The sequence below is a fragment of the Oncorhynchus gorbuscha genome, linkage group LG19 (assembly GCF_021184085.1).
Source record: "Oncorhynchus gorbuscha isolate QuinsamMale2020 ecotype Even-year linkage group LG19, OgorEven_v1.0, whole genome shotgun sequence".
Taxonomy (NCBI): Eukaryota; Metazoa; Chordata; class Actinopteri; order Salmoniformes; family Salmonidae; genus Oncorhynchus; species Oncorhynchus gorbuscha.
Genome location: NC_060191.1, coordinates 50,109,676 through 50,253,854, shown reverse-complemented (window position 1 = coordinate 50,253,854; position 144,179 = coordinate 50,109,676). Strand labels below are relative to the sequence as shown.

The 144,179-nt window shown below is 43.9% G+C and overlaps 1 protein-coding gene and 1 pseudogene across 1 annotated transcript; both read right to left on the bottom strand.

The window, feature by feature from the left end:
- Window positions 1-72,756: 72,756 nt before the first annotated feature.
- On the bottom strand, window positions 72,757-122,846 carry traf4a (tnf receptor-associated factor 4a). Its single transcript, XM_046315003.1, has 7 exons — window positions 122,284-122,846; window positions 84,532-84,583; window positions 80,723-80,827; window positions 80,211-80,372; window positions 77,164-77,325; window positions 76,126-76,281; window positions 72,757-75,391 (listed from the first exon to the last, which is right to left on the bottom strand). The coding sequence occupies exons 1-7, from the start codon at window positions 122,424-122,426 to the stop codon at window positions 74,759-74,761; spliced, it is 1,413 nt and encodes a 470-aa protein (XP_046170959.1). The 5' UTR covers window positions 122,427-122,846; the 3' UTR covers window positions 72,757-74,758.
- A 2,625-nt stretch (window positions 122,847-125,471) lies between these two features.
- On the bottom strand, window positions 125,472-133,216 carry LOC124004927 (annotated as a pseudogene).
- Between the last annotated feature and the right edge of the window lie 10,963 nt (window positions 133,217-144,179).

Here is a 144,179-nt window from a genome sequence, read left to right as displayed (position 1 = left end):
ATGTATTCCCCATGTTTTGTATTCGGTGTGAATGTGGAAAGGGATTTCCCACAAACCTACGTCAGTACGTTGACTGTACGTTTGGCGTCACTGTGCATCGTTTCCTTAACCTTAACTCTTAGTATTTAGTAACTATGTAACAAACCGTATATATTTTTAAGACAGTTCTGTCTTTTGAATATTTAACTTTAACTGATTGGAACCATACAATTCATCAGCTTCCTTACCTTGGGGTGGTTCTCTAATCCAAACTTAAAGTCTTGTTGACATGAATCCTTGAGTAAGTTACTTACTGTGCCAAATGTTGTTCATTGTCCTATTCCAGAGTCAAATAAGGCTGTATATGCTATGTCTGGGAGCTTTTGAAAAAGTCTTCCAACTAAAACCTGTTTCGCTTGAAGGAGTGTCCTCCTTCAATGATAGATAAAAGAGGAAGACACTTATGGGATATGTAAATGACTGCATTATTACTCATTGCACTATTTAACTCATGCCAAACATATGTTCTGGTTTCATAAAATTGACAGCTCTGTGCGGTGGTGCCTAGTTTCCATTTGTCTCATGGCTGAGTCAAAGCTGCAGCTAGTCATGTTGCAAGAGGAAAGGGAACATTGTTCAGAAGTGAACCACCATAATCATCATTATTGAGAAACAAACATAATTTTTATTTAATAAACCTAGCTTGTATTGACACTAGGATTGTGAGACCAGGAGAGCACTGTGGAACCATTGATATTTTGCTGATCATCATTCATTATTTCATTTGAATAATATGAATAATATCAGAGTAGTATTTGTTGAAGGCATGAGAAACAAACAAGTTAACATACATAACTCCAACTTCAACCTTTATGGTAAACTAATTGTCTGTCCTTCTGTGACCATTCTTCTTCTCGCCACAAGGTGAGGATCTCATACCACTCCTGAAGTCAAATGAGAAAATGGCACAGCACAGTGGTCACACACACACACACACACACACACACACACAAACAAACGGTTTTGACTTGAGGTTATTATTTATAGGGGTGCCAGGTAGGTTGTGCCTACCAGAGAAAACATTAGTTTCTCCTTTTAGTTTGGGTGGGAATGAGTCCCATCTGGTCCGTCAAGTCTACACCAATACAAAGGACGTATGTAAAAGTCAGGATGGAAATAAACTTTTCATAAACCCTTAAAACATTGAAAATAACTTCAAAAACAATTATATTCTGTTGCGTGGGTTGTATTAGCAACAACAATGATTACACACATATATAATAATATCACAATGAGTTCTGGTTCCTCCAGAAATGTCCTGTACCTCGGGCCTAAAAAGAGTCCTGCCCGGTAGAGTTCAGTGAACTCAAGTGACTTTTGTCACGCGATGTTTGTCCGTTCGTTCCGTGTAGCGTAAACCCAGTATTAAACATACAATCAATATAACAATTACTTTACCACAGAACCTTAAAGCGGATCAACTCTTAATTAAGTCCTCAACTACCACTAACTACACAAATCACAGTATACATCATATCCAAACAAATGAAATACCGTATACAAAAAGGTGGTAGTCAGTCGGTCAGTCAGACAATCCAATCCGCCAATAGATCTCCAGCGGAGAAAGGCCACGAAGAACGGAGAGGTGTAGTCCAGGGACGCAAAGAGTGGATCCGATCCTGGGTAAACTCTATTAGGCAACAAAACACACGTTTAACGGCAACAAAACAACGGAATAGAGAAGCTTCGGGAACTGAGGGTTGAACACATCCTCAGTCACGTCTCCATCACAAAACCCACTTTTGCGCAGCTGATGCTGGCTATTTAATTGGGAATTAAAGGGAAAGCGCCCTATTGGAAGGAGCTGCACTGAGACGGTTCAGAAAAATTCAGGGCCGTCACACACACACACACACACACACAAATAGGGTTCTACAGACTGTAGTGAGTGAGTATGCAGTATGTGATGTCTAACAGCCCAACACCATCACACACAAAATAAAGGCCCAAATCTAGAGTGAGAGGCTCCCCTCCTTTCCCCCTGAAGTGGTACTCTAGGCCCACACTGACATTAACTTAACTTCAAATAGTTGTTTTATAATTATATGCAGGAACGTTACAAACTGTACAATACATTTAAACAACACAGGAACAGGAAGCAAATAAAATAGTAAGGTTACAGTATGTGCATGTTATGGTCAAACGTTTAACGTGATGTCTTGTGAGACATCAATACTTAGCACGCTGTTGTGACAACCACCCATTCCTGACCCTCTTTGCTGATGAACATCTTGCGGTCTGTGTTGTTCAGTTATGCGAATGCTCAGGCAATATCACGCCACTAACTCTTTCCTCCTCCCGATCCTGTTTGTCCTCATCCACCATGTTTGGTTCTTCATACTAATGCTTGATCAGTCATGAGAGCTCCACATCTACCAAGACATGCAACCAGACGTAGCAGGTTTGCTTTAGTTATTTGTACTCTGGACAGCTTCAAAGCTAATGACAATGCATTGCTTAGCTACATAGAGTATATTACTTGACCAATCCTAAATGCTGCACACTTAACAGAGGTCTTGGCTGATTTCTTTAAATTTTCCCATGATGTCAAGCAAAGAGGCACTGAGTTTGAAGGTAGGCCTTGAAATACATTCACAGGTACACCTCCAATTGACTCAAATGATGTCAATTAGCCTATCAGGGGCTTCTAAAGCCATGACATAATTTTCTGGAATTTTCCAAGCTGTTTAAAGGCACAGTCAACTTAGTATATGTAAACTTCTGACCCACTGGAATTGTGATACAGTGAATTATAAGTGAAATAATCTGTCTGTAAACAATTGTTGGAAAAATGACTTGTGTCACAAAGTAGATGTCCTAACCAACTTGCCAAAACTATAGTTTGTTAACAGTACATTTGTGGAGTGGTTAAAAAATGAGTTTTAATGACTCCAACCTAAGTGTAAGTAATTTTCCAACTTCAACTGTACATAAGACCAGGAACAGATACTTATCATGCACACATGGTTATGTAATTAGATTACTCACTGCAAAAGCTCTTTCCAAATATGGGCTTGTTGAAAGATGTTTATAAGACTAAATATGCACTCTGCAGTGTTTCACTCTTCACGACTGTCTTGGTGTGCTTGGAGCATGTTAGTTTGTTGGTGATGTGGATACCAAGGTATTGGAGTCGTGGCTGGCCATGCAGTCATGAGTGAAAAGGGGGTACAGGAGGGGACTGAACATGCACCCGTGAGGCACCCCCATGTTGAGGATCAGCTTGGCCGAGGTGTTGTTACCTACCCTTACCACCTGGGGGCGGCCCGTAAGGAATTCCAGGATCCAGCTGCAGAGGGAGGTGTTTAGTCTCAGGTTCCTTAGTTTAGTGATGAGCTTTGAGGGCACTATGGTGTTGAGCGCTGAGCTGTCTTTCAGTCTTTCAGAGACTGAACAAAAATGTCTGCTTGTATATTTAGCAATGAATCCGCCAATAGAAACATTGCTGGAAGATGTCTAATGGCTCTATCGAACAAGGACAACCATATCTACATCCACAACAACTTATAGTGTCAGTATAACATAGAGCCTTCCGAAATGCCACAAGGCAGGACTACACATTTTTTTGATCTTGGTCCTCCAATCAATACACGGTAAGCCATCATAGGGTGCATCATTCAGCCCTGACCGGCCTTCCTCCTGTCACGTCTACTCCCACTGCCAGCTCCAGTGCTAGACTTCACCGGTTTACTAACCACCGGTCCTGGCAACCCATCATTATGCACACCTGGCAACCCATCATTACACACACCTGTGCCCCATCATCAGTCATACCCGGACTTCATTACTAGCTTGATTCCTTACTATTCATCTAGCACTCTGTTCTATCAGTCGTCAGGTAGTATTGTTTATGTTTTCTAGTTAAACGCTTCTCTTCTTTTGTATTCGTTCCATATTCATTATCATTAAACTCACACTGCGCTTGTTTCCCGACTCCCTGTGTCTATGTTACATGTCCTTGGCAAATGTATGTACACTACATGTATGTACCTGCTCGTCGAACATCTCTTTCCAAAAATATGGGCATTAACCCTAACCCTAACCCCTCTTTGCTGATATAACAGCTTCCACTCTTCTGGGAGGCTTTCCACTAGATCCACTGGAACATTGCTGTGGGGACTTGCTTCCATTCAGCCACAAGGTCATTAGTGAGATCAGTCACTGATGTTCGGCGATAAGGCCTGGCTCGCAGTCGGAGTTCCAATTCATCGCAAAGGTTTTTGATGGAGTTGAGGTCAGTGCTCTGTGCAGGCCAGTCAAGTTCCTCCACACAGATCTTGACAAAGCATTTCTGTATGGACCTCACTTTGTGCATGGGGGAATTGTCATGCTGAAACAGGGAAGGGCCTTCCCCAAACTGTTGCTGCAAAATTGGAAGCAAAGATCATCTAGAATGTCATTGTATGCTGTAGCGTTAAGATTTCCCTTAACTGGAACTAAGGGGCCTAGCCTGAACCATGAAAACAGCCCCCAGACCATTATTCTTCCTCCACCAAACTTGCCAGTTGATACTATGCATTCGGGCAGGTAGCATTCTCCTGGCATCCACCAAACCCAGATTTGTCCGTTGGACTGCCAGATGTTGAAGTGGGATTCATCACTCCAGAGAACACGTTTCCAGTGCTCCAGAGTCCAATGGCGGCCAGCTTTACACCACTCCGACCGAGGTTGGCATTGTACATGGTGTTCTTAGACTTGTGTGCAGCTGCTCTGCCATGGAAACCAATTTCATGATGCTTCCAACAAACAGTTATTGTGCTGACGTTGCTTCCAGAGGCAGTTTGGAACTTGGTAGTGAGTGTTGCAACCGAGGACAGACTATTTTTAAGCGCTACGCTTTGTCAACATGACAGAGAGGCGGATGGCATTGGCGTGTCTATACAAGTCGGTTGAGTCACCATGTTTTTTTTACTTGCACACTTGCACAAACACACAGCCAGACATTAGAAACATGGACAGCAACATCATATTTTGCTTACATTGACTGGACAAAATTATTTTGGTATCTTTTAGTTGTCACTGTAGTAGACTAAGCATAGGTAATTTAATGCTGATATTATGTTCAAGTTGAAATGGTGCTGGAATAGTGGAGGCAGCTACTGTTTTCTTTGCGACTTGCGGTAATATTAACTTTCTTGACCATGAAGTAGGTCATGTAACTGTTTGTTACATGTGTGATGGAAAATGTTATGTTTGTGCTTTTCTAATAAACAATTTCTGTGTTCATGCAAGTGACTGATTGAACAAATCCTCACTATCAGTATCTACAATTTGGCAGTATGCCTAGACTTGTTTTGTGTGATAGATATCTCAGTTTTAAGGTCTCAGCTTAGAGAGAAGAAGCCTTGTGAGCTATTGGTCTGTCACGTGCATGAACCAGTATTGGTTGGTCATATGAATTTTATAGATTTTTTATTTAACCTTTATTTAACCAGGAAGGGCTCAATAAGATTTAAAATATCTTTTTCAAGAGCGTCCTGGCCAAGATAGGCAGCACCAAGTCATTACAAAAATTACAGACGAACAACATGAAAAACTACAAGTAATCTAGTAAAAACCACAGAATTAACAAGAGTATAACAAAAACAAAAACAGCAAATTAAAAATATTGACAGGTCAGGGAATCAGTCTCAAAATCATTAATCAGTGATTTTAAATACTAATCGGGACAAGTTCTTCCAGTTTAAAAGTATTTTGTAAGGAGTTCCAAGACGATGGCGCAGAGTACATAAAAGCCCTTTTACCAAATTCAGTTCGGACATTTGGAACAGTTAGCAGGATAAAGTTCAGCGAACGAAGAGAGTACCCACCACATTTCGGAACAATAAAAATGCCCAAATAACAAGGTAGTAAACCCAAAATGGCTTTGTAAATACAAGTATACAAGTGACTGAGCCTACGAGTGACTAGAGAAGGCCAGCCAACCCTGGTATACAAAGTGCAGTGGTGCGTAAGGGTTTTTCAGTTTAAAATAAATCTCAGAGTGCCATGGTAAAGGGTGTCAATTGATCTCAAACACTGAGTGGAAGCATTCACATATAAAATATCCCCATAGTCTAGTAAATGCATAAATGTAGCTGATACTAGCCTCCTTCTGGCTTCAAAAGAAAAACAGGTCTTATTCCTAAAATAAAATCCCAATTTCAGCCTCAATTTTTTGTAAATTGTTGAATATGCAATTTAAAAGAGAGGCCGTCATCAATTAAAATTCCAAGATATTTATATGTTACAACCTCAATCTCCTTGCCCTGACAGGTAGTAATAGGTGAAACCGTAGTCAGGGTGTGACTACGGTGAATACGCTAGTTTTTGTATTATCTAGGGGTTTTGTATTGTCTAGGGGTTTTGTATGTCTAGATATTTGTAGGTCTAGGTATTTGTATGTTTATGGTGGCCTGATATGGTTCCCAATCAGAGGCAGCTGTTTATCGTTGTCTCTAATTGGGGATCATATTTAGGTAGCCATTTCCCTTTGGTGTTTGTGGGTTCTTGTCTATGTGTAGTTGCCTGTCAGCACTCAATTGTATAGCTTCACGTGTCGTTTTGTTATTTTGGTTAGTTAGTTCAGTGTTCATTCTTAATATAATAAAGAATGTACGCATACCACGCTGCGCCTTGGTCCGATTCATACGACGATCGTGACCGAAGAACCCACCAAAGATGGACCAAGCAGCGTGTTCAGGGGGAATGGACCTGGGAAGAGATCCTGGATAGAGCAGGACCCTGGACGCAGGCTGGGGAGTATTGCCTTCCGAAGGAGGAAATAGAGGAAGCGAAAGCGGAACGGCGACGGTACGAGGAATTATACACACGAGGTAGGCCGGGGGGGGGCACATGGAGCAGTCGGCTTAGCCGAGGAGCGAACCAGAGCCAGTCAGGGAGTCGGATGAGGAGTTCGACACAAGATTCCAGAGAGAGGTGCTAGCATTGAGAGCGCTGCAGAGCGTGCGTGCTGAGGTGCGTATCATCAGCCCGGTGTCACCTGTACCAGTCCCACGCATCAGGTCTCCAGTGTGCCTCCACAGTCCAGAGCTTCCGGCGACAGTACCCAGTCCGGAGCTTCCGGCGATGGTTCCCAGTCCTGAACCTCCATCGATGGTCCACAGTCCGGAGTTTCCAGCAACGATCTCCAGTCAGGAGCCTCCAGCGACGATCCCCAGTTCGGGGCCTCCAGCGACGGTCCCCAGTCCGGGGTCTCCAGCGACGATACCACGCTGCGCCTTGGTCCAATTCATACGGCGATCGTGACAGTGGCTTTATAATTCAAAAACAAAGAATGTAAATACTAGGAGTGTGAGACCACAGAGCCTGCTAGATCCTGCTCTTTTTTCGGGCCATACTCTCTCTTACCACAAGATGATGAACCTGCACCAGTCATTTTTTGATGGTACTCTCCTCTTGTGGGGACAATTTATCATTCAGTGACAGACTAAATACCTTTTAGAGAGCATACTTAAATTAAAAAGGGGCTAATTGTTTACAATGTCTCTGTAATCCTGAAGTGTTACTCTTGCACACTGGAACTCATGCAACTGCCTGTGAGATGCCTGCATTATTCAAGGCCTGTTCAAATGCTGCTACAATGGACAAACATCAAATATAAACTGCAGGAACCTTACATGTAGTCCAGCCCACTATCTGCCTCAGGAGAGCATGCACTCACCATGCTTCAACCTATTCAGAAAATAAATAGTTACTGCAGTTCTCTGTTACTCGTGCCAGGTAATGATATGTGGTGGCATATAAAATCACATCTAGAGCATGGGCTGCATCCATTATCCACGTGGGAGGTTAACAAAGGGAATAAAGTGAGCATCACACAGACGTGTGCTTCTATACGGCCCCCACTGCAGCATCACTGTCTGTTGGCAGACAACCTGCCATCTCTCCATCCATGGCCCCCCGCCTTTACCCTGTTTTACCCTGTGGCTCCCAACCCCTGCATCTGAGCCCTAGGGAAAGGCACGACAGACTATGCCCACCCCTGCCCCTGCCCCAGCCTTTGTGGATCAAAGGAAGTGTGCCAGATTATGCACTAGCCAAACAGATGCCCCCTACTCCCCATTCTCCTCCTCCATCACTCCCCCACTCCCCATCCCTCCCTACCATCTCCACCCCCCCTCAACCCTGCAGTCTCCAGCTGCTGTGATTTAAATGAGGGCCCCGTGAAGAAAGGAGGGCATCTGCCACACGCCCCAGAGCCTCTCCTCAGAGCAAAATACACATTTAAAGTGTCACTCTCATGGAGATGTCCTGCAACAAGATTAAGTCCTTTAAAAAAGTAAAGTGGGCTAAAACGGAATGGATAGGTGCATACACTTTGAATTGGAGTTGAAGCTTTAGGACAGGGATGGAAGCAAAAGACACCTGGGTGATGTCATTGTCATTACCCTCCAAATGAGAGATTGGATATGGAGCTTCATTAGGGACATTTTCTGAAAAAAACTACAAATAGAAGATCAAAACCAAGTGTCCTGAAAACATATTTGAAGTGTGTACAGCACAACACTGAAATCTGCTAAGGACCTGAAACAAGTTCTGTATGTATGATAATGTTTTATATCGATTCAGAGGAGAGAGAGGAATGATGTGTTCAATCATTAACAGTCTTTCCCATTGCCATGATCTCATGGTCCTTGCTATCTGGTATCCTTGGGACGTCACTATCCCATTGAAATTGACATTTCAAATGGTTACGGTAAGGGTTACGGTTAAGTGAAGGCTGATGGTTAGAGTTACGGTTATGGTTAAGGTTAGAGTAGGTTTTAGGGTTTAGGGTAGGGACATCCCAAGAATTATGGATAGAAATAACAATGATCTCATTATCTCTCCTCTCTCATGTCTGGTCCATTAGCCTTTTCTGCTTTAGCGGTTCCTCACAGCAGAGCAGACCCTTAATGATGATGAGCATGGCACGGCGTTATGACCTCACTACTGCATTAATGCTACCAGTCAGGCAGAGAGGGACTGAAGCTAGAGCTAATTCTGGGGCTCTGATCAGTACGGTATCTGCCAATCAGACCAGTTTAACAGACATTAGAGCCTGGTACCAATCCTAAGACGAGGGGTTGATAGGATCAAAATGACCCGTGGCCAAAAAGATGGATCCATCATCTCTGTTTACAAACACAAAATGCTGTATCCTGTGTTTAATGGGTGAAACAGTAAGGCTATCCCCAAAACCATTTTTGTCCTAATTTATTTAATTTAGGATTAAGCAAATTATATGTTGTCAGTAAATGCGTAATCACCCTGTAAAGGCTACTTTCACCTCTGATTAATTGATATACCTGCCCATTCACTCTAATTAACACACAGCTGCTGCTTAATGAACTGCATGCAGGGAGGAGAGGGGTATCTCTTTCTCTCTCGCTCTCTCTCTACCTCTAAGCAACAGTGTCAGAGGGTGTTTGTTTCCACATTTGTTTCCATGCATTTTTATCAGTTTCACCTGAGACATATAGCTCGTTGTGAAAACCCCTACATCTATCTGACTCCTAATACATCATTCATATGTTGATAATGATCAAAGAGTTACAGTGCATTCTGAAAGTATTCAGACCACTTGACTTTTTCCACATTTTGTTACGTTACAGCCTTATTCTAAAATTGATTCAATATACAATGTTGCTCATCAATCTACACACAATACCCTATAATGACAAAGCGAAGAAAAAATATATAAATACCTTATTTATATAAGGATTCAGACCCTTTGCTATGAGACTTGAAATTGAGCTCAGGTTCATCCCGTTTGCATTGATCATCCTTGAGATGTTTCTACAACTTGACTGGAATCCACTCGTGGTAAAATCAATTGATTGGACTTGATTTGTAAAGTCACACACTGGTCTTTATAAGGTCCGACAGTTGACAGTGAAAGTCAGAGCAAAAACCAAGCCATGAGGTTGAAGGAATTGTCTGTAGAGCTCTGAGACAGGATTGTGTCGAGGCACAGATCTGGGGAAGGATACCAAAACATTTCTGCAGCATTGAAGGTACCCAAGAACATAGTGGCCTCCATCATTCTTAAATGGAAGAAGTTTGGAACCACCAAGACTGTTTCTAGAGCACACCAACCGGCCAAAATTAGTTACTGGAGGAGAAGGGCCTTGGTCAGGGAGGTGACCAAGAACCAGAAGGTCACTCTGACAGAGCTCCAGAGTTCCTCTGTGGAGATAGAAGAACCTTTCAGAAGGACAACCATCTCTGCAGCACTGCACCAACCAGGCCTTTATGGTAAAGTGGCCAGACAGAAGCCACTCCTCGGTAAAATGCACATGACAGCCCACTTTGAGTTTGCCAAAAGGCACCTAAAGGACTCTCAGACCATGAGAAACAAGATTCTCTGGTCTGATGAAACCAACATTGAACTCTTTGGCCTGAATGACAAGCGTCACATCTGTAGGAAACGTGGCACCATCTCTACGGTGAAGCGTTGTGGTGGCAGCATCATGGGGATGTTTTTCAGTGGCAGGGACTGGGAGACTAGTCAGGATCCGAGGGTAAGATGAACGGAGCAAAGTACAGATCTTTGATGAAAACCTGCTCTAGAGTGCTCAGGACCTCAGACTGGGGAGAAGGTTCACCTTTCAACAGGACAACGACTCTAAGCACACAGCCAAGACAACGCAGGAGTGGCAAGTCTCTGAATGTCATTGAGTGCCCCAGCCAGAGCCCAGACGTTAACCCGATGAAACTTCTCTGGAGAGACCTGAAAATAGCTGTGCAGCGACAGAGATTGAGAGGATCTGCAAAGAATGGGAGAAACTCCCCAAATAAAAGTGCGCCAAGCTTGTAGCGTCATACCCAAGACGATTTGAGGCTGTAATCGCTGCCAAAGATGCTTCAACAAAGTACTGAGTAAAGGCATTTGTTGTGGTAAAGGGTCTGAATAATTATGTAAATATATTTTTCAAAAATGTGTAAAACCCTGTTGTCGCTTTGTCATTATGGGGTATTGTGGGTAGATTGATGAGGACATTTTAGAATAAGGCTGTAATGTAACAAAATGTGGAAAAAGTGAAGGGGTCTGAATACTTTTCCAATGCACCATAAATAAAGATAAATTATGGTAATATCACAGGCCATCCATCAAAATACATCTAAAATCACAACAAATACCTATAAACAGGAGCCAATATTTTGTTAAGAAAAAGCCGCATAACAGGGGTAATAGTATTATGTCAGACACGGCTTGGGGAAAATGAACCAGAATAGGGATTCTGCATTACTCTCTGGTGGTGATTTCTCGGGGCTGGGGGAGGGACTGGGTGGAGGAGGAGACGGTAGTATGCATGGTATGACCCCAAGCTGATCTGATGGCTGGGCTCCAGAGCCACAAAGATTTTGGGGGGGAATTTAATAGTAGTCTTTAATGACTGTGTGTGAAACACCCAATGTTAATCAGTTAATACCTGTTACAATGAAAATGTGTCTCACTGTTCTCCGCTAACTAGTTGTTTTAATGAAAGCCCTACATTTAGCCCTGCATTGGGCCACTCAAGGACATTCCCATAGGGCGGCGCACAATTGGTCCAGCGTTGTCCGGGGTTGGCCAGGGTAGGCTGTCATTGTAAATAAGAATTTGTTCTTAACTGGCTTGCCTAGTTAAATTAAGGTTACACATAAAGACCCCCCCCCCCCCCCCCAGTGCACTACTTTTGACCATGGGCCCTGGTTAAAAGTAGTGCACTATAAAGGGAATAGGGTGCCATTTTGGACGCTTTCCATATTAATCACATCTAAATCTTAGCTGTTCCAAAACAAACCTCGTAAAACGGCATGGAAAGAGGCTGACATTTCAACAGTGACCCAGGACATGGCAGGGAGGAGCACCTCTCAGGAGCACCTCTCAGGAGCAACTCTCAGGAGCACCTCTCAGGAGCACCTCTCAGGAGCACCTCTCAGGAGCACCTCTCAGGAGCACCTCTCAGGAGCACCTCTCAGGAGCAACTCTCAGGAGCACCTCTCAGGAGCAACTCTCAGGAGCACCTCTCAGGAGCACCTCTCAGGAGCAACTCTCAGGAGCAACTCTCAGTCACACAATACACAGGGTCTCAAAGTGACACTAGTAATGTTTTTTTTTACATGATTAATCTGTGACCAGGGGAAAATAAACTGCCTGCAACGTATGTGAGATTAGGAGTGCTGATATAGAGGCTAAACTGATCCTAGATCAGCACTCCTCTGCGATTCTTTGTGAGTACAACCCTGATGTTTAGGTCCAAAAATAGTGAGTCTCTATTGGGGTCTACCTTCCTGTTTTATTTTTTTGCTTTCATCTCAACTTCCTGTCAATATCCTGGTATTCTGACATTGAGTAGTTCCTGCTGCTGAGGGTGTGGGATGTGCTTAATAGTCTAATGAGCACTTGAGTTACTGACATATGTCACTTGATAGCACAAATTACCCCCTGAACAAAGCCTGGGAGGATGTTTGAAGCCCCCTTAATGCCATGCCCTTTTATTCATTTACGATATAAAAGATTGCTGCTGAGGTTCCTTGAGGCATAACTACCACAGTGCAATGTTAATATCATTAGGGATCTGTCCTCCGTCAACCTCCTACGCCCACAGACAGTGTAACATTACTGCAGGCATTGTTATATCAGGAAGTTATATCCACAGCGAGCCAACTTAACCTATGGGCTCCAAAACCGATGTGTTGTAGGCTTTATTTTGTGTGTGGGGGGGGGGGGGTCTCTCTAGCATATGTTGAATCCCGAGTGCAGTGAGAATGAGAGTTCAGGAAGGTCAACAAGTGGGTGTGGAATGTACGCCTTTCCCACGAGGTGAGCACCTCCACACACACAAGCTCTGAGAAAACACGTATCGGGCCTCTGCCCAGGAGACGGGAATGCCACGGGGCTGCATCCAATGAGCCACCGTGTTAAATCAAACACAACAGTGAGGGAGATAGAGAAAGAGTCAAATGTGAAGAGAGTCTATAGGGGACTGGTGGATAATGTGCATTTCTGGAATGAGGAAATCCCTTTCGCTTGTGCACAAACACACACCGTCCACCCCACGGAGGTTAAGCTACAACTGCCGCAGAGACAGAGAGAGCACCCGGTGTGAATGGCCCTGCTGTTTTATCTGTACCTCTCACGGCAGAGCGGCTCCGCCACAACACTGTCAGAGCACATCAGTAGAGGAGAACCTGATCGCTCCCACAATCCTGCTCTCCACCCCACTCCACTGCCGCCCTGGGGAGAACGAGACACCACATACAGCCTGGTCACACCAGCCCATTGAGCCTCTCTGGGGGTATGTCCCAAATGACACCCTATTCTCTTATAGTGCACTAGTCTTGACCACAGCCCTGGTCAAAAGTAGTGCACTATAAAGGGAATAGGGTGCCATTTGTTACGCATCCCGGGTCTCAGCACGCTCTCTAACACATTCGGGGCAATGTAAAAGTTATGAATAGGGATGTAAGTCACTTTGGATAAAAGCGTCTGCTAAATGGCATATTATTATTATTATTATTATAAACTGTTGCACTGAGTAGAGAACTTTATGCCCTGCCTGAGGTTATGGCTGTAGTGGAATGTGACAAGGCACTTTACTTACTTGACATACACTACCGTTAAAACATTTGGGGTCACATAGAATTGTCCTTGTTTTCCATGAAAATATACATGAAATGAGTTGCAAAATGAATAGGAAATATAGTCAAAAACATTGATAAAGTTATAAATAATGATTTTTAATTGAAATAATAAATGTGTCCTTCAAACTTAGCTTTTGTCAAAGAATCCTCCATTCGCAGCAATTACAGCCATGCAGACTTTTGGCATTCTAGTTGTCAATTTCACCCCAATATTTCACCCCATGCTTCCTGAAGCACCTCCCACAAGTTGAATTGGCTTGATGGGCACTTCTTACATACCCTACAGTTCAAGCTGCTCCCACAACAGCTCAATAGGGTTGAGATACGGTGACTGTGCTGGCCACTCCATTATAGACAGAATACCAGCTGACTGCTTCTTCCCTAAATAGTTCTTGCATAGTTTGGAGATGTGCTTTGGGTCATTGTCCTGTTCCAGGAGGAAATTAGCTCCAATTAAGTGGCATCCACAGGGTATGGCATGGCATTGCAAAATTGAGTGCTAGCCTTCCTTCTTCAAGATCCCTTTTACACTGTACAAATCTCCCACCACCAAAGCACCCCCAGACCATCACATTGCATCCACCGTGTTTGACAGATGGTGTCAAGCCCTCCTTCAGCATCTTTTCATTTGTTCTGCGTCTCACGAATGTTCTTCTTTGTGATCCGAACGCCTCAAACTTAGATTTGTCTGTCCATAACACTTTTTTCCAATCTTCCTCTGTCCAGTGTCTGTGTTCTTTTGCCCATTTTTTCTTCTTATTGGCCAGTCTGAGATATAGCTTTTTCTTTGCAACTCTGCCTAGAAGGCCAGCATCCCAGAGTCAGCTCTTCACTGTTGACATTGAGACTGGTGTTTTGTGAGAACTATTTAATGAAGCTGCCATTTGAGGACTTGTGAGGCGTCTGTTTCTCGAACTAGACAGTCTCGACATTTGTCATCTTGCTCAGTTGTGCACCGCGGCCTCCCATTCCTCTTTCTATTCTGGTTAGAGCCAGTTTGCACTATTCTGTGAAGGGCGTAGTATACAGCGTTGTATGAGATCTTCAGTTTCTTGGAAATGTATCACATGGCCTTCATTTATCAGAACAAGAATAGACTGACGAGTTTCAGAAGAAAGTTATTTGTTTCTGGCCATTTTGAGCCTGTAATCGAACCCACAAATGCTGATAGCTGTAGACATGAAGTGAAGTGAAGTGCTTCGAAAGGCTGGTCATGGCTCACATCAACACCATCATCCACGCTGATCCTCAACACAGGGCTCCCTCAGGGGTGCGTGCTCAGCCCCCTCCTGTACTTCCTGTTCACTCATGACTGCACGGCCAGACTCCAACACCATCATTAAATTTGCCGATGACACATCAGTGGTAGGCCTGATCACAGAGAACAATGAGACAGCCTATAGGGAGGAGGTCAGAGACCTGGCTGTATGGTGCCAGAACAACAACCTCTCCCTCAATGTGATCAAGACAAAGATTTGGCATGGGTCCTCAGATCCTCAAAGGTTTCTACAGCTGCACCTTTGAGAGCATCCTGACTTGTTGATTCACTGCCTGGTATGGCAACTCCTCAGCCTCGACCGCAAGGCACTACAGAGGTTATTGCGAACAGCCCAGTACATCACTGGGGCCAAGCTTCCTGCCATCCTGGACCTCTATACCAGGTGGTGTCAGAGGAAGGCCCTAAAAATGGTCAAAGACTCCAGCCACCCTAGTCATAGACTGTTCTCTCTGTTACCACATGGCAAGTGGTACCGGAGCGCCAAGTCTAGGTCCAAGAGGCTTCTTAACAGCTTCTACCCCCAAGCCATCTAGTCAAATGGCTACCCAGACTAGTCACCCCCCCACCACTGCCACTCTCTGTTGTCATCTATGCATAGTCACTTTAATTAACTCTACCTACATGCACATACTACATCAACTAATCAGTTTCCCAAGGCACATTGACTCTGTACTGGCACCCCCCTGTATATATTGTTATTTAACTTTTTACTGCTGCACTTTAATTACTTGTTACTTTTATCTCTTATTCTTATCCGTATTTCTTGAAACTGCACTGTTGGTTAGGGGCTCATAAGTAAGCATTTAAACTGTAAGGTATTCGGTGCATTTGACTAATACAATTTGATTTGATGCTCCAGATACTCAACTCGTCTAAAGAAGTCCAGTTTTATTGCTTCTTTAACTTCTTATGGCTGGGGGGCAGTATTGAGTAGCTTGGATGAATAAGGTGCCCAGAGTAAACTGCCTACTACTCAGGCCCAGAAGCTAAGATATGCCTTTATTTTCAGATTTGGATAGATAACACTCTGAAGTTTCTAAAACTGTTTGAATGATGTCTGTGAGTATAACAGAACTCATATGGCAGGCAAGAACCGAAGAACAAATCCAACCAGGAAGTGTGAAATCTGAGGTGTGTAGGTTTTCAAGTCTTTGCCTATCCAATATACAGTGTAAAATGTGGTCCGATTGCACTTCCTAAGGCGCCCAGTAGATGTCAACAGTCTTTAGAACCTTGATTTAGGCTTCTACTGTGAAGGGGGAGCAAATAAGAGCTGTTTGGACCAGGTGTCTGGCAGAATGCCATGAGCTAAGTCTCGCATGGCCGTGAGAGCGAGCTGCGTTCCCTTTCATTTCTAAAGACAAAGGAATTGTCCGGTTGGAACATTATTGAAGATAATAATGTTCCAACATCAAAACATTAAAACATCCTAAAGATTGATTATATACATGGTTTGACATTTTTCTACGAACTGTAATATAATTTTTTGACTTTTCGTCCGGACCTAATGCTCGCGCATTGTGAATTTGGATTTGTGAACTAAACACACAAACTAAAAGGAGATATTTGGACATAAATTATGGACTTTATCGAACAAAACAAACATTGTGGAACTGGGATTCCTGGGAGTGCATTCCAATGAAGATCATCAAAGGTAAGTGAATATTTATAATGCTATTTCTGACTTCTGTTGACTCCACAACATGGTGGTTATCTGTATGGCTTGTTTTGGTCTCTGAGCACTGTACTCAGATTATTCCATGGTGTGCTTTCGCTGTAAAGCTTTTTTGAAATCTGACACAGCGGTTGCATTAAGGAGAAGTATATCTTTAATTCCATGCATAACACTTGTATTTTCATCAACATTTATGATGAGTATTTCTGTAAATTGATGTGGCTCTCTGCAAAATCACCGGATGTTTTGGAAGCAAAATATTACTGAACATAACTCGCCAATGTAAAATGAGATTTTGGATATAAATGTGAACTTTATCGAACAAAACATACATGTATTGTGTAACATGAAGTCCTATGAGTGCCATCTGATGAAGATCATCAAAGGTTAGTGATTAATGTTAACTCTATTTCTGCTTTTTGTGACTCCTCTCTTTGGCTGGAAAAATGGCTGTGTTTTTGTGACTACATTTACATTTACATTTAAGTCATTTAGCAGACGCTCTTATTCAGAGCGACTAGGCGCTGACCTAACATAATCGCATGGTATGCTTTCATCGTAAAGCCTTTTTGAAATCGGACACTGTGGTGGGATTACTGTAACAACAAGTGTATCTTTAAAATGGTGTATAATACTTGTATGTTTGAGTAATTTTAATTATGAGATTTCTGTTGTTTGAATTTAGTGCCCTGCACTTTCACTGGCTGTTGTCATATCGATCACATTAACGGGATTTCAGCCATAAGAAGTTTTAATCAGTACAACAGTTTTCAGCTGTGCTGACATAATTGCAAAAGGGTTTTTGAATGATCAATTAGCCTTTTAAAAGGATTAACTTAGATTTGCTAACACAACGTGCCATTGGAACACAGGAGTGATGGTTGCTAATAATGGGCACCTATGTAGATAGGTGCACATTCCATAAAAATCTGCCGTTTCCAGTCATTTACAACATTAACCATGTCTACACTGTATTTCTGATCAATTTTATGTTATTTTTTTATTTATTTTTATTTCCCCCCCAATTTCGTGGTATCCAATTGTTAGAAGCTACTATCTTGTCTCAACGATACATCGAGACTAAGGTTGAAAGTCATCGAGACGAAGGTTGAAAGTCATGCGTCCTCCGATACACAACCCAACCAAGCCGCACTGCTTCTTAACACAGCACGCATCCAACCCAGAAGCCAGCCGCACCAATGTGTCAGAGGAAACACTGTGCACCTGGCAACCTTGGTTAGCGCGCACTGCACCCGGCCCGCCACAGGAGTCGCTGGTCTGCAATGAGACAAGGATATCCCTACTGGCCAAATCCTCCCTGACCCGGACGACGCTAGGCCAATTGTGTGTCGCCCCACGGACCTCCCGGTCGCGGCCGGTTACGACAGAGCCTGGGCTCAAACCCAGAGTCTCTGGTGGTACAGCGCCCTTAACCACTGCGCCACCTTGGATGCCCAATTTGATGTTATTTTAACAAAACATTTGCTTTTCTTTCAAAAACAAGGACCTTTCTAAGTGACCCCAAACTTTTGAACAGTTGTGTATGTCACTTGATAGCACAAATTACCCCCTGAACAAAGCCTGGGAGGATGTTTGAAGCCCCCTTAATGTCATGCCCTTTTATTTATTTACGATATAAAAGATTGGTGCTAAATGTCCTCATTTGAAAAAGTGTCTAGCCTTGCAAAAAACAACAATGATGACTTGTGACAACAAGCAGAGATAAATGTCAGTCATGTCATCACCCAGGTTTTCCCTCTGGTGGAATGCGACCTGTCACTAGAGACAACGTATTCTTAGTGGCCATATGCTCTTCTGAAGTGAGTATATAGAGTGTTGAGGAGTAGAAGTGAGCAATGAAAGCTCAGGGTCAGAGCTGGAATGTAACCGCAGATTAGAGTTGGCACAGTTCACATAGTCTGTCTGCCAAAGGTACCCTATTCCCTATATAGTGCACTATGGCTCTATGGGCTCTTGTCCAAAGTATTGCACTATGAATGGAATAGGGTGCCATTTGGTATACATACAGACTCTCACACAAAGTGTGAGGCTGACAGGAACAGTCCTCATCTCTCTCCCATCTTCCCACTGACCACTAGTTAAGGGTCATGACCTGTCCACCCTATCACTTTCTACCACTCAGCAGAAATGTGCAACACTAGCAAGGGAACACAGGCACAGCACTCTCCATTAGTGCTGAGCGATTAACCGAAACGTCAGTTATTTTTTGTTTTTTAATCAACTAACTGACCAAGGTCGGTTCAATTATTAGAATTCCATTTAACAAATAAATAAATTGTTAGCTCAATGTGCAGTTTCTGTAGAGAAAAATCAGATCAAGCCTGAACTGTGCGATGTAGTAGGGAGTTGTAGTTTCCAACAGGCCAATATTCTACATAGTTTAGTGCAGAAAACGTGGTAATTAACAACAATGACCATAATCCATTGTGCGTCAGTTTAAACTGGTCCTGTCTGTGCGGAGCAGACATGGAAACAGAGGAGGAAGACAAAGAAGACAGAACATACAATCGAGAGGGATAGAAAGCAGTTGCTTCGCAAGCCTGAAAATACATAATCTAAATGATTGATAGTTGACATTCAGTCATAAATGTATGCTTTAATTACTTTGAAGAACTACTAAAATAGTGATTTTGGCAGACAGCATAGGCAGTAGCTCTAAAGAGATGAGATGATGACTTGGAATGAAATAATAAAGTCATAAAATAAACAAATATTTTATTAAATTAAGGTAATGTGAATAAATATTACTTAATAAGTGATAAGCAGTATTGGGCAGTCACTACCCTCATGGTCATAATTGCTTTATTCTGTGTTGTTAGAGCATTCAACCCACATAATGCATAGTGCATTTAATGTCTAACAAAAAATGATCGAAACCGAAATTGAAAACCTCAATTATTTTTTAAATAATCAGACAGAAACCGAACTGACCGGAAAAAGCGCTAATCGCTCAGCACTACTCTCAATGTAGTGTGTGTCAACAGTGGGCTCAGTGTAGGTGTGTGGAGGGCATCCTGGGAAAGTGGAGGAGATTAGGAAGCTCCGAGGGTGGAGGTGGGGGGGACATTCCCCATCTGACTGTTTACTAGAGTACACAGAATACTATTAACAGACTGTTAGTGGTGGTCAATGAGCCCAGCACTAAATTAGAGCACCTCAATCCGAATGCTGATCAATGCGCTGGCAGAGCATTACGGCTGACATGCTGTCATCGCAGACTCAGATGTCTCAGTCCAGACAGGGAGAGAGAGGGGAGAGGGGTGACTTCACAGATTCAAGCAGATCATAGGGGAACTGACAATAAGGTTGGATAAGCCTGCGCTATCAGCGATTTATGATCAACATCACTGAAGATAATTGAAAATAATAATAATTTGTGTGGAGATTTGAACAGAATGATAAGAGAGAAAAGGGTGTGTACTGAACTAGTGCTGATGAAATCAGAGCATCTGTGAGAGAGGAAAGAGGCGATATGGGGATAAACAGATGAGCGGAGGAAAAAGAGAGCCATGTTTGCTGCGTGAGGAGGAGGTTGCGAAGCCTGAACAGATTTGGATTCAACATGCCCAGTCTCGCACTCCATATCTGACAGCGTAAAATATCCACACAGCCAACCGCAACAAATAATCCTCTTTTATTCTCCTTCTGCAGACCAACAATATCTGCCTAGGGAGAGGGTGGGAAAACTCACACACCCTGAAATATGACAGTATCCTCTCTAACAGATGAACAATGTAAAAGCGGATAGCAGATCTTATAACAGCTCTCTTTCTCTCTATACGAACTGCAGTGAGGGCTAGTAACCTGTAAAACCCTCTCAAGGAACAAACTCTCACAGCAAGACCACTAATTCTTTATATCCAGAACAATTTACACATAAACCCAATAACATAAAATATGACAATGAACCAGGCAGGCCCATAACTGCTTTAGAATGTAATGAATAAGAAGGAATTGAGTGTAGGAACAGGATTAATTTGGGACAGGATCGTAAACAGAGCAGGCAGGAACTGCTGGGGGTTGGTTGGGGTGTTTGGGTTGAGACAGACAGAGAGAGGCATGTGGTTGTGGTTGCCGTGGCACACAGTGGAGAGAATAATCATTGTGTATTGGGGCTTTAACTGGCTGCAGCCTCGAACATGAGCAGATCAGAAACACATGTTCCAGTGTGATTGTGTCTGACGGCCCATAAAGACGGAACACTGCCTGGCTGCAGAACATCCAGCCCCTGCCCTAATGGCATCATATGCTCTATAAAGTGCACTACTTTGGACCAGATCTGGTTCAAAAGTAGTGCACCATGTAGGGGATATGTGGCCATTTGGGACGGAGAACCCTCAGTCACAGAGCCACACAGGGTCATCACTGCACGTTTCAATGGCCTGGGCTTTTTCACTTGGCTTATGCAATACATCACTAACACATGGGTTTGATTCTCCTGACTGACCTGACTCAGTTCAAATGTATTGTCTAGTATAGGAATGAGAGGAGAGGGGCTTCCTAACTAAAATAGAGCTGACTTTGGGTAAACATTCCAAACACAGTTAGAAATGAATTGACTCTTAGGCTGTGCACTGAAATATGACTTTACCTCCTTCACTTTATATTGGTGCTCTTATACCTGTGGTCCTTCTGTAGCTCAGTTGGTAGAGCATTGCGCTTGTAACGCCAGGGTAGTGGGTTCGATCCCCGGGACCACCCATACGTAGAATGTATGCACACATGACTGTAAGTCACTTTGGATAAAAGCGTCTGCTAAATGGCATATATTATTATTATTTATTATTATTTAGTAACATTGTAATTAGTTTAGTAACAATATTGTGTTACAAATTGTGTAAGGGTTAGTTATTTCCTCTCCACCAGGCTTGTCTCTACTTCAGTACAATAGCTGTCAATTAGAATGTGTTCTCAGTCAACTTACCTGGTAAAATAAGGGTAAAATATATTTTACAAATAGCAGGGAGCAGCCAAGAGGTGACAGACACAGGAGCCTGCCACTCACTGCCTCCCAGACTGGAGTACCAGCCAGGCCGTTTCTCTAGTAGTCAGGACACTGATTACAGGGAGACAGGAGAGGCATGCAGATGTATGTACCCTGTTATGTGTTACAGCCTTGTGTGTTTGCCTGCCCTGTAGGAGTGTGACTGTTGGTGTGTTTGCCCATAGGACAGTGACATGCCAAAGAAACTGTTATGTCACCTAGTGTAATGGGATTTCCAGGCTTAGACTCTCAGGCTTAGTGTGAAGTTTTTCTCATTCTGTGGACCCTATTGGTAATAAGCTGGTATAGCCTTAGAAACTCAGGTCAGCATTTTCCTGCTGCTTCCTTGATTCTAGAATGTTTCATTATTTTATAATGAACTGGAATAATATAGGGTGACATAAATGTCTGAAACGAATTACTCAGCCACATCATTGAATGTAGCCTATTCCCTATCGAGTGCACTACTTGTGTTTTTCCTGTGTCAGAGAATTCCCTATAGAGTGCACTACTTGTGTTTTTCCTGTGCCAGAGAAATGGAATCTGGAAGGTGTGAAGGGTCACAGGGACAGAATTCTCCAAGTGGCGTTAATGTGTCGGCAGTGAGTGGGACCACTGTTTTAGAGCCACCACAGCTGCGTCTGCAGAGAGAGAGAGAGAGAGAGAGAGAGAGAGAGAGAGAGAGAGAGAGAGAGAGAGAGAGAGAGAGAGAGAGAGAGAGAGAGAGAGAGAGAGAGAGAGAGAGAGAGAGAGAGAGAGAGAGAGAGAGAGAGAGAGAGAGATGCCTGGGCACACTCACTTGTTAAAGTTAAAAATAAAATAATGAAAATGGTCATAAGAACAACAACAATAGAAATAGCACTATATACATCACAACAACTGTAGCAGTAATGAATAAACACATGTCCATTGGGGTGGAGTAAAGACTGTTGAGGGGGTGGAGGCAGAGAGAAGACTGTTGAGTGGTAAAGACAAAGAAAAAACTGTTGAGGGGGTGGAGGCAGAGAAAAGACTGTTGAGGGGGTGGAGGCAGAGAAAAGACTGTTGAGGGGGTGGAGGCAGAGAAAAGACTGTTGAGTGGTAAAGACAAAGAAAAAACTGTTGAGGGGGTGGAGGCAGAGAAAAGACTGTTGAGTGGTAAAGACAAAGAAAAAACTGTTGAGGGGGTGGAGGCAGAGAAAAGACTGTTGAGTGGTAAAGACAAAGAAAAAACTGTTGAGGGGTGGAGGCAGAGAAAAGACTGTTGAGTGGTAAAGACAAAGAAAAAACTGTTGAGGGGTGGAGGCAGAGAAAAGACTGTTGAGTGGTAAAGACAAAGAAAAAACTGTTGAGGGGGTGGAGGCAGAGAAAAGACTGTTGAGTGGTAAAGACAAAGAAAAACTGTTGAGGGGGTGGAGGCAGAGAAAAGACTGTTGAGTGGTAAAGACAAAGAAAAAACTGTTGAGGGGTGGAGGCAGAGAAAAGACTGTTGAGGGGGTGGAGGCACAGAAAAGACTGTTGAGTGGTAAAGACAAAGAAAAGACTGTTGAGGGGTGGAGGCAGAGAAAAGACTGTTAAAGACAAAGAAAAGACTGTTGAGGGGTGGAGGCAGAGAAAAGAGGGGTGGAGGCACAGAAAAGACTGTTGAGTGGTAAAGACAAAGAAAAGACTGTTGAAGGGGTGGAGGCAGAGAAAAGACTGTTGAGGGGGTGGAGGCACAGAAAAGACTGTTGAGGGGGTGGAGGCAGAGAAAAGACTGTTGAGTGGTAAAGACAAAGAAAAGACTGTTGAGGGGGTGGAGGCAGAGAAAAGACTGTTGAGGGGGTGGAGGCACAGAAAAGACTGTTGAGGGGTGGAGGCAGAGAAAAGACTGTTGAGTGGTAAAGACAAAGAAAAAACTGTTGAGGGGTGGAGGCAGAGAAAAGACTGTTGAGGGGGTGGAGGCAGAGAAAAGACTGTTGAGTGGTAAAGACAAAGAAAAGACTGTTGAGGGGGTGGAGGCAGAGAAAAGACTGTTGAGGGGGTGGAGGCAGAGAAAAGACTGTTGAGGGGGTGGAGGCAGAGAAAAGACTGTTGAGGGGGTGGAGGCAGAGAAAAGACTGTTGAGGGGGTGGAGGCAGAGAAAAGACTGAGGGGGTGGAGGCAGAGAAAAGACTGTTGAGTGGTAAAGACAAAGAAAAGACTGTTGAGGGGGTGGAGGCAGAGAAAAGACTGTTGAGGGGGTGGAGGCAGAGAAAAGACTGTTGAGGGGGTGGAGGCAGAGAAAAGACTGTTGAGGGGGTGGAGGCAGAGAAAAGACTGTTGAGGGGGTGGAGGCAGAGAAAAGACTGTTGAGGGGGTGGAGGCAGAGAAAAGACTGTTGAGGGGGTGGAGGCAGAGAAAAGACTGTTGAGTGGTAAAGACAAAGAAAAGACTGTTGAGGGGTAGAGGCAGAGAAAAGACTGTTGAGGGGGTGGAGGCAGAGAAAAGACTGTTGAGGGGGTGGAGGCAGAGAAAAGACTGTTGGGGGGGGTGGAGGGGAATGTCCATAGGGGGAGCATCCTGAGGTTGAACTTCTCTGAGATGTGTACCCTGAGGAATCTGTAGTTATTAACTGTCTCCACGGTGGCCCCATTGATGAAGATTAGAGCATGTCCATCCTGGTTCCTCCTGAAGTCCAGAATCAGCTCTTTTGTTTTGTTAACATTGAGGGAGAGGTTGTTTACCTGGCACCAAACAGTCAGAGTACCTACTTTCTCTCTGTAGGCTGTCTCATCATTGTTGGTAATCAAGCCCACTACTGTCGTGTCGTCAGCGAACTTGATGATGGAGTTGGAACTGTGTGAGGCCACACACTCGTGGGTATACAGGGAATACATGAGGGGACTGAGGATCCACCCTTGTGGGTCCCCCGTGTTGAGAATCAGTGTGGAGGAGGTAATGTTGCCCAGCTTCACTACCTGGGGGCGGCCCGTCAGGTAGTCCATGACCCAGTTGTATAGGGAGGAGTTCAGACCCAGGGCCATAAGCTTTGTAATGAGCTTATAGGGCACTATGGTATTGAAGGCCGAGCTGTAGTCGATGTACAGTATCCTCACGATGCATTCCTTTTATCCAGGTGGGTAAGGGCAGTGTGCAGTGCAATGGCGATTGCGTCGTCCATGGATCTGTCAGGGCGTTAGGCGAATTGGAGAGGATTGAGTGTGTTGGGAAGGGAGGAGGTGATATGACCTTTGACTAGCCTCTCAAAGCGCTTCATTATGAAGGAAGTGAGTGCTACTGGTCGGTAGTCATTCAGTTCAGTTACTTTCCCTTTCTGGGGCACAGGGATGTTAGTGGATATCTTGAAGTAGGTGGGTATAGCGTCCTGAGCTAGAGAGAGATTGAAAATGTCAGAGAATTTAACAGCCAGCTGGTCTGCACATGCTCTGAGGACGTGGCTAGGGATGCTGTCTGGGCCGGCAGCCTAGCGAGGGTTAACACGTTTGCATGACTTACATCCTCAGTGAAGACTGTGTGTAGCCACGCTGTCATCGGGGGTTCTCCTCGGGAGCTCAGGGTCATTGTGCTCGAATCGTGAGAAAAATATGTTTAGCTTGTCCGGTAGCGTGGCATTGGTGACCGCTATGTGGCTGGCTTTGTTTTTGTAATCCGTGATGGTTAGGAGCCCCAGCCACATACACACAAAGGCATGTTAGAAGACAGCCTGAGGAGTATATCAGTACACTTAATGGACACAATGAACTCACACACACACGCATACACAGCTGTGGGGTTTTGAAACCATTCCATCTCTGGCATTGTCTACCGTGTCTATATGCAGACAACCATTTTACCGTAGTTTCTTTTGGCAGTGTGTCTTTAACAATTGCAATGGTTTAAAGGATAGTTGTTGTGCACTGTACTCCATCAGATGGCTTTGTGAAACTGATTGTGTATTTTCAACATCAGATGGTGAATCAACTGAAGTCCTACTGGTGTGGTAATACTGTTAATATGTGACCTCTTACATGTGTGTTTATGCAGTTATAAGACTGAAGAAAACAGAGATCTGCATGATCTGCAGTGTTGGAAATGTGTGTGTAACTTATTGCGAGATATTTTTGCATGAAGGAGGTACAGTACTCATAGATAAACTATTGACCAATCCGCCAGCCTACCAGTCAGCATGTCACACCCTGATTGGTTTCACCTGACTTTGTGATTGTCTCCACCCCCCTCCAGCAGTCGCCTGACTTCCCCATTATCCCCTGTGTATTTATACCTGTGTTCTCGGTTTGTCTGTTGCCAGTTCATCTTGTTTGTCAAGTCAACCCGTGTTTTTGTGTTTCAGCTCCTGCTTTTCCCAGTCTCTCTTTTTCTTGCTATCCTGGTTTTGACCCTGTCCTGACTCTGAGCCCGCCTGCCTGACCACTCTGCCTGACTCTGAGCCCGCCTGCCTGACCACTCTGCCTGACTCTGAGCCCGCCTGCCTGACCACTCTGCCTGACTCTGAGCCCGCCTGCCTGACCACTCTGCCTGACTCTGAGCCCGCCTGCCTGACCACTCTGCCTGACTCTGAGCCCGCCTGCCTGACCACTCTGCCTGACTCTGAGCCCGCCTGCCGTCCTGTACTGTTGCCCCACGTCTGGTTTACTGACCCCTGCCGGCCTTGACCTGTCTATTGCTTTCCCCTGTTGGATTATTAAACCATTGTTAATTCGACGTTGTCTGCATCTGGGTCTTACCTTCATACCTGATACAGCAAGCCAGCCAATCAGCTCAGCCAGTCAGTCTGCCAGCTCAGTCTCTGGTGTATTAGTCCCATCAGCAGATATGGACTGACTGGTTAATTGAGGTAATTGTAACAGGCTTATCTCCCCTAAAGCAGAGAGCTCATTAAGACCTCCACTTGCTGCCAGAAAGCACAGCATAGCACAGCTAGCGACCGGCACCATGCCACTTCCACCCACTGTACCTCTCCCTTCCTCCCTCCCAGACCCGCCCTAATCATATTTAATTAACTCCCAAATTAATAATGAACAATTCATTCTCTGCAGTCGGAGGGGGGCAACTTGGCACGAAATTGGTGTACATCTTCTGAACATGCACATTTTATTTTCCTTTTTAACCAAAACCCAGCTGGGTGGTAAGGTGGCTCATTTGCCAACTGAGTGGTTGATGTCATGGGTCAAATTAGAATACTGCCTGTTTATGACACATTTAATGAGCGTGTTTCAGTGGTGTTACTCCATGTATACAGAGAGGATTATGGCTAAATTGTTAATGCAAATTACCTGGGGGCTATTTAAACCTTTTCTTGTTTATCAGTATTCAATGTGAGGATTCATGATATTTCAGATTCTAAGCATTGTTCCTGTGTTCTATGTCCCTACAGTAGGTCTTAGAAACAATTGTTAAACTATCATAGAGTTTATGTTTTACTGGTAGGACCAAACACAGTAATGTTATACCGGCAAGAAACACATAACACTTCAAAATGGAGTAAACAGTATTTTACAACACCGCTTTTATGACTACAGCCTGAAGCGTACAGTGTGTGTTTCAGAGCATCCCGTTGAAGAAGCACTGCATCACACGTGTTCATTACTGTAATAGGCACTTTTTGACATTGAGGAATTGATTGTCCATCAGGGTATGTTAGGCCAGGATCTTCTTGCCATGGATACAGACCCCTGTGAGTGTGGAATAACCTGTAATCCATTACTCACTTCCTGTGTGGAATCTCTCTAGTCAGTGTTAATTAAATTGCACCCTATTCCCTACATAGTGTACTATTTAGTACACTATATAGGGAATAAGGTGCATTTTGGGACAAGACTGGGTCTTTATGAGGCAAATGACTGAAACGGCCTGCTATAGGTCTCCTGTCCTGTCAGCAGCAGGTGCAGTGTCTTTAAATAAATATAGCGGAAGGCAGCAGCACCAGTAGCAAGGACCTAGGCATCAGACCACCATGGTCTGAGAAACTTTTATTGCCCTGACCCCAGGCAGGTTTCATTGAGTTAGGATTACCTGTCTGGACCAATGAACCACATCACACCAAGGCCAGTCAAACTCTCTGAAGCTGCCACTCAAAACAGCAACTCCATTAACCTTTTACACTCCTGGGAATTGGCCTAATGTTTTTTACAGAAGAAATATGAAAATCATATGCATACGCATGGTAACATTTGAAAGGGAACAGTTTGGAGATAATTGGAAAATTATTAGACCAAAGGTGAATGCACAACAGTTAATTTGACACAAGACTGAATCCAAACACGATTTTATGTGTATTTTACATTTACTGTACTTTTTGCCTCGTTTGTTGATAACTAAATCTGAAAATACTCTGTGATACATTCAGTAACATAAGACTATTCCTGGAAAATGTGGGGTAGGTGCAACATAAGACAAACAAATTATAAGGGTTTGAGTGAGAGGACTAACTGGTGTCTCCAAGTGGCCACACACTTCTCCAGTGTACACAGTTCCTAAGCCATTTTAATTCACTTTTATGACTCAAAGAAGAGTCTTCAACTATAAGGTACTTTTTCCTGGTTATGCTGTTGAGGAACGAGAGCAAGGACACCGGTCATTTTTCCCCGATTGGAACACAACTCTGCTTCCCCATAATCAAACAATTACTACTATTGTTTACACAATCCCAAAATGTTCCTTTAGAAATCACAAGCTGGGTCAGGTGGGCATGATTTGAAAGCTTGTTCTATTGCTAAAATGACTAGCTAAGTTATACAATCCAATTTTACAGTGTTAGGCTTTCACAAGGCAATTCAGAGAAACAGAAATGTTGACACTGTATAATGACGTGAGTTTTATGATGTGGAAATGTGAAGTGCACATTTGGACTCACAGGTGTTTGGCTTGTATGATATCAAAGCAGTATTTATTAGAATCATCAACATCTAATCTTTCAAACTACACTGAGTCATCTTAATTTACAGAATTTCACTCACTAAGACCAAAAAAACGTGCACAAGTTGCCCACTTACCGGGCAACTTCTTGTTTGCGAGCGGTGCTCAAATTCAGAATGACTGTTAGTCAAAACCCATACAGCGCTGTGAACAGCAGAAACAGAACTCTGACTTCACGCACAGCATGTTACTGTAAAGCCAGTGCGTTCCAATTTAGGCGCTTACTAGTGCACACATCTAACATGTAATGGGCTATAGAAGGGTTGAGCTTGTTGACTAGAAAAATGCCTACAGACATGCAGTACAGACAGATCGATGTTTTTTTTCAGCAAGCAATGTGGGGTGTCACATTGAGTAAAGAAATCAATAGACTAAGAATAAAGAATAAATATACGTCAATTTAATGAGAACAGAACATTCTGGAATATTCCGCTAGATTAAAATTAAAGTTAGTATTTGACTAATTAAAATTGAAAGGGCTTAAAGCTATTGAACAAAAAACTTTCGATTGTACACTGAGACAATTATTTCCTTGACAATTTGAATATCAATATGCCAAATTACTACTGGCAAACAACAAAAGGAAATCTTGCACATTTAATTTGGAAACATTTTTGAAATTACAAATGCCTCAGAGATTCATTCCAAGCCACACAATGCTTGGTGACTCTCCAAACTAGTTAAAAAAGCTAGATGAACTGACTGACCCAGTGTGGCCACAGCAACTCTTCTTCCTGTCTCACCCCATCCACAGTGCATAACTGCTGGGATTGAGTGAGGGATGCAGTATACACCGTGTCTGCACTGTATTCAACATGACACCCTATTTCACATATAGTACGCTACTTTTGATGAGGGCTCTGGTCAAAAGTAGTGGACTATATATGGAATAGAGTGCCATTTTGGATGCAAACACCCCCTTTCCATTGCAGACAACCTGTAATCCATCACTCACTTCCTGCTCCTGCTGTCCCAGATCAGTTTACACACTTCCTGCATGTGGCCTAGGATTTCCTGCCTGCAGGGGCCCCTGGTTGGGGCAAGGCTCTGAATAACACACTCATCTCGCTCAACACACAGTGGGACACACAGCGAGGCATACGCACATCCAGGGGACTATTGAATTCTGTTTCTCTCTCTCTCTCTCTCTCTCTCTCTCTCTCTCTCTCTCTCTCTCTCTCTCTCTCTCTCTCTCTCTCTCTCTCTCTCTCTCTCTCTCTCTCTCTCTCTCTCACACACACACACACACACACACACACACACACACACACACACACACACACACACACACACACACACACACACACACACACACACACACACACACACACACACACACACACACACACACACACACACACACACACACACACACACACACACACGAATAGGGTTCTACAGACTGTAGTGAGTGAGCATGCAGTATGTGATGTCTAACAGCCCAACACCATCTCAGCGAGCTGGCGAGGAGCCAAGGGTTTGAACACTAACCACTGGGCCTCTTGACCCCTAAACAGAATGCATACGGAATGTAGTTCTACTGTTTGAGTGTTGTTGTGTTTTAATTGAGCAGTCTGTTTGGGGAGCAGTAGCAGGGCTGACACTGGACACACTGTAAACTCTTATTAAAGCCTCCTGCCAAGGCTGCTGGCATAGGCGCAGGCTGAGTTTAATATGAGCTCATTGGCCATGCTGTTGTATGGCAGCAAGAGACGCCTTCTCCAGACACCTCCAGTAGGCTGTTTCCAAAATGGCACCTTATTCCCTATACAGTGCACTACTTTTAACCAAAGTCATTTTGGCCCTGGTCAAAAGTAGTACACTATATAGGGAATAGGGTGCCATTTGGGATGCAGATATAATTATCCTCCAAATGCTTCCTGAGGCAGCCTGCCCAGCGACCAGCGCCACCCTACAGTGTAGAGCCACCACGTGCAGTATCCCTTTTTTCAATGGACCAGGGATGTCACATAAAAAGGTCTCTATACCATTTATCTGCTGATACTCCGATGCGGTTGGATGGGTCATATACTGTACATACCAGATACTAGACACGTGGAGAGAGCTAGACCAAGCTGCACCTTCAAATACTCTGTTGCTTTCCAATGTAAATGTGTTGTTATAGCACTGTAGTGCACTAATTAATCTCCATATTGCCCAACAACAACAGAGCCCACAAGGACAGCTCAGCTCTTTCTTCAGACCCTGCTTGGCTTGCCACTCCGCACCTCCTCACACCCTTACCTGATCACTATGTCTGCAATGCAAATGCCACCCTATTCCCTACATAGTGCACTACTTTCGACCAATGTCCTATGGGCCCTGGTCAAAATTATTGCACTATATAGGGAACATGGTGGCATTTTGGATGCAACCTATACTTCCTTGGCTCTCTGGTGGTGACAGTGACATATCACCACCCTGATGAAAGACCTCTCCAGACTGAGGACACTGGTTCATCTCGTTCCTCATCCTCAGCCGCTCTGTGATCATTTGACCTCCCCTGTTGAGCATCCTGTCAGACACCCCTGGGCATCAGGAAGGCCTGGCGGGCCTGCCAAGACCACAAGCAGCGTCACTCGCTGTAAACTCTGGCACAACCCCCTCTCAGAGCAGAGGAAAGAATGGGAAGGAAAGAAAGATGTGTGGTGAAAATATGCTGATACTGTATGTTAACAATTTTGGGAGAAGTGCTGAGGTTGCTTGTTAAGCTTAGTGTTTTAAATGAGCCCAGGGATGTATATGTGACATTACTGAGGGTTATAAACAGTGGTTAAATTGAGCAGAGATAGGTCAAGTCCTGACCTTAGTTCCTTTTTTATGTCTCTTATTTAGTTTGGTCAGGGCGTGAGTTGGGGTGGGCATTCTATGTTTTGTATTTCTGCTTTTGGCCTGGTATGGTTCCCAATCAGAGGCAGCTGTCAATCGTTTGAGAACCATACTTAGGCAGCCTGTGTTCCCACTATGATTGGTGGGTAGTTGTTTTCTGTCTCTGTGTCTGCACCAGACAGAACTGTTTCGTTTTCGTTCGTCCTCTTGTTATTTTGTTTTGTGTTCAGTTTAAATAAATATTAACATGGACACGTATCACGCTGCATATTGGTCCGATCCTTCCTACTCCTCCTCAGAAGAGGAGGAAAACCGTTACACAGTTATATTAACAGAACTGTACTTTTCATGTAGTCTGCTTCTGTACAGTTAATAGCCTAACCACCGATCGAGCTACACTATGGACTAAACATTCAAATACTGTTGCTGCAGGATTATTTTGCCACAACAATACCAGTCAAATTAAGATCTGACATCTGTAGGATAGAAAGTTGAATTGAGAATACAACACCGTATCACTGTCGTGATTATTTCTCCCCTGTTTTCAGGTACTTTATTGATGATAAAAATAGTAATTTAAATGTTATAACTCGCTAACATGTCAAGAGTGTGTAAGGTGTGTTTTAGTAACGTCTTGAGGAAGTTAGAGTTAAGTTTGAAGAGAGTAATATTAGCCCTGCTCGGTTGAAGTGAAGAATAGCATCGTACTGAGAGTAGCTGCCATCTTATGTCGATTGTGAATGAACATGTGCGTTGTTAATAAGATATTTTGCTGTGTTATTTGTATAATGGGTTTTCTGTTGTTATGTAATGTGTTACTTTTGTGAAATGATTGAACTATACGTTGAATATAGAATACAACACCGTATCACTGTCGTAATTATTTCTCCCCTGTTTTCAGGGGCGTAACATTTTTGGAGGCTCCGCTGAGATAGCTGCTCAGATGTCTAGTTTCCACACCCTGGTCGCTGAATTCCGAGCCAGCTAAATCTCTACATAACAACTCATGCAGGCTGCAGTGAGGAAAGTGTTGCTGTTCGAGGGAAGTTGGAAGTTAGTGGTTAAGTACGTTAGAGACAGTAAGGACCATCTAACACAGTAAAAGTTCCTCCTGTTCTGTCAACATGACAAGCGCCTTGGAAGAACTACAGGAAGAGGTAGTAGGAGAATTGCACACCCTGACTAAAGACAAATTACTAGAGATATGTGATTTCCTTGAAATATCAGGAGAACAGAGAAGAGATGTTAAAGATAAATCCCGCATAGCATTAATGACTCGGATTATGATGTTCCTTGAAAGAGAGGAAGTCGCAGAGTTAGAAGATGGCGGCATGTCGGAATTGTTGCTACTTAGAGACGAAATGACAGAGATGATCAGTGGCATAGATAACAAAACAGGGCAAGTTGACCATGATATTGAACCAGCCGGAACACATCACAGAACAGAGGAACTGAGAACTGTAACCCCACAACAAGGGGCGGGAACTGAGCAGATTACTGCAGCCAAAGTCAGTGATTCTCTGCGTCAGCCCCAACACCATGCCAATCTTCAGGGGAGCGTGCCGCTCTCACCCAATGCACAGCCCAGCTCATACTGGCGCAAAGAGTTAAAAATTTCTGGTCAGATAGGTGAACCGGGCCAGAAAGAAAAACAGATTTTTTCCAGCCTTGCCCATCAGATTGAAAATGGACTTAACAGAGGCTTTCCTGAGGTAGAAATAGTAGACGCAGTAGCTTTTACACCTGCATTGTTTGCTGTTTGGGGTTTTAGGCTGGGTTTCTGTACAGCACTTTGAGATATCAGCTGATGTACGAAGGGCTATATAAATAAATTTGATTTGATTTGATTTAGTCAGGGCTATTTCTCCAGGCCCACACCTATGCAGCTACTTGGAAGGTAAACCCCAGCTAACTCTTCCCACACTTAGATGTATCCTGCGTTCCCACTTCCAAGAGAAGAGTGCAACAGAGCTTTACAAACAGCTAGCTTCAGAAGCACAGAATAGGAAGGAGACCCCTCAAAGCTTCCTGATGTTTTAGATTTGAGGCAAAAAGTACTGTTTGCATCCCAGGAGTCAGAATCAGTGCTTAAGTATGACCCTGCGCTCTAGTCCAGAGCATGTGTTTTCACACAGTCCTTACGGGTCTTCAGAGTGACAGTATCAGGATAGACATGCAGCCTCTCCTGCTAGAGAGCGAAACATCAGATGAGGTTTTGTTAGAGAAGCTTAACATTGCTTGTGCTAATGAGATAGAAAGACGAAACAAAAAGCGGTTTAATGCCCCACAGCCTGCTGCAACTGTAAGTGTAGTCCAGTTAGAAGATACGCCATCTGCAAAGCGTCCTGTGAAGCAAGCCAAAACTACGATACCCGCAGAACTGTTAACAGAGTTAGCTGAACTGAAGACAGGTGTAGCCTCTCTAAAAGGTCTCAGTGCAGAGATTGCTCAGATTAAGGAGACATTACAGCAGCCTATGTTTCAGTCACCGCCTTGTGCCTATGCCCCACCCCCAGTTAGGAGGCCAGATAGGGACCCCCAGCCACCTGTTTCCCAGCAGCAGTATTACAGCAACTACAGTTGGTCCCAAGCACCTGACCCTGTGCAGCATCAATATGCATCTAACCGGTATACCAACCGCTCTGCTCAAGCTCCAAGGAGGTGTTTTGTCTGCCAGCAGGCCAGAACAGATGCACGCTGCACACACTGCTTCCGATGTGGGAGTGGAGAACATTTTCAAGCTGGATGTAAAATCCGGGGAGCCAGACCATCAAGGGAGGCCCCTTTAAACGGAAACGGGTTACCGCTGAGGGACGAGTGTTAACCGTAGCTACCAAAAAGTCCCAGAAATGTGTAAATTGTGCCAGAGAAGATTCATTTGAGAACCTGAAACAATGTTCATCATGTAAAGAGACACTGTACTGTTCCAAAGTATGTCAAAACCAACATTGGACTAAACATAAGAAAAAAATGCACTCACCTGAAAATTGACTCTACCAGTGAAAGGTTTTCCTGCACAGAGGAAAATGCCCACTCCTTACCATCCCTAGCTCAAGGTTGCCACCCCCTTAAGGTCACCTCGCTAGTCGGCAGACAGTGCCTTATTGAGTGTCACCTGAATCGCCACCACCTCCAAGCTCTATGGGACACAGGCTCTCAGGTATCGGTCATTGATGAACAATGGAAAGAGGAATCTCTCCCAAACGCAAGGCTGAGAGATGTTTCAGAAATCCTGGACTCACCTGATGATCTAAGGTTGACTGCAGCAAATGGGACTGAAATGCCGTACCTGGGATGGATTGAAACAACTTTTCGGCTAGCCTCTGAAACTGACCAAACAAAGGAACTGATCATCCCAGTGCTGGTAATGAAAGGCTGTCACCTATCTCATCCCATCATAGGTTTCAATGACATGACAATGCTTTTCCAGCCAGACCTGAACCCGCAGTGGCCAGACGACCTTGAGTTCTTTGACACACTAGTCAGAGTCAGGAAAGGTGTCTTTCCAGTTATCCTGCTTGATGTCTCTAACCCCACTGACCACGACATTGCCCTGCTAGGACGCACAATCATCGGTACAGTACAAACCATCATGACTGTGTTACCTGCCCAAGTCTTTGAAAAAACTGTCACCTCAGCCACAGTGAATCACACCAGCGTTCGAACCCTATGTACTGCTACTGAACAGTGGGATCCACCAGTAGTTTTAACTCACCTAACCAAAGAGCAGAGAGAGGTTGTTAGGCAAATGCTTAGAGAAGAGTGTCACTCCTTCTCCAGATCAGACAATGACATTGGCTGCATTGAACAATTGAAAATGACTATTTCTCTAAAGGACTCTGAACCAGTAAAGCGCACATACATGTCAGTGCCCAGGCCACTGTATCAGGAGATGAAGGGTTACATTTATGACCTCATAGTCCAGGGCTGGGTTAGGAAGTCAAACTCTTCATATTCTTCACCTGTCGTGTGCGTTCGTAAGAAAGACGGGACCCTCCGGTTGTGTATAGATTACAGAGACCTGAACAGAAAGACACATCCCGACCGCCAGCCCATCCCTCGGGTCCAAGACATCATGGACAGTTTAGGTGGTAATTCCTGGTTCTCCCTCTTAGATCAGGGGAAAGCGTATCACCAGGGGTTCATCTCTGAAGAAAGCAGACCACTGACAGCATTTGTGACACCGTGGGGACTCTATGAGTGGATACGTATGCCATTCGGCCTCATGAATGCTCCTGCAGCTTTTCAGCGGTGTATGGAGGAGTGTTTGGAAGGGCTCCGGGATAACATCTGCATTCCTTAGCTGGACGACACGCTAGTTTTCAGTAAAACATTCAACAGCCATGTGAATGATGTGCGAAATTTTTTTGCAGTGTCTCAGAGAGTATGGCATTAAACTCAAACCAAGTGAGTGTGAGCTCTTTAAACACCAGGTCCGTTATTTGAGCAGAATAATGTCTGCAGAGGGCAGCCGAGTTGACCCAGACGATTTTGAAGCAGTAAGACCAGAGACTGTGGGCCAGCTCAGAAAAATGCGTGGTTTACTCACTTACTACAGACAGTACATCAAAGACTTTTCTAGGAGTGCCAGCTGCCTGTATGACCTGAAAGCAGATTCAGAGAAATTACCTGACCACCCACGGAAAACAAAAACAAAGAAAGTAAGTCATGTGGTGCCCTCAAACAAGCCAATCCTGTGGACTGACGAGCATCAACAGGCACTTGAACAGCTGATTTAGTGTTTGCTTCACCCACCAGTTTTAGGTTTCCCTGATTTCACTCAGCCATTTGTTGTACACACGGATGCGTCACACCAAGGCTTAGGAGCAGTTCTTTATCAAAAGCAAGAGGGGAAGCTTAGGGTCATTGCTTATGGCTCTCGAACCTTAACAGCAGCTGAGAAGAACTATCACTACCACTCGAGCAAGCTAGAATTTCTAGCTCTACAATGGGCAATCACTGATAAGTTCCATGACTATTTGTACTATGCTCCGACCTTCACTGTATACGGCGATAACAACCCACTCTGCTACATTCTGTCTACTGCAAAACTGAACGCAACCACTTCCAGGTGGGTTGCAGACTTGGCTGATTTCCACTTTACAATAAAGTACAGGCCAGGTAGAGAGAACGGTGATGCAGATGCTTTGTCAGGGATGCCACTGGATGTAGAGTCACTGATGAGAGAATGTTCTGAGGAGCTTCCACCAGACACCATCGCCGCCACGATACAAGCAGTTGAGGTACAGAAAGAGGCTGTTGTACCTTGGTCATTTTCAGCTGCATCTATGTCAGTATCAGCTGAAGTTGAGACAACCACTGCAACAACCAGCTCGATCCCAAAAGATGGGATAAGAGAAGCACAAGAATCTGATCCGGTCATCTGTCCTGTGCTCAATTTCAAACTGTCGGGTTCCAAACCGCCAGTTAAAGAGCAAAAGAAATTTAGTCCAAAGACAAAATGCCTATTCAGAGAATGGGACAAATTGACAATAGACAGTGATGGCATTCTGTACAGAATCACTACAGCCCGCAAGCAGTTAGTTCTACCAGAGCAGTACAAAGGTAAAGTGATGGAAGAGTTACACAATAACATGGGACACCAAGGTACTGACCGCACTGTATCACTAGTACGTGACCGCTTCTTCTGGCCATATATGCAATCTGACATCGAGCACTATGTGACTAAAACTTGTAGCTGTGTCAAGCAGAAAAAGCCAGCCCATGCAACAAGGGCTCCTCTGACAAACATTGGGACAACACAGCCATTTGAACTGGTATGTATAGACTTCCTTCATCTCGACAGATGCAAAGGGGGATATGAGTACATCCTCGTGATTGTTGATCATTTTACACGTTTCACTCAAGCCTACGCCACCACATCAAAGTCAGGTAAAACTGCTGCAAATATCATCTTCAATGACTTTGCCCTGAAGTTTGGGTTCCCGTCCCGCATCCACCATGACCAAGGGAGAGAATTTGAAAATCAGTTGTTCCATCAGTTAAAGAAACTCAGTGGCATGGCGGGGTCCAGGACAACACCCTATCACCCGATGGGAAACGGTCAAGCGGAAAGCATGAACAGAACATTGTTGCAAATGTTAAAGACACTAACTGAGACACAAAAGTCAAATTGGAAGGAGTCTCTGAACAAACTGGTTTATGCCTATAACTGCACCCGTTGCGAAGTGACTGGCTATTCACCATTTTATCTTCTGTTTGGGAGATCACCCAGGCTTCCAGTTGATATGCTCTTTGGATTGTGCACAGAGGCAGGTTCCAGTAACCAACGAGAATACGTGGAGAACTGGAAACGAGGGATGGAAGAAGCATACGCCATTGCAAATGAAAATGCTCAGAAAGCCGCTGAAAGAAGTAAGAAGTACTATGACACTAAAGTTAGGAGTTCAGTGCTACAGCCTGGCGAGCGAGTTCTGATTAAAAACCTGACACCAAGAGGAGGACCAGGAAAACTCCGTAACTATTGGGAAGATACAATTCACACAGTGGTGAGACAAATGGGTTCTGCCGATTTATGAATTGAGACCAGAAAAGGGTAGGGGACGCTCCAGGGTCCTGCACAGAAATCTGCTCATGTCCTGTGACCACTTACCTTTTGAGACACAACCAGAAATGACCAAAGTGGACAAAAGTCAGAAAACAAGGGGACACCAGCCTGCATCACAGACTCTAGATTCTGATGAAGACAGTGGGGATGAATATGACCTTCATCATGAGCCGCTATAGGTTCCCACATCTCCTACAGTACCTGAGGAGAGGAATGCTAAACCAGCGAGAGAGTGGGAACACAGACCCCCAACAGTGAAACAGACAGTTGCAGTGCCAGTCCCTGATACGCTACCAGCACAGCCTCTTGTTGAAAAGCGGCTGGAGGAGACAACAACAGTTAAAGACCTGCCTGCTGAGGAGATTAACTTGCCTGCTGAAAATTTGCCTGATGATCGTCCACCAAGTGCCTTTCCTTCATATACTGATGCTGCTGAACTTGAGGAACCAGCCTACCAGCTGCCACAAAGAGAGAGACACCCTCCAAGACGTATCACCTATGATCAGCTTGGTATCCCTTCCTGCTACAGTATACAGCCACAGCCACAGTTGTTCCCTGTCTACTCTGCACCAGGACTGGTTCCATGGCTGCCATCACTACAGCAATGTTACTTTCAGCCACCTTACATGTATGGGCTTCAGCAAACATGAGACTACAGAGTTGACATGTTTGACCATGGACTACTGTCTGATTTCACAGACTGTCAAAAGAGACAATTTGCAGACTATGCATATAGATCATTTAAAATTGATGGACTGTTGATCAATAGTATGAGAAAATACTGCTGATGTTATATAGCTGGTCAACAGATATAGACTGTGAATATAACTTGTTAGTTATATTTGAACTGTGACCCTTGACTTCTGCTCAAGTACTACCTTAAGGAAGAGGATTTTCTAGGTCCAGTGCATACGGACTGTTGAAGAAGACAATGTTGGTAATGTTGGGACAACATTTATTTTGTCGGGGAGAGTGTGACAGGTTAAAGGAAATATTCATAGCCTGTTATACATAAAAAAGTATTAGTAAGTTCATAGTATGTGAGGATTTTAAAACATCTAAGGTTAAAAGGATGCATTCAGCATTAGTTGATAGAGATTGATAACATTCATATAATTGTGTCAAAGTTCAAATCTGTCAAAGGGTACGAATTGTGAGAGTAATGTGTAAACGTTATATTGATTACTTTATTTTGTAGTACCTAAAAGTGTCCATCTGTGATCTACGAAATGTTCTTAATCTATGAGCCGGAGATCGATTGCTCTGGTCTCCACTCATATTCCTAGGGGAAATCGCGGTCTCTTCTCATTGAACTATACTTTGAATTGAGAATACAACACTGTATCACTGTCGTGATTATTTCTCCCCTGTTTTCAGGTACTTTATTGATGATAAAAATAATAATTTAAATGTTATAACTCGCTAACATGTCAAGAGTGTGTAAGGTGTGTTTTAGTAACGTCTTGAGGAAGTTAGAGTTAAGTTTGAAGAGAGTAATATTAGCCCTGCTCGGTTGAAGTGAAGAATAGCATCGTACTGAGAGTAGCTGCCATCTTATGTCGATTGTGAATGAACATGTGCGTTGTTAATAAGATATTTTGCTGTGTTATTTGTATAATGGGTTTTCTGTTGTTATGTAATGTGTTACTTTTGTGAAATGATTGAACTATAAGTTGAATTCAGAATACAACACCATATCACTGTCGTAATTATTTCTCCCCTGTTTTCAGGGGCGTAACACACGCACATGCACACAAACAGCCCAGTCGGTACTGTAATCTACTAAATGTTCCATGCTGTTGAATAATGAAGTAACCCTCTCTGTGGGCTTTGATGAAACCAGTGCTTTATTCATGAGGAGATGACAACCCTCACCAGTGTTTTATACAGGAGGAGATGACAACCCTCACCAGTGTTTTATACAGGAGGAGATGACAACCCTCACCAGTGTTTTATACCTGAGGAGATGACAACCCTCACCAGTGTTTTACACCTGAGGAGATGACAACCCTCACCAGTGTTTTACACCTGAGGAGATGACAACCCTCACCAGTGTTTTATACCTGAGGAGATGACAACCCTCACCAGTGTTATTCATTGATCTGGCCAAGGCTTTCGACTCTGTCAATCACCACATCCTCATCGGCAGACTCGACAGCCTTGGTTTCTCAAATGATTTCCTCGCCTGGTTCACCAACTACTTCTCTGATAGAGTTCAGTGTGTCAAATCGGAGGGTCTGCTGTCCGGACCTCTGGCAGTCTCTATGGGGGTGCCACAGGGCTCAAATCTGGGACCGACTCTCTTCTCTGTATACATCAATGAGGTCGCTCTTGCTGCTGGTGAGTCTCTGATCCACCTCTACGCAGACGACACCATTCTGTATACTTCTGGCCCTTCTTTGGACACTGTGTTAACAACTCTCCAGGCAAGCTTCAATGCCATACAACTCTCCTTCCGTGGCCTCCAATTGCTCTTAAATACAAGTAAAACAAAATGCATGCTCTTCAACCGATCGCTACCTGCACCTACCCGCCTGTCCAACATCACTAATCTGGACGGCTCTGACTTAGAATACGTGGACAACTACAAATACTTAGGTGTCTGGTTAGACTGTAAACTCTCCTTCCAGACCCATATCAAACATCTCCAATCCAAAGTTAAATCCAGAATTGGCTTCCTATTTCGCAACAAAGCATCCTTCACTCATGCTGCCAAACATACCCTTGTAAAACTGACCATCCTACCAATCCTCGACTTTGGCGATGTAATTTACAAAATAGCCTCCAATAACCTACTCAACAAATTGGATGCAGTCTATCATTTACATTACATTTACATTTAAGTCATTTAGCAGACGCTCTTATCCAGAGCGACTTACAAATTCCGTTTTGTCACCAAAGCCCCATATACTACCCACCATTGCGACCTGTACGCTCTTGTTGGCTGGCCCTCGCTTCATACTCGTCGCCAAACCCACTGGCTCCATGTCATCTACAAGACCCTGCTAGGTAAAGTCCCCCCCTTATCTCAGCTCGCTGGTCACCATAGCGTCTCCCACCTGTAGCACACGCTACCGCAGGTATATCTCTCTAGTCAACCCCAAAACAAATTCTTTCTTTGGCCGCCTCTCCTTCCAGTTCTCTGCTGCCAATGACTGGAATGAACTACAAAAATCTCTGAAACTGGAAACACTTATCTCCCTCACTAGCTTTAAGCACCAACTGTCAGAGGAGCACACATATTACTGCACCTGTACATAGCCCACCTATAATTTAGCCCAAACAACTACCTCTTTCCCAACTGTATTTAATTAATTTATTTATTTTGCTCCTTTGCACCCCATTATCTTTATTTCTACTTTGCACATTCTTCCATTGCAAAACTACCATTCCAGTGTTTTACTTGCTATATTGTATTTACTTTGCCTCCATGGCCTTTTTTGCCTTTACCTCCCTTCTCACCTCATTTGCTCACATTGTATATAGACTTGTTTATACTGTATTTATTATTGACTGTATGTTTGTTTTACTCCATGTGTAACTCTGTGTTGTTGTATCTGTCGAACTGCTTTGCTTTATCTTGGCCAGGTCGTAATTGTAAACGAGAACTTGTTCTTAACTTGCCTACCTGGTTAAATAAAGGTGAAATAAAAAATATATAATAAAGTGTTTTATTCTTGATGAGGAGATGACAACCCTCACCAGTGTTTTCTTCATGAGGAGATGACAACCCTCACCAGTGTTTTATAACTGAGGAGATGACAACCCTCACCAGTGTTTTATACCTGAGGAGATGACAACCCTCACCAGTGCTTTATTCAGGAGGAGATGACAACCCTCACCAGTGTTTTATACCTGAGGAGATGACAACCCTCACCAGTGTTTTATACCTGAGGAGATGACAACCCTCACCAGTGTTTTATTCATGAGGAGATGACAACCCTCACCAGTGTTTTATACCTGAGGAGATGACAACCTTCACCAGTGTTTTATACCTGAGGAGATGACAACCCTCACCAGTGTTTTATACCTGAGGAGATGACAACCCTCACCAGTGCTTTTTATTCAGTGAGGAGATGACAACGCTCACCAGTGTTTTATACCTGAGGAGATGACAACCCTCACCAGTGTTTTATACCTGAGGAGATGACAACCCTCACCAGTGTTTTATACCTGAGGAGATGACAACCCTCACCAGTGTTTTATACCTGAGGAGATGACAACCCTCACCAGTGTTTTATACCTGAGGAGATGACAACCCTCACCAGTGCTTTATTCAGGAGGAGATGACAACCCTCACCAGTGTTTTATACCTGAGGAGATGACAACCCTCACCAGTGTTTTATACCTGAGGAGATGACAACCCTCACCAGTGTTTTATACCTGAGGAGATGACAACCCTCACCAGTGTTTTATACCTGAGGAGATGACAACCCTCACCAGTGTTTTATACCTGAGGAGATGACAACCCTCACCAGTGCTTTATTCAGGAGGAGATTACAACCCTCACCAGTGTTTTATACCTGAGGAGATGACAACCCTCACCAGTGTTTTATACCTGAGGAGATGACAACCCTCACCAGTGTTTTATACCTGAGGAGATGACAACCCTCTCCAGTGTTTTATACCTGCCTGCGTCTGTTTATCAGTTCAAATGGAAGCTGTCTCCTTCTTGTACAAAACATTCAGTTATAAACAAACACTGCTAGCTGATGACATTAGTATAGGAAAAGCATTTTGGAGGATACAATTCTGATGCCATGGCCTCCCATAGTTATGAGGCAGTTTGTTACAGATTGTAGCCTACTACTGTTGCATGATGGTTTGTAAAAGCTGGCTTTAGGCCACTTAACTGTAAACTTTCTTTCATGTTTATGGCTGGTTTTATTCCATGAACTCAGCTCCACTTTGCCCAAGTGCATGTGAAGTGGTGCTCCATAGAGTGAGGCGGTCGATCAACCCAGAGTCCCCCTAATACACACAGAGAGATACTCTCTTCCAGGGCATAGTCAGTCCATGAATCACTGATCATTCATTTAGACTGTAAGTCATTAAAAGAGTGCTGTGGGACCTGTTAGACAATGACTCTGTGGGTCAGAATGGGGGCTTAAAGACCAAACACACTGTGTCAACGAACAGTTAAAAGCTGCTCATAGCCATTCCTTCGCCCCTGACTAGAATATCGGCCATCATTTTTTGTTCATTTCCAGACGATTCTATATGTTGAATGGCCACTGGTCGTCGACACCCAGATGGTGATCTCTAACACACCGCAGCATGCTGTTTTTAGTAGTTTGTTGGCACGGTATGTTTTGTCCTTTATTGGAAGCCTTATAGAAAAACCTGTTCAGTAGTTTTCCCATAATGCTTTGCATGAATGAGCCTGCTTCTGCACAGCAGAGCCTGGATTACCAAGATCCCAGTGCATTCATTACAGGTGGGGATTAGATTATGACTCACAGTGGCATTATCTGCATGCCCCATCCCATCCCATCCTCACAATGACAATGTTCAACATTTCCCCTGCAGATTACAGGTACCCATTAGACATCATCCACTGGGATTTATTCATCAGCATACTGGGACCAGAGCGGGTCAACTCACCCCTGTGACCATGGCTGCATCCCAATGATATTCATGGATAATACAAATATATTCACGGATAATATACAGTTGGCTGGGTTTTCCATGCATTTTCTGTGCATCTGCCGGACAGAACAGCTACGTCTGGAAAGACGAGGGGTGGGGTTGTATGTCTATGTGTCAATAACAGCTAGTAAGCTATGTCTAATTTTATGGAAGTCTCGTGGTATTGCTCGGCTGAAGTAGAGTACCTCATGATAAACTGTAGACCACACTATCTAAAAAGTTTTTATCTATATTTTTCGTAGCTGTCTATTTACCACCAAAAAAGCTGACACTAAGATTACACTCAACAAGCTGTATAAGTTCACAAGCAAACAAGAAAATGCTCATCCAGATGCGGCACTTCTGGTGGCCAGGGACTTTAATGCAGGCAAATTTAAATACAATACAATTTCTACCAGCATGTCACATGTGCAACCAGAAGAAAAAAACTAGACCACCTTTTCCATTTGGGACGCAAGCTCATCCCTCTGCCATTACATAATTCTAATTCAACATCTGACAGATGTCATAGAACTCTCAGAATAATCAACAATGTGTCCAGCCATGCAGGTTCTGTGGGCGGACGGGGGCTCAGCAACTTGCGACGAGCTGACTGTACATTTTGAAGACCGATGGCCATTCTCCCGGTGTTCTTCATGTTGTCCAAACAGCATTGTTGCAGCAGCAGGGGGAGGACGGGGGAGAGGGGGTCTGGGGCAGAAGAGCGTCCCAGGATGGAGGCGTCCTGCTGGGGTGAAAGGTTAGGGCCCTCCCTGCCCGTCTGCCTGGTGGGAGGAGCATTCTGTCCATCTGCGGGCTGAAATCAATCTGTCAACAGGCTGCAGGGCTGTATAGGGAGCTCACGTTACAGATGAGGGCTGCATCCCAAATGGCACCCTTTTCCTTTTATAGTGCACTACCCTTTGACCAGGCCACATAGTGCACTATATAGGAAAAATGGTGGAATTTGAAACACAAATAAGTTCCTCCTGCTATTGTCTCCTCTCCGGCTCCTACAGTTCAAACATGGCTGCTTGTTTACTGTGCAAGCTTTGTGGGTGGTGAGAGAGGGGCCCTTTATACAGAGCTTCCACTCTGTCCCAGTTTGCTGCTTTCTGTTTTTGTCCAGTGGGGCTAAGACAGTACCTGTCTTATTGTATCTGGTGTGGGGGGAGTAGTACCTGTCCTATTGTATCTGTGTGGGGGAGTAGTACCTGTCCTATTGTATCTGGTGTGGGGGAGTAGTACCTGTCCTATTGTATCTGGTGTGGGGGAGTAGTACCTGTCCTATTGTATCTGTGTGGGGGAGTAGTACCTGTCCTATTGTATCTGTGTGGGGGGAGTAGTGCCTGTCCTATTGTATCTGGGTGGGGGGAGTAGTAGGGCCGCTGACAGAGGAGAGGAAGGATAGGGGGAGGGTCAGAGGACAGAGCCACCTCCTCTAGCCTTCATCAATCTTTATTCCAGTTGTCACCAGCAGGCTCATAAAGACAGGTCACAACCTCCGCATCCCAGCTCCTTCATCCTCAGCTGTCTGCAGAAAGCCTCGCTGCCTCAGATTTATACCCACTCAAGGCCATTACACCGTTATTGCCCAATCTCTCACTGCCTCTTGACATATTACTTATCGAGTCGATCATCCAGCAGTAACTGAGCACATGGGGGCACTTCTCTTGAGGTTCACTCTCTCTAACCTCGTTTGACCACACAAGTCTATTTCCTCAACCAGCCACTCTCTTTCTTTCTTTCTCTCGCTCTCTCTCTCACATACTTCAGAGCTTTGTCTCATCATCACAGAACTGCTATAATCTGCAGCGCCCCTGAGAGATTGGTGTATTATGATTACAGTGTGAACATAGATTATCTCTGTGTGAAAAGAGACCGAGCAGGAAGTTGACATGAGAGAGAGAGGGAGAGAAACACATGGAAGGTGGCAGTGACAGTTGAAAGGTCAAGGTATTGCGTTTCCTCCCAAAGTAATTGAAGCTTCCACAATAATAATGATCCTCCCTGACAATTTATCCAACCTGTTTATGAATCTATAAAAATGCTAATTAATTCAGCTGTGGGTTTGGTAGTAGGCAAAGCTGTAGCTATATTGAAAAGGGATCAGAGACTGCAGCTGTAGCAGAACATAACATGTTCTCATTCTCTCTCGCTCTACTTACTCCAACATTTTCTATTGAAATGCATAGAAATGTATTGTCTGTTGTATATTGATTGCTGAAATAGCACAGTTTCCAGACAATACTGCTTGTCAAGTTGGCATTGGGAATATAAATGTCTGAGTGAGGAATAAAATTAAACCGTGGGACCTTTAAAATATATACTATGGTGTATTCGAAAAAGCAGTAGTGCAGTAACATAATAGCTAGATTAATCCCCTTTGATTTATCTGTTATAACTTGTGTTCAACCAACCCAAGAAAAGCTATCAAATTTAACACCTGCCTCCCAAAAATATGCAGGGTGATTTAATTGGATGGTTTCTGCCCTGCACTGACCCTCATGTCTCTCCACTATATAGTTATGGGGTGGTGGGCATGAACTCTCACTTTCAGGTCGTAAAAACCTGCTATGTTTTACGAGCTGTAAGATGATATCAACGTTATAGCACACCCTGGTATTACTAACTTTGGATTCAGTTCTAAGCAACTATTAATGGCCCATGAACAACACAGTTACAATTGGTATGGTGGTATCATGCAAGCAACATGGGTGTTTGTTTCTGCCCAGGAAAAATACAGGAACTTTTTCAGCACTTGACAAAACAAACCTCATGATGTATGCAAGCAGCACTTCTTAATCATCAACCCAAGAAATGAAAAACAAATGCCCCCACATCTCACACAGCAAACAAAAGTCCCACACAGACTCATTGTTGCAGAAGAAAGTGTAAGAGAATGAGGGGAGGTAGAAAATAGGTTGACCTCAACCACTGCTTGTCATACTAAAGATAACATTGTCTGAGTCATTCATTACTAAGTCCTGATGTCCCACATCAACCATATTAGCTCTCTCCGCATCCACACATACACCCTTTCACTGTAACATAGGAGGAGGCGTTATTAGGAGAAGGGAAGACCTAAAAAGGCAGCCTTAACTTCTTGGCGCACCCATCCCGTTAGAGGGCTCATTTTTGTCAACATCCGCTGAATTGCAGAGCACCAAATTCAAATTAAATTACTAAAAATATGAAATCACAAGTGCAATATAGCAAGACATAGTTTAGCTTGTTAATCCACATGGTGTGTCAGATTTCAAAAAAGCTTTATAGCGAAAGCAGACCAAGCGTTTATGTGAGGACATCTCTCTCAGCAGACAAAACATTACAAACAGCTAGCAGCAAAGTAGATTGGTCACAAAAGTCAGAAAAGCAATAAAAATGAATATTTTACCTATGATGATCTTGGATGTTTACACTCACGAGACTCCCAGTTACACGATAAATGTTCCTTTTGTTCAATAAAGATTATTTTTCTTTTTATATCTAAAAACCTCCATTTGGTTGGCGCGTTTTGTTTAGTAATCCACAGGCTCGTGCAGGTCACAACGGGCAGACGGGCAAAATTCCAAATAGTATCCATAAAGCTCGTAGAAACATGTCACAGGTTTTTTTATAATCAATCCTCAGGTTGTTTTTTACAATAACTAATCGATCATATTTAAATCAGACCGTAGCTAGGAGAGTGAGAGAAAATGTCTGCTCCAAGCTGTTGGCGCATGCAAAACTCTGGGGGCACCCAGCCATCCACTGACACGATGTGATTGTTCTCGCTCATTTTTCAGAATAAAAGACTGAAACTATGTCTAAAGACTTTTCACACCATGTGGAAGCCATAGGGAAAGGAATCTGGTTGATATCCCTTTAAATGGAGGGAAGGCATGCAATGGGACAGGGAGATTTCAAAATAAGAGGCACTTCCTGGTTGGATTTTTCTCAGGTTTTTGCCTGCAATATCAGTTATGTTATACTCACAGACAATATTTTGACAGTTTTGGAAACTTTAGAGTGTTTTCGATCATAATCTGACAATTATATGCATATTCTAGCTTCTGGGCCTGAGATTTAGGCAGTTTCATTTGGGTACATTTTTCATCCAAACATCAAAATACTGCTCCCTACACTCAACAGGTTAAGGAACAGAACATGTGCATGACTATAGCCAGTCATCCAGCGGTGGGCGAAACCAGTGGCAGCGTTCCTCTCCTCACCCACGTTCCCCATAGGAACTGGCATCATTATGTACATTCTTGCTGACGTGCCCATCACGACAGAGATTACACATCATTATCTATTTTAAGCGGGCTCTGCATAAGCCACCCTATGATTATGCATTTAGAGCGGCGATGCAGAGGAGAGGAGAGACAGGCATTCATGAGACGGAGAGAGAGACAGAGATCTAAGCGGGCGGAGGAAATGTTTCAGAGACACAGCTCTCCACTCTAGGGGCAGAATAGCAGAAGTCTGATCAGTTTGTCTCTCAGGTGAGATCAGATCACCACACTGTTTTCCTCTAATATGACAATGATTACAGCCAGATAGGCAGCTAAACAGCAACAGTCTGAGGCTGACATGTGCAGGATGATGATTTAATTGCAGTACTTAGTCACTTGCTGAGGTTTGGTCCCCATTCCTCCACTTCTGAATTTTGCCCTCGTTCTGATAATGACAGCATGGCTTCATGGTGCTTTTTACACATTACTGAAGTAAAACCCCTAACAGCATTCATAAGACCGCTTCCTCCCTCCGTTTAACTCCCAAAGCAGAGACGGGGTTGTGTTCAGCTGCACACTGTTTACAGCATGAAATTGGACACTTAGCGTTACACTGTAGGCTTTGGGTTGGAACACAATGGCCTCTCTCTCAAAGTCACATCCCTCCACCCCTCTCCTTCCTCAGTGCTGCAGACTAGGGGAACAGGTGTTACCTCCTGTGTAAGCTGACCGAGCTGTCATATTCCTGTATCAACCTCTTCATAATGCACTGCTAAAGTGGCTATTTTTCTGCTACAGGTACATTCTGAGTTCCAAATGCCACCATATTCCCACTATAGTACACTACTTTTGACCAGAGTCAAGAATAGTGAGGTACCTGGGGTTCATGCCAAGCATTTGAATACAGAGGGAGAGGGTCACTGGTGTAATGATGTGAGTTTATAGGTGTGCATCAAGGTCGGGGTAACTGACAAGAGCAGAACAGTCCCTGATTTTCCCCTGTTAAGTTTAACATGGTTTAATGTTTAACTGTTCTCCTGCTGATGAAGTGTGAGTCTATGCAGATGGAATGTGATGGAATCAGATGGAATCAAGGTGAGAGTATACAACGAAGGACAGGGAAGTCATTAGCTAAAGAGGGAGAGTGTTGGGAGCAATCCAAGCTGATGGATGGAGACACCTTTGTACTTTTACCTCCACTAATAAAAGCCTAAATCAGTATATGAGTAATGGACACAAGTAACTGAGTAGTGGACCACATGTTACAGGGCTTTACTCTCCTCCCTTGAGTTACTGATTGTGGCGACTTATTCAGGAAGAGGGGGAGGACATTGGAGAGTTATTCAATTACATTAGAATCAAGGGATTTGTCCCAAATGTCACCCTATTTCCTATATAGTGGACTACTTTTCATCAGCGGGCCCTGGTGGAAAGTAGTGCACTATAAAGGGAATCGGGTGCCATTTGGGATGGAGCCAAGGAGAGGGAGTGGTGCCTCAGTGCCTGTTGATACTGTGAGATGAACATGGCTGTTATGCGACAGGAATCAGATGGGATTTCACTGTTATGACATAAAACTGACAAGAGAATGCAACCAAGGGGTTTTAAGCTCTTCCTTTCGTTTTGACGTTTGGTTAGCCAAATGAACTGACCTCTGAGTCAGAGTATTTGATGATAATATCCATCACTACTGTACTCAATTTGAAATGTTTACTCCAAATGAAACAATTTACCATCATTAATGAGTGTTTCACATTCCAATAACATTCCTCAATTTATTTTTACCACACGGGTTGAGCAGTAGTAAACACTGCCCTGTCCTGCAACAACAAGTCAGACCAGACCAGGCACTGGGAGGCCCAGGCTCAGGGCGGGCAGGGTGTGTGTGTGTGTGTGTGTGTGTGTGTGTGTGTGTGTGTGTGTGTGTGTGTGTGTGTGTGTGTGTGTGTGTGTGTGTGTGTGTGTGTGTGTGTGTGTGTGTGTGTGTGTGTGTGTGTGTGTGTGTGTGTGTGTGTGTGTGTGTGTGTGTGTGTGTGTGTGCGTGCGTGCGTGCGTGCGTGTGTGGTGGATGCCCTGTTAGTGGCACACTGATAATGCACTCCATGTGCTTGAAACCTGACACACACAGACACGGCGGGAGGGAGTGCTGAGGCACAACAGGATGGGGAGCCATGCTAGTGATGGAGGGCTCCCTGGTGTCCCATCAGCCCTGAGAACTGCTGGCCGCTGCTTAACCACCAGGTCCCCGTCTCCATCCCCCTCCCCCCCGTCCTCCCCTAGCCTGGTCTAATCCAGCCTCCAGCACCCGTTACACTACCCTGGACCCATACACACTGTGGCTTGTTCCCAAATGACACCTATTCCCTATATAGTGCACTACTATATAGTGAGTATGGTGCCATTTGGGACGCAACTAGGGACTAGGTAGAGGGACCGCAGAGAGCCTGGATTCAGAGCCGTCTGTCTGGGCTGCACCACAGCCAAATTAACTGTAAAATGGGCTGTAAAAGACGAGGGCCTTGGCTGGGGGGATAGAGGGCTGTGTATTCTCCCTCCTTGTGGCTTACTCTTGTGTCTCCTCGATGTTCTTCCATTGACTGTCAGGGAGTGAGAGGGCTGGGAAACATGATTTGTGGTTCTGTAGAGGATTTTGGGAGACAGAGACACAGAGACACACCTCTCTGGCAGTTGTGTTGTTTCCTAGCACAGCTTGCAATCTTCCCTCCTCTTTAGTTTCTAATGGCCTTCCAAATTAATTACTGACAAACAAAGGCATAGACTGACATGGACACTAACATTTCAACTGGCAAATGTATTTAATTTCTAAACGGCATTAAGGATTACGGGAGGTGTCGGAATAAAAGTCTAGAGTGGCAAGTGCCATTAAAAAGCACTATGAACATCCAATATATTCTCTTCAGAAGTGAAAATTCAGTCCATCTTTCCACAGGACTAATTATAGAGTTATCTTCACCATGTATTCCTTCTGTACGGCAAATTAGCAGTAATCACAGCTCTGTGGAAAGGAGGGAGGATACAGTCAGTCAGTCCACAAAGACAATGGTGTTGGATCCCACAAGCCAAAGACTCTCCCACACCACATTCCCTATGGGCCCTGGTCGAATGTAGTGCACTATAGGGAATAGGGTGCCATTTGAGATGCAGATCCTGTATCCAATTTGTAAGTCGCTCTGGATAAGAGCGTCTGCTAAATGACTTAAATGTAAATGTAAATGTATCTACAACACCAGAGACACATGGCTGCATCATAATCTAAAACAGACTGGATCTGATTTGATTTGATATAAAAGCTGTGAGCAATTAACATGCAAGTGGGTCTGACTGGCCTAAAAGATCTAGGAATAGTACTTCTCTTAATGTGTATATTGGCTTGTTAAGCTGAGGCAAATGTTTTAATCAGAGAAGCTTTTAGGGGTACTTTCAGTGTATGTTTATGTGAAGCAAGTGAGTAAGTCCGTGCTTTATTGCCTTTTTAAGCAACATGAAAATGGGTCCTCCTTCTTTGACCAAAAATACAAGAAGTTCCAGACTGCTGCTTTCATACATTATGAATAAAGTGTGAATATTAAAACCCAGAATCAATGGTTGTGTCCCAAAGGGCACCCTAGTGCACTACATAAGGAATAGGGTGCCATTTGGGACGCAATAATGTTTTGAATGGTAACTCAACCAGTCAGTGTCACCGCCATGTAGCATCAGTGACTTGTGGGTCGATTGACTTGTGTGTGTGTGCATGTGGTGCTGGCTCCAAGCAGGACTGAAAGGAGAAGGAGAAGAAGAAGAAGAAAAATTAGGGAGGAGGAAGAGAGAGAGTGGTAGACTTCTTATGGCGAATTCATGGAGAGTTGTGCCCTCTTACTCCCCACTGACTCTCTCTCTTCACCTAGTGTGACACATTAGTCAGACATGTGTGCCAGTCAAACCTGGGAAGTTTGGATTCGTTCACTAAATCATTCAAAATGGAGCTCATAAAATATTCTTGCCCTTTGAACATGTGACGATGTATGTGACAATCAGATCAAGTTAAACACAGATGATAGCTGGAACTGGCTCAGCCTCACTCTCTCACACTAAACGCCAGTGAAAGGAAAGCTTGCCTCCCGAGTGGCGCAGTGGTCTAAGGCACTGAATCGCAGTGCTAGCTGTGCTGCTAGAGATCCTGGTTCAAGTCTAGGCTCAGTCGCAGCCGGCCACAACTTGGAGACCCATGGGGCGGCACACAATTTGTCCAACGTCGTCTGTGTTAGGGGAGGGTTTCGCGGGCAGCGATGTCCATGTCCCATCGCACTCTAGTGACTCCTGTGGCGGGCCAGACACATGCACGCTGACATGGTGGCCAGGTGTACAGGGTTTCTTCTGACACATTGGTGTGGCTGGCTTCCAGGTTAAGTGGGCATTGTGTCAAGAAGCAATGCAGCTTGGTTGGGTTGTGTTTTGGAGGACGCACGGCTCTCGAACTTCGCCTCTCCCGGGTCCGTACGGGAGTTGCAGCGATGAGACAAGACTGTAACTACCAATTGGATATCATGAAATTGGGGGGGGGGAGAAATGAAGGCTTGCCAGTCCTGCTTTACATGGATCAGAGTAGTCTGTCTATAGGGCATTCATTCTCCCTCCTTGTTAAGACCAAACATTACTGATTTACATATGCAATTAGCACAGTCTACCCACTGTTGTCATGGCCCGACAGAGTAATGCAATTAAAGCCCATTGTTTAAGTGTGCATTCTCAATTAAATTACTCATGCGCAGCTGACAATTACTGTCTGGCAATTTGAGATGCACAAATCAGGATGCACTGCCACCTCGTGTTAGATTAGGGTTGTTAGCCGATGTATTCATTAAAATAAAACTGTTCATTATCAGGAGGTCAATTACATGTAGAGTGTGTACTGAGGATTGTCATCAGAGAGATAGAGTTGGCTTTGATGCTCTCTCTGCTAATGTCAGCTAGCATCGTGCTGTAATGAGAATGGCTGAGTGATACAGCACAGCTACTGACGTTTGCACCCAGACGTAAACTACGTACAATAAACTCTGGAGATTCTTACCACAAGAAGGAGATTGCGGTATTTTTGATTGCATCCTCTTTTTGGGTGAGCGAGCGAGACACTTGTAGAAGCAAAACTGAAAAATGCTGATGGTTACCAAGCTCAGAGAGGAACGTGCTGACTCTATTGTTTTGATCTGCTTTGTACACGTCATAATGTCACAGTGTACTGCAATTGGATTCCCTCACTGACTAGATTAAGGGATTTAATCAATCTGCATCGCGTTAGAAATTTAAAGGTAATTTCCGATTGAGCCGGCATATGCAGCTTTTACCGTGAATGCAGTGTCCGCTTAAGGGGGAACCTTGCCTTTAAATTTAAATCACGCTGTAACGCTGACCTTCTGCAATACGGATTGAATAGAGCCCTAAGAACAGTCCTGTGACTTCAAAAAGCAGGAAATCAAAGGGGGGGGGGATATTGTTATCTTCTGTTTTATACATGGAGAGAGAGGAAGTTTGTCTGCAAAGGGGCTCTGATTCAATAAAGTATGTAAATAGAGCCAATCCAATGCTCCACAGCACACTGTGGTTTTGTTGACGTAGTCTTGTTCTGTTTGAGGTAGAAGGAGGTCCAGCTACATCCTTTTCACAAGCATCAGAATCTTGTTAAATCTGTAATAATATTCACAATCTCCTCCTTCTACTAACATTGGCTGCTGGCTGCTGGGAGGTTGTGAGTTGCGCCCAGTCCGGTGTTGCGCTCTTGGGGTGCCTCCCAAATGGCACAGATCAACAATGTTAATAGTTAAAAGATGATGTTGGTTCTAAGAAGATGACACAGGTAACTGTGCAGTTTCTGTGGAGAAAAGGCTGTCTGCTTCTCACAGAGTTAACTAATGAGCTGAATGACCAGTGTTGTTTTTAAAGAGTCACACTGAAGGCCAGCCCTGTTGCCAATAAATGTCAGTTTTGCGTTGGGACTGCTTGGCACGGCAACAAAACATCAATTGTTTTCAATTGGCGGGATTTCTTTCCCTCAGTGGCAGCTCTGGCCTATCAGAGGCCATCTTTGTGAAAGAGATTATGCTCTCCCTGGCAACCACTCACTCCACTCTACCTTTTCCCAGCTGATGTGTTCTCTTCTCCCACAGTCAGTCAGCCCACTCCATCTGTCAGATGGTCAAAATCAACACACACTGGCCAACCAAAAACCCCTGAAGGCAGAGCTGGCAGGTAAAGGAGCAGAAGACTGATTCATGTAGCATTGCGACCCTGTAGGGCAGGTTATGTGGCAGAGTGGGGGGGAGGTAATAAAACACACGATTTACCATTGAATTAACCCATTTATGAAAACTGTAGCTACCCCCCTCCTCCCCCCTCCATCCGTGGAAATAAAAGCTTTTTTTATTTTCACATTGTATGACTGTATATTTAAAGTTAAGATGGATCTTTTGATATGTCATCCGTCAGAAAACTACATCATACATAATCCACACTATTATTTTTTGATAACTTTGTTTTTGGCTTCAGACTGATAATGTGGGATAATGTGAGATTTGAGCCAGATTTAAACGGGGATGGGTGAGTTCAGTGCCTGTAGCAGATGCTCGTGGGGGGAGATGTGACATTTGAGCTTCAGCACAGACGTAGGGAAACTGTTCAAGACACGTATGGGTGGTGCTGCATGTTTCAATACATCTAAACATCAAATCATCATCTTCTGATGTAACTCCTCTCTTACCAAACACATACGCATGCCTGTACACACACACACACACACACACACACACACACACACACACACACACACACACACACACACACACACACACACACACACACACACACACACACACACACACACACACACACACACACACACACACACACACACACACACACACACACACACACACACACACACACACACAATGATCTAAGCATTTCCACACATATGCCCACACATACATCCCACGCATGATTCCATTCCAAGCACACACACACTCACAGACGAACAAACATAACATGCACTGTGCCATCTCTTCATTGTTGGCCAATAGTGGAGTGGGCTGTTCCTCTATATCAACATAGTATTGCCTGCTCCTCTACTGATTACTTTAATCAGGGATGGGCCCTTGAAAAAAAACTCAGTCGGGGTCACAAGTTAGAAAAGTAGAATACACAAGGTGCAATTTAGAAATGTGGATGTGGGTACAGACCCGCGAGAAACTGTGGCCCTTCATGATGAGTTCAGCATATCCCTGCTCTGAATGACAGTATTCCTATTAGGGGCTCAGAGAGCCAGGCAGGCCATGTTCTGTGGATAATCTTCCTTTGAACATCTGCTCAAGATGTTCTATTTTCTCTGTATTTCTGGTTTCCTCCCTTTTTCCAAACGAAAATAAAATGTTCCCTTTGTAATCACTGACAGCAATTTGAAACTATTTCAAGTGCCAGCGGGGATTAGATTGACCTCTTCTTCCTATCATTGCAGGAGAACAACTACAACATTTGGGACAAGTGAAATTGAAAGTGTAATTGAGGCAGGCAGGGTGGGAGAACAGGTTGGAGAGCTCTCATATCCTCTGGTGGCATACTGAACATGTCACACCACTGGCTGGCTTGATTCCCAGCTGTAGGAGAAGAGTCCCAGACGTACTGTATACTGTAATATCATATAATATTAGTGTTGTTAGTTACAGATACTGTAGCTCCTCTCTGATACGCCACACAGGAAGATGTGTGTGTGTAGTGGGGAGAGACGAGGAAATCTACTCTAGATGTTATGGTTATGATGAAAGTGGCTGTAATAGGATTAACCTCTGTGCAGCAGAAGTGTAATAAACTTACTACAGCTCATCACTCACAGAGCATGAAAACACTGGTAATTAGCATAGAACAGGCAAAAAACTACATACCATGGATTGGCAGGTGTCTAGCTGTTGTCTTTGTGGTGTCAGTGAGTGTGTGTTTGTGTGCGTGCGTGCACACACACACATTTGAATAGCAAAAATACCTAAATAAAATTTCCCTGGAAAAGCAGCCATTATTGCTTCTGGTTATAAGTGAAACTGGGTTATATTGAGGACTCAGACACCTGTGGAGCATTGACACTGCTCCTGTTTGTTTACTTGACCTGAATTGACTAATGAGATTAAAGTTTCTAATGTCTCCAGGAAAAGAGGCTCAGGGTTATATGAGAGAGAGAGAGAGAGAGAGAGAGAGAGAGAGAGAGAGAGAGAGAGAGAGAGAGAGAGAGAGAGAGAGAGAGAGAGAGAGAGAGAGAGAGAGAGAGAGAGAGAGAGAGAGAGAGAGAGAGAGAGAGAGAGAGAGAGAGAGAGAGAGAGAGAGAGAGAGAGAGATGTCCAATAAGAAACACTTGTTTTTGTTTTTCGTTACAAAAATGTTTTATTATTATTGAAGATGTAACTTTTTGGGTGACCTGACCAAATTCACATAGAAATGTGAGTTATAGATCTGTCATTCTTATTGAACGCAAGTCTAAGAAGTGGTAGATCTGTTCTATGTGATCTTTTTCTATGCTTTCCATTCTTAAGTTTGATTTTTGCGTCATTTACTTTCTTTTTTTGTACACCAGCTTCAAACAGCTGAAAATACAATATATTTGGTTATTGAAATATATTTCACAGCAGTATAGATGGTACAATGAGTCTTCACACTACACTTTGCTTTTTTGTCAGATAAACTGAAATTAGGCGAACTATTCTAATTTTAGCAAACAGGAAATAGCTGAGCAATTTATGCATATTGCACCTTTAACAAATAGGGCCTAAATAGTTAATCCTGTCATTCCAGACTTTTTGAAAGAGAAACAATGAGACAAAAGATACAGCTACAGTAGAGTCCTTAGAACATCTCATAGAATGCATTCCAAATGGCACCCTATTCCATATATAGCGCACTACTTTTGACCAGAGCACTATGGGCCCTAGTCAAAAGTAGTGTACTGTAGTGCCTTCAGAAAGTATTCCTACACCTTGACTTATTTTTCATTTTGTTGTGTTACAGCCTGAATTAAAAATGGATAACAAAAATATAATCTCAACCATAAATACACACAACACCTCATAATTAATTACACAGAATACCACATAATTCCACACAATACCTCATAATTCCACACAATACCTCATAACTTCACACAATGCCCCATCATTTCAAATTATTTACATAAGTATTCAGACCCCTGAGTCAATACATGTTAAAATCCCCTTTGACAGTGAGTCTTTATGGGTCTCTAAGAGCTTAGCACACCTGGATTGTACAATATTTGCACAGTATTATTTTTACAATTCTTCAATCTCTGCAAGGTTGGTTGTTGATCATTGCTAGACAAACATTTCCAAGGCTTGCTAAAGATTTTCAAGCTGATTTAAGTCAAAACTTTAATTAGGCCACTTAGGAACGTTCAATGTCGTCTTGGTAAGCAACTCCAGTGTATATTTTGTCTTGTGTTCAAAGTTATTGTTCTGCTGAAAGGTGAATTTGTCTCCCGGTGTCTGTTGGAAAGCAGATTGAATCAGGTTTTCCTCCAGGAATTTGCCTTTACTTAGCTCTATTCCATTTATTTTTATCCCCAAAAAACTCCCTAGTCCTTGCTGATGAAAAACATATCCATAACATGATGCAGCCACCCCCATGCTTGCAAATATGAAGAGTGGTACTCGGTGATGCATTGTGTTGGATTTGCCCCAAACATAACACTTTGCACTCAGGACATTAAGTTAAATTCTTTGCCACATTTTTTTCAGTTTTACTTTAATGCCCGATTGCAAACAGGATGCATGTTTTGGAATATGATATATTGCACAGGTTTACTTCTTTTCACTCTGTCATTTAGGTTATTATTGTGGAGTAACTACAATGTTGTTGATCCATCCTCAGTTTTCTGCTATCACAGCCATTAAACTCTGTAACTGTTTTAATGTCGTCATTGGCCTCATGGTGAAATCCCTGAGCGGTTTCCGTCCTCTCCAGCAACTGAGTTAGGAAGGACACCTATATCTTTGTAGAGACTGGGTGCATTGATATGCCATCCAAAGTGTAATTAATAACTTCACCATGCTCAAAGGGATATTCAATGTCAGCTTTTTTTTACCCATCTACCAATAGGTGCCCTTCTTTGTGAGTCATTGGAAAACCTCCCGGGTCTTTGTGGTTGAATCTGTGTTTGAAATTCATTGCACTACTGAGGCACCTTAAAGATAATTGTATGTGTGGGGTACAGACAATAATTTTGCATTTGGGAAAAACCTGTTCTGTTCTGCACTGTCTGTTTCTCTCCTTTCAGTAGCTTCAGGGCATAGCTTCATGGAGAACCTGGTAAGGAGCTCCTGGTATGGAGCTCCTGGTATGGTGGTCCTGACAGTGAAGATTCTTACTGTATGCACTCATGCAGCTGCCTCTCTCTCAGGCTACAGTATATCCTCTGTGACTGACACTAGTGCTGTTCTGTCTCTCTCTCTTTCTAGTGAGATGTTGCACCCTATTCCCTATATAGTGCATTACTTTAGACCAGGCCCTGGTCAAAAGTAGTGCACTATATAGGGAATAGGGTGCCATTTGTGGAACAACCCCTCTCTCTGCTGAGATGAAGTGTTCTCTCTATGGACTATAATGCAGTCATTCCTCCCTGACTATGACAGCCCAGGCCTGTCCTCTGAATGGGACACATACTCCCTCTATAAGGATCTCTCAGAGCCTCCCTGTCATCTCAGCACACGCACACACAGCAGCCCCTCCGAATCACAGCCTTATTGTCTTCACAGAGCGGTCCTTAATCACACCATTGTCAGTTTTGTGTCTTTACGGGGCTTTAGCTTTTGTATTAATTACTGTGAGATCGTCATAATATATTTGGGATGTAGGGACTCTCTTGCATGTGCAGAGAATGTACTGCCTGTAACTATGTTCATTGTTTATGGTTTGTTTATGGTGTGAATAAAATATTATTCCCCAATAAACTAAACAGCATCAAATATGTACTGTTGAAATCGGAGGTTTACATACACCTTAGCCACATACATTTAAACTCAGTTTTTCACAATTCCTGACATTGAATCCTAGTAAAAATCCCCCGTCTTATGTGAAATGTCAGAATAATAGTAGAGAGAATGATTTATTTCACTTTTTATTTCTTTCATCACATTCCCAGTGGGTCAGAAGTTTACATACACTCAATTAGTATTTGGTAGCATTGCCTTTAAATTGTTTAACTTGGGTCAAACGTGTTGGGTAGCCTTCCACAAGCTTCCCACAATAACTTGGGTTCATTTTTATTTCTGATAATTGGCCCCTGCACACCTATGTAGATATTCCCAAAGAAATCTGCCATTTCCAGCTATAATAGTCATTTCCACCATTAACAATGTCTACACTGTATTTCTGATTAATTTGAGGTTATTTTAATGGACAAAAAAAGGTGATTTTCTTTAAAAAACAAGGACATTTCTAAGTGACCCCAAACTTTTGAACGGTACTGTATATCTATCCACCCTGATCTCTCCAGTCCTGTCTGTCTCTAAACCTGAGGGGCTGTATGGCTTCTCTCCAGTCCTATCTGTCTCTAAACCTGAGGGGCTGTATGGCTTCTCTCCAGTCCTGTCTGTCTCTAAACCTGAGGGGCTGTATGGCTTCTCTCCAGTCCTGTCTGTCTCTAAACCTGAGGGGCTGTATGGCTTCTCTCCAGTCCTGTCTGTCTCTAAACCTGAGGGGCTGTATGGCTTCTCTCCAGTCCTGTCTGTCTCTAAACCTGAGGGGCTGTATGGCTTCTCTCCAGTCCTGTCTGTCTCTAAACCTGAGGGGCTGTATGGCTTCTCTCCAGTCCTGTCTGTCTCTAAACCTGAGGGGCTGTATGGCTTCTCTCCAGTCCTGTCTGTCTCTAAACCTGAGGGGCTGTATGGCTTCTCTCCAGTCCTATCTGTCTCTAAACATGAGGGGCTGTATGGCTTCTCTCCAGTCCTATCTGTCTCTAAACATGAGGGGCTGTATGGCTTCTCTCCAGTCCTATCTGTCTCTAAACATGAGGGGCTGTATGGCTTCTCTCCAGTCCTATCTGTCTCTAAACCTGAGGGGCTGTATGGCTTCTCTCCAGTCCTATCTGTCTCTAAACATGAGGGGCTGTATGGCTTCTCTCCAGTCCTATCTGTCTCTAAACATGAGGGGCTGTATGGCTTCTCTCCAGTCCTATCTGTCTCTAAACATGAGGGGCTGTATGGCTTCTCTCCAGTCCTATCTGTCTCTAAACATGAGGGCCTGTATGGCTTCTCTCCAGTCCTATATGTCTCTAAACATGATGGGCTGTATGGCTTCTCTCCAGTCCTGTCTGTCTCTAAACCTGAGGGGCTGTATGGCTTCTCTCCAGTCCTGTCTGTCTCTAAACATGAGGGGCTGTATGGCTTCTCTCCAGTCCTATCTGTCTCTAAACATGAGGGGCTGTATGGCTTCTCTCCAGTCCTATCTGTCTCTAAACCTGAGGGGCTGTATGGCTTCTCTCCAGTCCTATCTGTCTCTAAACCTGAGGGGCTGTATGGCTTCTCTCCAGTCCTATCTGTCTCTAAACATGAGGGGCTGTATGGCTTCTCTCCAGTCCTATCTGTCTCTAAACCTGAGGTGCTGTATGGCTTCTCTCCAGTCCTGTCTGTCTCTAAACCTGAGGGGCTGTATGGCTTCTCTCCAGTCCTATCTGTCTCTAAACCTGAGGGGCTGTATGGCTTCTCTCCAGTCCTATCTGTCTCTAAACCTGAGGGGCTGTATGGCTTCTCTCCAGTCCTATCTGTCTCTAAACCTGAGGGGCTGTATGGCTTCTCTCCAGTCCTATCTGTCTCTAAACCTGAGGGGCTGTATGGCTTCTCTCCAGTCCTGTCTGTCTCTAAACATGAGGGGCTGTATGGCTCCTCCAGTCCTATCTGTCTCTAAACATGAGGGGCTGTATGGCTTCTCTCCAGTCCTATCTGTCTCTAAACCTGAGGGGCTGTATGGCTTCTCTCCAGTCCTATCTGTCTCTAAACCTGAGGGGCTGTATGGCTTCTCTCCAGTCCTATCTGTCTCTAAACCTGAGGGGCTGTATGGCTTCTCTTCAGTCCTATCTGTCTCTAAACATGAGGGGCTGTATGGCTTCTCTCCAGTCCTATCTGTCTCTAAACATGAGGGGCTGTATGGCTTCTCTCCAGTCCTATCTGTCTCTAAACCTGAGGGGCTGTATGGCTTCTCTCCAGTCCTATCTGTCTCTAAACCTGAGGTGCTGTATGGCTTCTCTCCAGTCCTGTCTGTCTCTAAACCTGAGGGGCTGTATGGCTTCTCTCTAGTCCTATCTGTCTCTAAACCTGAGGGGCTGTATGGCTTCTCTCCAGTCCTATCTGTCTCTAAACATGAGGGGCTGTATGGCTTCTCTCCAGTCCTGTCTGTCTCTAAACACGAGGGGCTGTATGGCTTCTCTCCAGTCCTATCTGTCTCTAAACATGAGGGGCTGTATGGCTTCTCTCCAGTCCTATCTGTCTCTAAACATGAGGGGCTGTATGGCTTCTCTCCAGTCCTATCTGTCTCTAAACATGATGGGCTGTATGGCTTCTCACCTCACTGCTTGTTTGCATCTGAGCAGTTGGGGAATCCTCATATAGGTGTCAGATACTGGTTCTTCTGACCACCATACAGGAGACAGAGAGAGAGCGCCTCTCACAGCCTTCAGTCCACATAACTGTCAGTGAGGCCTGGGCTGCGGTCGTGTATCCCTAGTGTTTGCCATTGACCACCCAGTACCCTGAGCAGACTAGGAGCAGGTGACAGGAGCAGGTTGGTCCTGACCTCTGTACGTATGCGCTGTCTTTGTACAGTGTTTGTACAGAGGGAAGTGAGGAGAGAAACTTTAGTAATCTGTGTTAGTGTTTCCAACTGGGGCGAGAAACAGTGGTAAGATTAAACATAACAGTTTTGTGTGAGGTATGTGAGATGCTTACACATGGATTACCACCCAGCCTTGCCCCCCACATCTTCCCCCTATGGCTGTTAATGCAGATATTTGCAATATACAAGGGGAATTAGAATGAGCACAAAAAACATGTTCCACCCATGAATGAAGAGTATCATTCACCGCTTTATACACATAAAAACACAAACAAATTACAATGGTTTTTAAAATCATAACCACACACTGTACCCACCGTGCATGTGTATTTTGACAAATCCCTCACCTAACCTATCACGCAGAACCAAACCTCAGAACAGGATTAGCAGTGTATTGATTGAGATCAGCAGGGAGTGTGAAGGAGGGAGTGGGAGGCCTCAGAGCTCTCCCCTCCCTCTCACAGCCTCCTCTCCCAGCCCCATCCCCCAATGGGTAAAGCAAGTCAGTCATTGATCCAGGCAGGCATTGCTGAGAGGAGAGGCTGTCAGTGAAACACTTGGTAATGTCCCAAATAGCACCCCATTCTCTATTTAGTGCACTACTTTTGACATAAGTCCAAAGGTGAATAGGGTGCCATTTGGGACTTACTCTGTGGCCTCTGGTTCCAGGTCACTGCCTCTGGTCCTGCTCTGCTGGCTGTTGAGAGGTAGAAAACAGCAGGTCAACCACTCATTTGCTGGATGAATCAGTCTGCATAGGGAGATCAATACATCAGAGGCTTCAGGCTTCCGTTCCCGTTCCCCACTCCTACGTTCAGACAGAGGGCTTTAAAAAATGTATCATCTACAGGCAGACTCCCATCTCTAGGCAACTACCCCCATTCCATTCAATGCACAGTACACACATTGCGTACGCACACACACACACACATGTCAGAGAAACACAGCTGGTAATGTCTGCTGGAGAGTGGTTTGTTTCAAGTCTTAATGTCACGTGCACAAGTACAGTGAAATGCCTTTCTTGTGAGCTGTAAACGCAACAATGCAGTAATCAATAGCAATATCCCACTAAAAATAACAGAAAAGAAAACAGAAAACACGCAATAAAACACACAATAAATCTAAATATATATACATATAGGGTGGGGCAAAAAAAGTATGTAGTTAGCCACCAATTGTGCAAGTTCTCCCACTTAAAAAGATGAGAGAGGCCTGTAATTGTCATCATAGGTACACTTCTACTATGACAGACAAAATGAGGGGGGAAATATCCAGAAAATCACATTGTAGGATTTTTAATGAATTTATTTGCAATTATGGTGGAAAATAAGTATTTGGTCACCTACAAACAAGCAAGATTTCTGGCTCTCACAGACCTGTAACTTCTTCTTTAAGAGGCTCCTCTGTCCTCCACTCGTTACCTGTATTAATGGCACCTGTTTGAACTTGTTATCAGTATAAAAGACACCTGTCCACAACCTCAAACAGTCACACTCCAAACTCCACTATGGCCAAGACCAAAGAGCTGTCAAAGGACACCAGAAACAAAATTGTAGACCTGCACCAGGCTGCGAAGACTGAATCTGCAGCTTGGTTTGAAGAAATCAACTGTGGGAGCAATTATTAGGAAATGGAAGACATACAAGACCACTGATAATCTCCCTCGATCTGGGGCTCCACGCAAGATCTCACCCCGTGGGGTCAAAATGATCACATGAACGGTGAGCAAAAATCCCAGAACCACACGGGGGAACCTAGTGAATTACCTGCAGAGAGCTGGGACCAAAGTAACAAAGCCTACCATCAGTAACACACTACGCCGCCAGGGACTCAAATCCTGCAGTGCCAGACGTGCCCCCCTGCTTAAGCCAGTACATGTCCAGGCCCGTCTGAAGTTTGCTAGAGAGCATTTGGATGATCCAGAAGAAGATATGGAGAATGTCTTATGGTCAGATGAAACCAAAATATAACTTTTTGGTAAAAACTCAACTCGTCGTGTTTGGAGGACAAAGAATGCTGAGTTGCATCCAAAGAACACCATACCAACTGTGAACAGGGGGTGGAAACATCATGCTTTGGGGCTGTTTTTCTGCAAAGGGACCAGGACGACTGATCCGTGTAAAGAAAAGAATGCATGGGGCCATGTATCGTGAGATTTTGAGTGAAAACCTCCTTCCATCAGCAAGGGCATTGAAGATGAAACGTGGCTGGGTCTTTCAGCATGACAATGATCCAAAACACACCGCCCGGGCAACGAAGGAGTGGCTTCGTAAGAAGCATTTCAAGGTCCTTTAGTGGCCTAGCCAGTCTCCAGATCTCAACCCCATAGGAAATATTTGGAGGGAGTTGAAAGTCCGTGTTGCCCAGCAACAGCCCCAAAACATCACTGCTCGAGAGGAGATCTGCATGGAGGAATGGGCCAAAATACCAGCAACAGTGTGTGAAAACCTTGTGAAGACTTTTGACCTCTGTCATTGCCAACAAAGGGTATATAACAAAGTATTGAGATAAACTTTTTTATTGACCAAATACTTATTTTCCACTATAATTTGCAAATAAATTAATTAAAAATCCTACAATGTGATTTTCTGGATTTTTTTTCTCATGTTGTCTGTCATAGTTGAAGTGTACCTATGATGAATTTTTTAAATATTTTTAATTTTTTATTTTATTTCACCTTTATTTAACCAGGTAGGCTAGTTGAGAACAGGTTCTCATTTGCAACTGCGACCTGGCCAAGATAAAGCATAGCAGTGTGAACAGACAACACAGAGTTACACATGGAGTAAACAATTAACAAGTCAATAACACAATAGAGAAAAGAAGGGGAGTCTATATACAATGTGTGCAAAAGGCATGAGGAGGTAGGCGAATAATTATAATATTGCAGATTAACACTGGAGTGATAAATGATCAGATGATCATGTACAGGTAGAGATATTGGTGTGCAAAAGAGCAGAAAAGTAAATAAATAAAACTGTGGGGATGAGGTAGGTGAAAATGGGTGGGCTATTTACCAATAGATTATGTACAGCTGCAGCGATCGGTTAGCTGCTCAGATAGCTGATGTTTGAAGTTGGTGAGGGAGATAAAAGTCTCTAACTTCAGCGATTTTTGCAATTCGTTCCAGTCACAGGCAGCAGAGTACTGGAACGAAAGGCGGCCGAATGAGGTGTTGGCTTTAGGGATGATCAATGAGATACACCTGCTGGAGCGCGTGCTACGGATGGGTGTTGCCATCGTGACCAGTGAGCTGAGATTGTCATGTTTTGTCATATATTGTCTTGTCCTTGTGCTTTCCCTTCTGTTCGTTTCCCCCTGCTGGTCTTATTAGGTTCGTTCCCTTTTTCTATCCCTCTCTCTCCCCCTCCCTCTCTCTCTTCTCTCTATCGTTCCGTTCCTGCTCCCAGCTGTTCCTCATTCTCCTAACTCACTCATTTAGTCTTTTCACACCTGTCCCCTATTTTGCCCTCTGATTAGAGTCCCTATTTCTCCCCTTGTTTTCCGTTTCTGTCCTTGTCGGATCCTTGTATGATGTTCGCTGTGCTGTGTCCTTGTCTCGCCCTGTCGTGTCTTGTCTCCTTCAGATGCTGCGTGTGAGCAGGTGTCTTAGTCTGCTACGGTCGGTGCCTTCCCATAGCAACCTGCAGTCAATGGTCTAGTCTCCAGTCTGTCCTCGTTACTACGAGTGGATTTAAGTTTTTTCCTGTTTTGTTTTCTTCTTGAGTTTTTCCAGGATTATTACTTTTGCCATTTACTGGAATAAAGACTCTGTTTTCGCTAAGTCGCTTTTGGGTCCTCATTCACCTGCATAACAGAGATAAGGCGGAGCTTTGCCTAGCATGGCCTTCTAGATGACCTGGAGCCAGTGGGTCTGGCGACGAATATGTAGCGAGGGCCAGCCGACTAGAGCATACAAGTCGCAGTGGTGGGTAGTATAAGGTGCTTTAGTGACAAAACGGATGGCACTGTGATAAACTGCATCCAGTTTGCTGAGAAGAGTGTTGGAAGCAGTTTTGTAGATGACATCGCCGAAGTCGAGGATCGGTAGGATAGTCAGTTTTACTAGGGTAAGCTTGGCAGCGTGAGTGAAGGAGGCTTTGTTGCAGAATAGAAAGCCGACTCTTGATTTGATTTTCGATTGGAGATGTTTGATATGGGTCTGGAAGGAGAGTTTGCAGTCTAGCCAGACACCTAGGTACTTATAGGTGTCCACATATTCAAGGTCGGAACCATCCAGTGTGGTGATGCTAGTCGGGCAAGCGGGTGCAGGCAGCGATCGGTTGAAAAGCATGCATATGGTTTTACTAGCGTTTAAGAGCAGTTGGAGGCCACAGAAGGAGTGTTGTATGGCATTGAAGCTCGATTGGAGGTTAGATAGCACAGTGTCCAATGACGGGCCGAAAGTGTATAGAATGGTGTCGTCTGCATAGAGGTGGATCAGGGAATCGCCCGCAGCAAGAGCAACATCATTGATATACACAGAGAAAAGAGTCGGCCCGAGAATTGAACCCTGTGGCACCCCCATAGAGACTGCCAGAGGACCGGACAACATGCCCTCCGATTTGACACACTGAACTCTGTCTGCAAAGTAATTGGTGAACCAGGCAAGGCAGTCATCCGAAAAACCGAGGCTACTGAGTCTGCCGATAAGAATATGGTGATTGACAGAGTCGAAAGCCTTGGCAAGGTCGATGAAGACGGCTGCACAGTATTGTCTTTTATCGATGGCGGTTATGATGTCGTTTAGTACCTTGAGTGTGGCTGAGGTGCACCCGTGACCGGCTCGGAAACCAGATTGCATAGCGGAGAAGGTACGGTGGGATTCGAGATGGTCAGTGACCTGTTTGTTGACTTGGCTTTCGAAGACCTTAGATAGGCAGGGCAGAATGGATATAGGTATGTAACAGTTTGGGTCCAGGGTGTCTCCCCCTTTGAAGAGGGGGATAACTTCGGCAGCTTTCCATTCCTTGGGGATCTCAGACAATATGAGAGAGAGGTTGAACAGGCTGGTAATAGGGGTTGCGACAATGGCGGCGGATAGTTTCAGAAATAGAGGGTCCAGATTGTCAAGCCCAGCTGATTTATACGGGTCCAGGTTTTGCAGCTCTTTCAGAACATCTGCTATCTGGATTTGGGTAAAGGAGAACCTGGAGAGGCTTGGGCGAGGAGCTGCGGGGGGGCCGGAGCTGTTGGCCGAGGTAGGAGTAGCCAGGCGGAAGGCATGGCCAGCCATTGAGAAATGCTTGTTGAAGTTTTCGATAATCATAGATTTATCGGTGGTGACCGTGTTCCCTAGCCTCAGTGCAGTGGACAGCTGGGAGGTGGTGCTCTTGTTCTCCATGGACTTCACAGTGTCCAAGAACTTTTTGGAGTTGGAGCTACAGGATGCAAACTTCTGCCTGAAGAAGCTGGCCTTAGCTTTCCTGACTGACTGCGTGTATTGGTTCCTGACTTCCCTGAACAGTTGCATATCGCGGGGACTGTTCGATGCTATTGCAGTCCACCACAGGATGTTTTTGTGCTGGCCGAGGGCAGTCAGGTCTGGAGTGAACCAAGGGCTGTATCTGTTCTTAGTTCTGCATTTTTTGAACGGAGCATGCTTATCTAATATGGTGAGGAAGTTACTCTTAAAGAATGACCAGGCATCCTCAACTGACGGGATGAGGTCAATGTCCTTCCAGGATACCCGGGCCAGGTCAATTAGAAAGGCCTGCTCACAGAAGTGTTTTAGGGAGCGTTTGACTGTGATGAGGGGTGGTCGTTTGACTGCGGCACCGTAGCGGATACAGGCAATGAGGCAGTGGTCGTGCGGGTTTGGCGGAGGTAAGCCCAGGCACTGGGTGATGATGAGAGAGGTTTTATCTCTGGACATGCTGGTTGTAATGGGTGAGGTCACCGCATATGTAGGAGGTGGGACAAAGGAGGTATCAGGGGTATGAGGAATAGGACTAGGGGCTCCATTGTGAACTAAAACAATGATAACTAACCTGAGCAACAGTATACAAGGCATATTGACATTTGAGAGAGACATATAGCGAGGCATACAGTAAACACAGGTGTTGAATTGGGAAAGCTAGCTAAAACAGTGGGTGAGACAACAGCTAATCAGCTAGCATAACAACAGCAGGTGAGATGGCATTGACTAGGCAACTCGGCCGACAGATAAAACAAACAAGCAGAATGGAGTACCGTGATTAATGGACAGTCCAGCGTGCATCAGCTATGTAGCCAAGTGATCAGAGTCCAGGGGGCAGCGGTGGATGGGGCAGGGGGGCTGGGCTGGCGAGTGTTATCCAGGTTAAGAAAACTAACAATGACTAAATAGCTTGTAGCTAGCTAGCTGGTTAGCTTCTGGAGGTTCTTGAGTGTGTTCTAAAAATAAAGATAATAGCGATTCCGTATCACATTGGGTGAGGCAGGTTTCCGGAAGGTATAAACAAATTTTTAAAAATCGGGAAGAGATAGAGTACATATGGGCCACTGCGTTTTTGGGACGCGGCGATGCAGACGGTTAGCAGGCCTGTGCTAACAAGCTAACAGATTAGCAGGCCGGGGTAAACAAGGTAGTAGTTAGCGGACCTGGGCTAAACAAGCTAGCAGTTAGCATGCCGAACTAGCAAGCAAGGAGATAGCGGGGGCTAGAGAGTTAGCCTTTGGAGGACGTTGCGATGGGGTGAGTCTGTTTATTCCTCTTCATGCAGTGATATCGATAGACCGGTCGTAGTCAAGGTATTGTAGCCCAGGAGTATGCTAGGAGCTCTGGCCGGGCTCGCTTCAAGCTACGTGGGTGGAAACGCTAGCCAGGAGTAATCAACCAGGGTTGCTGTTTAGCTCGATAGCTAGTTGCGAAGATCCAGCTGAAGAATGTTCCGTTTGTGGTGGGAATCCGGGGGTAATTTTTTTTAAATAGGTCCGTTATGCTCTGGTTAGCGTCGCGTTGTTCGAACTGGCGAGAGCTTTCCGAGCTAAAGGTTAGTTGATGACCGGTTAGCTGAAGACCGCTAGCATAGCTGGTAGTTAGCTGGCTAGCTTCAGTTGAGGGGGTCCGGTTCCGAGGTAAATATAACTACTTTAGGAAAAGTAGCTACATTGGCGGGTTGCAGAAGAGTATTTGGAAGCTTAGGTTTAGCAAAATGTTTTTAAAGATATGCGAAGAAAAAAATATCTAAAATACCTTAAAAAGAGACGATATTTACAGAGAGACAGGACAACTTACTGCTACGCCATCTTGGAAAAATATAGGCCTCTCTCATCTTTTTAAGTGGGAGAACATGCACAATTGGTGTCTGACTAAATACTTTTTTGCCCCACTGTATATATATATATTGTTTTATAAATATAAGTAAGAACAATAGTAAGTAAGCTATATGCAGGGTCAGTCAGTTCTAGTTCCATATTTACAATGTGCAGGGATACTGGAGTGATAGAGATAGATATGTATAGGGATAAGGTGACTAGGCATCAGGATAAAATCTGATCAAATTTTATTGGTCACATACACATGTTTAGCAGATGTTATTGCGGGAGTAGCGAAATGCTTGTGTTTCTAGCTCCAACAGTGCAGTAATTTATAACAATTCATAATACACACAATACACACAAACCTAAAAGTAAAATAATAGAATTAAAGAATATATAAATATTAGGATGAGCAATGTCAGAGTGGCATAGACTAAAATACAGTAGAATAGAATATATACATATGAGATGAGTAAAGCAAAAATATGTAAACATTAGTAAATTGACTAGTGTTCCATTATTAAAGTGGCCAGTGATTTCAAGTCTATGTATATAGGGGAGCAGCCTCTAAGGTGCAGGATTACCTAACCGAGTGGAACCCGCCTAGTGATGGCTATTTTACAGTCTGATGGCCTTGAGTTAGAAGCTGTTTTTCAGGTTCTCGGTCCCAGCTTTGATGCACCTGTACTGACCTCGCCTTCTGGATGATAGCGGGGTGAGCAGGCAGTGGCTCGGGTGGTTGTTGTCCTTGATGATCTCACGATAAACAGAGTAGCAGCGTATATGATGCAGCATTTATGATGATTGTGTTTGAGATTGTATGTGAGTGTGTGTGACTCCCCTGTCCTGTCCTCTTGCTGAATGGAGAATCTAGTTGGACACCCCATGTCGGGTATTTTGTCCAACAGCCATGTTTCAGAAAAGTAGAGCATATTGCAATTACAAGAGTCCCGTTGACAGCAAATCCGCGATCAGATATCCTCCATCTTATTATCAAGTGGCCAATAGAATGGAGGGATGTGGTGGCCGGTTTTCCCTTAGCCTCAATCTCACCAGTACTCCCCCTCCTCTTTTGCCTCTGTTATGCTGGCGTTTCCTCTTGAAAACATCAAAAATTGGGTCGGAATTGCAGAAAGCGGCCAGGTTAGATAAGTCGAAGTTGAAGTCGGAATTGGGATAAGTAACTGCCGATCTGATGTTCAAAAGATCTTGGGGCTCCTGAGTGGTGCAGCAGTGTAAGACACTGCATCTCAGTGAAGGAGGCATCACTGCAGTACCTGGTTCAAATCCAGGCTACATCATATCTGGCTATGGTTGGGCAGAGCACAATTGGCCAAGCGTCATCTGGGTTTGGCTGGGGTAGGCCGTCATTGTAAATAAGAATTTGTTCTTAACTGACTTTCCTAGTTAATGATAACGGATACATTTTGTGAAAGTAAATTTAAATGCCAGAAGAATCATAAAATAGCTAAGTTTAGTTGGAGCTCGAAAACGACGGCCATCCAGTACGGCGCCATCATGATTGTGGTTGTTATCAGTTTGGTCAGTGTGGCGCAGCCCTTTACCACGTCCACTATAGATAAAGATCATGTCGTCCGGTTTGTTTGGGATCAAGGGCAACGTTGAGTGAAAGGAGGCATCTGGATGGAATGACTCCCTGAATCAAAGCAGTGTCTATCCCGAGGTCTCTGGCCTTGGGAGCGCTGCTTGGCTACAGTATGGAGTGAGAGGGCTGCTCTCTGTGCTCCTGGGGCAGTTATCTGATCTATCTGAAAGCTGCCACTGAAAAATAGCCAGTGTGCTAATAAGGAGAGCCAGCCACAACACTGAACAGCACAACTTTTACATGTGGGACAGAGGTAGAGAGAATCAACTTAGTTAAGTGGCATGATATCCACAATCAGATTATTTATAATTACCAGCACTTGACATTGTGGGTATAGTAAAGTACTGTACTAGTAAAGCTCTGTTCGATCAGCTGACTCTTCAACTATATTATCTGTAGCCAAGGTGCAAGGCATCTGTCAGCCAGAGTCCTGAGGAGACCACTGTTGCTCTGAGGACACAGCCAGGCCGAGCCACACACACCACTCCACTTACCCTCCCTCCCGCTCCACACCAGTCATGGTTTAACTTCAACATGAGACGACAGCATGGCACGCTACACAAACCCACACCACAACTCTTTGATGTGTTGTATGGCAGAGGAAATCCTTATGGGCTGGGTCCTCCCTCTTACTCAGCCTCTTTCACCCAACCTGCTCGGACAGTCCACTCATATATTCACGTTGACCAAAGTCTGGGTGTGCTAACCTATAGGGAACAACACTGTAGTGTGAGAGCTTGGGTGTAGGCTACCCGAGGACTCATTTACCGGGCGAACCATCACATGAGCAAGAGAGAAGGTCAGTACTGTATAGTACGTTGAGCATTGACTGCATGACACGTGACTACTCTGCTCCGCTACTCTCCGCATGGGAAACATGAAGCTAACATGCAATTAGCCATTTCTATTTTAATGCTGCTGTACAGCCCCAAAGCAGCACGAGCTAGGCTGTTGTTTGAACCCCAGCACCAGGAAATGTTGAGGCTGTCAGTATGGCTTTTGGTTATTATGCTTAACTATATAGAAGGCAGCTCAGAATGAATCCACTCTCTGTGGAAAGCCATTAGTCTGTGGACAGACAGAGAGGGGATTGTCCTACCCAGAGAACCCCTCCCTTCCACAGATGAATCATCCCACTGAATACATTACCCACAGCAGGGAAACATATTTTGTCAAGGGAACAATTTTCCCATAATGATAAGTAAGTAGCCATTTAAAGAGAAACGTAAGTAGGACTATGACCAAATATCCTGGAGAATTGACAGCGGAGCGTAAGTACCATTCCACATCACCTTTTGTGTAACTCAAATGTTTTACTTTGGAGAAAAGAGTTCCCCGAACTATTCTAAACAAGTGAAAAATGTCAGTATCCTTCCTGAGGGACATTTGAGTAACGGAGGTAAAAGCTCATTTTCCCCTCTTCCCTAAACTCCACATTGAACTTCATTCAAGCTGAGAGCTACAGCAAACTCCTGGCACCACATCAAAGCAGGGCAAGCGTCTGCCTTGCTTCCTCTCCCTCTGCCCCCTTTTTCCTCTGTTCCCTCCATCTCTGGAGGTGTCGGAACAGAGAGGGAGGAAGGGAGCGAGGGAGGGAGGCGACCAGGAGGGCTTTGTGTGTTGTAATCTGATGGGGCCTGCTCCTCAGACAGCTCTACTGTGAAAAGTCAATTCAGACTATGATGCATGGTGGGTGCTCAGCATGAGACTAAATAAAACAAGTGAAACACGGTGAGGCAAGACATTTCTCTCAGAAAAACTTAGTGCTGAGAAAGGCAGGAATTTCAGATATAAATTGCACCTTTTCATCAAGGACGCAAGAGTTAATATAACATTTGCTGTAGTTTCAGACAAGTGAAGGTATCTGCCCACGAGACAGCTGAGCCAGGAACTGTATCTAGTTTGGTCTACTGTATTTTTGTTTTGTTTTTTTGTTTTTGACCTTTATTTAACCAGGCATGTCAGTTAAGTACAAATTCTTATTTTCATTGACGGTCTAGGAACAGTGGGTTAACTACCTGTTCAGGTGCAGAACGACAGATTTGTACCTTGTCAGCTCGGGGATTTGAACTTGCAACCTTCCGGTTACTAGTCCAACGCTCTAACCACTAGGCTACCCTGCTTACAAGCCTAGCAGGATCATCAATGCGATCAGTAAAACATTTTGAGGGGGGGAAATGTAAACAACGAGAGGCCAAACTGCCTGACAAAATGTGGATGAAAGCGGAGAGCTCAGTAGGTGATGCAAACACTCAGACATACAACTACATAAAGAGTATATATAGCAGCATTGTGAAGCAAGAGGTAATAGATAGTATTTTATTTTAAAAGAGTAATTGAGAAGCACTCATCAATCAACATATGAAAACATTTTTGCCATCTAGTTAATCAAGCTTACGTGATGGCACCTTAAAATAAATACTTTAAAAAACCAAATACAGACACAATATATGTGAGATCCAAACCAAAGAAAAAAAACAATTATTCAGATTCAGAAGAGATTCAACTTTAAAAACTGTCCAGAAAATCCCCAAGCTCAACCCTAACTCTCCAACAAAAAGTTGTATTAAACATTTAAGTACTTTTCAAAATACATAATCTTACAAAATGTTTTTTTTAAAACTTTAAAATCACTGTAAAATATTGGCTGGTATAATAACAAGAAACCAGGTATTTTCATGTAGAATAAAAAAGCGACAGAATGTGCTTCTGCATTTTTTACATCAGTATTATTAACATATGTCATGAATGTTTGATCAAGTCCTCCACTGCGGGTGTTACTGGTCTGATGGAGCCTCTGACTGGTGTATTGCACATGGCTGCTCCTCTTCAACCTCTCCTTATGGCAAGCTTACGTGCTGAAGTGAAGATGCACGCTGGTGGCCATGGTAACAAGCAGCGCCACACTATTAAGATGCAGTCTTTTCCGAGGCACCCGCACGTCATTCTCAGGAGAGGATCAAGGCATAAAGCATCTTCCAAACAGCCCCTATGCCCACCTGGGCTGAGTAAAAACCACGAATGCACTTCAGTTCAAAGCCCTCCGTTAAGCTAATTCACTCCAATGTCTTTCTGTCTATGACACATTATTAACAAATGTTGCTCACATTTTTCAAATATAAAAAGAATTTGGTTCCGTTTAACTGTTCCTCCACTGCAAAAAAAGCCCTCAGTATCAAGGGAGAAGATTTCAAGAATACAGGTTACAGTACACAAATGTGGTCCACGTTGTATCGCATTGACAGATGCATGTTTTTCTGTTGATGTCTTGAGCACATCTCTCCCCAACCTACATACCAAGATCTCATGGCTTTCCCTTCACACTTAAGTGCACATGTACCATATCACCCCTTGACAGGACTGAGTGGATTCAATTCTACCCATTCAAAGACCATCATACTGTACATTAGCATCTTTGACCAGCAAAGCATAGGAACCCATCTACTGTATCTATCTTCTCAGGACCCCACAGGAGATGTATTTTAGAGGCTTATAAATCTGCCTGTGACAAATTGTTTTTTGTCTAAAGATCATGATCCTCTCCTTCTAAGCATTATAGAATGTGCCAAATTACGAATTGTAGACAGAGAGTGATAGAACAGTGACAAGAAGAAACACATTTAATTCACAGCTCTAATATTGTTTGCTGACAAAGGGCTTAAAGGCAATCTCAAATTTGCTCACCAAGAGCTTTGAATTTGTTAAAGGATCAGTGGGAGATACTATAAGAGCATGTAAACAAACGGCAGTTGGGATTGAGAGTGTGATGAGCTTCTTCCACTAGCCTGAGCTTTGCCCTATTCTTTGGACCGCTCGTGATTAGATGGGATGGTTCAAACCAGAGCCAAACATTATTTCTAAGTGCAAAGGCTTAAGAACGCCTTCCAGCCCCAGAACATCTCTCAATCATTTCTTAATATTTACATCTGTGCTGTAGAAAAACAACAAAATATAACTTAAAATAAACTTTCTAGGCACTGTCGATTTCCAAGGCTTTTTGTTGCAGATTGAGAAGAAAAATGTTAGAAAATAAACATTTACAAATAAGAATCAGAGAGTGATGGTTTCTGCAGACCTAACACTTAGAATTCTCTACCATTTAAATATAGCGGGATCCTCCAGTCCAGTCCTCCAACACAAGCCAACAGACTAGCAGCTCCTACAGTGGAGTGGCTATATGGATATGGACAGTCAGTCAGTGTCTAAAGAATAAGTGTGGTGAAGTTCTCAAGGTAAGTGTCATATCAGTCTCAAGCCTGTCTTTCACCCTCCCGTCCCTCCTGATAAACCAAAACCAGTTATCCCTCAGGCCATGATCTTCTGGGGGATCTCTATGGAAGCCTTGAGGAAGAGGGAGTTGTCTCGGACATAGTTCCTCTTCTTGATCTCGTCGTGGGAGATGAACTTGGGGTAGCCGAAGCCCAGGGTGCTCTCATCCAGTGAGTTACGGGTGCTGCACGGCTTCTGGAAGTTCTTCCAGTTGGGGTCAGGGTTGAAGGTCTCTGTGATGTGTTGGGGCTTGGACAGCGACGGGTCGCTCTGGTCCATGATGGAGAAGGTCACCTTGTATGAGAAGGGCCACTCGAGCAGGTTGTCGTACTCCCCCGGCAGCACCCGGATGTAGATGGACAGGTGCGAGCCCTCCCCACTGCCGTTACCGTTGAGAAACGCAGACACCTGCAGCTTGTAGCCGTAGCGATGGGTGTAGAAGGGCGGACTGAAGAACTCATGGTTATTCCGAAGCTTGGCCTCCTGAAGTTTCCGGGAGTAATCGCTGAGCTTCCAGATGAGCACTCCATCGTTGCTGACTGACAGCTCCTCCATCTCCCTCCGCAGCTCCAGGATCTCCTGCCGCTGGCGCCCCACCAGGCTGCACATCATGGTCAGGTGGGACTTGGTCGTGTCCTCCAGGTGACGCCCGATCGCCAGTTTTGGGCACTGCAAGAAGAGAGGAGAGACTAGTTAGGGAGACGTCACTCACTGTGTGTAGCAAGGAGGGTGAAACTCTGTATAGTACAAACGCTGTATAGAATGTGGCACAGCACACTAGATTGTTTTGTCTGTTTGAGTTTCACATTCAAGCCTGTGGCCGTCTGCTAATCAGCTGCTCTTTTGGGAGCCCTGCCATACACATTTGTGTTTGGTGTACTGAACATCTGCACGCTTGGTTGTACTCTCTATCCTGATGCATTTTGTCAGACCATCTGCATTGCTATGGACTGAACTTTCCAAACGCCCATTTCAAACACAAGGCATGAAGCCTGCCTGCTCTGACTCTGGGAGCTCTCCACATGTTCTCAGATTGACGTCAATTTCAAAAATAGACTAAAATGTGCTGTCATAGCAGAGAAAACGTGTGACTCTCATTAAAATAGAGCCTAGAGGCAGGACAGGCAGACGGCTCTGTATGTTGAAGACAATCATCCCCTTGGACATAAGTTACAGGGTTTCAACTCAATCGGAGCATGAAGCATAATAATCCAAATATAATTTTGGAAATATGCACAAAAAACTACCCGAGAGTGGAAAAATTATTAAACGTGACATCAATAAAGCAATGGGCAGTAATGAAAAATAAAACTATGCCTCTTGCAAAAAGCTAGAATCAAAGTTTTTCTCTTTGAGGGTCTGAAGTAATGAAAACCAGCTAGAGAGCAGCAGGTCAGCCTTACCCTGTGTTTGCAGCCGGCATCTTTGAAGGGGCAGAGGATGAGGGCACTGCCACAGTTCTCCTTCACGTGATTGGCCAAGTCCTCCCGGGCTATGTTGGGGGTGCCACACTGGTTTGGACATGCGACTGGAAACCGAGGGCAGTGGTACTGATGGTTCTGGAGGGTATAAAAAAGTTATTACATTTATTACATTCATTTGACATAGACAATGCACATCAATCCAACATTTCTGGAAATGTACCAGATTTATACAGCCAGATAGATAAAAAATATATTGGGATCAATTTTTTAAAATCATGTATCATGCAAGCATCTTTGCCACCAATTAAGAGAAAGAGCATCGACAAGACAACATGAAGCCCTTTGCACAGCAAAATCACTGTATGAGTGATTAAGAAACGCAGTGTATCATTTCATATCATAATGGCTGTCTATTAAAATGTATGAATGAGATAAACGAGTTGATTATGGATCTGAATTCATAAAGCATGTGCTCTGAGAGGGAGACATGATGAATAAACTGTGGGTATGAGAGGAGAGAGCGAGTGGCCGGCCGCTGGGCCTGAGGACAGGATGTGTGCAGAGAGGTGACAGGTGCTGCCGGGGGTGGGCAATGCCAGCACAAACAGCAGCAGGCACAGCGGGCTGGCACAGAGTAGTGGGCACCATGAAAGCCAGTGTTCATGCAGCTGTGGGCCCAGAGCCATCCCGCTCCACAGAGACTGAGAACCCTCCTTCATCCAGGACAGACTACACTGTTCCTTCATCACACACAGTGAAATAGGGGAAGGACTCATAACAAACCTCCGGAATAAACCTTCAAAACACTTCATTCTCACAGGTCTGAGTTTGGGCACTAATTTAGGTCTGGCCTTCCAAGCAGTAATACAAATACTACATTGATGGAAAATAAAATGTAGCCATTAATCAAGTGATGACAAATGTGATTGTAAAACAAGATATGCAGGAGAATGTAGGGAAGGAAGAAGTCCTAGAGCTTGTTCGGTCAGAGGAGGTGTGTTGATGTTGTTGACTAACCTGGATGGTGTCGAAGACAAACTCCTTGCCACAGTACTTGCAGGGCTGCGTGCGCTTGGGACACTCAGCCAGACTGTGCTGGGACAGGAGCCGACGCATCATCCGCGCACCACACTTATTCTCACAGTACACACTCTCCTGGGGACAGATACCCTGATGGTTCTGGGAGAGAAGACAGGACACACACACACACACAGGTCACAACACAAGCATTGACATCATCACAACCAACTAAACTACCAACCTAACTACTAGTAAAACTAGCAAGCTTCCAGCGCAGTTCATCATTATTGTGACCCGTTTCAAGAAGCTAGTCGTATGTCACACGTCACTACTTCACAGGAGAGGCATTTGAAAGTCAACTTTAAAACAAATCTAAATTATTTTATTTTTGCATAAATGATTTCTGGAACATGTGAACTTTCATGTGCCTTAATAACAAATGTGTACGCCATCTGTAAATACAAATACAATTGTTAAATTACGAGCCTAGTTGGTTTTGCCATGGAAAAAGACAGGAACCGCTAGCCATGATTGGCTGAGAAGGATGGGCTGGACATGCCAAAAGATAAGTTTGGATTGGTCTGCCATGTAGCGTGCTTCTGTGTATAACATGAGCTGCTCAGTATGTGTAGATAATCCTTGCTACTGCTGCTTTAATGAAAGATATAATGGAGAACTGCAAAAGTTCTGCTACTGCTCTCAACATTGCTGCCCTGAATTTAATAGGCGCTTTCGATAAAGATCCGTGGGGAAAAAAAATGTGTATTATTTTTACCCCCTTTTTCTCCCCAATTTCGTGGTATCCAATTATTAGTAGTTACTGTCTTGTCTCATCACTACAACTCCTGTACGGGCTCGGGAGAGACGAAGGTCGAGAGCCATGCGTCCTCCGAAACACAACCCAACCAAGCTTCACTGCTTCTTAACACAGCGCGCATCCAACCCGGAAGCCAGCCGCACCAATGTGTCGGAGGAAACACCATACACCTAGCGACGTGGTTAGCATGCATGCGCCCGGCCCGCCTCAGGACTCGCTAGTGCGCGATGAGACAAGGATATCCCTACTGGCCAAACCCTCCCTAACCCGGACGACGCTAGGCCAATTGTGCGTCGCCCCATGGACCTTCCGGTCTCGGCCGGCTGCGACAGAGCCTGGGCTCAAACCCAGAGTCTCTGATAGCACAGCTAGCCGCAGTGCCTTAGACCACTGCGCCACTCGGGAGGCCTCCTGATGGACTACTTTCTGGAGAACGATCGTGCCATGCTGACTCTCTCGGACTCTGAAAATGAATCAGACGATGAGGAAATCCCTGATTTAGGTAAAAACCTAGTCTTCTGATGAAAGTAATGGGGAAGAAATAGAGATCAGTGTTGTTGTCATGGAAGAAGTTAACTACGTTTTGAAATCAGTGGAATTCCCAGTGGAAGCAGAGTACAGTATGATTGCAAATGCAAAGGAAGTCGAAAAGAGAACACAGGCGGCTGTATACTGGTAAGAAACTAGCAACATTTTTTAGCTATCTTTTGTTTTCTAATTTGGTCAGAAAGTAATTTTCACTGCAAGTTATAGCAAATGGTTAGCTAGTTAACTTGCTGGCTCACTATTTAACGTTAAGTGTATGATCTGTGTAGTAATATTATTGGTATCTCAGAAAGCCATTATCATTGCTAGTTATAGCCTAATGTTGAACTTTGAACTTAGTTGGTTAACTTTAGCTACCTGCAGATTCATGGATGGTGGCTAGCTATGACGATCAGTTTGCATCACTAGTAGTATTGGTTGGGATTATGTGAATCCTTAACGGGTGGGGCAAATACCATGAATAACCGCTCACGTTGCATAATACATTTAGAAATCTATGTTATTCAATTATTGCACCCACACTGCTCGCACGCGCCAACGAGCGTCTGTGTTGCCAAGGGCTAAAATATGAGTCATTTCTATTTCTGACGCAGATCGCGATGCAAGTCCTGCCTCTCCCATTTCCTAATGGGTTTATAGAAGCAGGTACTCACGTGCCATCTCCTCATTGGTTATACCCACATGGGTGATTGAATGACGAACTGTGTTGCTTGTCATTGTGGTAATACTATGAAAGTTTAGATACCAATCACCATATATGTTCAAAGATGAAAAAGCCTGGAAGGAGAAGAGATGACTAGAAACGATTCTGTTGACCTTTTTATGTGTGGATTAATTGTCGGAGTAGAGGACCTTGTGCATTTCAGGTAAAATAACAACTCAATGTTTATATCCCAGGACAAATTAGCTAGCAACAGCAAGCAAGCTAAATAGGACAAATTAGCTAGCAAGTGCAAGCTAACTAGCTACATTGGCATAAATGTTTAATGCTTTTTGACCTGACCCCAAATTAATGTAATTAGTTCAGAGTTTGTTTTGATATTTTAACCTGCGTGCCGTGATTGCGTTTGGTGTTGGTGGACAAAATGAATTTATGCACGATGGCGCACACACGCAGACGGTTTGGGTTCCGTGGAAGGTTTAAGAGGGTGTGAACGATGCTGAATGGGTGTAGTCAAAGAAGAGCTCTCCAGTAGGTGTACCAAAACATTCAAGGGCCAATTTTATGATCCCACTGCCACTGAAAATGAACAACTGACTTTCCTATAAAAAGCTGGAGCCATATTAAGAATTCTGTTATGGTGGAAAGGCCACATTGGGCCTGTATAAACAGAGCAGAGGAGGGGCAGCCTGTAAACAGTACCAGAGGTGTTAGTGAGAGGGAGAGAGGCTAACTTTAACCCTGAGGCACTACTTCTCTGGACGGAGAGAAAAACATAGTATGAAAGGTGCACAGTTCTACGTCTCTCCCCTCACGCCAACAAACGTGTTATTTCTAAATACACTGCCACCATCAAAAGCTAGCGTAATTTACATACTTGGCTTCCTGGAGTAGACACTACAAAGACTACTATTCACTCAGTGAAAAATATGGCCTTAAACAGGTTGTGTACTTGCTAGTGCTACTCTGTAAAAATAGAAAAAATAAAAAGTAGGTCTCTGCTTGTTGTTGTTTATTTACCTCATAGGCCTCCCCGGTAAACTCGCTCCCGCAGAACTCGCACTTGACCTTGCGCTTGGGGCAGTCGTGCTGCAGGTGGTCAGGCAGGTCACGGCGCGTCAGCTTGATGGAGCAGCGGTTGGGGCAGGGGATCACATTGAAGGCGCAGGTGGAGAAGTGACCCTGAGGGAGACGGAGGGAGGGGGAAGAGGAATGTGTCAGCAGCAAGACACCAACACGCTCTCTCAGCCTGCATTTAGCCAGACCTGCGCTAGCAGATAACCCAACACACTGGAGGCACGAGTTAGATTATTTGTTGGTTATTACTGCATTGTCGGAACTAGAAGAACAAGCATTTCGCTACACTCGCATTAACATCTGCTAACCATGTGTATGTGACAAATAAAATTCGATTTGATTTGACACAGGGCTATGGTCATAAAAAAGGTATCTAAGACAGGATGAGAGAGGGAGAGGATGAGTGAGAGAGAGGTAAAAAAAAGGGTAAGAAAGCCAGGCAGGCAGCTACTGACCTGGAGCTGCTTCATCTGTCCGGTCCAGCGACAGCCTTCCTCACTGTGGATGCAGCGGATGGGCAGAGCCAGGATCTGCTGCTCCAGCTCTGGGTCAGGGTAGATCTGTAGCCATGACAACCATGAGGACATGATCAGCACTGGCTCACAGGTATAGATACACCTTGTCCAGCCTATCTCCTGTTTCTGTAGCATGAGGCAGGTTGACGTACAAGTACACTGCCTGTACAGGAAGCTATCTCCTTAATACTGACGGCAAAACACAGGCATCGGGTCACACTGGGATAACTGCAGTATAAACCCTGGATGGTGTGGTTATTTTACGGGGACAGTGTGGGGGAATAGTGGCCGCACCCAGGGCAACACTCAAACTAATATAGTGTGTCACTGATTAAGACAAAGGGTGTTCCCAGCAGTTAGGAATGATTATCATGTTGATGCCTAACTAAGTGTATTAATAATACAATGAAGCCTTGACAAAGAGAGTCTTAGCCACCAACAGCAAAAAAGCAGAAGAGGAAGTTGAAAGTACAAGTCCTGGACATGAATGACGAATGAATCAGGCCCAAAATTAGGAATAACAATTGAACTTCTGTGAACACAAGAACACATACTGCAATGTTTATGGAATTATAGTTAATGAAATGTAGAAAACATCAGAGAGAGAATTAAAGTGAGGAAGGAGGGAGAGAACACCCCATAGTCACTGATCAAGAAGGATGAGGTCCTTCTCTATCCAATCAAGCCAAATCTGCTCCCTAAAGAACAGTATCCTCTGGATTTACAGATTTAGGCCACACAAACACACACACGCTCTCCGTGACAACCCTTGTGAGGCAGCACTGCATGAATCTCCGTCCATATGTTGCCCAGGCTGCCTCTGTTACACGAAGAGAAAAGGAACTTCCTCAAAATGTCAGAGCTGTCCCTAAAACAAATAACAGCTCAACTGTAGTCACACACCTTTATACGAGAGGCGGTCTCTTTCTCTATAGGCTATGAATCAAAACATTGAGATACTATGGTTTTACCATAGCCTAAATGTTTTCTTTAGACATAAATAAGTACTCTGTAAATGTTTATGTTCTCGTCACCCTATTAGAACGGTAAAGGTCAGAATTATAAATGGTAAGTGTGCAGTGGAATTGAAAAGGGTCCAGTGAATAATACATTAGGGCCAAAAGTAGATCTGAGGTAAAACTTTTCACTCTCCTGACTTGGCAACATTTACTGGTCCATTAACTTACATGAACTGTTATGTCATCTCAAATAAAAGCTGTGTGCTACAGTAGTTTAACTAGTGAGGATGAATTATATATCACATTCACCATGCTGTAATGAAAACTGCCTTCAAGTCACCAAAATATAAAGTAGAGAAGAATCTTTCCATTTGAAAAGAGCTCAGCACTACGGCAGAGAATGTGTGTGTTGCTCCCAGTCTGTGATGTGTGTGTTGCTCCCAGTCTGTGATGTGTGTGTTGTGTGTCAGGTTGGGTACAGCAACAAATAAAGAATAGGTTATCTGTGCAAATGGACCAATAAAGCAAGTATTGTATTGTGCTACAGAACAGCACTGTCTCTTACAATGTACTGCAGCATGTACGCAGCATAATAATGCATGGTGAGTGATTGAAGCAGATAACTGCAATACTATTTCCTACTGGAAATCACATGTGCTGAGCCAAGATGACAATGAAACCAAATCCTCTAAAGTAAACCTTAACACTCCCTTATTGTTCCAGCCTGGGAGTCTGCGGGGGACTGCAATAAAGACCTTTTAATAACATAGTCCCTGGAGGATCATGGAACTAAAGCTAGCTAGCCTGTCTGTCTGGCTAGCCTGTCTGTCTGTCTGTCTGTCTGTCTGTCTGTCTGTCTGTCTGTCTGTCTGTCTGTCTGTCTGTCTGTCTGTCTGTCTGTCTGTCTGTCTGTCTGTCTGTCTGTCTGTCTGTCTGTCTGTCTGTCTGTCTGTCTGTCTGTCTGTCTGTCTGTCTGTCTGTCTGTCTGTCTGTCTGTCTGTCTGTCTGTCTGTCTGTCTGTCTGTTTTGGAATAGACAGTCAGCTGCGGTCTCACAGCAGAACACATCCCTTTACATTACTGACGTTCTGCTTCCTCTCTTTGACAACAGCGCCATATTTAAATGACATGTTGCACTGCCTGGGTGAAATGAGAGCATTATTAGAATTGAGATGTGTTCAGGGGAGGGCAAGGACAGGGACATAGTGTAATGAGATGTACCCAGGGAGCTGGACTGTGTCCCAAACGGCACCCTATTCCCTATATACTGCACTACTTTTGGCCAGGGCTCACAGGGTTCTGGTCAATAGAAGTGTATGATATAGGGAATAGGGTGCCATTTGGGACACATCTCTAATCACCAGTAGGGTGTATTTTACAGGTGAGTGGGAGGCTGTGAAGGTATCAGTAAATACCAGTGTCTGACAGGTGTGCAATGAGCACGTCCTCCCAGTGGGGACCCATGTACTGCTTCTCTGTCGTGACTACAGTCTCCTTAAGAACTTCGCTAGCGCTCGCAGCTCGGCATAAGCAGCGCTACCCCACTGACCTCACCACCTCACTGGACTGCCTCTGAACTCCTAACACACTTTAGCATGCTAATGTTCTAGTATAGAGCAGGATGGGCCTACTGTATGGGAAATTCATTAATTCATGGGAAAACCAACCAATGAGACTGTACAGTAACTGAGATGATGAATTAGTGGTCATTGGTGTTTTAATTCCTTTGTTAAGCGTTAAGCTTGGGGTCCTCTCATGCACAGAGCAGAATTAAGTCCTTATCCTTTCGCTGCACACTCTGGCACAGTGGGGAAATCAAGTTTGTGAGAGAGTCATTCTTTCATTACGAATAGACTGCCACCATACACCCCCTGTACAATCTGATTAAATGCTGAAAATAAAAGACAGCGTAAGAAGCCAAAAGTTGAATTAAAGAGATTTAGATGTGGTATTCTTTCTCTGGACTGGGATGAAGAGTTTTAGGAGAGCTACTGTTTTAGTGATTTTTGCCTCTCTTTTCTGTCAGATCAACTCAATACCCTGCTTTTCTCCAGCAATGCAATACTTAAAAATATACCACAACCTTTGACTTTGGCTGTTAGGCTGGAGAGTGCTTTTACCACTCCCCAGCCACTCTCCGGTTGTGTAATCATGTCTGCCCATTTGTTTTTCATGGGTACTGTAGAAAACTGTAAAACTTCCATGTTGACAGTAGTGTGCGAGAGTGAACTGTTTTGTGCACTGAGAAACGGACCGTCATCAACCCTGACATTCCAAGGGGAATGAGTAGCCTGTGGTTCTTCGTTAGCGCAATTAGTGGGCCTATACGAGGATGGCTAGCTAGCTGCCTGAGCCCTCTGTCTGTTTGTCTATGGGTCTGGGGTAAGGGACATGGTGACTCATGTGTTCTTGTAGTTTCCCAAATGGCACCCTATTCCCTATATAGTTCACTACTTTTGGTCAAAAGTGCCATTTAGGTCACACCACTTCAGATTCACAGTTAAAATAAGGCCTCATCTCAGCCTGACCAGGACGTGGTACAACACACAGATTTACATTCATAATACGTGTGTTGTATGGGGAAGTTACTGGGTAGCCCAGAGACATGGTTTTGTAAGAAGGAGCACATCAGAAAGTGAGGGTGAATTCTGTTGATTGGGGCGTGTTTGTAGGCTTAACTATGGTTGTAGGCTTAAGTATTGGTTAACTGGCACACAGATCATATTCAAACTTGAATGGGTGGGACTGTCAGGGACATGTGAGAAAGTGGATAAGTGAGTTTTAACCGTACCTTGGCATAGTCCAGGGGCAGCTGGTCCTCTGGGCACTTGAAGACCCCCTCACTGTAAGACATAAGAAGGAAAGGACACGTTAGTAATCATTGACAATCCATTTCTTTGATAGGGTACCACTGTCCTAAGAGGTCCACACATAGTGCCCTTGCCTCTCCTCCAGTTGCCTTCAAAAAGCACCCGCACACCCATTCTCTGCTCTCACACACCCATCCCAACCACACTGCACTGTACAATAAAGCTTAGTTTCTCTGAGCCACTAACTTTTATGAAGTTGCCCTTTCATGTTCCTCCCTCCAGGGATTTATTTCCACACATTCACAGTTGTATTACTGGAGAGGAAAAGAGAAGAGTTTGCAGCCTGATCTGTCTATCTATAATACATTAAGGGCTTCTCTCCCCCGCCCCTACCCCTCCCTTTCTCTCTTGCTGTCATGTCAAAGGTGTTAATTTTTACCCCTCTTTTTAAAGGCAGGGGGATGACAATCTGAGCGTGTGTGAAGAGGCTTCCTGCTTCCTATAAAGAGCAGGAGGCCGGTAACTTTGTACCCTCCCTCCCTTCTCTATTTTCTCCAGCGGCAATAAAACCCAAATTAAGATCTGAGATCTCTGGTTTTATCACACAGGCAGCGCCAAAAATGAAACACTCACTGCCTGCCTTGATTTAGCTGCCTTTTACCAAGGGCAGGAAGAGATGGGTGGCCTGCCATGAGATGGGTGGTGGTGGCCCTCTGGTAACAACGCAGCACGTCCCCAGTCCTGATGCCACCATGAAATATTCACTCTAGTAAATAATACAGATGACGTCAGTAGTGTAGGCAGGCAGTGGGGGGAAGCTCACCGTGTTGAGCCCATAGCTGTACTATGCAGTAGATCTACAAAGAAGGCGCTGACAGAGCAACTTTGCAGTATTTTGTTTTTGTGTGTTATTTCTTACAAGCATTTTGCTACACCTGCAATAACATCTGCTAAATATGTGTACGTGACCAATGTCATTTTATTTTATTTACAACGAAGCGAGTCAATAAGTGACACAAAGAGCAACTTTAAAGGGCCATCAGTGGCAGATCCCCTGAGATGTTGCCTTGCGAGAGTACAGGGGAACCGAGTGCAAACTGAAAATGTCAGCAGTCAGACATCAACAGCGCGCTAAATGAATGGTAGACGAACGGGTAATCCACATTCGGTGCGATGTGTGCACCCCTTAAAGAGACGTGTCTGTAGTGAAGTGGTGGGCTGCAGGCCCCCTGCTGAGCCATAGTGGTGGCTGGGACATGGATCAAGAGGGTCAGTCAGTCAGTGACATGAGAATGTACTTCCCTTTCCTCGTGGCCCAGTGCACATATATGGGATCGTAATGTAATTTTCATAGGCCGCAGCCAGGCAAGAGTTTTGCAAGAATTGATAGAGGTACTGTAACACTCATGGTGAAATGCTCCTTTGCTTTGCATACCTTTCCATTGCCCACGGGTGTGAGAGGGGGACTAAAATAACCTCAGTGTTTTGGGTTGAAGCCACAAGGCCCTGAAGCTCCATCTGTCCTACTATCACCATGTACGAGGTAAACAACAGAAAAAAGCTGACCTCTCCATTCTCTAAAGTACATTAATAGATTAATAGGAAAACAAAGAGCCCGAAGGGGGCAGGGAGGGCAGTGGTCTCTGCTCCCAGGGTCCTACAATGGGTGCCTCCCATTATGGGGACTACTTTTGCACTATGTAGGGTATAAGTTTCCATTTGGGATGCATATAACGTCCCTATTGACCAGGGTCCCCGTGGCCATTGTTACACCCTGGAATCTAGTTGGCCTCAATGTCAATTGACAGAACTTGAGGCCCCCAGGGAGTGGACCAGAGACCCAGGGCCTTGTGGTGGTGGAACACATGATCAGTGATCATCCTGCACTTTGCCCCGGCTGGGCTGCCTGGCCTGCCTCTCCAGCTGCTGTGGAATCAGCTGCATGCAGAACAACAGACCAGAGGGATGACAGGGGGGGGGGGAGGGAGGGAGAGAGAGGTGAGGGAGGGAGGGGGAGGTTAATGCATTACGAGACGACAGTAATTCCAGTCCATTAGGGTCACTCTGTCAGCAGGGAGCTGGAGAGCAATTAATAAACAATGCGTCTGTAAAAAAAAAAAATCTATCGATCACCAGGTGAAAGAGCCCAGTCAGCAGAACATCTCATATGTACTGTGAAATCATTTACTAATCTCCATCATTAGAGCCTCATCTATTTGATGTTGATTATGCGTTTTAGAGCTACAGGCCCGGACTGCATGACGCAGAGCTGTGGGCTACATCCCAAACAACACCCTACTCCGTATATAGTGCACTATTTTATTTTTACCGGGGCCCACAAAAGTAGTGCACTGTATAGGGAATAGGGGGCCATTTGGTACGTGGGGCTGTGTAGTGACTCTTCCCCCATAAAGAGAAAGGAAATAGGAACAGACAGAAAGGGGTTCCTTGCTGGACTAGACAGGGGAGATGTAAGCAGTGCAGGAAAGAAGGGTTTACAGGTAAAGGACCCACCCAGGCTGCTCCTCTGCTCTGTCTGACACAGAGAGGCAGACAGTCGAAAAAACGTAGTCACAGCCTGTCAGGATTATTCCCTCCCTGCTTTGCAGAGAACGTCCTGCAGCCACGCATTCATCTGCTTGGCCCGCTGTTCATAATGCTCCCCGACTCTACAGCCCGCTTGTTTGTGGAACTCACTGCCGCTTTGTGACAGCACATTAGCAGAGAGGAGGGTGCATTGGATTAATAATAGCTTCTATACAAGTCTTCCCTTTCGCTTGACAAACCATTTCTATGACTACTTGAAGAACTTCTTACAGTGGAGAGTAAGGTTGCACTAATGACTGTTCAATGCCCTTGACTACTTCAATGCCCACCTCCAATCACTCAGCACTGTGAGAGGATCAACAATATTGTTATTGTAACACTGAAAAAAGGGAAAATTACTTTGCATACATACAGTACAGCCTGGTCACCCGCAGGGACCTTGCACCATGTCCACTCACAAACCATCGGCATTACTGATACCAACAGTTTCACTCCAACTAGGCTACAGTTTCACAGGAGACAAATATGTGCCTACTACGATACACAGGTCAGAGATAACAGTGCCTGACTTGAACACAGCTCTCACAAGCAAAGTCAATGATTATACAGGGTGAGAGGCTGATAAACTACAAACTAAACAATCACTCATGTTGGGAAAGCACTGCAGACAGAACTGCTCGGTAACCACGTAGCATGTTTAATATAATCACCACATTAAAATGTCAACGGGTTCCCATCCTTTCCCTGTCTCTAATACCGTGAGAGTAGCCTAGGCTCCACAGCTGTTGTGCTGCAGTGCAGGGAGGCCAAAATCCGATCCAGCAGGCCCGCGGACCAAAACAGCAGAAGGCTGGATGAGTATGCCCCACACCTAATTACATGTTCAAAATCACCCCCTTATCTGGTCAGACAACAGTCTTCTCCCCTGTTCTAATTAGGGTCATTTCCCCTCCATGGGTGAAAGTCCCCCCCCCCCAGCATTACCCTATTATTTCCCTGTACCCCCCTGACCCATCCCCCCTCTCCAGCCCCTAATTGCACCCTCTCTCTTGCCCTCAAATCCTCTTGTAGGCCATGAGAGCAGATTAAACAGCCATCCATTGAGCCCAGTGATAAAGTGAGGACAGCAATCACAACACTGTACCGTCACCCTCCATATGCCTCGTGACAGGCAGACGGCCGCCGAGAAGAACAAGACAAATCCCCCAGGTTTGGTTGGCCTGCCGAAGACTGCAGACAGGCTGTCTAGGGACCGTACAGTACAGCCACCACACACAGAGAAAGCTGCCAGGGAGACCCCAGACCCGAACCAGGTTTACAATAGTAAAGGGCATGGCTGTGTAGAGCTAAACAAACACTTCAGAGGAGTTTATGAGAGTTCTGGAGAGCAGGACGTCTGTGACCTGTTAACGTCCAAAAAAGAGTGCACTACTTTTGACCAAGGCCCATAGGCCCAATGGCCCATAGGCCATTTGGGACTCAGAGGAGGTATTTTCAAACTCAGAGATCTTATCAAGACACTTGACTGGGTTGTCTGGCAAGTAGCTGTATCAGGCCTGGCTTGCTTGTCTTCTCTGGAAGCTTACCCTGAGGTTTAATGTTCATCCTCAAGCAAAATCATTTTATTTTGAAGTAAAGAAGTAGATTAACTCTTCTACACAAACAAGATCTTAAATGCCATCAGTTCCTTTTATTCAGGCTTCCTGGCTTTCAGTCTCCCAGCTGATCCCAAGTCCATGCTTCTGCTACCAGAATGTTGGGAGAAAACAGGAATCTTGTTTCATCTCAGCAGGAGATTCTTAATCCCCGAAATCCAACAGTTTTTTTTGTGTGTATATGAATGTGTGTGTGTATGTGTTATAACTGACATCAAATTATCAGCCTCTTGTTTCCAACAGTAATGAGACTGTCATTATAACTGCCCTTTATAAGCCCGTTGACAGACTAGCCTCCTGTCCAGGAAGTGTACTTGTACACCACAGAAACATGACCCTAAGGGCCATTCTGGCTTGCACAATATAATATATGCACAATAAACCTATCCTATGCAATGCTGAAAGGGAGAAAATGTAAACCCGTTCCAGTTGAATTAAATGGCCTGTCGTAAAACTACATTTTCTGTTGTTTATACGATGCCTAGTAGTAACCAACAACAGATTGGGAGATTTCTTGCTGATGTTAGTAGCAGTTGGAGCTAATGAAAGGACTCTAAATCACAGCTCTCCTTCAAAAGATAAAGAGTCTCCATCACATTTGACTAAATACACTACATGACCAAAGGTATGTGGACACCTGCTCATCGAACATCTCATTCCAAAATCATGGGCATTAATATGGAGTTGGTTCCCCCCTTTGCTGATATAACAGCATCCACTCTTCGGGGAAGGCTTTCAACTAGATGTTGGAACATTTCTGTGGGGACTTGCTTCAATTCACCCACAAGAGCATTAGTGAGATTGGCCACTGATGTTGGGCGTTTAGGCCTGGCTCGCAGTCTGCATTGCAATTCGTCCAAAAGGTGTTTGAGGGATTTGAGGTCAGGGCTCTGTGCAGGCCAGTTCTTCCACACTGATCTCGACAAACCATTTCTGTGTGGACCTTGCTTTGTGCATGAGGGCATTGGCATACTGAAACAGGGAAGGGCCTTCCCCAAACTGTTGGGGAAGGTCACAAAGTTGGAAGCACAGGATTGTCTAGAAAGTCATTATATGCTGTAGCGTTAAGATGTCCTTCACTGGAACTAAGGGGCACAGCCGAACCATGATAAAACAGCCACAGACCATTATTCCTCCTCCATCAAACTTTACAGTTGGCACTATGCATTGGGGAAGGTAGCTTTCACCTGGCATCTGCCAAACCCAGATTCGTCCGTTGGACTGCCAGATGGTGAAGCATGATTCCTCCCTCCAGAGAACACGTTTCCACTGCTCCAGAGTCCAATGGCGGCAAGCTTTACACCACTCCAGCCGACTCTTGGCATTGCGCATGGTGATCTTAGGCTTGTGTGCGGCTGCTTGGCCGTGGAAACCCATTTCATGAAGCTCTCGACAAACAGTTCTTGTGCAGATGTAGTTTGGAACTTGGTAGTGAGTATTGCAACTGAGAACAGACAATTTTTAAGTGCTTCAACACTTGGTGGTCCCGTTCTGTGATCTTGTGTGGCCTATCACTTCACAGCTGAGCTGTTGTTGCTCCAAGACGTTTCCACTTCACAATAACAGCACTTACAGTTTACCGGGGAAGCTCTAGCAGGAAAGAAATTTGACAAACTGACTTGTCGTTCTATGACGGTGCCACCTTGAAAGTTACTGAGCTCTTCAGTAAGGACATTCTACTGCCAATGTTTACCTATGGAGATTGCATGGCGGTGTGCTCAATTTTATACACCGGTCAGCAACGTGTGTGGCTGAAATAGACAAATCCACTCATTTGAAGGGGTGTCCACATACTTCTGTATATATATTGTACCTTTTCATTCAGAGAAGAGACAAAGGGGATTAGAGAAGTGATCTGAAGTACACTCCATATCCACATGAGTGAAGAGGTCTGTAGAACAGTGGAGGGGGAGATGGAGAGAGTCATTGGGCAGTGACTGAAGGGCCCCGAGCCAAAGAACAGACAGAATTTGCTTCGCAAATGGCACCCTATTCCTATAGTGCACTATTTTTGTCTAGAGACCTTTAAACTAAACTAGAGGTCGACCGATTATGATTTAGTTAACTGTAAGGTTGCAAGATTGAATCCCTGAGCTGACAAGGTAAAAATCAGTCGTTCTGCCCCTGAACAAGGCAGTTAATCCACCGATCCTAGGCCGTCATTGAAAATAAGAATGTGTTCTTAACTGACTTGCCTAGTTAAATAAAGATTAATTAAAGGTGTCAAAAAATTAATAATCCAAAATGACCGATTTCCGATTATTATGAAAACTTGAAATCGGCCCTAATTAATCGGCCATTTGGATTAATCGGTCGACTTCTACTTTAAACCCTGGTCAAAATAAGTGCACTATATAGGGCATAGGGTGCCATTTGAGACACAACCAGAGGGATCCCCGGGATGAGGAAGGAGGTGGAGGACACAGGGTGAAGCAGGTGTTTCTACCTATGGAACCTGATACAATGGGAGGGTAGCATTCCCTGCTCCCGCTGAATGCGGACTCAGTTTACAGCCTGGACAAAGGCAGGGGCAGCAGCCCAAATATGCAGCCCCTATTCCCTACATAGTGCACTGCTTTTGACCAGGATTCATAGGGCTCTATATCAGAATAGGGTTCCATTTGGGAAGCAGCGAGGCTCACCTCAGACTGGAGAAGGAACTACCTCCACTTTCTCTATGTTTAACACTTTTTGGGTTACTACACGATTCCTTATGTGTTATTTCATAGTTTTGATGTCTTCACTATTATTCTACAATGTAGAAAATCGTAAAAATAAAGAAGAACCCTGGAATGAGTAGCTGTGACCAATCTATTGACTGGTACTGTACATCTTGTTTTGTTTTGCCTTTTTTAAATCTGGGTTTGATTGACTGATGCATAGAGGACATGCTTGTACAGCAAATGTCATTTGTAAAATCATATCTGACTCACATCATTGGTGTTGGAATTGTCCATGTCCAGTCAGTGACAGCTTAATGTGAACTGACCATGTCTGACTATCTGAATGTCACGGACATCAACAAGAGTTGATTCAGCCTCAGGTATTAGGCCTAGTTCCTCAAGATCCAGTTTGTTCAAGCCTGGACCCAGACAGTATGTATTCTGTATCTACTCTACTACAGACACTCTTAATACATTTTCATGAGCATTTCTACTGTTGTTCTCAGCTACAATAGCACAAATGATGCAAGTGGAGGAAAGCCAACTAGGCCTCATACTACAAGGACAAGTGTGTGGGTGGTTGTCTGGCAGCGTTTCCATGGCTCTCTCTCTCTTCCTGCTCTCCCGTCAACATACTGGATGCGTCCCAAATGGCACCCTATTTCCTTTATAGTGCACAGAGCTCTATGGGCCTTGTGCAGTATAAAGAGAATAGGGTGCACTTTGGGACACAACCACTCTCCTCACTAGGATGAAAGATATTGACTAAGGTAGAAGAAACCCATGGGGAAAACTACTGTGTTTAAATAGCCTACAGACAGACATAGCATTCAGACAGTGAGCATTCCCATCCAAGAGATGAGCTTCGTGATCAACACAAAATATACACTTGTGGCCAAAAATATTGGCACCCTTGCACTTTTTTTCAAATAATACACAATTTCTAAAATGGCCTGGACAATATTATTGACACCTTCTATAAGTAGTTAAACATCATTTGATTTCAAGCAGGTGTTTCTCCTTTACTTTGGAATTGAACTCACCTGTAGTGAGTTGCAGGTGCCTGCAATATAAAAAGCACACATTTAACCAGTTTGATCAGAGAAAAGGACTCCTTCTCCTGTTCTGTGTCACTGTGTGTACTGCAATGAGCATGGAGAAAAGAAAACCAGAGAATTATCTGAAGAGGTCAGACACAAGATTGTAGCCAAGCATGGACAATCAATCTCAAGGCTAGAACTCCATCTCCAGAGACATTGATGTTCATATTTTCACCGTACATAATATTATCAAGAAGTTTAAGTCCAAAGCCCACTGTAGCCTACCTCCCTGTACGTGTCTGCAAGAGAAAAGTTGATGGAAGATTGCAGCAAAGGATTATCTGAATGGTGGAGAAAGCACCTCGATCAACTGCCACGCAGATTCAAGCTGACCTTCAGACACAAGGTACGACATTTCAACAAGCACCATGATACTCCTATCATATAACCCCCAGGAGGACCCCACTGCTGAGAGAGAGACATAAGAACGCCCATCTGCAATTTGGCAAAACACACCTGAACATGCCAAAATCCTTATTGGAGAATGTTCTCTGGAGAGACATCTCTATGTTTAAAAATATATATATATTTTTTTTATTTTACCCCTTTTTCTCCCTAATTTCGTGGTATCCAATTAGTAGTAGTTACTGTCTTGTCTCATCGCTGCAACTCCCGTACGGACTAGGGAGAGGCGAAGGTCGAGAGCCATGCGTCCTCCGAAACACAACCCAACCAAGCCGCACTGACACAACGCTCATCCAACCCGGAAGCCAGCCGCACCCATGTGTCGGAGGAAACACCGTACACCTAGCGACCTGGTCAGCGAGCACTGTGCCCGGTCCGCCACAGGAGTCGCTAGTGTGCGATGACACAAGGACATCCCTGCCGGCCAAACCCTCGCTAACCCCGGACGACGCTGGGCCAATTGTGTGTCGCCCCCTGAGCCGGCAGCAGGACAATGACCAAAACACACTTCAAAAAGCACCCAGGAATGTTTCAAAACAAAACGCTGGACTGTTTTGAAGTGGCCAGCAATGAGTCCAGATCTAAATCCCATTAAAAACTTCTGGAGAGATCTGAAAATAGCAGTTGTGAGAAGGCACCCTTCAAGTCTGGGAGAACTGGAACAGTTTGCACAAGAGGAGTGAGACAAACTGCCACTAAAATGGTGCAGGAAGCTCATTGATGGCTATAGGAAGCGGTTGATTGCAGTTATTTTGACCAAAGGCTGTGCTACCAATTATTAAGTCTAGGCTATTTTAAATGGATATGTTAAGTTATGAATAAAAAAAAAAGGTTCTGTAATATTAAGTGAAATAAAGAATTGTGGAGACCAAATAGTTAATTTCAACTTAGATACTTGAAAAAAGTGCAAGGGGGACAATATTTTTGGGCCACGACTGTATAGGCCTATACCAAGGCCATCATATCAGTTCCTTATTCCACACAAGGAGGATGTGTCTCAGGAAGATTCATAAACAGTATTGGTAAGGATGCAATGTTGTGTTTAATGAGAGCTTCCCATAACTCAGGTGGGGGTCAGGTGAACCATAAAGAGTCACTGGGTACGTCCGAAATAACACCCTATTCCCTATATAGTGCACTACCACTGTGTCTCGGTGATGCCGATCATGCACAGAGAAAGTGGAGGAAGTTCCTTCTCCTCCCAGGGGCAAAGAAGAGGGCTGGGGTGAGCCTGGTTGCATCCCAAATGGCACCCTATTCACATGTAGAGCCCTATGGGTCCTGGGCAAAAGTAGACCACTATATTGGGGAAATGGTGGCATTACGGACACAGGTATTTTTCATGGGACAGGTCTCTAGAAAAATGTACAAAGATGGAAGTTCTTCAGATACAAGTGACGGCACTAGTTTGCACCGCTTACTTAACAAAATACATTTTTCTTTGCGTTTCTCCGTGTGAGCTGGCAATTGTGAGCCATCTGTGAGCTAATTCACACAGTCCTACCACGTTCAAAGGTTACCGAAATATCAATTTGTTTTCAAATGCCATCTTCGTTTAGCAGCACTAATGCAGGCAGTTGTTGAAGGGTAATAATGGGTTAACGTATATTTTCAGAGGGTTTTAGAATTGCATCATAATCAAGCTTTTGAATAATCATCATAATCATAATCAAGCTTACGAATTGCATGCATGGCAGCAGCCCCCCCCCCCCCCCCGAGTAGAGCGTAGGGGAACAAGCTAGCACGTCAAATCCTGACAACAAAAAAGGGCAAAGTTATGTTCCCTGACATCCTTGTAAGAAAAGGAACAGACGGATAGTTATCTGACATGTATGATATCAGACGTATGTTCTGAGCCACAGGGAGTTCTCAGAGAATACATCATGGAATAGGTTCTACACACTGTTCAGAGGGGGATCTGAGGTAGTTGATCGGTTGGAAACCAGGAGCGTCTGCTCTACACCGTTAGCCTACACTGTGACTCATAGTGGCACAGCTCTGATGCAAGTCGATTGTGTTCTGGCGCAACAGAAAACACGGACCCCCCAAAGGGTCCAGCCACCTGCCAGAGCACAGAGGAGAGAGGGAGGGATGCAGCCATCTGCAAATTGGGTTCAAGTCTCTGAGACGCCATAATCCATGTTCAAGTGTGTGAGAGGAGGGGAGACGGAGCTTTCACTCCTTCACAATCCCTGTTGCCGTCTCCTTCCATCAATGTGACTGTGCTATAGACATGGAGTCTTCATCAGGGGAACCAGGGCCTCAGAATCCTCACGTGCCCTGCAAACTGCCAAACCAACTGCCAACCCAGCACAACCTTTCTTGTCGACTTTGTACTTTTGTAATAGTCAATTGGATGAAAATACTGTCAACTGAGTAATTTTATGGTTTCCTTGAACTCGCTTGAACTGGCAAACCTTCATTGGTGATCTATAGCTCAGCTGGCAGAGTTAAGTGCTTCATTGGGTTGGCAATGAATCGTCTCCAATGGGATGGACTGCATATAAGGCTGGATTTAACTGTACTGTTTAGCCTACATGTACTTGGATGGTACTCAAATAGGATAAATAAATTAGCAAATGTAATGCGTTCCAAGGCTCTAAATTAACATTTTTCACTGGTAGCACTTGTGCATACATTAAATTTAGGAGCACCAGAAAATAACATTAAAAAAAAAAATGATTTAGGTACAGCCTATATCGGACCTGTATGAATTCTAGCAACTGTTGAAGCATGTTGTGCTCTAGAAACGAATTGGTAACACTGCAAACACACTAGTTTATTATAAAAGCTAAAATGTTGATAAGAATACCTGTCATTGCAATTACAAAGTCATTTGTAGAATATTAGATTTCTACATTGTGTAGAAGCACTATTTTCCCATCGAGATGCATTAAATTGAAAATTGTACACCGTCACTTTAAAAACATCAGGTTCGTGATGATGAGATGAAAGAGAACTGTCAATCATTTATTGCTATGATCAAAGATCATGGATATACTGACAAGATTACATGTCTCTCCGTCGTAACAATGGGAGTTGTCCACAAAGCGGCTGTCCAGCTCCCACCTATCCTTTCTTTGGATTGGTGGATACATTTCATTTTTGGAATCCTTTTTTAAATATTCAATGAGGGTTGATGACGTTAACCACCTGTATTCAATGGAGATGCTATGCTACTAGCCTTATGCCATAAATATATGTAAAGCCATCTCGTAGTGTTGGTTATTGCTTTTTGAGGTTGGTTTGATTATTTTTTAAAGAATCACGTTAACAACACATAATTTAAAACATTATACAAGTCCCATGATTGTAGTGACTGCCCATTACTGCTTATTAACCATAATTTATTCATATTACTTTACTTGAATAAAATATTTAATTTGCTGTATATATTACAATAGTTTTATTTGCTGACTTTATTATTTCATTCCAAGTCATCATCTCATCTCTATAGAGCTGCTGCCTATGCTGTCTGCCAAAATCCCTATTTTAGTAGTTCTTCAAAGTAAATAAAGCACACTTTTATGACTTCTGAAAATCAACTATCAATCACTTAGATCATGTATTTTCTGGTAGAGATACCTCACGAAGCAACAGCTGCTCTCTATACCCTCTCATGATCGCATTGTTCGGTCTCTTCCGTAGCAGGCGTAAAAGAAACAGACCTGAACAGTAGATGCGCAATGCATTATGGTAATTTCTCCCATAAGCTTTGTCCAACGAACCATGGTACAGTTAGTGCCTACAAAAAGATGCCATTACTATTTCTCTCTATTGATCTCCTGAAGAAGCTATCCCTTTTCCTTTCTTTCTGTGCCTCCAAATGCTTTGATATACTGGTACATTTACCTGGTTGTTAGCCAGCCAACCCGCTCCACTGTCGATGTTAATGGCTGAACAAAGTGACTGAACAAAGTAGTAACAAATGGTTAATAACACGCAAGTAGTTCTAGAACGGCCCACAACATGGTTTATGATTTATCCTTGCGATCCGCTATAGCAGATCAAAAGATCATTTTTATCTTTCTATAGCGCAGGGTTTCCCAAACTCGGTCCTGGCCCCCTCCCCCCATAACTAAGTCATCTGAATCAGCTGTGTAGTGCTAGGGCAAAAACCAAAACATGCACCCAGAGGGGGCCCCAGGACTGGGTTTGGGAAACCCTGCGCTATAGAAAGATAAAAATGATCTTTTGACCTGGTTGGGTTAGAAGCAAGTCCCTTTCGCTGTAGTAGTGGTGCAACCATGATGCTAACGGATCTGCTCTCACTTGTTTCTTCAGGGCACTCTGAAACAACGCTACAGCCAAACCTTGTCATTACAACAATTATTATCTGGGAGATGGTTTTAATAGTTGCAAAGTGCTCCCAAAATAAAATTCCTGGTCGCACAGCAAAATATTTTGTCAGATATGCGGCCAAATCGGTCACACTTTAGAGCCCTGAATGCATTGCCAGATCATTTTTCCACCCACATTTTTTTATATGCTGCCTGCATGCAGGAGGTACAAGTGAATCAATTCAATTTCATTAACTCCTGCTGATCTGGGTCCAGGGTGGGGTTTGAGATGGAGAGCGGTCCCATCAATCCTAATGGGAGCTAGCTGGGCTCTGGCTGCACACCACGCATGACTGCAGCCGCCCTCATACTCAACACATTCGCAGCACAGATAAAGTACAAAGAGACAAGAAACCCCTTACAGCCACACACACTGTACACACACCCCAAGCAGGACCAGCAGTATCACTGCTCTGAGCACTTCAGTTGAACCCATGACAACCCATCTAAGAATGGGGACTTGATGAGGGAATAAAAAGGAGAAGGTTGTCTTTGATCTTAAGTTTGAGCTGCATCCCAAATGGCACCCTATTCCCAATATAGTGCACTACATTTGACCAGAGCCCTATGGGCCCTATAAAGGGAATAGGGTGCCATTTGAGATGCACCCAAGGTGTAGAGGTAGTGGAGTGGGGTTGATTGGGCTTCTCACAGGGCTTGGCTACCACCAGGGGCCAATGAAGGTTCTGGGTTTGACATGGCACACATGTGAGGAGGAGCCACTAGCCTCTGAAGAAGTGCTAAGAGCTCCTGTCAAAGTATTAGAGGTGTGAAACTCCCCACTCTGATCAGTACTGTCTGCTTCTACTCTCTTTACTTCTCACACCCACACAACTCTGGTAAACTGGGGCACTATAAAACAGAGCAGAAGCTTAATCTTCAGTTTACACATATTGGACTCAAATTAGCATACACACACACACACAGTAAATGCATTTCCTCACACATGCATTTCCTGACGTTTTAATGACAGATGGTAGATCTAATTCTAGCTTTGCTTTCAGGGGGCAGATGTCTGCTGTGGGGGTGATCCGCAACGAGCGACGTCTGCTGCCTTTGAAGGGCTGTGGTGCCGCCACAGTAATCCTGAAGAATGCCAACCAACGCTGGGCAGAGGGGCTCAGAGACTGGCTTATGACTAGCCCAAGCACTGATTGGCTTATTAAAAGAGGCACTTTGTCTTATTATAAACACATAGCATAGGACTAAGAGACTGTCCTGCCATCACCCCTCAAACACTGAGGATGTTCACAATTGGCATAATAGTTCTTATGTAGTGCACTACTTTTGACCAGGGCCCAACCTGAGTGAGCTAATGGAGCCAGAAAGTAAAGCATACATCAATACAGTAAATCTGAGACATAAAGGTGACATCCTGCCCCCTTCTCAAACTCACAGGAGGTATTCCGACTCCTCTTACAAACACCTCACTAATCTATGGTATTCACCGGCAGGATATCGGGCAGAGGAGAAGAGTGCAGGTTTGGTCTTAATCCTGAGGGATGAGAGAAACAGAAGAGTACTATTCCATCCCTGCTTCTTAAAGCACCGCCTGTGATTAGTTAAGACACTGCTGGAGGTATAAGCTCCTTAATGCAGAGGTGAGATGGTTCCTCATTGGGAAATGAAATCTATTTGAGACCTCATGGGACAGCCTACTTTAGGGATAAAGACTGCAGCATCCCCAAATCCTCTGCACATTCTAACAAAGGCAAAAAGCTGTAAGACTGACAGAGATTAAAATGGCACTTTTTCACTACTTACCACAAAAGTTGCCTTGATACTTACGACCAAACTGAAGTATGACGTAATCAGTAGACACATATCATACCGTAGACTAGAGGTTTCCCCCGGAAGGCATCCCACCACCAAAAACCACAGTCAGAGTACTGTGAGTAGAATGTCTATCATCCTCTAGACATGAGTAGGGCTGTGGCAGTCATGTACTGTAATTTCGTCAACCGATTGTCAAGCAAATAACTGCCAGTCTCACAGTAGTCGACCGTTCTTTAACATAAACACAATTAGCATCTCCTGGCTAGGCTACAAGCCACTGATGTAGACCTTTGGAACATCTACATTTTAAAAAGTCTAATAAATCCATGTAATATAGCCTACACCATTACAATAAATCCATTATTTATTTTAGACAGGTCTTAAGAAACAGGATATGAAGAAAATGGAGTCCATTTCAGAAGAACAGAATAGCATATTCTGAGTTGTCGCTATGTTAGGTCCTGATCTGGATATGCCATATGGCTGTGGGCTACACTGGGTCATTTAGCAGACAAGATTTGCTGAGCATTCCATGGTATTATTTTCTAGTATGAAAAATACAATTGAACAAAGCTGAATAAAATAGAAAGGATATGTTCTCTAAATGATTTGAGGGAGGGCACACATGCGGTTACTCTGTGTTGAGAGGTTAACAAAGAAATAGGTATTCCTATATGCTTCATTTAAAGTTGTGTAACTTTAGTTGTGATACAAACGTTGGGCTATATGTTTAGATTTTTAATACATTGTAAGGCTGCGACTCTAATGATGATTTGAAAAAAGTCGCTTGAAAGGCATGAGCTCTGCTTTGTTTTTTTTACAGGCTGTACACACTTCTCTCATTCACAATTTGACAATGATCTCCCCCAAACTTGAAACTCACGCACTGCGTATGTGAGGGCCCTCGGAGTGTGGTGTCAGGAAAATAACCTCACACTCAACGTCAACAAAACTAAGGAGATGATTGTGGACTTCAGGAAACAGCAGAGGGAACACCCCCCTATCCACATCGATGGAACAGTAGTGGAGAGGGTAGCAAGTTTTAAGTTCCTCGGCATACACATCACAGACAAACTGAATTGGTCCACTCACACTGACAGCGTCGTGAAGAAGGCGCAGCAGCGCCTCTTCAACCTCAGGAGGCTGAAGAAATTCAGCTTGAAATTCTACAGATGCACAATCGAGAGCATCCTGTCGGCTGTATCACCGCCTGGTACCGCAACTGCTCCGCCCTCAACCGTAAGGCTCTCCAGAGGGTAGTGGGGTCTGCACAACGCATCACCGGGGGCAAACTACCTGCCCTCCAGGACACCTACACCACGCGATGTTACAGGAAGGCCATAAAGATCATCAAGGACATCAACCATCCGAACCACTGCCTGTTCACCCCGCTATCATCCAGAAGGCGAGGTCAGTACAGGTGCATCAAAGCTGGGACCGAGAGACTGAAAAACAGCTTCTATCTCAAGGCCATCAGACTGTTAAACAGCCAGCCACCACTAACATTGAGTGGCTGCTGCCAACACACTGTCATTGACACTGACCCAACTCCAGCCACTTTAATAATGGGAATTGATGGGAAATGATGTAAATATATCACCAGCCACTTTAAACAATGCTACCTTATATAATGTTACTTACCCTACATTATTCATCTCATATGCATACGTATATACTGTACCCTACATCATCGACTGCATCCTTATGTAATACATGTATCACTAGCCACTTTAACTATGCCACTTTGTTTACTTTGTCTACATACTCATCTCATATGTATATACTGTACTCTACATCATTGACTGCATCCTTATGTAATACATGTATCACTAGCCACTTTAACTATGCCACTTTGTTTACTTTGTCTACATACTCATCTCATATGTATATACTGTACTCTACATCATTGACTGCATCCTTATGTAATACATGTATCACTAGCCACTTTAACTATGCCACTTTGTTTACTTTGTTTACACACTCATCTCATATGTATATACTGTACTCGATACCATCTACTGTATGCTGCTCTGTACCATCACTCATTCATATATCCTTATGTACATATTCTTTATCCCCTTACACTGTGTATAAGACAGTAGTTTTGGAATTGTTAGTTAGATTACTTGTTGGTTATCACTGGATTGTCGGAACTAGAAGCACAAGCATTTCGCTACACTCGCATTAACATCTGCTAACCATGTGTATGTGACAAATAAAGTTGGATTTGATTTGATTTGTGTGCCAGTTAGGCTCTACAACCGTTGTAAAGCGGATTAATATGCTTCATTTTAAGAAGTTATTTGGCCATTTTATCAAAACATACAGTATAGGCCTATGGGCTAGGCTACTTGAGGTGTGCGATTATTGATTTGAAAAAGTTGCCAAAAAAAGCATGCGTATTTTCTTGCCTTACTGCACACAAGATGGGCATCATTCACAAGCGATAATATATCATTCACAAGTGATAGGCTAATATTGTCACCCATCACACTATTCTTGATTTCATTTTCTCTTTACATATACTAAATAATATATGTGTGAGATTTGTTTTGATTTAGAATGGACCATTATTATGCACCTGTCTCGAAACAGGGGCAGGGGAAAAAATACATGTCATCTATGCACTTAAATTGAGAATGGAGGACTCCTTTCCCGTGGTACATTTTCATGCCAGCCACATAGGCTATATTCCTATTGTAAAGATAAGCAATGTGCATAATATTAGGAAAGTTGAGAAATAAATATAGTAGGCCTGGCCTATAGAAAGCTGGTGGGATTCTCCTCTTTTTAATAGAGGCCATCACTCTGTTTTCTCACACAATTGCATAGCCTATAGAAATGTTGCGCAACATGAGCTCATGAAGTGTTTGATTAGATTTTCGATGACATTTACATTGATATCAGAGTGATTAGAGGGACAATAGAGTGCTGAGTACCAGGCAGTTACCAAGTTTGGTAGGCTATCAATGACCATCAGCGGCATCAGAACTTAGAGAAGCCTAATTACTGTGACTAAATGGTCACATCGAATTTGACTGCCGTCATGACTCGTGACTGCCGGTGTGGCGGTAATATGGTCACCATAACAGCTCTAGACATGGGGAGTGTTTGGTGAAATACAATCTCGATAAAGCCGTGAGTCCATAGCTATAAACTAGGCCCAGTTATAACATACCAGGGACACAGAACTGAGAGTGATGAATATGACCATGGCTAGTTCTTTTCCTCCATTAGCATGTATCCCCAAAGAGTAATCCTCCCCCTGAGTGCTTGTGAAGAGTTTTAAAACCACACTGAGATCTGTTACTCCCAAGACAAGAAAAAATATTATCTCCATAAAGTATTACTGGCAGCTGTCCAACCACAAGTAATATATCTATCACAAGCCACTTAGTGGTTTAGTTTCTCAATTAGGCATCCTTGAAATGTTCTTAGTCCAAGGCTCTACACTACAGTCAGTGCCACTAGTGACCAGTGACGGTTCATCGACCCTCCAGCCCAGTTCACTGTGATTTACCTGCTCCCTGACATCACAGAGCACATTTTACAGTCATTTAGTCATTCTGTTGGTTGAGCCCACTCCTTCCATTATTCTGTTCTCACTGAGGCATAAGGCGAGCCGGGCAGGCAGAGCCCCTTTGAATGCCTGCACAGCCAAGCCATCTGCTCCATGGTGGAGTTGAAATCAGTGCTTTGTCCATCACTGAAATAATGCACACAACAGTGACTGTTGTTCCTACTCCTCACACAGAGAAAGGAGTCATAAACAAATGTTTGCACCTTTTTTTATTGTCTTTTCCTACTAGCACGGACTTTGCTGATAAATTCTTTATTGAGGAAAAATGTACTCACCACAACTACAATGACTAAAATGTAAATGTAATGAGGTTCTGCAGAAAGAGACCATACAGAGGAAAGCAGAAAACCCAATCTGAAGTGTCCTGACCCTCTAATCCTTCGTCAACTTCTCCCGTCACACCGGTCAATGGAGAAGTTTAGGCGATGACAAAAACTGACACAAATTAGGGAGAACAACAATGGCCTGCCAACAGGATCGCACGGTGGCAAGACCACATTAGCATTGTGCTAATCCAGGAAGCTGGTGGCTAAAGGCGGATTACCTCACCAACTCCATGCTGCTTCCCCCCAGCACACTGTCCTAGAGACAGCAGGTGGGCTGGACACATAATCCCTCCCTGCTACCAATAATGTCTTATGGACTACATATCTTCTGATTTTCCTGCATCTGCTCTCAAGCCTGCACAGAGACATGCAACATGTAGCAGCAGTATGCTAGCGTTGGCTAAAGACGGCACTGGTAAGACTGATTTTAGTATAAGAACCTCTCATCACCACTCATTTCTTTTAAAACATTCACTGTGTGAGATGTCAGCAAAATGTAACAAATGTCTTTTGAGAAAAGGCAGTGAATTAATTAGCATCAAGCTATTTATACCTTGCTTCTATGGCACATCAATAGATGAGGAGTAAGTTAGGCAAATAAGATACAATTGAGGACTGTTGAAAGCAATATTTTTTCTGTGTCTAACCTATCTGACCTGTGATTCACCACCGTGCTCCCATTTCATACTCAATTCCCACAACAACCATAATGCCTTTTGCTGGTTGTAAAGACCAGAGGGGTTCATTGCAGGCTGTATTTGTTTCTGGAGGGAACAATGGCGAAAATGAATTACCTTCTTGTCACCTTTTAGGAGTTGCTGATACAAAAAGCCTGAATGGGTGCACTGAAAGGAGAACCTGTTGCCATTAAATGTCTAGTTATGTTAAAAGAGATAGCACCAAGGTCAAGTTCCAATTTGCTCTCCTTTCTTCACCTTGATACGGTTTACATAGAATATAGGTGATCTACTGTGCTTAGTGCTTCACCCATAGCTTAGTGTTTTACCCATAGCTTAGTGCTTCACCCATAGCTTAGTGCTTCACCCATAGCTTAGTGCTTCACCCATAGCTTAGTGCTTCACCCATAGCTTAGTGCTTCACCCATAGCTTAGTGCTTCACCCAAAGCTTAGTACTTTACCCAAAGCTTAGTACTTTACCCAAAGCTTAGTTCTTCACCCAAAGCTTAATGCTTTACCCAAAGCTTAATGCTTTACCCATAGCTTAGTGCTTCACCCATAGCTTAGTGTTTCACCCATAGCTTAATGCTGTACCCATAGCTTAATGCTTTACCCAAAGCTTAATGCTTTACCCATAGCTTAGTGCTTCACCCATAGCTTAATGCTGTACCCATAGCTTAATGTTTTACCCAAAGCTTAATGCTTTATCCAAAGCTTAATGCTTTACCCATAGAGATTGATATTATTTATGGATAAAACCAACAGTGAGGTCAGAGGGTTTGTTCTCTGTCCCTTGATCTCACTTCCTGACTGTACAGTAGGCCAATGTGTGTGAGTGAGATACCAGGTGTGTGTACACTACTTTCATTCATGTCATGTGGTGTCTGGGAGCTTAATTTATCCCAATGGAACATCTGGGGAAAAATTATGCCAAGCCTTTAATGTTGTTGAACTCATTCATTAGCAGGTTGTGTAAGAGAAGGAGAGCATTTTCAATCAGGAAAACACCACAAAGATTCACCATGACAAAGAAATAGGCAAAATGATAAACCCCAACTGCTGAAACTTATGTCCTAATGTGCCTTGAAGGTGTAGCTTGTAGATAACTGATAACATGTAGTTTACTTTTCTTCAACATCTCCACAGAAGTAAAGCTGTGAAGAACTTGTGTGAGGGTGTGGTGATCTGAGGAGGAGTGCACTGGGAGAAGTTAATGATTGTGGACTCTCCCTGTGCCTGCCTGGCAGTGTGACCTGCCTCTGCATAAGTAACAGTAGTGCACTACTTTCGAGCAGAGCCCATAGACCCTATGGGACATTGTCAAAAGTAGTGGCCTATGAAGGGAGTAAGGTGCTATTTGGGATGCACCCAGTCATCATTGCGGCGGATGGCACAGAATACAACCATCTTCCCTCATCCTCCATAAGTCGCTCATCACAGGCTTCCTCCTCGCTCACAGCCACAAAACTGTCCAAACTTTCCTCATCGCCTTCTTCAAACGCCCTCGCTAAATGCTGCTTGCCTTCAAAAAGGTGATCAAAAGGATGCCTTATCCTGGCACTTTTCTACAGGGACACTTCAGAGTAAAAACAGCGTTACATAATAGTAATTTATATTTCTGCTCTACCTGCATTTCCATTGATCTGACATGAAGGAAAAAGCTATTTTTCTTATTTTTTCAGTAAACCAATTCATTTCAAGTGGGTGTGTTTGAGCTGTGCACCTCGCTGATGGTGACAGTTTGGGAGGGCCTTGTGCTGGCTGTGGTCATGGTAACAGTGAGGGAAGGAAGGCTTCTTGTGTGAAGTGAGCTCAGAAAGCCGTCAGAGGGCTGCTGTCTGTGATCTAAACAGCGACGTAGACACACACACCGACTGCAAACACAAACACGATAAACCCAGTAGCTTGTCTCCAGACATGCTGTTGCTCCTGTTTCCCTTATCAGCCTGAATCTGAAGCCCATATACATTCAGACAGAGACAAAAACAACCTGCCAGAGAAATCCAATCCTCTCCTTCCCTCTGTCCCCTTCTCCTTGAGCCATACATGTTTGAAACCAGCATTCAGCTGCAGCTCAAGCTGCTGTCCACTCCTCATTTCGAGGATGCATTTTCTTTGTTTAGCCAGGCGAGGCAGTGACGTCAAAAAGACTCCTTTGTCTCGAAACGAAAGCAGTGCTCCTGTTGCATGCATTCTTTAAAGCTGCTCCTGTTGCATGCATTCTTTAAAGCTGCTCCTGTTGCATGCATTCTTTAAAGCTGCTCCTGTTGCATGCATTCTTTAAAGCTGCTCCTGTTGCATGTATTCTTTAAAGCTGCTCCTGTTGCATGCATTCTTTAAAGCTACTCCTGTTGCGTGCATTCTTTAAAGCTGCTCCTGTTGCATGTATTCTTTAAAGCTGATCCTGTTGCCAGGAGTGACACCATTGAGGTAAATTACAAAGCTTTTGGAATAAGAGGGGCAGAGACAAGGGAGAACAGAGCGGACGATTAGCCATGTGGATTTTACTAAACAAAAACAAAGCACAATGGCCCAGTTTGGTGTGACACTATTCCTGTACATAAGTCAGTGAGTGAGTGTGAGAGAGAACACTTCGGCAGGTTTCTCTTGTTCAGCGGTATTGATTTACGGGTCCGGATGACGACTGAAAGGAAAGACACGGAACCAAAGCTAAATTGAGAGGGGATGAAATTGGAAATTAATTAAGATATGAATGAGACGCGAGGCTACAACGAGGCAAATGCGCTCTCATCCCGAACAGAGCGGTAGTGAATGATGCATCTGGACACGCACGTGAGTTAGTCACTTCCTCCACTCGGCTCTTTCATAGGATCAATAGCCCGTCTGTGCAGGGGAAGGAGATGGGAGGACGGGAGGAGGCTGAGCATTGTGCCGTGTTGACATATCTGAAATGAGCTGTGAGAGAGAAGGGACGAGACCACAAAGACAGAGAGTGGTAGTGGTGGACTTGAGAAGGTCATTGAGCTTTTAGTTAGTTGACCAACACAATAAGTACAGCTAGCTGATGTTAAGGGACAGCAGACTTAGGGCAGGAAGGAAGGGAGCCATCATCACAATGGCCATTTCACTGGCCAGAGGGAGGGGGGCAGGACGGAATGGCTTAGGGTTGACTGGCAATGACCTTAACATTGAAGGGGCCTCTCCCAAATAAGTACTATAATTCAGGATGTGTGTATGCTTTTAGTGAAGAGCTCAACTGCTCTGCAAACACCTGTTTTGCTCCATAGTGGAGCCTTTCACTGAGACAGGTGCCTTGCAGGACCGGGCTGCTCCATTCCCCATGTTCCTGTCCCCTTGTTCTCCTTTCAAAGCCCAGACACAAATTCCTCACATGCCTGGGCATCCACTCGGCAACCAGACCCAGTGGTCAGTCAGTCAGTCAGTCAGTCAGTCAGTCAGTCAGTCAGTCAGTCAGTCAGTCAGTCAGTCAGTCAGTCAGTCAGTCAGTCAGTCAGTCAGTCAGTCAGTCAGTCAGCTGCCTGCCTACTGCTAATGAGCCTCACAACATAAACAATCCCTCACAGACACGGGGAAGAAATTGTTAACTGAATTGTATCCATTAATTAATGCATTATACTAGATTAATATATGTGGGAGTCTGAGTATGTGTGCGCGCATATACAGAGGAGCTGTCAGCTTCATAGCCAGTGCAGTGACTACTCAGACAGATTGGGGGGAATCAATTAGCACAACAGGATGCAGTGCACAGATGTAGCCGAGTCTGCCGAGCAGTGGAATGGGTTTCGAACACCTAAGCACAAGCTGTGCCATGGCCGAGCAGACCCTCCCATGTCCGCTGTGTAACCTTGGGTAATCTTCCTATCCATCCACCTCCTAACAGCCCTCATCGCTTCCCAGTTCCCACAATCCTATACCCAGTCTCTCTCCGCTCTACATTGTCCATTAATCCTGATCTCAATTAAATGGTACAAATCGTAAAAACTACTGGCCCAGAGAAGATGGCGCTCTCTGGATTTGCTGTTGTGTTGGCTAACACATCCTGGGTTGGGTCTGCTCTGTCTTGTCTGAAGAAGCTCCAGCAGATTACACTATGTTGTGTGGCAGACAGTGGCTATGGCGTAGTCTGACGCGAGGGCTAATATGTTTCACAATAAACACCTTACATGCATACCCATGCACATGTAGGCACTGGCCATGCTGGGGAGGGCTGCCAACTGGCCAGGCTCCAGCGACAAGGCTGGGACTCTGGCAGCTTGGCCCCAACATGCTCTCTGTTTGAGGGGCAAGGTGCTCTGCTGCATAACTGGAATGCCTATCGCCTTTGTTGGCCTGAAGAGCTGCCAGACTCTGAGTCCTTTGAATAAGACCTCCCATAGCCACGGACAAGTCTCAGCAAGTCCCAAACCTGCTCTAGGGATGCTTTGTGCACACTTTGTTTGTAAACTCTCCTTTTGTATAAAACCAACAATGTTGATAAAGAGTTGACATACAGAGAACAATGTCATAGGGACATTGACTCAGGAATGTGGTCAGCGCTTTTGGAGAGGAAGGACATTTCAATGGGGGAGAAAAATCCAGCAAAGAATTTTAAGTGCTTTCCCTCTTTGAGAGGTGTGAAATTTAGTCCCAGAATAAGTACATAGATTTGCTCACATTTGCCTAGCTTAGACCAGCAATTAGCACCACCAAGGCCTTATGCCATTCAACATTCAACCAAATGACCCCCAGGGAGTTTGACAATAACAACTGGGCTGTCCGGTCCATGTGGAGACAGTCTGTGTGAAGGAACTCTGCAACTTTGCAGCTGTGTGAAACAGTCCCGATAACTTTCTCTCAGTGATATCATCATCACAGCTGGACCTCTAAAGCCCCTCAGCTTCCTCCCATGAGACCCCATTCAATGATATCATCTTGCAACGTCCTGGCTCACACCCATATAACTCCTCTCATGGTACAGTAGGTCTTATGGGAGAACCCTTAGAGAACAGTAAGGCTCATGTTCTGCCAAGGAGCTGAATGAGAAAAGATGGTGCCTTTAAGTTAAATGGATGGGTGACTTCAGGTTCTAGCATACACAGTATATCACACCACGTGAGTGACACAAATGTTCAGGGAGTATACAATACTCTCTCAAACACACACTCACACCCAGCCACACACTCACACCTGAACACAAGCACACGTCACCCTTGCAAGGGTAGACGGTGTTTTTCAGTTGCACCCACAACAGAAACCTCTTATCAGGGCAATAGAAATATCCTGGTGTTGTAAGTTCCATTCCAAGTCTTGTATTCCATAGATGTTGACAAAATACAACCTTGTTGGTTGGTTGTTTTAGTGAGGTCATTCAAAACGAAAAACAAACAAAGGGTTCACGCATTCCCCAGAATACCTGAGGAAGACGAATGTTGAATAACCTAATGGAATAGAGACCAATTGTTTTTTTTATTGACCCATATACACTACCGTTAAAAACTTTGGGGTCACTTAAAGATATCCATGTTTTTGCCTCCAGGGTGGCGCAGTGGTCTAAGGAACTGCATTGCAGTGCTAACTGTGCCACCAGAGACTCTGGGTTCAAGCCCAGGTTCTGTCGCCGCCGGCCACAACCGGGAGGTCCATGGGGCGATACACAATTGGCCTAGCGGTTAGGGAGGGTTTGGCCGGTAGGGATATCCTTGTCTCATCGCGCACTGGCGACTCCTGTGGCGGAGTTGTTTCCTCCGACGCATTGGTGCGGCAGGCTTCCTGGTTGGATGTGCGCTGTGTTAAGAAGCGGCTTGGTTGGGTTGTGTTTCGGAGGACGCATGGCTTTCGACCTTCGTCTCTCCCGAGCCCGTACGGGAGCGATGAGACACGATAGTAACTACTAACAATTGGATACCACGAAATTGGGGTTAAAAAGGGTACAAATTTACATTTAAAAAACAAACAAAAAAACTTCTCATTTTTGAAAGTAAAGCAACAAATTTTGTCCATTAAAATAACATAAAATTGATCAGAAATACAGTGTAGACATTGTTAATGTTGTAAATGACTATTGTAGCTGGAAACAGCTGATATTTTATGGAATATCTGCATAGGCGTACATAGGCCCATTATCAGCAATCATTACTCCTGTGTTCCAATGGCATATTGTGTTAGCTAATCCAAGTTGATAATTTTAAAAGGCTAATTAATCATTAGAAAAAACTTTTGCAATTATGTTAGCAATTATGTTGTTCTGATTAAAGAAGCAATAAAACTGTCCTTCTTTAGACTAGTAGAGTATCTGGAGCATCAGCATTTGTGGGTTCGATTACATGCTCAAAATGGCAGCAAAGAATTGACAAGAAACTGAAGATCTCGTACAACGCTATGTACTACCCCATCACAGAACTGCGCAAATGGTCTCTAACCAGAATAGAAAGAGGAGTGGGAGGCCCCGGTGCACAACTGTGCAAGAGGACAAGTACATTAGACTGTCTAGTTTGAGAAACAGATGTCTCACAAGTCCTCAACTGGCAGCTTCCTTAAAAAGTACCCGCAAAACACCAGTCTCAACGTCAACAGTGAAGAGGCAATTCCTGGATGCTGGCCTTCTAGGCAGAGTTGCAAAGAAAAATACACATCTCAGACTGGCCAATAAAAAGAAAAGATGGGCAAAAGAACACAGACAATGGACAGAGGAACTCTGCCTAGAAGGCCAGCATCCCGGAGTCGACTCTTCACTGTTGACGTTGAGACTGGTGTTTTGTGCGTACTATTTAATGAAGCAGCTAGTTGAGGACTTGTGAGGAGTCTGTTTCTGAAATTCAACAGTCTCATGTACTTGTCCTATTGCTCAGTTGTGCACCGGGGCCTCCCACTCCTCTTTCTATTCTGGTTAGAGACAGTTTGCGCTGTTCTGTGAAGGGAGTAGTACACAGCGCTGTACGATATCTTCAGTTTCTTGGCAATTTCTCACATGGAATAGCCTTCATTTCTCAGAACAAGAATAGCCTGACGAGTTTCAGAAGAAAGTACTTTGTTTCTGGTCATTTTGAGCCTTTAATCGAACCCACAAATGCTGAGGCTCCAGATACTCAACTAGTCTAAAGAAGGCCAGTTTTATTGCTTCTTCAATCAGAATAACAGTTTTCAGCTGTGCTAACATAATTGCAAAAGTGTTTTCTAATGATTAATTAGACTTTTAAAATTATAAACTTGGATTAGCTAACACAACGTGCCATTGAAACACAGCAGTGTTTGTTGCTGATAATGGGCCTCTTAAATCAGCTGTTTCCAGCTAATGTAGTCATTTACAACATTAACAACGTCTACACTGTATTTCTGATCAATTTGATGTTATTTTAATGGACCAAAAATGTGCTATTCTTTCAAAAATAAGGACATTTCTAAGTGACCCCAAACGTTTGAACGGTAGTGTATGTATAGAGTCCAAGGCCATCAAATCAGTGTGTCCATTCATGTACAGTAACGACTACTGTACCAGTTGATTTGGGTGACTGAGCACAATATAGGTCATTGAGTTATTCTGAAGGGCAGAGCTATAATTTATACTGTATGTTTGCAGAGCTCTATTTGTGATTCACCAGGTGCAGTACGCCTCTTAGCTCAGGTAGTGGGGAAGTGTAACTGACATGTTAAACTTTAAAAGATCAGTGGACTTTCACACAATGGATTACTTCAAAGTCCATGCATGTGTGAGTAAGTACTGGTATAGTTTCTCTCAATAGTGATAGCCTACATTGGGATACTTCCAGGGTGTGTCCACCCTGCCCCCCTTTTACAGTGTGTAAGGAACTGCCTCTGTGTACTAGCTCTGGGTTGAAGTTTCCTCTAGGTACAGGTCTAATAATCAGCTTCCCCTCCGTAAATCTTAACCGGAACCATTAGTGGGGGAAACTGAACCAAGATCACTGTCTAGGAGCAACTTCACCCTACTCCTTTGTATGGGCTACTACTGCCTCAGTGTTTCTTGAAGGATTCTAAACTTCATCATTCCCAGTTCATCAGCTGGCCTGAACAGCACTACTCAGCTTTGAGAGGTCGTCACCACCTACCCAGAGAACAGAGCAGAGCAGAGTAGACCAGAGCAGATGCCTGGGGGCTTCCACTCCGCTAACTAAACCCCCTTCAACGAAGCACAGTGAACTATGTTTTGCTCAGCAATAGACGAAGCAAAAGAAAAACATTCCTTCCGCATCCCCTTCTGTATCCCTGTGTGCCATACATACATGAATGTCTTTGGACACCTGTGAGGTTCTATGAAGGCCTATGTGAAGAGACTGGAGGATGGGTGTGGGGCTTGGAACTAGAGATCCTCATTCACTGAGCCATTCATTATTAGTCCGGCTGAACCCACACACACACACACACTTTTTCTATGGCCCAGCTGACAGAGCAGGCCTGGCTTACACACAGAGAAAGGCACCAGTGCTCCCGGACCCCATTTAGTCCTTTAAAAGACACTAGCTAAATCCCTGGCCAAAAGTGCCTCTATTCTGCATTTCCCTATCAAACTGCACACACAATAGACAGAAGTCAATTCATCTGGCTTTAATGGAGACCACTCATCCAGATTCCCTTGGCTGACGAGAGCCTGACCTCTATCTCTCCACTGTCTCAGACCACATCAATCATCCCCATTTTCTTCCCTCCAAACTCTTTCCTCATTCACAATAAGCTTTTTGTGCACTCGCTTTCCCAGACGGTGGAAGGGATGTGGGGAAGGAGAGAGGAAGTTGGAGGTTGCAGAGGCACTGAGATTGCTGGTGATGCTGCATCAAAATGGACTTCAGTGTTATTACATGTGTGGGAGACTGAGAAGCCATACAGACAAGTCAGGGAGCAGAGAGAATAGATGAGTAGGCCTATAGCCTGCATCAGTAAAACAGCACAATCACCACATCTCATGGACACTATGCTGCCAATGTTAAATTAATCATCTTCCCTCTCATAACACTCAAACTCATACTTCCTTGGCCGGTGGGGATGATTAATCATCACATGTATAAACCCCATGGCAATTAACCAAATGGCATCATGTTCCAAAATGGCATACCAATTAGACCATAAGCGCCTCGGGACAGTAGAGGAAGTCAGAAGTTACAGTAGGCTAACATAGTGTTGGGGAGGCTTATCTAGGAAGAAGTTACAGTAGGCTACCATAGTGTTGGGGAGGCTTATCTAGGAAGAAGTTACAGTAGGCTACCATAGTGTTGGGGTGGCTTATCTAGGAAGAAGTTACAGTAGGCTACCATAGTGTTGGGGTGGCTTATCTAGGAAGAAGTTACAGTAGGCTACCATAGTGTTGGGGAGGCTTATCTAGGAAGAAGTTACAGTAGGCTACCATAGTGTTGGGGAGGCTTATCTAGGAAGAAGTTACAGTAGGCTACCATAGTGTTGGGGAGGCTTATCTAGGAAGAAGTTACAGTAGGCTATCATATTGTTGAGGAAACACATCCAGGAAGAAGTTACAGTAGGCTAACATATTGTTGGGGAGACTTATCTAGGAAGAAGTTACAGTAGGCTACCATAGTGTTGGGGAGGCTTATCTAGGAAGAAGTTACAGTAGGCTAACATAGTGTTGGGGAGACTTATCTAGGAAGAAGTTACAGTAGTCTAACATAGTGTTGGGGAGACTTATCTAGGAAGAAGTTACAGTAGGCTACCATAGTGTTGGAGAGGCTTATCTAGGAAGAAGTTACAGTAGGCTACCATAGTGTTGTGGAGGCCCATCCAGGAAGAAGTTACAGTAGGCTAACATAGTGTTGGGGAGACTTATCTAGGAAGAAGTTACAGTAGGCTATCATATTGTTGAGGAAACACATCCAGGAAGAATTTGTGGGGCAGAATAAACCAATCACTGATCCAGTCAAGGCTAGGCCGGAGCACTGTAGTATTCCCACAGAGATGACACAGTTGTGCAAGTGTGACCCTGCCTTGGCTCACACACACACTAACCCAAGATACATGACTCCATGTATCACACCATGTATGGGATGGGTTTGGCATGTAAGGCCGCTCTTACCCTATATCATGGGGAGAAGTTTTTTATTCTCCTTTGCTAATGAGCTTTGAGCGAATTGCCAAGGCCTATGATAAGGGGTTTGCCGTTAGCAACCAGGGCTGCGTTCCAAATGACACCCTATTCCCTATACAGTACACTACTTTTGATCAGAGCATTATGGCCCTGGTCAAAAGTAGGGAATAGGGTGCCATTTGGGATGCATACCAAGATAAACATACAGGCATGTGACTTACAGTTGATTGCAGAAGTGATAAGCCTCAGGGCTGTACTCGTTCTACTACCCCATGACTCTACATCAGGGCTGGGCCAGGGAGCCTCCGGGGCTTCTGCCTGTTGGCCTGTTGTATTTAAACATTCCTCCACTCCCTCGCTCTCTCCATGGGCGGAGAAAACAGCCCATTAGCATCACATGCTAACACGCTGACAGACAAGCTAAGTCTTTTCATCACAAAGGGAAAGGGGGATACCTAGTCAGTTGTCCAACAATGTATTCAACTGAAATGTGTCTTCCGCATTTAACCCAGCCCCTCTGAATCAGTGAGGTGTGGGGGCTACCTTAATCGACATCCACGTCGTCGGCGCCCGGAGAACAGTGGGTTAACTGCCTTGCTCAGGGGCAGAATGACAGATTTTGGCATAATTCAGCAAAAAAAAAATATTGTGTTAGTTCAAAAGTAGTGTGTCTGTCAGAGAAATGGGAAATGTTATTGTACGATAGCATATGAAAAGCGTTAAACCTGAAGCGAGGGTGTGGAGGCCACTTGTTTCAAGGGATACCGTGAGGAAAGGTTGAAGATGAGATTAAACATGGACAGAGATGAAGGAGAGACCTGCTGAGATGTAACCATAGATCATTCATACTTCTGAGTAAGTGGAAGTGTTAATTTGGTGATTTATGCTCTAAAGTAATAAACTATTTTTATGGCCTGTTACACAAGAGTGGTGAATCCCGGTGGGTCCCAGAGACGCTGGCAGAGCTATCAGTGTCAAAGTGAAAGCTGGCTGGCAAGCCTGGACTGATTTCACATACTGAACACAAAAGCTGGGACTCACTGGGAGGGGATCCACTCTGTGTTCAAAATGTATACAAATTACCTCAGGGAGCTTTGGTATAGGCTTACTTGTGCTTGCTTCAGAATGATCCCAAATGCCCTTTATGCAATCCCTGCGTGCTCAACTGTCTGTGTCCTCAGTTTGCACAGTGTTCTAATTAAGCCAATGGAAAAATGGAAACACACTCTGTGAACTCTGCTACGTGTGGCTTTTTACTGTGTTAATCAATTGACTAGATTCATTTCTGTGTGAGATCGATGGAAGGGTGAAGTGGCTGTTAAATAGCCTAAACCCCTGTCAGCTGGACCAATAGGATCCCGACAGATGAATAGTAAAGTCATTGTGGACAGACCTCTGAGGCACTGAAATGTTTTAGAAGACAAAATACCATTCAGAATAACAGTGTGATGTTTGCTAGGCTACCTGAGAAAACAATGTGTTTTGAAAAGAGCCCCCCCCCCCTCTCTTGGCTGCGCTACAGTTTAGCAAGCTTACCAAGTCAATAATGTCACTGACATTGTAAGTCACTGACATTGTGGGTGTCCAAAATGCCACCCTATTCTCTATATAGGCACAACTTTCGACCAGAGCCCATAGTGCTATGGTCAAAAGTAGTGCACTATGTAGGGAATAAAGTGCCATTTGGGAAGCATCCTAGGTCACCAACATTGAAATGGAAAGCGATAAAAACTTGAGCTGAACAAATAGTGCAATCAATTCCCCATTAACTCTGAATATAACTGGTAGTAACATTAGTCACTCTACGCATCCACAAAATAGGTGCAGATGATTGCTCTCCCTGATAGTCTGGTTGTCCCCACTTCACAGTATACTGCAGCTGCAACTGACTGTTGAATCGTGCTCTCTTTGTCTGTTATGATCACGAGTCGTCACTACTTTACAAAAACACTGGCTTGGTCTTTTTTTGTCTTGAAAAAAATCTATATTCTGTGCGTCTTCGTGTTTTAAAAAGAGTCATTGCGTGGGATGCAGGGAGTAAAGGATTTGTATTCTCTGAACACAGACAGGGAGGCCTCTGAGATAGACACAAAGCCGCAGGCAAAAGGCATGGACCACCAATGATCTCTTACTCTTCAACGGTCTCTCTCTTTCTATATACGAGCTGGTCATCCTGATACAGTATATTTGGAGAGCTTTGCCTTCAGACATCTTATTAAGGTGGGCTCCCGAGTGGTGCAGCGGGCTAAGGCACTGCATCTCAGTGCTAGAGGCATCACTACAGACACCATGGTTCGAATCCAGGCTGTATCACAACCAGCCGTGATTGGGAGACACATAGGGCGGCACACAATTGGCCCAGCGTCAGCATTTGGCTGGTGTAGGCCGTCATTGTAAATACGAATCTGTTCTTAACCGGCTCGCCTAGTTAAAAAAAAAAATGTATTAAAATATGTTTATATACAGTGCCTTCAGAAAGTATTCATACTCCTTGCCTTATTCTACATTTTGTTGTGTAAAAGCCTGATTTCAAAATGTATTTCATTGATTTATTTTTTTACCCATCTACACATAATATCCCATTTAGAAATGTTGGCAAATTTATTGAAAATGAAATTCAGAAATATCTCATGTACATAAGTATTCACACCCCTGAGACAATACTTTGTCTTGAAGAGCTTTCCACACCTAATTGTGAAACATTTGCCCATTCTTCTTTTCAAAATTCTTCAATCGCTGTCAAATTGGTTATTGATCATTGCTAGCCAACCATTTTCAGGTCTTGCCATATATTTTTTAAGTAGATTTAAGTCAAACTGTAACTAGACCACTCAGTAACATTCACTGTCTTCTTGGTAAGAAACTCCAGTGCAGATTTGGCCTTGGGTTTTAGGTTATTGTCCTGCTGAAAGGTAAATTAATCTCCCAGTATCTGGTGGCAAGCAGACTGAACCAGATTTCCATCTAGGATGTTGCCTGTGCTTAGCTTCATCCGTTTCTTTCTTAGCCTGAAAAACTCACAAGTCCTTAACGATGACAAGCATACCCATAGCATGATATACAGCCGCCACCAATATCCTTGAAAATATGGAGAGTGGTAATGTGTTGTATTGGATTTGTCCCAAACATAACACTTTGCATTCAGGACAAAAAGTGAATTGCTTGGGCCACATTTTTTTGCAGTATTACTTTAGTGCCTTGTTGCAAACAGGATGCATGTTTTGGTATATTTATATTCTGTACAGGCTTCCTTCTTTCCACTCTGTTATTTAGGTTAGTATTGTTGATTAACTACAATGTTGTTGATCCATTCTCAGTTCTATCACAGCCATTAAACTCTGTAACTGTTTTGAAGTCAGCATTGGCCTTATGGTGAAATCCCTGAGCGGATTCTTTCCTCTCTGGCAACTGAGTTAGGAAGAACGCCTGTATCTTTGTAGTGACTGAGTGTATTGATACACCATCCAAAGTGTAACTAATAACTTCACCATGCTCAAAGAGATAAACATTGTCTGCTTTAATTTTTTTTTTACCCATCTACAAATTGGCGCCCTTCTTTGCGAGGCATTGGAAAATCTCCCTGGTCTTTGTGGTTTAATTTGTGTTTAAAATTCACTGCTCGACTGAGGGACTATACAGATCATTTGTGGGGTACAGAGATGAGGCAGTCATACTTTTTTTTTCACAGCCTGTTTTGCTCATTTTATCAAGGGTGCCAATATTAGTGCCAGAAATGATCAAATAAAAAAGTGCAATAATGCCTTGATCTGTTTGTTGAATTTCCTTTTTGACAAGACATGGCTCAAGTCCTATGATAATATCTACAGCACCATGAATAAGCAGCATGGCATTGCTAGTGGTCAAACTAGCTGCAAACCTGTGCTTACGACTAGGAGTCTTATTTATTTGACTGACACAGAGTGTCAACATCAGCCGTGTTCACAGTGTGCAGCTGGGAGGGAGGGAGACAAGTCATACCTGGTACGCATCCCAAATGGCACCCCATTCCCTACATAATGCACTACTTTCAACCAGGGTGCAAATGTCTCTTGTCAAAAGTATTCCACTATGTAGAGAACAGGGTGCTATTTAGGACGTAGCCCAAGATAGTCTAAATATGTGTAGAGAACTAGATAAGACCTATACGGTGAAAAAAACATCCCATTCTGGTTGTCTCTGGCAATGAAGTGAAATGCAAAAACATAAAGGGGAACCATAACTGCCATAACTGAAATATGTCCAGCCATTGTCTACTCAAACAATAACACAAGCTGTGTTCCAAGATGACGTAGCACAAAGTTCAGGTAGACCCACCTCTGCTTCCTGCATCCTGCAATAACCAACTACATGAGGGTTTAATTGAAATCAAATTAAATATACATGAAGTAGGACCCCCAAGTATTCCAGCCATCTTTCAATGGGGGCTGGGAGGGATGTGGTAGGGGTGAAGGGGTATGAGAACCTCAAGTGGCTCAAAACTAAATCTAAAATAGTTGCCAAAATTAAACACTGTATGTCTCCCAAATAGCACCCTACCCTACCAGTGTTTCCCAACCCTGGTCCTTGGGTACCCCCAATAGAACACATTTTTATTGTAACCCTGGACAAGCACACCTGATTCAACGTGTCAACTAATCATCAGGCCCTCAATGAGCTGAATGAGGTGTGTTTGTCCAGGGCTACAACACTAAGGTGTACTGTTGTGCTCGAGGACCAGGGTTTGGATACACTGCCCTATATACTGCAGTGCATTACTTCTGACCAGAGCCATAAAGGGGCCCTGGTCAAAAGTAGTGCACTATATAGGGGATAGGGTGCAATTTCTCTATTTTTCTCTCTGCATTGTTGGGAAGGGCCTGTAAGTAAGCATTTCACTGGTTGTTTATGAAGCAAGTGACAAATAAAATGATTACAAAGAGATATGAATTTGGTGACCTCCGAGTGAATGGTCCGCCAATCTCTCAGCACACTGATTCCCTGATTCCAATAAAGGAATCTGTCTAATCCCCCCTCATCCAAGGCAGCGCCACTGTTGACTGCCCCGGACCCAGCACCTCTACCACCCTGCACCCTCCCCTGACCCGAAACGCAGTCAGGCAGGCATACATCCTAAGGGCAAAAAGACAGACAAGAAGATAAGGAAGATAGGCCAGGATCCCCTCTGCCTGCCTGGGTGAAAACACACAGATATTAACAAGCATACACACGTGGACAAATACAAATACACGCAGACATATTTCCATGCAGACTCACACCCATAAACAGACAAAGTGCCTCTCCCCTCTCTCTGTCCCTGATAATGTGTCATGGTAGGGGACTACAGCTAGAATGGCAGCAAAGTCTGAAACATTTCTCCCTCATCACAGCACTGAATCTCTGACAGTTTATTATCTGAAACATATACGTATAATATTACAATTGCATTGGGCCAAATTATGATATAAGCAAGCAATTGTTTTCTCTTCTGTTTTGTGGCCTTTTGGAGCTTGAGTTCTCATTGGTGGCTCCCAGAATACTGCCAGTTGGGCCAATTTGAATTCAGTAATGAAGAAAAACAACTGACTTCATGAGAGATTTGCATGTATAAAGAACACCCCCAACGGCTGGCTACATTTGGCTAATCTAAAGGAATAATGTTGACATGGGTGAAACTTTCCAAGGAGTGAATGTTGAAATATGTTAAAAACATTTCCAATACCATAGGCTGGGTAGGTGAACTGCCTTAAGGTTTAAGGCAGTGTATTCAAACTTTTTCAATGGGGACCCCATTTCTTTCCCCATTTATACGCCACTATTTTCCCGCAATCATTTATTGTGACCCCACCTCAAATATAATGACAACCTTAAAATCTGTACATTTCGATTTTTACATGAACAAATAACCTTAAACTCATTACATTTGTATCTCTTATCAAAATTAGAAGGAAGCAATAAATACATTTACTCAATAACACTTACTCAATAACACTTAAATGTTTTAAATGCTTGTATATATTCCCATAGAATAATCTGTCCTCTTAATTTTCTGTTCCAATATATGTATTTATAAGACTAATCGAACCATCTAGTAGCTGGTTCCCTACGAAGTTTCCCTCAGAATAGCTGGCGCTCGAAGTCTATGTATATATACGGTAGTGTGTATATATATCCAAAAATATATAAAAAATACACACACTACCGTTCAAAAGTTTGGGTTCACTTAGAAATGTCCTTGTTTTTGAAAGAAAAGCACATTTTTGGTCCATTAAAATAACATCAAATTGATCAGAAATACAGTGTAGACATTGTTAATGTTGTAAATGACTATTGCAGCTGGAAACTACTGATTTTTAATGGAATATCTACATAGGCGAACAGAGGCCCATTATCAGCAACCATCACTCTTGTGTTCCAATGGCACATTGTGTTAGCTAATCCAAGTTTATAATTTTAAAAGGCTAATTGATCATTAGAAAACATTTTTGCAATTATGTTAGCACAGCTGAAAACTGTTGTTCTGATTAAAGAAGCAATAAAACCGTCTTTTAGACTCATTGAGTATCTGGAGCATCAGCATTTGTGGGTTCGATTACAGGCTCGAAATGGCCAGAAACAAAGTACTTTCTTCTGAAACTCCTCAGTCTATTCTTGTTCTGAGAAATGAAGGCTATTCATGTGAGAAATTTCCAAGAAGCTGAAGATCTCATACAAAGCTGTGTACTACTCCCTTCACAGAACAGCGCAAACTGGCCCTAACCAGAATAGAAAGGGGATTGGGAGGCCCCGGTGCACAACTGTGCAAGAGGACAAGTACATTAGACTGTCTAGTTTGAGAAACAGACTCCTCACAAGTCCTCAACTCGCAGCTTCATTAAATAGTACAGGCGAAACGTCAGTCTCAATGTCAACAGTGAAGGGGCGACTCCGAGATGCTGGCCTTCTAGGCAGAGTTGCAAAGAAAAAGCCATATCTCAGACTGGCCAATAAAAAGAAAAGATGGGCAAAAGAACACAGACACTGGACAGAGGAACTCTGCCTAGAAGGCCAATATCCCAGAGTCACCTCTTCACTGTTGACGTTGAGACTGGTGTTTTGCGGGTATCTGAGCTGTTCTTACCATAATATGGACTTTGTCTTTTACCAAATAGGGCTATCTTCCTACCTTGAAACAACTCAACTGATTGGCTCAAATACAGTAAGGAAAGACATTCCTGTAGAGATAGGAGAACCTTCCAAAAGGACAACCATCTCTGCTGCACTCCACCAATCAGGCCTTTATAGTAGAGTGGCCAGACAGAAGCCACTCCTCAGTAAAAGGCACATGACAGCCTGCTTGGAGTTTGCCAAAAGGCACCTAATGGACTCAGACCATGAGAAACAAGATTCTCTGGTCAGATGAAACCAAGATTGAAATCTTTGGCCTGAATACCAAGCGTCACATCGAGGAAACCTGGAACCATCAATACATGGAAGCATGGTGGTGGTGGCAGCATCATGCTGTGGGGATGTTTTTCAGGGAGACCAGTTATGATCGAGGCAAAGATGAACGGAGGAAAGTACAGAGAGATCCTTGATGAAAACCTGCTCCAGAATGCTCAGGACCTCAGACTGGGGTGAAGGTTCTCCTTCCAACAGGACAACAACCATAAGCACACAGCCAAGACAACGCAGGAATGGCTTCGGGACAAGTCTCTAAATGTCCTTGAGTGGCCCAGCCAGAGCCAGAACTTGAACCCGATCAAACATCTCTGGAGAGACCTGAAAATAGCTGAGCAGCAACACTCCCCATCCAAACTAACAGAGCTTGAGACTATCTGCAGAGACGAATGGGAGAAACTCCCCAAATACAGGTGTACCAAGCTTGTAGCGTTTTACCCAAGAAGACTCTAGGCTGTAATCACGGGCAAAGGTGCTTCAACAAAGTACTGAATAAAGGGTCTGAATACTTATGTAAATGTGATATTTCCGTTTTTATTTTTAATACATTTGCCAAAATTTCTACAAACCTGTTTTTGCATTGTCATTATAGGGTATTGTGTGTAGATTCATGTGGGGGAAAAAATAATTTGATACATTTTAGAATAAGGCTGTAATGTAACAAAATGTGAAAACAGTCAATGGGTTAGAATACTTTCCGAATGCACACACATATATATATATATATATGATTTTGTTTTACATAGACTTTCAAAACCACTGGTTTAAAGAACACTGAAAAAACTTGCTTTTAGACCTCTCTCTCTGTGTATAGGCTACATGTCTTGTCTCACACTCTAGGAACCAATCATAAATGTTCAGTTTCAATTGGAAAGTATATATGTAAACATATCCTGTAGGTGTGTCCTTCCTTTGTAAGGCCTTTGCACTCACAGGTGAAACTATATTATAGGTAAAAGGAAGTGGTGTTGACTTACCCTTAAGGCTTTGTGTATACAGAACACATTACAATGTAATATCATTATGACAATCCAATAGGCTAATCGCTCTGAATCTGGAATATGACACACACACACACACACACACACACACACACACACACACACACACACACACACACACACACACACACACACACAACACACACACACACATATACATTCAGAGAGAGAGAGAGAGAGCGAGACAGACACACGCAGAAAGACATACAGAAACACAGACACAGACCAACAGCTTACCTTAAGAATTCTTGTAGACAGGTGTCACAAAATCGGTGGCCACACGTAGAAACTTGAACAGGGTCTCGCATGGCTTTACTGCATAAGGGACATTGAAACCGTCTCTTCGGTTTCTCCAGAAACTTGTAATCAAACCCCGGCATTGCTGCAGGAGGAGTAGAAATACACTGCTGATTAATGTCTGTCCCTTCGCCCCTGTGTCCTGTCCACCTATGCGATTTGTGGTATGATGCCACCGATGTCTCTCTTCTGATGGCCGTCACCAGAGAGATTCTCAGATATTCATGTCCCCTTCGCCAGCCAGCGACAGATCGGTTTGCGAGACGAAATTATTGACCGATTCAGCTCCGCTGTCTCTCCAGCAACCGGGTGACCGAGTGCATGGAAACAAAGGGAATCCTCGAAAGTATAAACGTTATTGCATCAAAACCTGGCGAAGTCTTCTTCTGACAATATTCATCTGGGTCTATAAATGCAGGAACATCGTCCGCATGTCTCTATGCAGAGGTAACAGTGACAGATTAAAGACAATGCTCTCATCCCATCTGTTTAGGTACATACCCCCGCCTACTATTTTTCTTGCGGGAGGAGTCGAAAGTGAACTCAACATTGCCTATCTGCTTTTCTATGCTATGTGTCAATGATATCTCCTCCCTTGATTTGATTTATTTGTCAGCTATTTAATTCAACTCTCTTTTTTATTAAATGAATGATAATCTAAAAATGAATGGACATAATGTATGCTTTCACCTGCAAATGGTGACTTTAATAAAATAGCTTGAAAAGGAGCATGTTCACTTAAAAAAGGGTACAGATATAGTATCTAATGTTCAATCACAAAGTGAAATGTTTTGACATCCTAAAGTCTGCACAGAAAACATGACATGTATTGATGAATTGACCCTAGGTAGACACATTAATAACTAATTAGGAAAAACTGCCCTCTGGTGGTGAAACTGAAAAAGAAGAGCCTGATATTCATGGTTGCAGATAAATATGATCATCAATATGAAACATTGACTTCGATAATTGTCGGAAGTGGTTTCGAAAGACAGGACAATAACTTGTCTTTAAAACCTTTACAATTGTGTCCATTTACAAATATTCAATAGCCATAGGTTGTCATTACCAACCTTGTTGCTTCAGGATTACATCATCACACAGGCACATACTCTTTCTTCAAATAACTGGCGAAAATCCGCTACAAGCCTTGTAGTATTACTAAATCATAGACCCTGTCAACAATATAGTACCACAGTATGAATCATAATACCCATACAACCTAGCGGTCAAACAGGGAAATGGTTGCAATCGTTTTTCCAGCATTCATTTTTCCCATATGGGATTTTAGAAACACTTAAAATCAGGACTGTGTTTTGTGTAGGCTTACCCTGGCGTGACGTTAATAACCATGTAAATATCTCTATACTAGACAGTGACCCACCTTTTTTTGCACTACAGTTTACTCACCATCTCAGCCTGTTTGGAGGCTTTCCAATGTAAGATCAAGCCAGTGATCGCACCCTTTTCCCTATATAGTGCACTATTTTTGACCAGGGCCTATATGGCTCCGTTCATAAGTAGTGCACTATGTAGAGAATAGGGTGCCCTTCGGGATGAAGCCAGTGTTATAATTAAGCACATCATATCAAACGGACTCGTGCCTATGACACACACAGCTGAAGAGACAAGATTGACTCTTAATGTGTCTCTTATACCTGTGCCATGCTTTGTTAGTGACCCTTCCACATCAAAAATCTTAAACAATCTATGAACACTTGAGGATTGAAAGATCCATGTGTCTTGAATTGCATTTACTATAGCAGTGGCCTCCTTTAGTCAGCCTTAAAGAAACATTCACTGTTCATGTGTTGTGTAAAAGTACCTTACTATGACATGAAACAAACCACGTGTCATTGTAGATGAAAACAAAAGTTACTAATCCAATTGATGAGGACTAATCCTAAAAGCACAATGAGAGCCACTGATAATGTGCTCAAGATTTAAAGTGTCGTACTTGTTTGCTTCATTTGACTGACGAGTCAGTTAGTAGGCTCACACTGTAGTGGCAGTCCTAAACATTGTTTTGTCTAACTAAATACTGGGTAAATAAAGCTACCAAACCAGTTAGACATCCTGGGACTGTGTGTTGTATCATGCTAACCTCACTAGTGAGAGGAGACAAAACCTTACTGCACGACAGCTCCCCAATGACCTCCTCCTGCAATCTCACTCCAATACTTTTGGTAGAGCATTATATTAGCTACACAAGCTTAGGAAGCTAAATAAACTCAGCAAAAAAGCGTCTCGACTAAGGGCTTGTAGGACATTCCCCCAAGATGGAGGGATTGTGCCTTCCTGGTGTAACTCCGGCAGTTGTTACTGCCATCCTGTACCTGTCCCGCAGGTGTCATTTTCGGATGTACCCATCCTGTGCAGGTGTTATTACACGTGGTCTGCCACTGCAAGGACGGTCAACTGTCTGTCCTGTCTCCCTGTAGCGCTGTCTTAGGCGTCTCACAGTACGGACATTGCAATTTATTGCCCTGGCCACATCTGCAGTCCTCATGCCTCCTTAAAGCATGCCTAAGGCACGTTCACGCAAATGAGCAGGGACCCTGGGCATCTTTCATTTGTTGTTTTTTAGAGTCAGTAGAAAGGCCTCTTTACTGTCCTAAGTTTTCATAACTGTGACCTACCGTCTGTAAACTGTTAGTGTCTTAATGACCGTTCCACAGGTGCATGTTCATTAATTGTTCATGGTTCACTGAACAAGCATGGGAAACAGTGTTAAAAACCTTTACAATGAAGATCTGTGAAGTTATTTGGATTTTTACGAATTATCTTTGAAAGACAGGGTCCTGAAAAAGGGACATTTCTTTTTTTGCTGAGTTTAGCTTCTAAAATGGAATGATTTGCATTTGTTCCATAAATTGTGCCATTAATAAGGTACCAACATTTACACAATACTATATGAAAAACAACATTAAAAGTTAATACAAACTGACTTGAGACAGAGCAACTGAAACTATTTAAGATGTGCAGGGATCCTCTAAAGGCTGAGTAAAGGACAGGCCACTGGAAGAGGTTATTCAGGAGAGGCTAGTAGTCCTTCACCATGTGCCACTGTTTCTCTCCTGACAGCTAGCGAGGGGCTGGACGGTGGTGGAATGGTTAACAGAGCTGTATCATCTGGGGACGGGCTCCTCAAGCAAAGCTGAGAAAAAGAAGAGGAAACAGAGAAGCCATCAACGTATCACTTATATTAGCACTAATGACAGACAAGAATATACCATCTTACCCAATGCATGCATGTGTACAGTTGCATGCAATAAGGGGTCTGAGTCTTGTAAAAGGTTTCAGGACAGGTATTGAATGATTTCCCTCTTGTATTTTATATATAAATACACCCACATTTCTTCTTGGTTACTTCACAATGCAGTAGGTGTGGTGGCACAAGAATGTTTTGAATGCCCACACACTGCCATTGTCTACCATGCATTTAGTCATACTGTATCTGGACTAATGTACTACTCATATACTGATAAAATAACAAAAGCCATGGAAGTTAAATGTGGGTGAAATGACCTGTGTGAGGGCACTCTGGCTACTGTGTTGGCGTTTCAGGTCACTACCACATGGTAAGCAGCCAGGTCCGAGTTACACTGGAACAGGACTGGAACTTGGGTCTCTTCCAAAAATTAGAGACGTCTCTCTTATATACGGATCAGATTTTATGATCAATTTAATCTTTCCTAAATCTGTATATATTTTCAATGGCAGGGTTGCATTTTAATAGATATTGGGTGTGTCCCATTTGGCACCCTATTCCCTATATAGTGCAGTACTAGTGATTAGTGCACTACAAAGGGAATAGGGTGCCATTTGCGAAACCATGATTGTTTTAAAGCAGAGGAATTGCTAGCTTGTTTGCTTTTCCTTATTTTCACAGGTTGGATAATACATTCTCTTGTTGAGGTTGGGGAAATATTCACATTACATGAAGATCCATACACTGCATGCAAGCAAACTGAAATCAATAACTATAAATGTGCACTATGTATAGTAAATAGTGAAATGTGAGTAAATGATTACTGGTGTAAATGGATACAGACATTCAACCTAACCAACCCTCTGCCTGGTTTTGTGGAGATGGCAGAGGATGCCTATTATCAGAGACACTGGTTTGTTACATTCAGGTTTATAAACATAGCTAACCCCAGCTCATCTCCTCAATGCCTAACGAGCTAAGCATGACAGGGAGGCAGGCCCCTGTTGTTCATTTTATTGCTTGTGGAGAGCAAGGCACAACTGATTGCCTCATCCACGTTAATGAGCCTCTTTTACTACAGACCCTGAGGCGATGGAGACACAAAAAGCCAAACATTGGGCTTGGTGGTCACTTTCGAATTAACTGACTGTGAGAAAGCTACAGGAAAATCTGCATGGTGGGGTTAGCTAATTATCAAGCTATTAACAAATAGGCTCTTTCAGACCTTCTGTTCTACAAGGGAAAAAAACATGGATCTCTGTCAGCATCATCTAAGGGAGATTGTCTCAAGTTTCACCTTTGACTTCTGTTTGATTTCAACACAAACAGTATGTGCTACTGGCAATTTCACATACTTTTGTTTAACAAAAAGGTAATAGGAAAAATATTATGTTTCACTGCCAGCAGACTGTTGCCATGACAACAGGCCACCGTCACAGTGAACGGGTGGCTCTCGTCGAGCTGCACTGCTTTCGGTGTCCCAGAATCCACCTCTTTTCTTCCGAGGCGGCCATGGGCCCCCTTTCTCCAGATATACTCCTCCCCTTCTACATCAAGATAGAGTGAAGAGAATAGTTACGTTCTTCAGCGCACACCCCAGGATTCATGAATCTGCACAATCCTTAACAGACAGCCCTCTCTTCTCCCTCGTCTTACCTGCCCTCTCTTCTCCTCCCTGCTCCTGCCATGCCAGCATAATGGCTCTATCCCTGGGAGAGCAGAGCTGAACAAAGACCGCCCTAAACAATGAGGTGACTGTGCCTGCAATCTCCCTATGGGAGGTCATGCTGATCATTGACACATTCTGACATGCATTCTCCACAACTTTCTACCCTTTGGAAAATGTCGAATACACATATGTTAAAGCATTTGCTGAAAGCACAGAAACCGATTGGTACAGTGTTCAATTAGCTCTTCTAATAAAGTGCGTTATCTAACATCCAAAGTTTACTGAGGACATCACATTTCTCCAATACTTTATATAAATTGAAAATGTCCGCTTAAAGCATATTCCCTGATTGCTAATGCCCCCTACACACCTGATCCAATGGCTAGAGTGAAGGCTTTCCCACAGGCTGCCATGGTGATGCCCTGTAGGCCCAGGAAGGGCACACGACTGGTCCGACGGGAGCTACAGCCCAACTGACCATGCTGGTTACTACCAAATGTGAAACACTGACCCTCCTCTGGACAAACAGAACAGGGGAATTAAATGTGTGAAGAAGATTGTTATTTTGTATTGTCAAAAGACACATAGAAGCACAAGCATCCTATAGTAGATAATACTATATATTACAATACATCTAGATGTTTTACTATTTAGGCATGACACGGGGGGGGGGGGGGGGGGATGTCACGTCCTTGCAGCTTATAGGAACTTTGGGTTTCTAATTACAATGGGTTAAGGAACTGCATGGTGACGTGTCAGGTGGAGACACAATATAATTTAACCTCTGACAGCAACAGAGTGGGCTGTTCCAATATAAATGTAAACAACCTTGTCCACGTTCAGCGGTGCTGATTGGACAAGACTGAACGTGTGGACTTCTTCAATCTGGTCACAGGGGTCTGGCCCCTTTGCAGCTTTGATCTTATCCAACCGCAGGTTGTTGAACCTAACCAAGCACATTGTTTTCATGGCAACACATTTATAGGCTTAAATGTAAATGATAATGGGGAGCCAAATTCTGATCTTTTGCTCAATTATTGGCATGCAAAAGATCTGATCTGATTGGTCCAAACCCAATTATTGGAAAACTAACAGAAGTGGACTGCCTGTGTAAACACAGCCTTAGAAGAAAACATCAATCTACTATTCTGGTCAATTAATTAAAAATAATGTTTGAATCGTATCAAAAGGGAAACATTGATATCTTAAAAGTAAACTAGATCGAGTTGACCTTATCAGCTGAAATGTGTTTTCTACAATTTCACACTACAAAAGTGTAAGGAGGAAATGCTGTGTCATGTTCTGTAAGAATTCGTTGAGGGGGAGTTTCTTGTTCTGTGTTCAAGGCAGAGAAAATATTCAGTACGGAGTAGAGTGAGTAAGAGAGTTAGGGAGGGCAGGAAGTAGGTAAACCACAGGTATCTGGGCAGTGCTGTCTCCACTCAGCATCACACTATGCCCTGCTATAGCACTCAGGCCTGGATTCAAATACTATCTGAAATCTTTCAAATACTATGACTGTAAGCTTTAACCTGTCTGTAGTGACAGATTTTAGAATATTATAGTTATATACAGCAGTTTTGAGAATATTATATTGGTCCATTAAACCACGCAAACTCAATTAAGCACAGATCCAGTATTTGAAATGATTTCAAATAGTATTTGAACCCAGATCAGATATCACTGTGCTCATTCTCCTAACCCTCGCTCTAATAGAACCCTGTTTCCTGCCCATGAGGATTTCTGGTAGATGGGTTAACTATCAGAGAGAGTGTTTGTCACTGTAAGAGAATGCTGCCTCACTGGATATTGGCCCAGAAGAAAATGGCATCCACCACCTCTATAAACCTATGCATTAGTTTAACACAAAAAGCATGTCAATGAAGAGCTATGTCAGTGCTTAAGCAAGCAGGGTGGTACAATGGAAATAAAGGGCATGTTTCACCTTTAACGTGAGCGCTGCTCTTTAGTGAGTTGTTAATGAAAATGATTGATCGAATTAATAGTAACCTCTGTGGAATGCCAGTACAATTTCACAGCACTTTCATGCAATGACTGAATACGTTCATTTTGTTGTTACTACATTCCAGGGGAATGTTTATCCTAATGAATGCACAATATTTAGGCTATAAAACAAGCATCTGTTCAGAAGAGGGAATTGATTTTAAATGTGGACTAGTTTGTTACATGCATTGTAGCTCATATCTTGATCCTACTAGAGGATTTTTGCTTACTGATTAATTGGAACTCAAATATTCTACTAAGTAGCCTATAAGAGAAGGTAACTTTCACCCGATGCTGCCACAGGCCAGAATGCTGTTATGGGTGCTGATATCCATGGAGCAATCCACTCCACACAGCACTCTGTGGGCCTCAAACTCCCCTGGCACACACACCTGCTGGGGAGAGTTGTGGGAGTCCTGGATGCCCAGCCCCAGGCGACCTGCCACAGAGGGGAACAGAACAGATAGGGAACATGAGGGTGCAGAAAGCAAAACATTCTGTTAGAATGACAAGCTCTCCCACAGCCACTGCTGACATAATCAAAGAAGACAGAGAGTGATTGACGACCCCCAAAATAAACTTACTCATTTACCATTGTCACCTCTTCCCCAGAATAATATTTCTCTGTCATTGGTCACAGCAAGCACATGGGAAGCATCACATGACACCTGGACCAGCTCGTATCCGAGTAAGGCCTCCACGATCTTGGGCTGGGCATACATACATATAGAGAAATAATATCAAGCTTTCCCCCAGAACGACTGACAACGTTTATAACAAACCTCAAAATCATAGACATTTACCTGTGTTACATCATTAAAATTCTCCATGTCCGAGACAGCCATTGCTTCCGCTTCAAAACGTCATAATAACACCTCGTTCTGCAAATTGAAAATAAAAAGAGGAGATTATAGGTACGATGAGCTGATGGGTGTGGCTATAGCACAGTGTGTGTTTTAATCCCTAACAAGGGAATACTAATCTGCTCCACCACAGTGATAAATGGTGATACGTGAGCAGGAAATAGAGCTGGGACTTTAATCCTGTGTTATCTGCTTTTGGTATTGGACTAATGACAGCTCACTCAAGACTATGACTGTGACGAACGGTTTATCCCAGTTAGAGAGAATATACCTACTAAACGCCAGGTCAGCAGTGTGGAGATTACATTCTGTAGGGGAGGACAAACACTGATGAATGTTCTGTAAAAGAGGTGATTACATCCACACTTCCAAGTGCAGTTTACATTCCAATGCTGCTCCAGTGCTTTATGATAGTACTATATACTGCAGTGTCTGTGTGCAGTAGCAAAAACACACAGTGAATAAATATTGATTTCCTATAGTGAAGCTCCCCTACTGAGGCTGACCTGACACAGATGCTGTGCCCCCCAGCAGGAAACAATAAGCGATGGTGTACATCCCAAATGGCACCATATTCCCTATATAGTGCACTACTTTGACCAGAGCCCTATGGGCCCTTAGTGCACTACTTTTGACCAGTGCCCTATTGACCCTGGTCAAAATTAGTGCACTATATAGGGAATAGGGTGCCAGTTGAGATGCTATTATGGCCTGTACCTGTCATACAGGTGGTGAAGAGATCCCCACAGGACACAGACTTGATGGTGACTCCAGACTGTCCCTCCAGGAAGCGAGAGCTGAACTGCAGCTGCATCTGTTCTACTGCACCAGGCAGAGTGGGCTCACCAATTCCTACTGACATCACCTGGCACCGTACCATTAGGATGTGGTTAGGAAATGTGTGAATACTGCTGATACTAAAGACTATCCAGATAACACTCTCATATCGTTAAAAACAAATCCTTCATCTTGTAACCATTCTAATGCATAATCTGAGGGTATTAAAGTGGCAGCTAGTAGCTTAGATGGTTACGGGCAATATTTATCTATGAAACCTAGGTTGACAAGGCTAATTCAGACAGAGAAGGGAAATGTTGATCAAGAAATCCAATCTGACCTCCTAGGTGATAAGTCAGCCTGACTTGGTGACGCCCATCTTCTGTGTGCGTCCCAGGGCCACCTACAGCACCTCTGTGTTGAGCATGGGCAGACGCAGGGATGCCACTGCCCCATGTGTACACTGATGACAGCAGGAGGGAGTGCAATTTTCCTGTTCCCATCTGTCCATCTAGTACAGGACAAAACATTATACTAAAGGGTGTTAATTATTACAGAACCGGTTCAGTCATAGATGTGGCAGGAATGTCACTGACCTCTGAATGACCTTGTACCGGTCATTCGCCCTCCCGGTTTACCATGACCTCCTGACTGCACGGTGGGCAGTGGTTTCTCAATTATGGACCAGAAATCAAAATGTATTTGAATATTATATACATACACTTCCATCAATGGTAATGTATGTATACATGAGATAAATAGTTGTTTTCTTACGATGAGTCTGGTGACTAGAAGCTAGAGGCTTTGTATGTGTCCAAAATGGCATCCTATTCCCTATATAGTGAACTGTATAGGGAATAGTGTGCCATTTGGGATAGACTTTTGTGGCATTCCCTACCTGCACATTTTGACGTTGCCTATATCAGTGAAGCGGTTGAGCAGGGGTTTGATGCAAACAGGGTGGGCCATGATCTCATTGAGCTGTGGGTGTTTGGATGGGTCCAGGTTGAGCATGTTCATTATGAACTTCCTGAGTTCTGGACTGTACCAGTCTGAGATGGGGGCAAAGGTACCACTCATGATCTTCAACACTAGGGCAGGTAGGTTCTGTAAAAGAAGGAAGAGTGAGTAAGACCAAGGAGAGGAATTAAATATTAAAACAATACTAATGCCTTGATTTCTTTATGAGTTTACTTTTGGACCAGTAAGCTTTATGCATCATCCAACAAATTAAATACATTTTACATGGAGATGGACAGATACGTGCTTCAAAAACTAATGTGAGATATGATTCACTTCAATGCTATTTTTGGATCTTTTGGATCCTGTGCAAGGACAGTTTCTGAACTTGTAATGGCAATGTACGAAGTGCATTTGAAAGAAATGTGTACAGCAGTCTCAAAGGCTCTCGAGGCTTGCTAGCTCATATAGAACACAGTCCAGGACCCAGATATCACTCTTCTGATTATAGGGCTTTCCATCACACAGCTCCGGAGAGATGCAGCATGGGACCCCCACCACCTGAATGGAAATAAAACAAAGGATAAACTCAGTGCTGCCTATGACTATGCTTATCATCAGCGTAAGCATTTTGCTGTTACTATGTAGTCAGGTGACCAATACTAGATCATGTCCACTCACAGTGTAGGCTTTGCTCTTGCTGACAAGGATTTTGGATATTCCAAAGTCGCCTATTTTGACAATCATTTGATGCTTGTCAAGCAGAATGTTCTGGGTCTTCAGCTTGCGGTGTAGGATGGATTTGTTGTGCACATGGTACAGGGCCAGCAAGATCTGGACTAAGAACTACAGGATGACGTCCTCATCCAGCAAGGAGTTACAGTGATTCTGAATGTAGTCGGCTAGGGCTCCACCTACAGTAAGAAACCAGGGAAATAATAGTTACAGTAGAATAGATCATGCTCTCAGGCCACCGAGTTTTATAACATAATGCAGTGCCCTTTATCATATATCTTCTGAAGCTTTATAACACGGACTGACATCTGATGAGACCTCATGGGGAACATCTGACAAGCAAAAAATATGACACCCTATGTTACAGCATAGGTGTCAGACTTTCATGAGATCAGTGAGCTATGTACCTAATGGGGGGGGGGGTAATGTGACAGTACCTGGTGCATATTCCATAGCGATCATCAGAGCCATGTCCTCCAGGAAGTTCTCATAGTACTCTATGATGTTGGGGTGGTTGAGCAGCTTTAGCACCTGGCACTCGTTCTGGGCGTTGAGGCGTTCATCACTGAACATCTACTCTACTGTGATCTCCTTCAGGATCACAAAGACCCTGTCACTGCGCGGGCAACACAGGTGCACTATCCTGTCACACATGACACGGGAAGGTGGAGAATGAGTAGCGTGGTGAAGAGTTGGGAAAGTGTGTTTTGGTGTAGGCTATCCCCTTACAGTGGACCTACTTGCTTGTATGCTCTTGTACATTATTGCTACTGATATGGATGCTAAATCAAATCAAATTGTATTTGTCACATGTGTTTGGCAGATGTTATTGAAAATTTCTAAGTAATGTGAAATCTGTGAATGTATTGTAAAGTTTTTAAAATTGTATAAACTGCCTTAATTTTGCTGGACCCCAGAAAGATGGGGTAATAAATACGAATGCATTCATGCATGTGGGCATTAGAACTAGAATTTGACCATTTATATAATGGGCAAATAACATTACACATCACAGTTAGTTATGACTAAAAAGACAACACAGTAGCTTTGCACTCGTCATGTACTAGTATTGTACAATATTGATTAGGGCAGCGATAGAAATACAATGACCGCATAATTCGAATTCTATGAGCGCGGGACATTTAATTAAAGATGGGCGCGCCTGAACCAATGTGCATGCTTTTGTAACGGATGTGAAACGGCTAGCTTAGTTAGCGGTGCGCGCTAAATACCGTTTCAATCAGTTACGTCACTTGCTCTGAGACCTTGAAGTAGTAGTTCCCCTTGCTCTGCAAGGGCTTTTGTGGAGCGATGGGTAACGATGCTTCATGGGTGACTGTTGTTGATGTGTGCAGAGGGTCCCTGGTTCGCGCCCGGGTATGGGCGAGGGGACGGACGTAAAGTTATTCTGTTACATTGGTGCCGTGACCCGGATTACTGGTTGCTGCGGAAAAAGGAGGAAGGTCAAAAGGGGGGTGAGTGTAACGGATGTGAAACGGCTAGCTTAGTTAGCGGTGCGCGCTAAATAGCGTTATCAATCGGTTACGTCACTTGCTCTGAGACCTTGAAGTAGTAGTTCCCCTTGCTCTGCAAGGGCTGCGGCTTTTGTGGAGCGATGGGTAACGATGCTTCGTGGGTGACTGTTGTTGATGTGTGCAGAGGGTCCCTGGTTCGCGCCCGGGTATGGGCGAGGGGACGGACGTAAAGTTATTCTGTTACACTTTCCGTGATTTAAGTTTGACAGGAAGAGAAATTAAACATCACAAAGTATTGTAACGACCCTGGGTTTATACGCGCGGAAATCGACTCTACCGCTCTAGCGCCAGACCTCGGGCTAGAAGGTCAAGTGTTTGTGACCTGCTCCCTGCCTGTTTCATTACACTGGTGTCAGAAGTGATCGGACCTTGCATCCACGACAGTGCGTGTACTTGGCCAGTGAGCTTGTTCCTGTAAGACGTAGAGTCGCAAACTAGCGCTTCTTCTGTTTTCCTTGAGCCTGAGTCTAGGGCTATTTGTGGTTACACAAAGGCTTTTTGTTGTAGGCTATTATTGAATGCTCCTTCATATCATTTTACTAAATTAGACATTGTCATCATAAATACTGTTGTGTGTGTGTGAGTGAGTGTTAATTCCCATATTATCTCTCTACCAGGTAGGGCTGTAGATAACAGTGTCTAGACGGCATGTAATTATGGAGCGCCTTCCCTTTGGCTGAGATAAGCAGGCAGCTGGCAAGCTTTGCTCCTGTCCCTTCTGCTTCCGCCTCTGCTCTAATGCAGGCCACAACAAACATATTGTAGACTCACTGACAAGGCCTTGTCAGGTCTGTAATGCGCTGGTTACACATCACAGCCCTCATTTGAAGCAGCACATTTTCTGCTTATTCTCAGGTACATCTTCCAACACCACATGCTGATCTAAAAATCATTGTAATCAATGTCTGTTTACACTGTTTGTTGACCTTGCTGAACTGAAATGTGCACTCTCTCTCACACTACCTGGACCTGCTGGGTGACATATTTGACCTGCTGGGTGACATATTTTGTTTTGAGTTGTGTGCTATCACTGGGGGTGTTTGTGTGTGTGTACCTGGATGGATGGATGTCAATGTCCAGGAATGCACTATCTGAAGGTGTAGTGTGCACACCGAAACTACGGACGTTAAAATCAGTAGTATGTACCTGAGTGGGAAGATAAGAACAACAAACTGCTTGACTGGTTGTAAATCAATCTGTAGAGATCATCACATTTATGAGATCTCATGAGATGAGAGACACCTCATAAAAGTGCCGGGAATCAATGGGTGGAAGTCAGAATCAAATCCAAAATATGTTATTACCTAACATCCACTTCCCACTGCAGATTGTTTACTAGATGTGGAAACTAGAGAGGGTAGTTACATTTCAAATGGTACATATTCCCTACATAGTGTACTACTGTACTTCTGACCAGGGGCCATATCTCTGGTCAATTTAAATGTATTTAATTGAACCTTTATTTAACTAGGCAAGTCAGTTAAGAACAAACTCTTATTTACAATGACGGCCTACCCTGGCCAAACCTGGGCCCATTGTGCGCCGCACTATGGGACTCCCAATCACAGCCTGATGTGATACAGCCTGGATTTTAACCAGGGACTGTAGTGATAGCCTCTTTGCACTAAGATGCAGTGCCTTAGACCTCTGCGCCACTCTGGAGCCCAAAAGCAGTGCAGTATGTAGGGGAAAAGGGTGCCATTTAGAACTCAGCCAGTGCCTGTCTCGTTAGTGGTTCAGGTCTATAATGAGGATGACTTTCTGACCCAGACAATGTGTGGTTTACCTACATCTTTGTCTACATGATAGAGGTGCAGTGTTCTTATCCGCTGTGTTCTTATCCGCTGTGTTCATGGGGGTATGACTCTATTCACAGCAGTGAAGTGAGGGCTCTATTGAGTTGGTTTAGCTCTTATGTGTGTGTTCATGGAGTGATGGGTTTCTGTTGATTTCAGTCAACAACATTGTTACAGCCTAAACACCTTTCTTTGTCAGTCTGTTAACACAAGAAACCATCATTCATTAACAGGCAGAGAAATATGTGTCCCGTTTGTTTCCATCAGCTCACCCGTGACTTAAAGTACAAACATAACAACCCTTTGCTCATTGGAACTCCATTTGGGAAATCAATTGACGTTCACTGAGTACCTTTTATGTGGCATTCATTGATTTGAATGCTATCATTTACATTTCTTCATTGATTTTAATGCTATCATTTACATTTCTTCATTGATTTGAATGCTATCATTTACATTTCTTCATTGATTTGAATGCTATCATTTACATTTCTTCATTGATTTTAATGCTATCATTTCCATTTCTTCATTGATTTTAATGCTATCATTTCCATTTCTTCATTGATTTTAATGCTATCATTTACATTTCTTCATTGATTTGAATGCTATCATTTACATTTCTTCATTGATTTGAATGCTATCATTTACATTTCTTCATTGATTTGAATGCTATCATTTACATTTCTTCATTGATTTGAATGCTATCATTTACATTTCTTCATTGATTTTAATGCTATCATTTACATTTCTTCATTGATTTTTATACAGGCCTTCTTTCTGTACATCAAATGAAGAGAAATATGCACACACTACATTAGGCACTGACTACACATGTTTTCCGTGGTAAATCTAGCAGCTGTGCATTCGGATGAATCTTCCCCATCCTCCACTGAAACAGGCTTATTTGTGTGTGTCTATTAAAATGCACTAACGACCCTCAGAAATAAATGAACCCTTCAAATTTTCACTTCATTGGCTGTTCAAAATCTCCATTGTACTTTTTCTCTGTGACACTAGGGTTGCGTCCCAAATTACACGCTTTTTTCTATAATATTGCACTAATTTTGACCAGAATACTATGGGTTAGTGCACTGTATAGGGAACAGGGTGCCATTTGGGACACACACTAGAATCAATACAGCCAAATGAGCACTGAACCAGGCACTAAGATTCCATTCAGCCGCACCACATGATATTGGGATTGGAACACCTACTTTGGACAGACACAAAGAGGTATTTCTTCCATTAGCCTCTACAAGAAAGCCAATCACAGCGCATTTCCACTGAGGATTTACCCCAATGTTTTTTTAACCCAAAGGGCTCAGACTTTTCTGTTTCCATCTATGCGGGCATGCTCTGATTTAGGCCCAAAGTCAGGCCACTGGTACTTTTCAGCTGGTATTTACAGAACAATGGCTAACTGAAGTTAAACACCTCACAAAGCAACATTCTTGTGATGCAAAGGTTGTTGATTCTGCTTGCCAAGTCTTTAGTGTCACACTCCTAATGGAAACTCATTTACACTATAGCTGACATGAACATAAAACACTGGTGACCCACTAGTGTGGGAGTAAGTCTACATGGAAAAGCACCAACATGAGTTAGGGCCTTTTCTTTGCGAGTGTCAACAAAGGTAACCTATCTGCTTCTTTTAAGAATTCAGATTCATAAAATGGTATGCAAAATAGGTGTTATGTCACATCCCATGACAGAACCAGCCCTAGAGTAGGGTGATAGACCTATCATGGGTGATGGACAGACATGCTGCCTTTCGATTGTAACACTAGTGTATACAACTGGATGTTATACTAGGGAAATTGTGTTTCCATACCTAGAGCTGACAGTGAGGACTTGTAAAGAGCAGAATCAAAAACCTATGCATTAGCAAAACAGCTGCTTTGTGAGGTGTTAAAGTTGATTTTTTAGCTTACCTTTATTTAACTAGGCAAGTCAGTTAAGAACAAATTCTTATTTACAATTTTAATTTTATTTTAATTTCACCTTTATTTAACCAGGTAGGCCAGTTGAGAACAGGTTCTCATTTACACCTGCGATCTGGCCAAGATAAAGCAAAGCAGTGTGACAAAAACAACAACACAGAGTTACACGTCAACAAACGTACAGTCAATAACACAATAGAAAAATCTATGTACAGTGTGTGCAAATGTAGAAGAGTAGGGAGATAGGCAATAAATAGGCCATAGAGGCGAAATAATTACAATTAGCATTAACACTGGAGTGATAGATGTGCAGATGATGATGTGCATGTAGAGATACTGGGGTGCAAAAGGGCAAGAGGGTAAGTAATAATATGGGGATGAGGTAGTTGGCTGTGCTATTTACAGATTCGCTGTACCTGTACACAGCAGTAAGCAGTAAGCTGCTCTGACAGCTGATGCTTAAAGTTAGAGAGGGAGATATAAGTCTCCAGCTTCAGTGATTTTTGCAATTCGTTCCAGTCATTGGCAGCAGAGAACTGGAAGGAAAGGCTGCCGAAGGAAGTGTTGGCTTTGGGAATGACCAGTGAAATATACCTGCTGGAGCGCGTTCTACGGGTGGGTGTTGCTATGGTGATCAGTGACCTGAGATAAGGTGGGGCTTTACCTAGCAAAGACTTATAGATGACCTGGAGCCAGTGGGTTTGGCGGCAAATATGTAGTGAGGTCCAGTCAACGAGAGCATACAGGTTGCAGTGGTGGGTAGTTTATTTTTATTTATTTTTTATTTCACCTTTATTTAACCAGGTAGGCTAGTTGAGAACAGGTTCTCATTTGCAACTGCGACCTGGCCAAGATAAAGCATAGCAGTGTGAACAGACAACACAGAGTTACACATGGAGTAAACAATTAACAAGTCAATAACACAGTAGAGAAAAAAAGGGGGAGTCTATATACAATGTGTGCAAAAGGAATGAGGAGGTAGGCAAATAATTACAATATTGCAGATTAACACTGGAGTGATAAATGATCAGATGATCATGTACAGGTAGAGATATTGGTGTGCAAAAGAGCATAAAAGTAAATAAATAGAAACTGTGGGGATGAGGTAGGTGAAAATGGTGACCAGTGACCAGTGAGCTGAGATAAGGCGGAGCTTTGCCTAGCATGGCCTTGTAGATGACCTGGAGCCAGTGGGTCTGGTGACGAATATGTAGCGAGGGCCAGCCGATTAGAGCATACAAGTCGCAGTGGTGGGTAGTATAAGGTGCTTTAGTGACAAAACGGATGGCACTGTGATAAACTGAGAAGATGGAATCAAAGATGACATCGCAGTGGTAGGATAGTCAGTTTTAAGGTGCTTTGAGTGAAGGAGGCAAACGGAATAGAAAGCCGACTCTTGATTTGATTTTCGATTGGAGATGTTTGATAACTGAAGGAGAGTTTGCAGTCTAGCCAGACACCTAGGTACTTATAGGTGTCCACGTATTCAAGGTCGGAACCATCCAGTGTGGTGATGCTAGTCGGGCAAGCGGGTGCAGGCAGCGATCGGTTGAAAAGCATGCATTTGGTTTTACTAGCGTTTAAGAGCAGTTGGAGGCCACGGAAGGGAGTGTTGTATGACATTGAAGCTCGATTGGAGGTTAGATAGCACAGTGTCCAATGACGGGCCGAAAGTGTACAGAATGGTGTCGTCTGCGTAGAGGTGGATCAGGGAATCGCCCGCAGCAAGAGCAACATCATTGATATACACAGAGAAAAGAGTCGGCCCGAGAATTGAACCCTGTGGCACCCCCATAGAGACTGCCAGAGGACCGGACAACATGCCCTCCGATTTGACACACTGAACTCTGTCTGCAAAGTAATTGGTGAACCAGGCAAGGCAGTCATCCGAAAAACCGAGGCTACTGAGTCTGCCGATAAGAATATGGTGATTGACAGAGTCGAAAGCCTTGGCAAGGTCGATGAAGACGGCTGCACAGTACTGTCTTTTATCGATGGCGGTTATGATATCGTTTAGGACCTTGAGCGTGGCTGAGGTGGGATTCGAAATGGTCGGTGATCTGTTTGTTAACTTGGTTTTCGAAGATTTTAGAAAGGCAGGGCGGGATGGATATAGGTCTATAGCAGTTTGGGTCTAGAGTGTCTCCCCCTTTGAAGAGGGGGATGACCACGGCAGCTTTCCCATCTTCGGGGATCTCATACGATACGAAACAGAGGTTGAATAGGCTAGTAATAGGAGTTGCGACAATTTTGGCGGATAATTTTAGAAAGAGAGGGTCCAAAATGTCTAGCCCAGCTGATTTGTAGGGATCCAGACTTTACAGCTCTTTCAGGATGTCAGCTCTCTGGATTTTGGTGAAGGAGAAGCGGAGGGGGGGGGGGGGGGGGCTTGGGAATTTTGCTGCAGGGGGCGTGAGATGTTGGCCCGGGGTGGTGGTAGCCAGGTGGAAAGCATGGCCAGCCGTAGAAAAAATGCTTATTGAAATTCTCGATTATCGTAGATTTATTGGTGGTGTCAATGTTTCCTATCCTCATTGCAGTGGGCACCTGGGAGGTGGTGCTCTTATTCTCCATGAACTTTAGTGTCCCAAAACTTTTTGGAATTAGTACTACAGGAAATACATTTCTGTTTGAAAAAGCTAGCCTTCTTTCTTAACTAACTGAGTGTATCGGTTCCTGACTTCCCTGAAAAGTTGCATATCGCGGGGGGCTATTCAATGCTAATGTAGAATGCCACTGGATGTTTTTGTGTTCGTCAAGGGGAGTCAAGTCTGGGGTGAACCAAAGGCTATATCTGCTCTTAGTTCTACATTTTTTTAAAAAATGGGGCATGCTTATTTAAGATGGTGAGGAAAGCACTTTTGAAGAGCAACCAGGCATCCTCTACTGACGGGATTAGGTCAATATCCTTCCAGGATATGCGGGCCAGGTCGATTAGAAAGGCCTGCTCACTGAAGTGTTTTAGGGAGCGTGTGACAGTGATGAAGGGTGGTTGTTTGACCGTGGACCCATTACGTTACGCTGGCAATAAGCCAGTGACCAAAGAGATCCTAGTTGAAGACAGAAGAGGTGTATTTAGAGGGCAAGTTGGTCAGGATGATATCTAAGAGGGCGCCCATGGTTACGGATGTAGGGTTGTACCTAGTAGGTTCCTTGATCATTTGTGTGAGATTGAGGGCATCTAGCTTAGATTGGAGGACGGCCGGGATGTTAAGCATGTCCCAGTTTAGGTCACCTAACAGTACGAACTCTGAATATAGATGGGGGGCGATCAATTCACATATGGTGTCCAGGGCACAGCTGGGGGTTGAGGGGGGTCTATAGCAAGAGGCAACAGTGAGAGACTCATTTCTGGAAAGGTGGATTTTTAAAAGTAGAAGCTTGAATTGTTTGGGCACAGACCTGGATAGCCTGCAGAGTTCTGTCATACTATCTCTGCAGTAGATTGCAACTCCGCCCCCTTTGGCAGTTCTATCTAGTTGGGAAATGTTATAGTTAGGGATGGACATTTCAAGATTTTTGGTGGCCATCCTAAGCCAGGATTCAGACACTGCTAGGACATCCGGGTTGGCGGAGTGTGCTAAAGCAGTGAATAAAACAATCTTAGGGAGGAGGCTTCTAATGTTAACATGCATGAAACCAAGGCTTTTACAGTTACAGAAGTTAACAAATGAGAGCACCTGGGGAATGGGAGTGATGCTTGGGGCTGCAGGGCCTGGATTAAACTCTACATCATCAGAGGTGAGGATGATTACCTGCAGTGTGCATCACGAATACAGACAGAGTTCGTAGGAAGACAGGAAGATTTTGACCCTGTAGCACAACAGCTAGCAAGCAGTGAAAACGAGGGAGAGCTGACGAGAACGAGGTGGTAGATAAAAGACCCGTGGAGCCGGAGGTAAAGAGAATGGCTAGCATCGGGAAAATAGATGTGTTTGATGACACGCAAGAAAACTGGGCAACTTACATTGAATGACTGAAATAGTACTTCATTGCAAACGACATTGCTGATAACAAAAGAGTACCAGCGTTGTTGAGTTTAATTGGCCCAAAAATATACAGTTTGCAAAGAGATCTGACTGCCCCTCTGAAGCCCTCAAATAAAACATTCACAGAGATTGTGGAGATATTGCAAAATCACCTACCACCTAAACCACTCCTCACCGCAGAACGTTTTCGTTTCTGCAAGAGAGATCAGAGTGAGGGGGTGGGTGTTAGTACATATGTAGCAGTGTTGAAGAAACTTTCTGAACATTGCCAGTTGGGAGAGAACCTAAATGACACATTAAGGGATAGATTTGTTTGTGGACTGAAACATGAACACATTCCAAAACGTTTGCTCACAGAATCAGAGCTCACGTTTGCAAAGGCTGTTGAAATTGCTGTGGCTATGGAAATCGTGACTAAAGATACATTTGAGTTGCAAAGTAAAAGAAGTACTGACCTGTCACAAATTTCCCTGCACAAGTTTTCACGCAGTCGACAGCGCCCCCTTGTGGCCAGAAAATGCAACAGGTGTGACAGAGATGGTCACAGAGCAGAGGACTGCCGTTTCAAAGACGAAATTTGTCACGAATGCAGTAGAAGGGGGCACATTCAAAGAGCATGCAAAGCTAAATTCAGTCACAACAGGAAAACTGAGAAAATTAAAGGGTTTGTGAATGCGCTAGCAGAGAACAGTGGCAGTGATTCAGATGAATGATTAATTGGTACAATGGAGTTAAACACAGTGACTTCTCCCAGCAGTAGCATAATATGGGTGACACCAGATATCGAAGGCAAACCCCTCAAAATGGAGCTGGACACAGGATCTGCAGTGTCAATAATTTCCACTACTGTCTACAATGAGCACTTTAAGGCTATCAAGCTGAAGAACACCAATGTGTTGCTGAAGACATACTCAGGAGAGAGATTGAGCCCAATGGGGGCGTTGCAGGTCAGAGTGCATTATGGGGGGCAAACACAGCAGTTACAGCTGTATGTGGTGCGTGGAACTGTCCCCCCATTATTTGGCAGGGAATGGCTTTCAAAAATAAAGCTGAATTGGTGTGACTTGAAAATGCTCCACACATTCCAGTCCAAAGAGAAAGGCACAGACCAAACACTGGAACACTTACGGAAGAAATACAACACAGTTTTCAGTGATCAGATGGGAACAGTAAAAGGCTTCACAGCAAAACTTGTACTAAGAGATGACGCAACCCCAAAATTCTGCAAAGCCAGATCTGTTCCATACTCCCTGAGACCAAAGGTGGAAGCGGAAATTGATCGCTTGCAGGATACAGGGATCCTGACGAAAGTGGACAGAAGCGAATGGGCCACACCCATAGTTCCTATTGTGAAGAAAGACGGGTCTGTTGGGGACTTCAAGGTAACTGTGAATCCAATGTTGCATGTGGACCAATACCCCCCTACCACGCCTGGATGACATCTTTGCTGCACTAGCTGGTGGGAAACACTTCAGTAAAATTGATCTGAAACAGGCTTACCTGCAGTTACCGGTTGAAGAGAGTTCCAAACAGTACCTGACAATAAACACACACAAAGGTCTATACAGGTATAACCGCCTGGTTTTTGGCATTGCATCAGCCCCAGCCATTTGGCAACGAACTATTGACCAGATTTTGCAAGGAATCCCAGGAACCCAGTGTATCCTGGATGCCATGATAATAACAGGACGCACCGACAAAGAGCACCTGGCTAACCTGGAAGAGGTCCTGAAAAGACTGAAAGAGTATGGTCTACAGGCAAACTTAAAGAAGTGTGAGTTCTTCAAAGACAAGATTGTCTTCTGTGGACATGAGATTGACTGCAATGGATTGCACAAAACACAGGACAAAATTGAGGCAGTGGTACAGGCACCACGACCACAAAATATCACAGAAGTGAGATCTTTCACGGGACTGATCAATTACTACAGAAGATTCCTCCCAAACCTTTCAGCAGTACTCCAGCCTCTAAATCAGCTCCTGGAAAAGAATAGGACATGGCGGTGGACAGAGCAGTGTGAAAATGCATTTCTGGAGGTAAAACGGCTCATAACATCTAAACAGGTCCTGATGCATTACGACCCTGAAATGCCAGTGAAGTTGGCTTGTGATGCGTCCCCTTATGGATTAGGGGCAGTCCTTTCACACACACTGAAAGATGGGTCAGAGAGGCTAGTTGCATTTGCGTCACGAACATTGAATGATGCAGAGAAAAACTACTCACAAATCGACAAAGAAGCACTGGCACTAGTGTGGGGCGTCAAGAAATTCCACGCATACCTATATGGCAAGCGTTTCACACTGGTTACAGATCACCAGCCGTTGCTTTCCATTTTCAGTCCAAAGAAAGGCATTCC

Excerpts from the sequence above, each read along its gene's own strand:
- traf4a (XM_046315003.1), bottom strand. The coding sequence starts at position 122,426 with ATGCCGGGGTTTGATTACAAGTTTCTGGAGAAACCGAAGAGACGGTTT. Across the intron at positions 80,828-84,531 it reads TGCCCCTGGACTATGCCAAG|ATCTACCCTGACCCAGAGCT; the intron begins GTACGGTTAAAA and ends TCATGGCTACAG. Across the intron at positions 77,326-80,210 it reads TTACCGGGGAGGCCTATGAG|AACCATCAGGGTATCTGTCC; the intron begins GTAAATAAACAA and ends CTTCTCTCCCAG.